The sequence below is a fragment of the Canis lupus genome, chromosome 14, assembly GCF_048164855.1.
Source record: "Canis lupus baileyi chromosome 14, mCanLup2.hap1, whole genome shotgun sequence".
Lineage (NCBI taxonomy): Eukaryota > Metazoa > Chordata > Mammalia > Carnivora > Canidae > Canis > Canis lupus.
This window is the reverse complement of record NC_132851.1, coordinates 56,602,428-56,740,112: the sequence shown is the minus strand read 5'-3', so window position 1 is coordinate 56,740,112 and position 137,685 is coordinate 56,602,428. Positions and strand designations below refer to the sequence as shown.

The 137,685-nt window shown below is 34.4% G+C and overlaps 1 long non-coding RNA gene and 1 pseudogene across 1 annotated transcript; one reads left to right on the top strand and one right to left on the bottom strand.

Annotated features, from left to right (window-relative positions):
* Positions 1-46,499: 46,499 nt before the first annotated feature.
* LOC140603500 (uncharacterized) lies at positions 46,500-120,837 on the bottom strand. The gene is made up of 3 exons (XR_012006489.1): positions 120,759-120,837; positions 103,780-103,905; positions 46,500-46,615 (listed from the first exon to the last, which is right to left on the bottom strand). It is a non-coding gene; the product is annotated as an uncharacterized lncRNA (long non-coding RNA).
* Positions 60,724-66,084, top strand: LOC140604332 (inositol polyphosphate 1-phosphatase-like; annotated as a pseudogene).
* Positions 120,838-137,685: the final 16,848 nt, after the last annotated feature.

Sequence of the window (137,685 nt, the reverse complement as noted above, 5' to 3'; positions counted from 1 at the left end):
CTTGAGTAGATGAAGGTATTAAAAGAGCATATATGTTTAAAAAAAAAGAGAAATCTATCAAAAGGTCTCCGCTACATAAAACATTTATAAAAGAACTTATAATAGCAAAGGAGAGTGAAAATGTGAAGTTTAAGCAACAGTAGGACAATTCATTTATATAGTGTAAGTAATAATCCAAAATGATTCCAATATGATTTGAAAATCATTAGAACCTAATGGTATTGGTGTCTATTACTCATAAACCTAAACATTAGATAAAATGGGTTGAATAACAAATTCATGTCACGTATTTTACAGTATTATTGATTTTTTGTTCTAATTAGCATAGAAAGCTATCACATAGAGGCAATTGTCCTACTTTAAATGCAAGAAATTTCTCTGAATAAAAGTACAAATGAGGTTGACAGTTTTAGCATTCAGGCCCCATTGCTATGTCTTGGAATAACAATTACTGGCATTCATATAGCAATTTTTTGTCTGAATATCATCTATCCATACCCAATCACATTCAGGTCTCACCCCTGAGAGGCAATTTTAGTGTAGTTTCATAGATGAGGCACTTGGGGTGACTGTGAAAATAACCGCCTCATGGGTTCCTTGGCAATTCAAAATGTGCTAGGCACTTTACATACATGATCTTATTTGATGCTTTCAATATTCATGCCATTAGGTTTTATAATGTACATTTTACAAATGAGAAAATGCAGTCTAGAAAACTTGCCAATTATTATTTATCTACACAATCACGGAGTTATTATGTAAACCCAGTTCTAATGACTTTGTTACTCCATATTTGTTTCTAGTCCCACTGAGGAAGTGAAGCAAGATAGAACTGCATTCACTCCAGGATTATGTATATGCAGTGGGTCAATGCTAATAAAATAATCCCTGGCCTAATATGTTCATACATTCTTACAAGTTTTAAGGCTGATGGAAGAATAGTAGGAGCATCTCATCGAAGTGATAGTCTAATCTAACACAGAGGAACTGAAAATCAGAACCTGGGAATCAGGTCTTTGTTCACTCAAGCTAGACAGCTCCTGACAAGATTGAGACCAGCATGACGCTGGTTGCTAGATGGAGGGATTGGCCGAAAACAAATCCCATTTACCTTATTACCATTCATTACACGTCAGATTTTAAATTCTTGTTTCCAAAATAATTACTTCATGCTAAATGTCTTCCATCTAGTGAACGAAGGGAAGGATGGATGAGTGAATGGATGAGTAATAAATAAGTGATGAAAATAAATAACTAGGATAGAATAGGAATCATGAAATGACCTTCTCTGTTATGTTTTAAAAAGTAGACCATTGTTGGGATCCCTGGGTGGCTCAGCAATTGAGTGTCTGCCTTTGGCTCACGGTGTGATCCTGGAGTCCTGGGATCGAATTCCACATTGGGCTCCCTGCATGGAGCCTGCTTTTCCCTCTGTCTGTGTCTCTGCCTCTCTCTCTCTCTGTATCTCTCATGAATAAATAAATAAAATCTTTTTAAAAAAGTATACCATTGTTTCACTCAATTTGAATCTGACCCTAATGAATTACGCATTTTAAAGAGAAATTATCTTTATAATTCTACTGTTTGTATACGATCATTTTAGTAAAAAAATAATATGTGGTAACACTTTAAAATATTACTGGATTAAGTTTTGTAAAAGTTCACAAAAGGAGCACTGGGTGACATGGAAATTATATCTGCTCAAGGACTTAGAGCTCAAAAGCAACTTGGCTAATGCTGAAAGGAATGATGCTCTGAGGGAACAAAAGAATTCTAATAAAAATGGAAATGATGACCTACTACATTCCTATGCTTCTTCAGGCTACCGATCATCCTGCCATTGTATGCATCATCACTTTGCCATTTATCATTGTAGGGTAGGCTGGAGAACATTTTCAAAAGACTAACAACTCCTGATACTGAGAAAGTTATAAGCCTTATTTGCAAAACTTCTCCTTCATCTGCAAAGCATACTGGCATTTTTCCATGAGGCAGGCATAGAAGCAACACTGTGTGCTATAGTTTTATTTCTCTGATAAAAATATGTGCCCCTTGCCCAATCTAAAACAGCATGTAAAATTTAACTTCTATAACTTTCTTTTTTAAATATTTTATTTATTCATTCATGGAGAGACACAGAGAGACAGAGAGAGAGAGAGAGAGAGAGAGAGAGAGGTAGAGACACAGACAAAGAGAGAAGCAGGCTCCATGCAGTGAGCCCAACGTGGGACTCCATCCCGGGACTCCAGGATCAGGCCCTGGGCTGAAGGCGGTGCTAAACTGCTGAGCCACCCAGGCTGCCAAATAACTTTTTTTTTTTTTAATAAAGAGAAAATTAATGTAATTAGAACATTGGTAGTTAATGATAATGGGTTTTGTTTATAATTCTGGAAAATTTCCATGAGCTATGAACTCTACCAATTATTTGCACACTAAAAGATTTTTAAGAAATTACGTCTTAACACGTCAGGGTGCCTGATTTTCAGAAATGAAATGTGAGATTTTAAATTCTGTTCCTTATTTTCTCAATGTGAGGAAATTATTGAGTACAAGTTAGTCAGGATTTCCATTTTGGAATGAATTTGTGTTAGTAAAAGTATCTTGGTCACTAGTTGTTTTGTGATTACCGTATAAGCCTTTAATTGATTAAGAGGGGTGTGATATAAGCACCACTTTTATGACAGGAATTATATTTTTAAAAATTGGTAGTTTTAAAGCCTCTAAATATTTTTCACAGCTTGGCCAGCCTCATGTCTAATTTTATATAAGCAGAGTTACTAGTGGCGAACACTGAGGGATTTAAAGGGCTCTATAGGGAGCTTCACTAATGCCTACATTCATATCATTCATAATGAATGTGGAATCTCAAAGAATATTCAACATGTCAAATTTGTTTTATTTTTAAAATGTTATTTATTTCTTCATTCATGAGAAACACACAGGGGTGGGGCAGAGACATGAAGCAGGCTCCATGCAGGGAGCCCCATGTGGGACTCGATCCTGGGTCTCCAGGATCACGCCCTGGGCTGAAGGTGGCGCTAAACTGCTGAGCCACCCAGGCTGCCCAACATGTCAAATTTGTAACAATTTTGTATGAATAATGGTATAAAACTATTAGCTCTATGTCTGAAGATGGCTGGGAGTTATACTGAAAGCTCCACCTAAAACAGTGGAGAGGTTACCAGGCAAGAAAAAGAGGAAAGGTTACCAGACAAGAAAAAGAGGAAGACAGGTTTGATGAGAAAAGTAACTGAAAAAGTGAAAGAGAAAACTCCATTAAAAAAAAAATATATATATATATATATATATATATATATATATATAATGTAAAAATAAAATATGAACACACATATACATGTATAGGATTTTAAAGTATTTAAAACAGTGGAGAGGTTACCAGACAAGAAAAAGAGGAAAGGTTACCAGACAAGAAAAAGAGGAAGACAGGTTTGATGAGAAAAGGAACTCTGAAAAAGTGAAAGAGAAAACTCCATTAAAAAAAAAAAATATATATATATATATATATATATAATGTAAAAATAAAATATGAACACACATATACATGTATAGGATTTTAAAGTATCATATATTTGGATTTCCTTATCATATTAATTAATTATTTTTTTATTTTTATTTTTTTTTAATTTTTATTTATTTATGATAGTCACACAGAGAGAGAGAGAGAGAGAGAGGCAGAGACACAGGCAGAGGGAGAAGCAGGCTCCATGCACCGGGAGCCCGACGTGGGACTCGATCCCGGGTCTCCAGGATCACGCCCCGGGCCAAAGGCAGGCGCCAAACCGCTGCGCCACCCAGGGATCCCCTAATTAATTAGATCTATTATTGAACAAGAGATAAGTAAGACCAGAAATTTTAATTTGAACTTCAGATTTTGTTGCTGAAAGTAAAATGGTTCCTTCCATTTTTATTATGAACATCAAGATTCTGTACTAAAATTTCCAGGCAGAAAATAAAAAAGGAAAACATAGGGGATCCCTGGGTGGCGCAGCGGTTTGGCGCCTGCCTTTGGCCCAGGGCGCGATCCTGGAGACCCGAGATCGAATCCCACGTCGGGCTCCCGGTGCATGGAGCCTGCTTCTCCCTCTGCCTGTGTCTTTGCCTCTCTCTCTCTCTCTCTGTGTGACTATCATTAAATAAATAAAAATTAAAAAAAAAAAAAAGGAAAACATAAATGACTGTAATTTCAGTTTATTAGACATTTACTGTAAGTGTTATGTGAAACGTTAGGGCCGTGTATGTTTGTGTTTAAATTCCAAATTTTTTTTGGTCTCTCATTATGTCCTCAACAATTTTATCTTGAAAGGAAAAAAAAAATTAAGTCTTAAAAACAGTCTTTCTTCCAGTTGATGATGTATGTGCCTTTTCATTCACTTAATAGTGCTTCATGAATACCAGAAGTCTTACTTTTGATGAAGTCCACTTTACCAGTTTGCATAAACTACAGATTTTAATATGTTATATGTTCAATTTAATTAAATTTAAAATTCTTTCTAATATCTCTTTAGTTTCCTTTTTGATTCATGGATGAAAGCGTGTTTATTTAGTTTGTTTAGAAATTTTTTTTCTGTTTCCCTATACTTGACAACTTTTCAGTGATATTTCTGTGATTTCTTTCTAATTTCTAACGTTATGTTTAATTTAATCACATTGTGACCAAGTGATTTGAATGATTTGAATCCTCTCGAATTAATCGAGGCTTATTTTATGTTTCAGAATATGGTAATCTTCCACATGCACTTGGAAATTTTTTTTTTTTTTTTTTTTTTTGCTTTTGTTTCTTGGTATCTCTTGCAATGTCAATTAGGCCAAGTTGTTTAAAAGTGTTACGTCTTCCATAAACTTATGGATTTTTTGCTTGTTTGTTCTATGTATTATTAAGAGAAAGTTATCAAAATTTCCAACTACAATTTTCGGTTTGCTGATTTTTCCTTGTAATTTTATCAGTGTTTTGAAGCTTTGTTGGTATGGACATAAATGTAAAATTACTATAACATTTTAATGAGTTGAGTACTTCATCATTATTCAATGAGCTTCTTTATCCCTGGTGATATTTTGTTTTCTCTCTGAAATCTACTGTATCTGATATTAATCTAGCCAGTTCAGCTTTGTTAGTTTTAGCATGGTAAATCTTTTACTTTAATCTATTTGTGTTTTTAGACTTAAGGTGTATTTTGGTAGGCATGTAAAGCTAGAATATTGCTTCTCAGCTAATCTGGCAATGTCTGATTTCTAAATGGGATGTTTTGATCATTTACATTTAATATGATTATTACTGTGGTTATGCTTAAATCTAATTTGTTTTTATCATGCCTTCTTTTATTTCATTTTTCATTTTTTTCTTCCTTTTCGGACAAGTTGAGTATTTTGTATTCTTTTTTTAACTCATTCACAGGCTTACTCATTATAATTCCTTGTTGTATTAGTTGTTGATTTACAGTTGGAAATATACATCTCTGGCTTTTCTTAGCCTACCAGTAAGTTATATTATACTATGTCACATATAGAAAAAAAACTTACAATAGTATGCTTTCATTCCTCCCCCACCTCACAACTTCTGTGTTATTATCATACATTTTACTCATACATATGCAAAGACTGTATAATTATTGATTTTGTTTAAGCAAGCAATTCTATTCTAAGAGCTTTAAATTATCAGAAGGGAAAATCATGATAGGCTCTGTATTTATTGTTTCCAGTGGGTTTTATGTCTTTATGAAGATACGTATTTCCATCTGTCACTATCTTTTACCTGAAGAATTTCCTTGAACATTTCTCGTAAAGTGGGTCTGATCCAGAAAAAGTACAAGTGGTTTTTACAGAAATAATTGGAAATGACTCCTAGAAGTTGAGTTGTTGATTTAAGTGATGTACATTATTTTAGTAAAATTTCACTGACATTCATAAAGGAAATGAAACATAAGTGCATGACTTCATAAATTTCCACAAAATAAACACTCCCAGGTAATCACATAGATCAAGAAAAATAACACTATAAGCAGCTCTAAGAACTCCTCGTGATTCTTCCAATCATTATATCCCACAAGGTTAACTAATTTCCTGACATCTAATATCATACTTCTTTTATAGATGTTTTACAAATATTATGTAAGTAAATGCATGTAGTAAATGTACATCATTGCCTGGTTATTATTTGTAATATTTGTGTTTGATTTTGGTTGGAGAGATTCACCCATGTTTCCTGTGTATCATGTCATGTTCATTTGTATTGTGCTCATTTCCATTAATGTATCTTATTCCAATATATCACTATGGCAAAACTGAGTTATCCATAAACCTTAGATGAACATTTGAGTGCTTTACAGTTTTGTTTTTTGTTATTTGTTTTTTTTGTTTTTTTTGTTTTTTTTTTTTTGCTATTTACAAGAGTGGTTTTTGTGAACATTCTTTTTCATATCCTTTGGTAAATATATAAACAAATTTTGATTTAGCATATGTCAAGAAGGGAAATTCCTTGGGCCATGTATGTTCACATAGTAGAACTTTGTAGATGTTGCCAAACAGTTATCCAAACTAATTGATAAAATTTACTCTCTCAAGGGACGCCTGGGTGGCTCAGCAGTTGAGCGCCTGCCTTCAGCCCAGGGCACATCCTGGAGTCTGCATGGAGCCTGTTTCTCTCTCTGCCTATGTCTGCCTCTCTCTGTGTGTCTCTCATGAATAAATAAATAAAATATTTTTAAAAATTTACTCTCTGAAAAGTGCTGTAAGAAATTTCCAATTCATGCACATCCTCAGTAATATTTACCATTGCCTGTTTTCCCTTTAGTCATTATGATAACTACATGGTAATATCTCTGTGGTTTCACTTTAATGGAATAAGTGACTGCATATCCTTTTTGAAGTGCGTGTTCAAGTATATTGTTCACTTATTGCTATTTTATTATAAATTTGTAGAAGCTGTTTAGTATTTGATTAATTTTTAATTCATATCATGTTTTTTAATAAGTAGAAGTTCTTAATACTAATTTTCTCTTAGTTATTATTTGTCTCTTAGTTTAGCATTTCTTGGACCCTTCTAAAGGAATATATAGATTCTCCACAATTATCGAAATTTTCTGTGTTTACATGTAGAAACTTAATTTGTATCACTTATACAAATTTAATTGAATATTTTGATATTCAATGAGAAATTGTTACTTATGCATCAAAAAACATGTTCATTGTTTGCATATGCATGTACAATTGAATATTGAAAATAAAATCCAACAAATAATTGAGCAATAATTGAAAAATAAGCAATACCTCTCTACATTGAGGTTTCACATTTGCCATAATCAGGGATTATTAGTGGATCAGGGATGGTTACTGGATGGATCGCTGTTGTAACTTATATCTTCCATTGGATAATTTCTCAACTCATTGGCAAATAGCACATTATAATAAATTTACAATATGATTTTATATATGTAGCTTAAATTTCGCATATACTTGAAGGTGGGATTACTGTCTTTCTGCTTGATATACGTACTGTTCTTCTAAGCATTGTGATATGACAGGAACTTACATAACATCTTTTCAATCTAGTCTAAGAGTGGTTGCCCTTCATTTGCTTTTCAATCCTTTTTATCATTTTTGCATGCCTAATCATTTTTGTTTGAATGAAAGATGTGCATATACATTTTGTAAAGACTCTAAGTGACATTCATTGAGAGAGGACTCACCATGTTATATGTTAAGTAAATATTACCTTAAATTAGTCAGAAATAGGGATCCCTGGGTGGCGCAGTGGTTTGGCGCCTGCCTTTGGCCCAGGGCGCAATCCTGGAGTCCCGGGGTTGAGTCCCACGTCGGGCTCCCGGTGCATAGAGCCTGCTTCTCTCTCTGCCTGTGTCTCTGCCTCTCTCTCTCTGTGTGTGACTATCATAAATAAATAAAAATTAAAAAAAATTAAAAAAAATTAGTCAGAAATAGAGCTGTGCCATTTGGATTATATAGTCCGAGTACTGTTCTCTTTAATTCTGGTTTGCATGCCATTATTTTGTGTCTAGGATTACACACTTCAACTGAGATCTGATTTTCTGTGGCCCTTTTTGCAATCAAGTTCCAACCTCTGTTTTCCGTTTTCTCACTCCCAAAAGCTGCTTGATAACATTTAGTCTGTTTTCAGAGGTGTTTACTTTAGCTGTTTGCTGCTAACCTTCCTATTTTCAGGATTTGGTAGATTTCTTTAGGGGAAATAGCTGTGGGTTTTGTACGTAAGCAGCCATTCAACTTCTTACTCTGACATCAAGAAACCACCAAAAGTCCTGTCAACTTTCTTGTCCTCCAGCAGCAGTCCTGTACCAAGCAAAGCACACATTTCTCAACCTCTTGCATTTTCCATATTTCACACATTTTTATGAAAGAAAGGGCTGCATGACTGTAACTCACTTTTCCTTGGTTCTTCACTATGCGTTTCAGGATCTTACTGCTTTCACACTTCTTGTATATCTTTAATAAGAGGATTTTAATATTTTATCTAACTTTTTTATTGTTTCCAGCAGTAGTATTGGAATGCCACAAGCTATTATTCCTATCATAACTTATATTGCTGACAGATGTACTGACAGATTGCATTTGGAGAATGGATGTACAATTCATATTTTCTCCAGCATTATTTAATAGTGTCCTTTTTTACTGCATCAAAATTAGCAGAAGTTTGTTTTGTTTTGTTTTTCTTTTCATTGTTCTCATGACATGATTGAAGATGGATTTCATATAGCTACAATTTATTTATATCATACTGGTCTCAATTGGTGCATAATTTTATGGTAACCACAGGTTCCTATTCAGTCAAGATTCATATCAGGGAATCCTGAAATACTTTTATAAGTATAATTTACATACATTAGTCATAAGAAAAATCTTGTTTAGTTTTAATAATATCACATTTTGGAGATTCATTAGGAGATAATGATAAGGTCAATGTTTTGACTAGAAAAGAGGTAAAAATAATAATTCAGAAAAACTTCAACCATTTAGAATCTTTGAGAAACTAGGTACAATTAAATTAATAAGAATCTGAATTCAGAATAGTTATAAGTCATATATTATTTCCACATACATTAGAGTAATAAAATGTAGCTGGCTTTTCAAAATTCCTTATTATCCTCACAACAAGTTTCCATAAAACATAGTGTAAAACATACGTAAGCAAGACTTTTCTATCTAAACGTTTATTTGTAGTTTCATTGGTAGTATAATAGAAATTTTTTTGGACTTAGAATGTAATCCAATGCATAGCATTGATGAATTATTGGAATAAGATTTTATTTGTTTGCACTGAGATATGCCTGAGAGCAATTACCCAACTCGTAGTTTATGGAGCCTTTCAGTTGACCAAAATAATAAGTGTTCTGAAAAATATAATATCCTCGACCCTTAATTTTTTTTTGCTTGTTTCTGAGTTTGAATACTATGTTATAGGCAAGTTTTTGATTAAATCTGCAGTCACTATGACCAAAGTTTCTGATCTTTCCTTGAGTTCTTTTTAAAACTGTTTTCTGCTCAATGCGACTTTACTTCAGGTTTAGAAGGGATTTTTCTGTGTCATACAGAGATTTTTACACTTTCTTTCTTATTAAGACTGACAAGTTACCAGGAAAGTTATGGCAACCAAACAAAAATATCACTCTGTTTACTTTAGAGAGTTATTTTTCTTTGATCTTTTTGGATGATGTACTTGAATTTACTTCTGTTCCACACCTGAGAATTTGCTCATCTGATATTATTTTTTGAGGGTTTTTTTTCTTCATCTGCTCATTTCATTGCTGTTACCACAAATATACCATGACTTTCAGAGTTTTCCCATTTACTTTACACTTTGCAAAGGGATTTTTGTCCTAAGAAAAAGCTTTGGGAAATGTTAAATATCAAGTTATGATGTATCAAATTTTAATACATTTAAGAAATCTGTTTTTTTTTTCATTTTTATACTTGATGTTACACAATTGGAAGTATATTGTTTACTGAATCATAATTTTACTGAGACTGAGTTATTTAAGTTAACTGTCATTCAAAATGTTATATAATACCCTACAGGTTACTCAGTAGACATTATAAATAATATAGTTAATTTTGTTAGTGATCTTTAAAAAACCTTGAAGTCTTATTTTATTGTGGCTTCAACTACAGCATGGTTCAGTCTTATAAATAGCAGTTTCTATTAAAGTAGTACATGTTTTCTTAAAATACTGATTTTTCAAATGTTATTGAACCATGAGTATTCTTTTATAGACAAACATGCCACTAATTCAAGATATAGATGTAGTTTGTCCAACAGTGTCCTCAATGAATAGACTTAGATGCTCTTTATTTTTCAATTATATATTCCAGAAACTTTTGATTTTTCCAAAAATGTACTTACTAGGAAATCAGATGATGCATAATAATGACATATTACTTGTATTATTATTAAAAATTCTGTATACAAGTGGGTTCATTTTGCAAACATTAATTGAACAATCATATATCTGGAGCTCTGCTACACACTCTCCATTAGAAGTTTGTTAACTACTAGTAGCCACTTTAACTAGTTAATACACTGGGTAAGGAGAAAATAAGCTAACCCATGAATATACGATACTCTCAACTGGATGAGAGAAATTTAGAAATGTGCACTGACACTACAGGGAGCAAAGAAGAACCAAAGAAAATAATAGTAATAACAACAGCAACTACATAACAACACAATGAGAACAACAGCAATAATTAAGGCTGGTTTTCCAAATCTTATAACTGTTTTTAAAAACTTCTGATTCTGTTAGGAACTGCATTTAATAATAGAGATGCTGGCCTATAATGTTTACAGTAAAAATTCAGATCTATAGGATGATATTTTGATAAAATAGATCTAACATAATTGCTAATTTTAAGTTTATGACTAACATACTTAATATTGACAAAATATGTTTTTCTGCCACTGGCATTTCTATACATTTAAATATACATTTGATATAGAAGATATTTTGCAATATTGCCTGTTATTTACTTAAATTTGGGAGACAAATTCACAAGTGGATATTCTCATTTTGCAAATAGCAAAATGCAATGGTAAAATTAATTTCCTAGGTACAATTGAAAGAAAAGCATAACCAAGATTTGCATCACTATGAAGTTCTCTGCTCTCTTGACAGTTCATCTTGCTGCTCTATCAAAAAATAAGATAAGGGATCCCTGGGTGGCACAGCAGTTTGGCGCCTGCCTTTGGCCCAGGGCGCGATCCTGGAAACCCGGGATCGAGTCCCACATCGGGCTCCCGGTACATGGAGCCTGCTTCTCCCTCTGCCTGTGTCTCTGCCTCTCTCTCTCTCTCTGTGACTATCATAAATAAAAAAAAAAAAAAGTCTTTAAAAAAAAAAAAAAAGAAAAAAATAAGATAAAATGGGCAGCCTGGGTGGTCCAGTGGTTTAGCGCTGCCTTTGGCCCAGGGCATGCTCCTGGAGACCTAGGACCGAGTCCCACCTCAGGCTCCCTTCATGGAGTCTGCTTCTCCCTCTGCCTGTGTCTCTGCCTCTCTCTCTATCTCTCTGTGTTTCTCATGAATAAATAAATAAAATCTTAAAAAAATAAGATAAACTGATTTATTACATGGTCAAAAGATGTGCTTACTTAATCGATGATAAAATTTAGTGACAGCCTTATACTTAGAGAAATTGGACATTGTAGGAACCCACAACTTCCAACTACTTAACTTCCACAGCAGGAAGTAACAATTAGCATTCACTCTATGACATTAGAAATTGAAATGCTCCTGGGATAGCTAATGCTATTTATTCTAAGGAGCATATGGTTCCTAGTGTTTGTAGTACTGTTGGATAAATCTGCTTTTTTTGGTCTGCTTTTTTACTGATACCCTATACAACACCTTTTGTGGCAATAGACAGATGGACTTATGCTGAAATTCTGGACACCTGTCACAGGCACAAATGTTAAATTGTCAAAAACTTAATGAACTTCAGGACTAGAGATTCTCTAGTCTAGTAACTCTTGTTGACTTCTCATTAAAATACCTTTGAAAACTTGCCAAAATGAAAACAAATATTTTTTTTTCCACAGCAGTAGAAATAAGGGTCCGACATGCTGCAATATGGGAATAATTGTCACATAATACAGTGTTACTGGAATAAGCAAAACAATAAATGAGATAAAGGCACATATTTTGCATTTAGTATCGGAAAGGAGAAAAACACATAATGAGAAAGTTAAGAAACAGACACTTCACATCCCTTTCCTATTGCCGTAGGTTTGGAAGTGCAAAACTTACATTTACTTGAATCCAGTTTACTTGTTTTAAAGAATAGATTTCTGACTCACCAGAATAATTTCTCATAGCCCAAACTCTTCTTCTTGAGTGTCTATTTAGAGAATACAAGTGCCAATCTCTACCATGTCAGCAACTAAAACAAAATCTATGATTATACATTATAGCAAGAATGGAGACTAAACGATTCCTGGAAGCTGTATACTTTTTTGGATAGTTGTTCTGCTGTCCTATATCTAAGCTATGAAGAATAATTGCAAGTGGTTCTCAAAATCTGGGAAACAAGTAATGCAACAAGATATGCTCCCATGACATCCAAGTTTAAAAGTGCAGTAAGTTAACTCTAGATAGCTGGTAAGGGTGGCACATAAGAATATTGGATCTGGTTTGAGATAAGAAGAATCCTCTTAGAGAAATGACATGATCAGAAGGGAATTAATTATTGTGCACGAAGTTGGAAAAATGTCTCTTATAATTAAGTAAGCATAGAGAGAAAAAAAAACAGAGGCCATGTTTTGCATCAATAAAACATTTAAAAATGGAAAGAGAACACAAATTTTAGGATTTTTAGAGAAGGTCTTTCTCTGAATACTATTATAATCAGAAACAAAATAAAGCAATGGAAAGTTTTCTGGTTTTTCCTCTTTGCCAAAATACTCCATGGTGTCCCTATAAATAAGAATTCATTATAATGTAGAACAGATTGAAAGGCAAAAGAAAATCCTGATAAAAAATGAGAACAAATAATAATAAGAAAAACCAGCAGAGTCTAAAATTTTAGTAGCATGACTGAATTCATTGTTACAAATCAACAGAAAGGAAACTTAAGTACAGGAAAAGTGTAATCTGTATTTCAAAGGTCAAATAAAAGATGTTCTGTAACACTTAATAGAAAATTAAAATGTGGTCAAAATTATGACTGATGATAATTGATATGTATATACAAAACAGAAATCTAATTTTCGAGTAAAAGGTATTAACATAATTATATTGAGCAAAAGACGGGGTAATAATAATTAGAATTTTTATTGGAGAAAAATAAAATAATGAGCTAAAAAGGCAAACAACAGGCAAAGGAAAATTAGTTGAAATGCAAATGACAACAAAATTGCCAGTATCCCTAATCTGTACCATTCTTATCTACATGTCTTAAACAGTCACTTAAATTTCCCCTGAAACAAAAATATCAAACCAAGAGTATAATTCAGAAAGTAAGATGATAGCATCAAGAAAGTAAAAAAAAAAAAAAAAAAAAAAAAAAAAAAATCTAGTAAAGTAAGTGCAGCCTAAAACAAAATTAAGATTGTGGAGGCCAAGAAAATTAAGGCCATTCTACTTTGAGTTCAGCGCTAGCACAAGTACAGCCATCCCAGGCCCCTGCGAAGAAGAGCTGAATTTTACCTTACTTCAGTTACAGGAAGAAAACAGCTTACAGCTTAACGTCCTAGAAAGCCCCATATTAGATAAAAACAGAGCCCAAGCCAAGGGCAGGAAGCCCCTATTAGAATGAGAACAGAGCCCAGGCCAGTGGCAGGAAGCTCCTATTAAAATAAGAACAGAGCTCAATGCCCTTGAAGGCCCCATATCAAAATGTAAACAGAACTTGAGGAATTGCTCCCCCCCTTCTGGAGGTCCCCGAGACCAGTCCTTAAAACTAAGCTGAAACCCACCTCGGGGTCCAGGTCCCTGCTCCACTGCGTCGGGTATACTTGGACCCAAGCTCGAGCTTGTAAATAAACCCTCGTGTGTTTGCATCGGTGTCGGCTCCTTGGTGGTTCCTCGGATTCGCGATCTTGGGCACAACAAAGATAGTATTTTTTATTAGTAACAGTGCAAATATTAAAATACAATGATAATATTCAATTAAAATCCTTAGGTTCCTACTAAGAATGAGAGCACACGGAATTTGATTGTTCTCAAAGATGCTTGCAAGATGAGGGGCATATTTAGGAGAAGTGCAGGAATGAGAGAAGAATCCTGGAGAAGAAAGCAGAAGGCCGTTACCACAGTTTTGAAGAGGTAATATAAAAAAATGAGAGAGAGATTATCTGGCTGTGTGTATATTAGAGTTTTTAAGGTGAAGTGGACCACCTGAAAGAAGCTTTGCCTTTTGACTGAAGTACACATGATTTAGCAAATAGGGGAAGCTTGCCTGAAGGAATGAGAGAGAAGAAATACTTAACCCACTCAATTCCCTATCCTAGGTTTTAACAGCAGCTTTTACTACTTTTCAGTCCATTTCTACAAGCCCATTTACAATGTAACCCATATGTTTATGTGTTTTGAGTTCAGCAGGAAAGAAAGCTTTGCAACAGATTCCGACGGTCTGGCAAAGTGTTGTGACACTGGGGCATGGGATATACCAGATGGTGGATGAAGTGCCTCTGACAAAGGAACGCCATAGGCAAATTATTATGCATACCCCAAGGATTTTGAAGCAAATATAGGCCATCTGATGCAGAAATTTGTGGGGTTTTTTTTGAAAAATAATTCTGCATTAATACTGTGCCTGGTAGAGACTGTTTTGGTACGGACCTCCGGAATACCAAGACCTGGATGTCTGAGCCATCAAGCTATAAATTGAAGTGCTTTAACAGCACTCTGTTGTCAAGTTAAAGTTGTGAATAAGAGGTTATAGAAGAGAGCAGATATTGGAGATATATAACTACATTGCATAAGGAAGTGCCTCATGGTCTCAAATGTTCATGGAACATCCTCTGTGATTGCTTAAGGAAGCAAATGAAATCAGATCTTGTTTACAGATAGTGCTAATAAGCATGCTGGTACCATGTGAAAGTGAGCAGCTGCAAGAAAATCCTCCAAATGAGGTAAACTTTATATGCTTGATTGCTGACTTATCTAGAGGGAGAGATGAGAAGTATAAGTCTATACCGACTCATGAAATGTGGCTAATAGTTTGATAGATGGTCAAGGACTTGGAAAGAACAAGATTGGAAATTTGATGACAAGGAAGTCCTGGGAAGAGCTATGTTCACCACCATCTGGCAACTTGAGGTTGTTTGTTTCCCCTCAAAAATGCACAACAAAGTAACTCATAGACAAAGGAGTTTCTCCAATATCAGATGATTAAGATAATCTATTCTGCGGGTGTCAGTTATCTTCCCCAGATACTCTTTTCTTTGCTAATAAAGTCATTACAGTATCTTGATGACAATAACGAGGAGATCCTGTGTGAATTCAATAGTTTCCATTCAACAAGGCTGCGCTGGTCATAGCTAACGGAAAACTCTCAATGAGTCCCTTATATGGCACAATTCCCCAGGGGAAACAGCAAGTCACAAGAAAGCAAGTTGATTAAATTGAACCATTTCCATCATGACATTTTTACTTTTATTAGAAGATGCTTATCTTTTACGTATGTATGTACTTATGTATTTTATTTAAATTCAATTTGCTAAAGTATAATATAAAACCTAGGAGATAGTTACCTTTTTAAATATTTTAGAATTAATAGTTAACATTTGCTTGGTTAACATTAGTCAACATTACATTAAATTGGACATGTACAATTTAATATTTTCAGTATATTCACATGGTTGTGCAGTCATAATCGAAATTTTAGAGCCCTTTACATTCCCTGCAGCAATGGTCAGTGGTTATAATTTTTGCATATCCTCATCAACAATTGTTATTTTCCATATTTTTATTATAGCCATCCAGTGAATGTGAAATGGAATCTCATTATGATTTTGATTTGCATTTCCCTGGTAATTAATAGTGAGCATCTTTTCATGTGCTTATTGGCCATTTGACAATTCTTTTTGGAAATATGTCTATTCCAATATTTTAACTATTTCTAAAATTGGATCAAAATTTCTCTTTATATTCTGAAAACAATTTATTCATTAGGTATGTAATTGGAAAATATTTCCTCCCATTCTGTGGTTTGTCTTTTACTTTCTTGCTATTTAAAAGTATTTTAAAAACTTAATAAAACCAAAATTAGATTTTTCCTTTGTTTGTTGTGTGATAGATGTCATACATAAGAAACCAGTGCCAAATCTCAAGTCATCTTTATTTGTCCCAGTTTATTTTAAGGGTTTCATATTTTTAGCTCTTATATTTAGGTCTTTGATATATTCTGATTCAATTTTGCATATGGTATGAGGTACAAATCCAACTTTATTTTTTTGCATGTGGCTAATCAGTTATATCAGTATCATTTATTGAAATGACTTCTTGTCCCTATTTAGTTGTCGGATCATTCTTGTCAAGAATCCATTGATCATAGATACATGTGTTTATTTCTAATGTGTTTATTTCTAATTTCTAGTCACTCATTTATATGTCTGTCCTTAAACTAGTATCACAAAGCTGGATTATTGTAGCTTGGTAATAAATTTTGAAATTAGAAAGTGTAAATCCTTTTTTTTTTTTTTCCTGTTCATGATTGTTTTGGCAATGCCGGATCTCTTGTACTTCTAGAAGAATTTTAGAATCAAGTTGTAAATTTATGAAGAAAAAAATCTTGGATTTTGATATAAGGATTGAATTTGTAGATCAATTTAAGGAATAGTGCAGTTTAAAAAATATATTAGTTTTCTGAGTCATTAACATGGTATGTTAAACCTCTACACATTTTAGATAATTTGTTTATTGAGTAACTTGCCTGAACTGATTCTGCAAAGGCTATTTCCCTTTACTGTATAGCCTTTTATGTCTCTGCTCAGATTTCTCCTCCTGTTTTATCTTTTCATGTGTCTATCTAGAATTTGTCCCACGTTGGTATAAGAAACTAATTAGTCAAATTTTGTGCTTAAGCCCTCTTAACTAGTTTGATTTTACTCTTCTTTTTAAAGACTTTATTTATTTATTCATGAGGGACACCAAGAGAGAGACTGAGACATAGGCAGTGGGAGAAGCAGGCTTCCTGTAGACACCCTGATATAGGACTTGATCTGATCCTGGGACTCTGGGATCAGGACCTGAGCCAAAGTCAGACAGATGTCCAACCCCTGAGCCACCCAGGTGCACTTATTTTACTCTTTATTATTGGATGTACAGGTTGGTTGGAGGATGCTGCCACTAAACAAGGTGTTTGTGAGTTTTCTTTATCCCTTAAGTTCCACCGTGGATCTCTAACTTGGAAGTTTCCTCTTTTCATCCCTTAGGTGATACATGAGTATGCACACAATCTTTCAGACATCCAAGGAGAATTATTATTTTATTTTTAAGCCTGCATTCTTAGGAGTCACTCTCTGATCAAAATAGCTTATTGTTTAATGTTAGATCAGTCTGTTTCTGCCCCTTTGGCCAGTTGGTCAGCCCCACCTTAATTGATTTCATGTGTCTTGAAGAATGCTCTCAAGTTGGCCTCACATATGCCTTGGTTGCTCCTGAGTAGGTGCAGGCTAACATATATACACAGCTTTTCTGAAACCTAGAGTTGACTATGATCCCAGGAAGGAAGGCTTTTTTTGTTGTTGTTTGTGTCTTCCATGGTTCAATGGTTCTTTCTACCAAATTTCTGATAGTTCCATGACACAAGCAATGTAGCCAAGCAAACAGATCCTCTGAATTGCTCTTCATCGAGCCCCTCATAGTTTTTAACAACATCCTTAAGCATGGCATTTTCCATTCTCTGATCCAAATAAAACCAATCTTCTCAAGCAAAGCTCTGGAACTCCTCATCATTACGGCCTGCCATTCTATCATGCAGAATCACTACACCACTAGAGGTAAAAGCAAGAACCTGCTTTTTTCTAAGATGATACTCTTGCTCTTTGAATGGACACTTGAATTTAGGGAATAGCAAAACTTGGCCTTAAAAACCTCTGTCTAATGGGGAAGTAAGCTGAGAAAGGGAGGTATGGAATCCCAATATTCTTTATCTGCTGTGATGAGTAGGGCTCAGTCCTATAAATATGCACTTGACTTGGGGAAAGGATATCTGCTCCTTTTAGCCATGCATGCTGGAAATGGAACCTCATGGAGGGCAAGAAACAATAGCTTGAACCTTTGAGGTGAAACTATAGACCCAGACAAGAGGCTTGGAGGATAGGAGAGCCTTGTATTAACAGTGACATATACCCAGGATAGAGTTTCCATAACATGGAAATGACAGAGGAGGGATGTGAGGTAAGACAGCAGACTATACTTCAAATGCTACAAACTTTTATTACTCTCATCAAGATGTAGTAGATTTTTATATCTGAACATTTTTCCCATTTATTATATGCCCCCCAGACAATTTTCAGAGACTTTTAGAGATAATGTTTTTATATTATTGAATGATTTTGCTATGCTGAGAAAAATATCTTGTTGTTATCCTTACTCTACTATTCCAGAAATCACATATTAAAATATCTTAATTTGAGGATATCTAGGGAATTTAATCAGTTAAGCAATAGGCTCATGGTTTCAGCTAAGGTCATGATCTCAGCGTCATGGGATAGAGACCCACAACAGTCTGACTGCTCAACATTGAGTCTACTTGAGGTTCTCTCCCCCTGTCCTTTCTCTCTCTCCCTTTCTCTCTCTTTTTCTCTCCCACTGTCTAAAATAAATAAAATTAAAAAAAAATACTTTGATTTTTCTCCCCTTCCCATGGTGTTTCTGCTATAATCCTAATTTATATATTTATAGAATGCTATTTGCTGTCTTTGTATTCCATACATCATTGCTTCTAAAATGAAGGTGTTCCTGAAATAACTCATTATGATTCAAGGCAATAGTATCTGGGCCACAGACTTTACTAGTCTAACTATGAGCCGAACAGAGTAGATGGTCTGAAAGGACAGTGAGATGACCATTTTGAATGCTTAGTTTAGTCCTAAATGTAATGTATCTGAACCAGTAACAAATAGATGGAACTGTTTATCCTGCAGTCAAATATGTGGGCCAGAAAACCAAATGGTAGATATAAGTATGTCTCATTTTACTCCAAATTATCCACTAAAAAATTGCTACACAAACATGTTCTTCTCTTTATGTGTAACATACATGTCTGCATGTATGTGGGTATGTGTTAAATATAAAATAAATTACCATTTTCTTTCATATTATTTTATTTTCTTATTATTTCATAAATGTGCGTATAGTACATGACCAAATATTTCACTAATTACATATTTAATAAACAGAATAGCTCACTGACATTTTGAAAGAGCTAGAAGAGGAATAAATATAAAAAAATATAAAGTGAGGGCAGCCCGGTGGCTCAGCCGTTTAGCACTGCCTTCAGCCCAGGGTGTGATCCTGGAGACCTGTGATCGAGTCCCACCTCGGGCTCCCTGCATGGAGTCTGCTTCTCCCTCTGCCTGTGTCTCTGCCTCTCTCTCTCTCTGTGTCTCTCATGAATAAATAAATAAACTATTAAAAAACATATAGAAAGTGGCACATAAGTTTGTGTCTGACTTTATGACAGGGGAAAGCATGGCTTTGGTGATATGAGACTTATATCATGTTAGGTGGTGATATGCTGTTGTTACTGTTTAAATTAAGAGATCAGATTATATATATATATATAAAACAACATAATTACACATATATAACATATATAGTATATATTTGCATATATATTCGTCTTCTAAAATATGTATAAGGAGATATTTGTATCTCTTGAGTTTATGAAGCATTGCACGACCCTTTATCTGGTTAACTCATTATCATCTCAGCTTACTTCTATCCAATGCAGAGAGCTCTGGTATAGATTTCTGAGAATCTCTTTAACCTGTGTATTTTGGGTTAAAATTTGCCAATAAGAGGAGCTCACAAGATATTTGAAAGGTGGATGGGAAAGGGACAGGGAAACTTATTTTTGAAGATAGTTGTGGTCAGACAAGATGGCCCTGTAGACTTTTCCATGACTTCCTGATGCTCTATCATGATAACTAGAGGTGTCAGATTTTGCAGTTCTCTATTATGAGCTTGTGTTTTGTTATTTTAAATATATTGGTGGTTTCACAGACCTCTCCACTTGTTCCTGTTTCATAACCATAGAGGTGCTATGCTCCTCAGAACTGGTACTAATGCCACTTTCTCATATCCTCTGGCTATAGTCTTTCAGATCTTCATACCCTAAGCTCCATCCACGTATGTATAAGCCCTTATTCTTACATTTATCCCCTTTATTCCTCTAACACATGTAGTGGTTAGTTTTTCTGATGAAGCTGAGATTAACATAACCACATATGTCCCCTGTAGTAGAAGCGTGGTCAGTTAATAAAATTCTCATATACATTTGCAACAATATGGATGGAACCAGAGAGTATTAGGCTAAGTGAAATATATCAGCTGAAGAAAGACAAACACCATATGATTTCACTCATGTATATTTAAGAAACAAAACAAATGAATAAAGGAAAAAAGAGAGAGACAAATCAAGAAACAGACTCTGAACTATAGAGAACAAATTGATGGCTATGAGAGGGGAAATGGGTGGTGGAATGGGTGAAATAGTGTGTAATTATCCAGATGAGTACTGAGTAATGTATAGAGTTGTTGAAATATGATATTATACACCCAAAACTAATATAACACTGTATGCTCACTATACTGGAATTAAAATAAAAAACAATAAAATTTTTAAAAATTCTCATGAATAGCTAAATTTATTATTATTAAATGTTTGTATAACACATTGATAAATTAGAAAATCAGTTCATGTAAGTTACATATATTTTTTAACAGAATATAATGTAAGTTGCCATTTAATTTAATGAAAAATATTTGCCAAACTAATCATATTAGGCTCCTTTCACAACTGTTTGGGCACTCTTGAATTCCACATGTGTGCTTTCTCCTATAGCCCTCTCCAGTGAAAAGGAGTGAGGAGGTGGGAATGATTGAATTCACGGAAGTTGTATTAATTATACATATTATAATAGCATTTAATAATTAAACTTGTTCTTTTGTATTAAGGCTCAGACTTGTGGATTTACATAGGGAGATATGTAAAGCTTTAAGTTTTGACAATTTTTCCCCTGGAATTCTCATGTCAGATAATGGTCCATTTAAGGAGATTCTGACCCTTTAGAATGGAGGCAAAGCAGTGGAAACAATGCCAATTCACATTGCTGAGGAACTGCTACAAAATGGGATCAAGAGGACTTGTAAAACCTCACGTGGCCAGAAGTGTGGCAAATGGATCTTAACCAGTAGCTTGGCGAGGCCCTTATTATTAGCATGTCAGTAACATGATTCTCCCCACATTTGGACCCCTTAGTTCTTTCATATTTGCCACAACATCATCGATACAAATTAATAAACTTTAACTTAATAATTTATTATTAGCAATAATTAATATCTTATTATTAACAAATTAATAAACCACATTTATTTGAGGCATATTATTTTGGGTTTTTTTTTCAAATAATCCAGTGTAAATCCTTTGCCAGACATCATGAGAAAAAGCAGGAGTGTAAATTCTTGCACATTCCAGTGGACATCCTTTTAGTTGTCAGACACCTAAGTTTGCTTATAAAGTCTGAGAGTAAATCAGTGATAATCAAGGAGCCTGGGAGACTAGACTAATCTAGCCAGGATGATTTCTAAGCATACTAAATATATAAACTGCCTTTCAGGTCTGTATTCTTGGATTTTACAGGGTGTACTTTGAGATCAATTGTTTTTAAAAGGGCAATAGTAAATCTGTTTATATACAAGTCTCAGCTGACTGTACCCAATTTATTACCAGGCCAACATAAGTCACTTACTCGAGTGTGCCAGTTGTATAAAAATATAGTAAAGTGAAAACTTATGGGGATTACAGATGACTGAAGAAATTCTCAGACATGGTGTATTGTTTGGTGTTGTCGATGGGTGAACACACTACAAAATGTGACTTTTATCCAGGATAATCATCAGTCAAGAGCAGTTATATTCCATTCTACAAGAGTAGAACTGTTTGAAGCATTTCCACTCTCACAATCTGATATTTATTTTCAGGCAACCCTCTTAAAAAATTCACTAGAGAATTGAAACAACTAAAACATTCCTCCTTAGGCAAACTCAGTAACCTGGAAGCTTTATACCTTCTAGCACAATTCTGAGCAAACTTCAAAATTATCATCGGTGTGCTGGTGAAACATTGTTGGGAGTACTAAACAGGACTATGAATAATATAAGTAAGTAACAGTTGGGCTTGGTGTTTTTGAGTTACTATTTGTTTCCTGAAGACTTTAGAAAAATTTCTCAACTCAAAGTCTTCAGCTCAGACTAATTTATTTATTGGTTATTTTTACAGATCAGAACAGTGACCGATATGTTTTTTCCTCTTGCACTTAATTTGGAACATAGATAATGTGTTTGTTGTGTATGATATTTATGTTGCTAACAAGCATTTTCTTATTTCCAATTTCATTAGCCTGGAATGCTCCCTTCCACTTTGTTTTTAACAAAGTGTGATTAATGCGGTTAAATAAAATGTGAGTGTGATTATCTCAGATTTAAAAGGTTTCCCATCTAACTGAGATCATTATTTGGATGTCAATAAGCATCTGAAACTTAACCATGTTCAAAATTAAAGTCTTTTCATCCACCTCCTCCTATTCATGTGATATATCTTACTTTCACAGTTTTAGCTATTGTTATTATTAGAAATTAAAATGTAACAATAGTTCAAAACCTTGGTGTACTTTTTACTTTTTCTTTCTTACACATTTATAATTCAATTTGTCAGCAAATCTGGTGGGCTGTAGATTCAAAATAATTGGCCATGATCACTGGCACTGTATAGATCTGGTCCAAGTCACCATCATCTCTCACCTGCATTGTTAACGGTCTCCTCACTGGTCTTCTTACACCGGCATTACCCACCTTCATTCTAGCCTCAATACAACTTCAGTGATCCTGTCAAAGTGTTTGGCACTCTTTTGTACTAAAGCCAGCAAAGCTTCACATTTCCCATAGAGAAAAGTCAGATTTCATATAAGTTCCAGTGCAATCTCCAGTGCCTATCCTTTCCCGCCATCTTCTTTCCTATTTGACCTCATTCCTTGTTGCTTGATTACAACCACCACTCTTCTTGTGCCATCTTGGCTTCATTGCTGTTTCCTTACATATACCAGATATTCTATTACCCTAGTGCTTTTGCCCTTTGAATACAATATCTAAAAATTTGCTCCCTCATCTCCATCTAGATTTTAGTCCAAATTTACATTTTTGTAATGAAATCTTTTCTCTCCTCCATATTTAATATTAAATAATTCCCACACCCAATATCTCTTCTGAAGTGTTTTAAACTTTCCATATCTGCTTTTTACAGAACACTTATCACTACCTAACATCATTTATATCTTACATTTTTTTTGTATTATCTTTCCCACTAGTATATAAGCTCCATAAGAAGTTGTTATCTGTTTCTTTTGTTCAACAGTATATCCCTAAGGATTGGAAGACTGGCTGGCACAAAATAATGGTAAATTAATATCTATCAATGAATAATTTAATGAAATATATTTTTTAATAATCATGGACCCAATGCAATTAAAATGTATTTCCTATTCGATAATGGTATGCAATATTAAGAGCTATTAAAAAGGATACCAAAAGTATACAGTTGGGCAATGTATTGCTACCTACAAAACATTTCGAAGCACACACCATCTGAAACACTAGAGACTCCAGTGTAGTTTGCAGATTTCTTCACTCCAAATTATCTCCCAGTGTTTGAGGTTTTAAAATTATTATCATTATTTTTAAAGATTTTATTTATTTATTCATGAAAGATACAGAGAGAGAGAGAGAGAGAGAGAGAGAGAGAGGCAGAGACGCAGGCAGAAGGAGAAGCAGGCTCCATGCAGGAAGCCTGATGTAGGACTTGATCCTGGGACTCCAGGATCACGCCCTGGGCAGAAGGCAGCTGCTAAACTGCTGAGCCACTAAGGGATCCCTATTATCATTATTTTTAAAGATTTTATTTATTTATTCATGAGAGACACACACAGAGAGGCACAGACATAGGCAGAAGAGAGGCAGGCTCCCTGCAGGGAGCCTGTTGTTGGACTTGATTCTAGGACCCTAGGATCAAGATCTGACCCAAAGGCAGACACTCAAGCACTAAGTCACCCAGGTCCCCCAAGGTTTTAAAATGGTCTTAAAAAATATTCTTGCTTTTCTTTTGGCAAAACTATAGCAGCTAATTTATTTTTATCTATAAAATTAACAGTAAATTTATAATTCTAGTTAGTCATTATTTTCATAAAAGAGGCTTTCTTATGAATACCATGACAAACCTTTGAAGTGTTGATATTTAGTGTGGTCCTTCATCACTAGGTAGAGTAAAAGGCAACTCATTATAAGGGCACACAATTTAAGATACAAAATTATGCTACACTTAACCACAAAATTGGGTATTTTCTAAGTTTTATGGGAAGATAGAATACTTACACCTTGTATGCAACAGAAAAATCTTTCAGTAGAGCAAAAATACAAGTAGCAGCCTTTGGAGATTATTATAATAGTTTTATTATTTAAAAGCAAGAATAAGAGGCACTGGGTGGCTCAGCGGCTGAGCATCTCCCTTTAGCTCAGGTCATGATACCATGGTCCCGGGATCGAGTCCCTTGCAGGGAGCCTGCTTCTCTCTCTGCCTATGTCTCTGCCTCTCTCTCTCTCTTTCTCTCTCTCTCTCTCTCTCTCTGTGTCTCTCATGAATAAATGAATAAAACCTTAAAAAAAAAAAGGAAAAGCAAGAATAGGAGTTTGATGTATCCTAATACAAATGGTTCTAAATTACTTAAAGCTCTTATCTTAGAGAGCTACTTAAGCAAAGTAACACTGGCTATAAGAAGACAGTTTAAAATAAAAAAGGAAGATAATCCATTTGGTTGGATTCATTGATTGTTTTTACTTTGAAAATTATGTGCTGAAGCAGGCATCAGGCTACTCAAATGTTGCTTCTGACACACAGCTACTATACACTGCTGTTGAAAAATGTGAAAAATGCCTTCATCAGCTTTGTAGAGTTTGTGTTCTCTTTCTTGAACCAGAGCAAATCATGCCTTCTTACTGCTTTCCATGTTTCTGTCTTCCATCTTATAATAAGAGAAATCAATAGATTTGAACTTGATACCAAAGAAAATTACATTCAAACCTTGATTTTTCTCTATAATTTTATATAATTTGCATTAAAATAAATATAATTAATGGTGTACTGTAAAGCGCAACATTGTATACTTTTTGATACAATAAAATAAAACTTTAAAGAATATTTAAGGATCTCATTTTTAATGTCAATTATCAAGAACAATCAGGACGTTTTTTTGAGACCGCAAAACAAATTCTAATAGAAAATATTTTCCCCGCTGCCAAAAACTAGCAGTGCTGGATTACTCTCAAGATATGTCACTTTTTCTGGCCTGTTTAAAATGTTTATTCTTGGCCTCTAAAGCCCTTTTTTTAATATAAAACTATATAGTTAGTAAGTTCCTTTCCACAGGGAGAGTCATTTTTCATTACTAATTATAATGCAGAATTTCTGTAAAGTTTCAATAAAAATATCTAGGAATGTAGCAGGAGGTTTTGCTTGTTTGTTTGGTGTAATTTATAGCAATTCAGAGATGTCTCGGTAGCTCAGTGGTTGAGTGTCTGTCTTCAGCTCAGGGCATGATCCCGGAGTCTGAGATTGAGTCCCTGCATTGGGATCCCTGCAAGGAGCAGGCTTCTCCCTCTGCCTGTGTCTCTGCCTCTCTCTCTTTCATTCATGAATAAAAAAATAACATATTTAAAAAAAATAAAAATACAGAAATAAAGCAATTCACATAACATAATTTAACTTCACACAAAATATTCTTTTATGACATTGAAATTTAATGTTTATCAACCTAGGTATTATAGTCAGATTTAAATTATCACTTAAAAATACTTTTAGTAGTGAAATAGCATATACATTTGAAAGAAAACATTATTTAAATTATTTTTGTGTCTCTCTTCTTTTACAAAAAAGTAAGCCTTTTTTAGGTTATGCATGGTGGTTCTTATAAACTAAGAGCCAAAGATTAGCTGAATCTTAGATGGAACAAGGACCTAGAAAACTATCATAGTGAGAAAATACAGATGCATTGTCTCTTGTCCTCTCCTTTCTGTGAAAATAGGCCTCATTCTTCTTAAATATTGCAAATTGGTGTGTTTTTTTTTTTGCTTTTTTATTCATATGATAGGATATGATTGCTCCACTCTTCCTAAATTTATGTAATATAATGCTAGTCATATCAAAAGTGAGTGAAAAGTGTCGATCAAAATTCTGAGTTTCAGAGAAAGAGAATATGATTGCTTCACTTGAATAATGTTTCCAGGGATGGCCAAATTGGCTTGAGGCAGAGAAGTAAAGTTTATAAAATTTACACATGCCTGTCAAGGGTTTATCTCCACAGATCTAAAGGTATCAAATTTGATAAATGAGATCTGAGTGTCATATAGCTATTATTAAATTACAAACCAATTTTAATCTTTTGAGATTAAAATCCTGTAGTTCAAAAAGGATACTTTAGGGAAAAAAAGATGGAATTGACATGTTAAATTTCATATGTTCTGTATGTGGCAGGAAGACTTAAAGAATTTTTTGTGTTTCTAGGCCCATGAATCACAGAATTTTGAAATAACAACAATACTTACAACTTCAACAGAAAAACACCCATTCAAAAATGCAAACAATGAGGATTATGCACTCTGGTGGAACCCGGGCTCCAATTTTACTAGTTGTATTCTTATGGACATGTTACAAAACTTTGGTTTTTTTTCCCTAGATATTTTATCCTAAAAGCCAGTTTCTTAAGTCCATAGGCTTTTTGGGAAAATTAACTCATGAAATCAGCACCTTGATGGGTTTCTGTAAAGTAGTTTACATGCAAATGGTAAATAAGCAATGATGTTGCTATAGCAAGGAATTTATCCATACTACATTTTCCCTAACATTTTAAAATATATTTTTTGTTCCTCTGGATAAAAGCATCCACACTCAAAGTGAAATACAAACTAGAAATGTCAAAAATGTAACACAGTGAATACTTTACATGATATCCAATCATCTCATGCTCTTTTTGTTCCTCAGTTTGGCACCAGATTCTCTTCTGGATCTGCTTATTTCATAGTTCCAGCAGATTTGTACACTTTCCTCATGTCTCCATAACTAAGCAACCACAGTAATTCCTTGCACCTTCTGTATCAAGTCTCTCCCCCATTTTATTGATTTTAATGTAAAGTATATTATCTACTGTGGTATTTGTAACTTATTAGGAATGTAGCCTGTTTTGTATATAACCTAGTATAATTATTAGAGTTATCGTAATTGTCGGTTCTCCAATTACAAAAATGTATATGATTTAAGTTTTCTGTTCTTCACCTTATATTTAATGCATATTGTGCAGAATCTGAGGTTTCGCTAGAACTCATTTATCACATGACAGCAGAAATAATACATCGAATAATGCTTAGAATATAGAGAACACTCAAGAAATATTACTTATTGTTACCATTGTGCTCTTTCTTTCAAAAGCTAGTACTAAATCAAAAGGAGAAGCAAACAAAATACTAATCTAGTCAACAAAGATTAACTGATTGCTTTTTAAAGTAAAGGCATTTTGCACGTGCTGTGAGTGCAAAGATGAATAGGACATTATCTCTGCCTGGAGGAAGCTCACAAATATATCAGATATCATAACATTAAATGTCATTATTAAAGCATGAATAAACTTCTATGGGCAAAACAACGTAGATTCATACTTTCTAGTCAAGTGGAAAATCCATGTGACACTTTATTGTGGAGCAGGCAATATGTGACAGACTAGCAGAGGGTCTAGATTTGTTCTTATCTTTTTTTTTTTTGTATATTTTTTTATTTGAGTTCGATTTGCCAACGTATTGTATAATACCCAGTGCTCATCCCGTCAAGTGCCCCCCTCAGTGCCCATCATCCCATCATTCCATCCTCCCACCCACCACCCCTTCCACTATCCCTTGTTCGTTTCCCAGAGTTAGGAGTCTCTCATGTTTTGTCACCCTCACTGATATTTCCCACTCAGTTCCCCTCCTTTCCCCTATAATCCCTTTCACTATTTTTTATATTCCCCGTAGGAGTGAAACCATATAATGATTGTCCTTCTCTGATTGACTTATGTCACTCAGCATAGTACCCTCTAGTTCCATCCACATCGAAGCAAATGGTGCATATTTGTTGTTTCTAATGGCTGAGGAATATTGTAAACATAGACCACATATGCTTTATCCATTCATCTTTCGATGGACACCGAGGCTCCTTCCACAGTTTGGCTATTGTGGACATTGCTGCTAGAAACATCGGGGTGCAGGTGTCTTGGCTTTTCACCGCCTCTGTATCTTTGGGGTAAATCCCCAGCAGCGCAATTTCTGGGTCGTAGGGCAGGTTTATTTTTAACTCTTTGAGGAACCTCCACACAGTTTCCAGAGTGGCTGCACCAGTGCACATTCCCACCAACAGTGCAAGAGGGTTCCCTTTTCTCCACATCCTCTCCAACATTTGTGGTTTCCTGCCTTGTTAGTTTTCCCCATTCTCACTGGCGTGAGGTGGTATCTCATTGTGGTTTTGATTTGTATTTCCCTGATGGCAAGTGATGCAGAGCATTTTCTCATGTGCGTGTTGGCCATGTCTATGTCTTCCTCTGTGAGATTTCTGTTCATGTGTTTTGCCCATTTCATGATTGGATTGTTTGTTTCTTTGGTGTTGAGTTTAATAAGTTCTTTGTAGATCTTGGAAACTAGCCCTTTATCTGATATGTCATTTGCAAATATCTTCTCCCATTCTGTAGGTTGTCTTTGAGTTTTGTTGACTGTATCCTTTGCTGTGCAAAAGCTTCTTATCTTGATGAAGTCCCAATAGTTAATTTTTGCTTTTGTTTCTTTTGCCTTCGTGGATGTATCTTGCAAGAAGTTACTGTGGCCGAGTTCAAAAAGGGTGTTGCCTGTGTTCTTCTCTAGGATTTTGATGGATTCTTGTCTCACATTAAGATATTTCATCCAAAAAAAAAAAAAAGATATTTCATCCATTTTGAGTTTATCTTTGTGTCTGGTGTAAGAGAATGGTCTAGTTTCATTCTTCTGCATGTGGCTGTCCAATTTTCCCAGCACTATTTATTGAAGAGACTGTCCTTTTCCCAGTGGATAGTCTTTCCTGCTTTGTCGAATATTAGTTGACCATAGAGTTGAGGGCCCGTTTCTGGGTTCTCTATTATGTTCCACTGATCTATGTGTCTGTTTTTGTGCCAGGACCACACTGTCTTGATGACCACAGCTTTGTAGTACAACCAACTACAAATTTGGCATTGTGATGCCCCCGGCTCTGGTTTCTTTTTCAATATTCCCTGGCTATTCAGGATCTTTTCTGATTCCACACAAATCTCAAAATTATTTGTTCCAACTCTCTGAAGAAAGTCCATGATATTAAAAATAAAAAAAGTCCATGACATTTTGATAGGGATTGCATTGGACATGTAAATTGCCCTGAGTAGCATAGACATTTTCACAATATTAATTCTTCCAATACATGAGCATGGAATATTTTTCCAACTCTTTTTGTCTTCCTCAGTTTCTTTCAGAGGTGTTCTGTAGTTTTTAGGGCACAGATCCTTTACCTCTTTGGTTAGGTTTATTCCTAGGTATCTAAAGCTTTTGGGTCAATTGTAAATGGGATTGACTCCTTAATTGCTCTTTCTTCAGTCTCATTGTTAGTGTATAGAAATGCCCTTGATTTCTGGGCATTGATTTTGTATCCTGCCACGCTGCCAAATTGCTGTATGAGTTCTAGCAATCTTGGGGTGGGGTCTTTTGGGTTTTCTATGTACCATATCATGTCATCTGCGAAGAGGGAGAGTTTGACTTCTTCTTTGTCATTTTGAATGCCTTTTATGTCTTTTTGTTGTCTGATTGCTGAGGCTAGGACTTCTAGTACTATGTTGAATAGCAGTGGTGAGAGTGGACATCCCTGTAGTGTTCCTGATCTTAGGGAAAAGGCTCTCAGTTTTCCCCCATTGAGAATGATATTTGTTATGGGCTTTTCATAGATGGCTTTTAAGATTCTGAAGAATGTTCCCTCTATCCCTGTACTCTGAAGAGTTGTGATCAGGAATGGATGCTGTATTTTGTCAAATGCTTTCTCTGCATCTATTGAGAGTATCATATGGTTCTTGTTTTTTCTCTTGTTGATATGATCTATCACATTGATTGCTTTAAAATTCTTTTTTTTTTTTTAAACACATCATTCCGGTTTCTTTTTTTTTAAGATTTTATTTATTTATTTATGATAGTCACACACAGAGAGAGAGAGAGAGAGGCAGAGACAGGCAGAGGGAGAAGCAGGCTCCGTGCACCGGGAGCCCGACGTGGGATTCGATCCCGGGTCTCCAGGATCGCGCCCTGGGCCAAAGGCAGGCGCCAAACCGCTGCGCCACCCAGGGATCCCGATTGCTTTAAAATTCTTAAACCAGCTTTGCATCCCGGGGATAAATCCCACTTGGTCATGGTGAATAATCTTAATATACTGTTGGATCCTATTGGCTAGTTTCTTGTTGAGAATTTTTGCATCTGTGTTAATAGGGGATATTGGTCTGTATTCTCCTTTTTGGTGAAGTTTTTATCTGGTATTGAGGGTTTAGATTTGAAAGCTAAAGTCGGACTCTCAGTAAAATTTGAACTTCTGGTAAATAATAAATACATTTTTAGTATAAACGTCATAAGCAATATTTGGGGCATATTTATGCTAAAACATATCTGCTGTTTATTACAAATTCAAAATGGCCTAGAGTCCTGGATTTTTGTTTGCTAAATATGGCATCCTTAGATGACACTCAGAAAGAGGAAATATGTTTGCAGAGGCAGTTGGTATTGAAATAAAATAGATGGCTTAGAAGATCTGAAGTGTGATTTGAGGGAGAAATATTTTATATGCAGTGATTAAATAACTTATGAAATTTGGGTTTGGATTTGTCAGCACTAGTCTAACAGAGATTCAGGGCATGAAGGTGGACTCAATGTATTCTAAAGCTTTCCCTCCACAAAACACACAGATATTGGATAAAGAGTATAACATTGTTATACTCCAACAACAGCAAGGGAGTGGACCATGGTCCTGCTCATCACTGTTCCCCACAAAAAATCAATAAAGTGACACTAACAAGTTCACAAGGATTGAGATGCAAATACTATAAACCTAGAAATTTAGAGATTAATATCCACAGGAGAGAAACAAATTAGAACCAGACATTGCCTTGTACAAAGCTGGATCATTAACCTTGAGAACCACATAAAGAGGAGACTATTCCTCCTCCTACTACTCCATATGATTACAATTTTCTTTCCTTTTTTTTTTTTTTTTTCGATTACAATTTTCAACCCATAACCACACTCATTTTCTTTTTACTTGTTTACATTTCTGGACCAAAAGCAAACTTACCTGAGTAACTGAAATATTTGTTTTGTGTGATTTATTCTTTGCTTCTCAATTCTAGGGTTCATTATCATATGGCAATATTAGCAGAGAATACTCTGAGAATTAAAATGGAATTCAATAAAAGGATCTGGCAAAACACAACATTTCTAAGGAAAACTAGATTAATGCTATGAACCGTAAGTTTATTTGAAACCGGCATCCCCATACAAGCAACTATTATGCACACATATGCATCTCCTTGGAGATGAAAGAATGCTATGTAAGATTAATGTCAACATGAAAACTGCCTCATATATTATGGACTTTGCCCATTTCATTATTGTGCAAATTGAGAAAAGCCAGGAAATTATTTTCAACATACTTTCAATGCATTCAGAAAATGTTGATAGCAAATTCCACTTGAAAACAGTAAAGTTATGAAGTTTTCAGGGTTATTTTCTGTGCTCTTACAGTGATTTATATAATCTCCAGAGGAGCCTCGAAGCCTGAAGGCTAAAGAATATACCACAGTGAGTGTCATGCAATTCATCCACAGATTGTTTTCACTTGCCCTGTATAAGTTGATTTATGTGTCAACTTACCTAAGCTCTTGTGCCCAGTTCTTTGCTCAAACCCTGGCCCAAATGTTGCCGTGAAGGTATTTTGTAGATGTGACTAACATTTAAAATTTATCGATTTTGTTTATTTATTTATTTTTTAATTTATCGATTTTAAACAAAGAAGATTATCCTCCAGAATGTGGGTGAAACTCTCTAGACAAAGGAGTTAAGAAGAAAAACAGATTTCCCAAAGTAGAAGGAATTTCGCCTCAGTTTCCAAGCAGCTAGCCCGCCTTATATTTCAGAGTCAAGATTCAGTATAAACTGATGTTTTATGTTAAATTAAAGCATAGAAAGTGCAGTTATTATAAAACCAAGAATTAAATGGGATTAGTTGGAAATCTGAAATCTTACACGTTTTATACATTGATGAGGCACTCAGTTCTCTGGGGCTGGAAAGCACACAGGTATTCTATTCTTAATTATTTGCTCAGGCAATGTGTTTATGTTTAATTATATTTAAATACTCAGATTCTTTTTAAAAAATAGTCCAAAATATTCATTTCCAAATGTAATGCTTGTTATTATATAATGTGTTGGTTTATCTGTGTGTTCTCTTGTGCAGTCTAACATATGCATGACATCCTGTGCTAAACACTTTCAATTACTTAAACTAATGTCAATCAAGTACAATATGTAAATATATTTTCATTTTTTCCCTTTTTTCTAAATTTTGGAAACTTTTAATTATATTAAAAGATTAATAATATTTTTAAAGAAAAAATAATAGACAAATATATTTCCTTTGACTCTTAGTTTTGAATTTTCTTCTTAGCTAATATGGAAAGAAAATCCTGGAATTCCTTCTGTTGATGGAGCTTGCCAATTGCATGGTTAATTGATTGTTCAGTATGGGTAGTGTTATTATCAATATTGTTATTGTTTTTACTAGCTTTGGTCTTTCAAAAGCTATATCCTCACTTACCAAGGGAGTAATTCTTTATTTAAATTACAAATTAATTTATTTGTATATATACAGAAATATTGCAGGTTTGGTTCCTGATCACTATAATAAAGCAAATATCACAAAAAAGTGAGCCAAATGAATTTTTATTCCATATCTTATATAAAAGTTGTAGTATATGGTAGTCCATTAAGTGTGCAATAAAATTATGTGTAAAAAATATACATATCTTAATTAAAAGATACTTTATTGCTAAAAGACATTAGCCATCATCTGAGCTTTCAGCAAGTTGTAATTACTGATCACAGATCACTATAACAAATATGGTAATAATGAAAAAGTGTGAAATATGAATTACCAAAATGTGACACAGAGACACAAAATGGTGCTGATAGATTTGCTCAATGCAGGGTTGTCACAAACTTTCAATTTGTAAAAAAATAGAAAAACACAATATCTGCAAAGAATGATAAAGCAACGAACAACAAAATGAGTTATGTCTGTATAGAGGTATATTCAGAATGGATGCTTAGGAAATTAATGGTTCATAAATGAAAAATTACTTTATAAATTATAGATGCAGTAATTTATCAAATAAACCAAATAGATTGAATAATTTATTAAAATTACATATCAGTAGGTGAATTTTGCTCTTCTTAAAATCTTAATGGAGAAAACTAAATATCTAGGATATAATCTATTGATGAATTATAATCTTAGATGAAATAATACATATTTAGAAACTATGTATTAGGTATAAAATAGGTCAATCTGAGATTTAATCCACAAAAGGAGCAGCATTTAAAAAATGCAAGGATAATTCTCTTCTCATTACCAGAAAGTGTGAGAAAAACAGTTAAATAAATCACAAGATATAAAATAGACACTTATGTTGTTTATGTTTCTGAGTTTAATGTGTATTTGAGGTAATTACATAGCATGTGGCTTCCTTAACATATTTCCAAACTATTTGAAATTAAAGATACAGCAAATATAAATATACACATACATTTTTGTACACATATATGCACGTTGTAGAACATATATTATTGTACATCATAATGAAGAAAATAAAAATTCACTTTTTCTAATACATGAAATTTGTCACTTAATCTTTCTAAGACAATTTATATTTACTGGGAAATTTAGATGAACTGGGCTCTGTACTTGAATGAGGACATCAGAGATACTACAGATAAGCTCTCTGATTTGGAATCATTAATAATTACCAAAAGAAATATAACATAATGAAGTTTTCAATAAATATTTCACAGAGGTGGATTTTTTCTTTTTTATATTCAGCTGAGAGAATAAATAAGTTTCCAGAGAATGGAAAGGTAAGTAAAGACATTTTTGCATTTGATTTAAGAAAAAATAATCTATATTCTAGAATATCTGAAAAATATGCATCTATGTATTTTTGTGCATATGTGTTTATATTTGAAATATGGCTGTTTATATGTGATAATACACAAAGCATTATTTTTACTTACAAGTGCGCTTAATACCTAATGAAAATGAAATGCAATATTGTAACTGATAACAATATTATATTTGTAATTTTGATGATACCATTAAAACATATTGATTTTATAGGAACTTATTTACCAAAGACGGTGCAAAGGATCCTATAAATTCCAGTTAATTTAATTAAAATAAAGCAATATAAACATATTACAGCAACATGGAAAATGGTGATAATTATTCTAGTCTGCAGGAAGTGGGACTACTACACAAGTAGATAAAATCTAAAACTAAGTGGAAGGTTCTACTCAATTGGAGCAAATCATTCCATGCAGTGAATATTCTGAGCAATGCGGGATATTTGAAAATGAATGGTGAATTACAAAAACTTGGTCAACAAAGATATGACTGGAGCCAGGAGTATAATGTTCTATAGATGGGTAATAGGAGAGGATATGGTAATAATAGTGATGATAATAATTTTTGAAGCTCAGATAAGTTCAAATTATAAAGACTATCATTTGGCTATTAATTTACTGTGAAAAATAGGAAAAACATAAAACTTTAGTTCAAAGATGCATGAAATTTTGTGTTATAAATTGCTACCTAATACACAGTCTTTAAAGGAAATTTTTTTGAAAAGTATATCAAAATATCTATAGAGGTACATAAATGGTGATTTGTTGGGGAGCTTGAATGGCTCAGTCAAACATTTGCTTTCAGCTCAGGTCTTGATCCCAGAGTCCTGGGATCCAGCCCATGTAAGGATTCCTGCTCAGCGGGGAATCTGTTTCCCTCTCTCCCTCTTCTCCTCCTCCCACTTGCATGCACTCTCTCTCTCAAATAAATAAAAAAAAATCTCATAAAAAATATATACATACATACATACATAATGTTGATGTTATTGTTAAGATAGTGCTAACATTTTATTTTCATGAAATTATTTATTATGAAAATATATATTTAGAGACATGGGTGTTATATCTATATAGAAGGAAATAAAGATGCAAAAATATATAAATAGGGAAGACAGGATAAAAAGGAGAGGTGAAAGAAATGAAAAGAGAAAAGAAGGAAGAAGCAGTCAAAGGAACAAACCAAAATGACTAATAGGGGGAAATGTTTGAGTATGCTCCAATATAAATGCATATTTATTAAATTAAAATGCAATCTATTAAATTTTTAAAATTGTTTTTATATTACCATGTAATTCACATTTTATAAAAAAAATCATTAGAGTAGAAATTGAAATTTCTCCTTATATAATTGAAACACACTCTTATACTACATCCCAGGGCCAACCACAGTATTTAGATATATCCTTTCAGATATTTAAATACATTTGTTATATGCATACAGAAATATATGTTGTATATATGCTATATATTAAAGGGGATCATATTAGTGATACTAGTATTTAGCTCTCCAAGAAGACTTTTTAAAATTTTATAGAAAACTAAACCTAAATATATATCTCCATGAATTTTCACAAACTGAACAGCTATGAAACCAGGAACAAGATTAAGAAAGAGTTTTGCCCATACTCAAGTAGCCTTTTCCTATCCTTCAGGTTACTACCACCACTTTCTCCTAGACAAGCAATATTTCAGTTTCTTACAGAATATGTTTAATTGTTTTATACTTTATATAAATTAACTCATGTAAAGTAGAGGCTTTTTTATCTGGCTGCTTTAACTCACCTTTATGCTTGTGAGATACATACACATTGTTGCACATAGTTGTGGATCATTCGTTCTCATTTACTAGATATGCCAGCGAGTGATTATACTGCAATTTATGTACCCTTATTTGTCATCCTGCTGTGCTGATATGAACACTCAGATGCCCGTCATTAGAGAATCGATATACCTGTTCTGTAGGCTCTATACTTAGAAATGGAAATTCTGATTCACAGGGTTTACATACGTCCAGCTTTAATAGATCTTACCAAACATTCTCCCAAAATGGTTTTACCAATTTACTCTCTTCATTTATATATGAGAATTCTGGTAGCAATACATCTTTGTTTTGTATGCATTTGTCTTTTAAAAATTTTGGCTTTTCTGATAGGCTATTGTGGTGTCTAATGTTACATCATTATTTGCAAAGTCTAATATATATTGGACATTATTTTTTAGAGCAGCTTTATGTTCACAGCAAATTTTGGAGACATGTATAGATATTATCCAAATATCCCCCTTCACACATGGATAGTGGTATATTTATTATGATTGATGAACCAATATTGATAAATCATTACTGCCCAGAGTTAATAGATCACACTGTGATACCTTCTTCATGTACATTCTGAGTTTGGACAAATGTATAATGACATGTCTCTACCACTTCAGTATCATATAGGAAAGCATCACTACCCTAAAATCCTTTGTGCTTGGCCTATTCATCCCTTCTTCTCTCCTAAACCCTGGACACCTCTGATCTTTTTAATGACTTCATAGTCTTTTTCTTCTACACAATGTCCTATAGTTGGAATCATACAGTAGGTAATTTTTCAGATTGGCTTGATGCGCCATAGTTTATTTATCAACTTAAAAACATTTTGGTTGCTTCAAAGTTTTGGCAGTTATGACTATAAGCTGTTATAAATATCCATGTGCAGGTTTTTGTGTATATATAATTTTTCACCTCACTTAGATAAATACCAAGGAGCATGATTGCTGATTGTATGGTAAGAGTGTGTTTAGTTTGTGAAAAACCACCAAATTGTTTTCCAAGATAGTTGTGCCATTTTGCATTCTCACAAGGTATGTGTGGGAGTCCTCTTTGCTCCATATCTTTGCATTTGGTGGTGTCAGAGTTCTGGATTTTGGCCATTGTGAGAGGTGTGTAATAATTTCTCACTGTTTCTTTTTTTTTAAAAAAAATATTTATTTATTCATGAGAGACACAGAGAGAGGCAGAGACACAGACAGAGGGAGAAGCAGACACCCTGTGAGGATCCTGATGCAGGACACCATCCCAGGACCATGGGATCATGCCCTGAGCCAAAGGTAGATGCTCAACCACTGAACCACCCAGGTGCCCCAACTTCTCATTTTTTTAATTTGCATTTCCCTGATGACATATGATATGGAACATTTTTTATATGCTTATCTGTCATCCGTATATCTTCTTTGATAAGGGGTCTGTTGATGTCTTTGCCTATATTTTAATTGTGTTGTATGTGTTCTTATTTTTGAGTTTTAAGTTCTAATAAGTTAGAGCTAAGACCAAAGGAGAGGCTCCAACAATTAAATAAAGTAAGTTTAACACTAGCTTGCACAAGACTTAAAAAGAGAACTAAGCAGGAGTTATACCACTAATGACATAGTGAGTCATTGATATTTTTTATATGAAAAGAAATGGAAAAACATTGAATGGTTTTAAGTTAAGAGTAACATAATAACACTTGAATTTTTGGAAAAATTACTTTGAAGCAAGACTGAATTAAAGTGGTTTTACAATTAGAGCAATTAGAGTCAAGGAAAACCATTATAAGGTTTTATCATAATTTAGCTGAGAGAGCACACTTTTACCTTCAAATTATTTTCACTCAGAATATTGAAACTATGGTTTATTGTTTTTTAGCATACAACCAGAAAGAGAAATATCCAATGACACTTTGAGTCCTGTTCCTTTTCTTGGTTACTGATTTTCATCACCTTCGACTATGAATATAGTTCTTCTGGTTTCTCTCTCTCCCTCCTTTTCTGTATTTGATAATCTTCTCCTTTCAGTTATTTCACGAACTGAATTTGATAATAAGTACAGAAACAAAAATTAGGGCATTTAAGATTCTACTTACTAATAATCTCATCATGGAAAATTTATGACAAGAAAATATCTCTGAATTAAAACAACAAAGACATGCACATTTTTAAAAGCAACTGTTCTACCCCTTTTGAATAAATTGTAGAAATATTAATCATAGAGGTAAAACAAAAATAAGAAATCATCTTCTATAATTACTTATAGAAAATTAGGGCCCATAAATTTATAATGATCATTTATTTCATACCTGACTTTTAGTATTATGGATCTGCTTTTATCATTACCCTATGGATATTTGTCCAAGAATGAATACACATCTATCCTTTAACAAAGATGCTGATCTTATTTAGTGTAATTTTTTTCTCCAGTAAAATAGAACTTTTTCCCCCCTTTATTGATATCTCTAACATAGTAGGGATAACAGAAATCATGAAATTTGTCTTTAAATTTTGAACATGTTTCAATAATCTGCGAGCTCTAAGACTATTCATTTAACTCAATTTTGCAGAAAATTCTGAAGGTCTATTCCATCGCTGACTCCCAAAGGTTAGACCAAGTTTGAACTTTAAGCAATGAACCTTTAGAGTGAGGGCATATTGAATTATAATTTGTCATTTTTCAGGAAAAAAAGTACCTGTTGCAAGAAATAAATAGGAACTTAATTGTCTCACCTCACTTGTGCTTGAGAGGACAGCTTGTCATTCTATACAGGAATCCGGAATTTATTATCACTGGGTTAGATAAAGTAAGAAATCATCAAATATTCTCATCAGAAAATATTCAACATATGTATATTCCAAGGTTTTTGTTTATTTTAAATAGAACAATTCAAGTATTAAGGCAGCTAATCTGGTAAGAGTTACATACAACAGTGTTTTATTTTTAATGTTTTTTAAGGATTTTATTTATTTATTCATGAGAGACACAGAGAGAGGCAGAGACATAGGCAGAAGGAGAAGCAGGCTCCCCATGGGGAACCTGATGCGGGACTCGATCCCAGGACCCCAGGATCAGGATCTGAGCCAAACACATGCTCAACCACTGAGTCACCCAGGTGCCCCCTGATAAGAGTTATATAAAGTAAAACCTGTTTACTGAGTTAAGCTAAATACTGACCCACACATTTTATCTGATGTACATTGGTGACTTGACTGTACTGCTTTATTTTATATGGATTTCAAAAATAATATTTCATAGAAGCAGTAAAGCTTTGTGTGTGTATGATCATTTGAATTGACAATGCATTCTGACACTCATTTTATTCTTCACAGAAACCTTGGCATTTATCTTCTCAAGCACATTAATGTCCCTATCTTAACTGGCATAAACAGAAAGTGCATTTATAATTAGAGGAACTCTGCTTCTAATGAGTGATCTGTTAGTTTTGGATACAAAATTCAATTCTTCTGACAGTTCATACATTTTTCTCAAAATGAACAAAAATTTATTAGATAAATGAGCACCTGCTAACAAGTTAATGAAATAATAACATAAGATTCACATGAACACAACACTCAAATTGGCATAAAATAAGAATGGTGTCTGCAGGTGTGAATGAAGGAATTGTTATGTAGGCTCTGACCATTCAAAAGAGAATGATTAAAAATGGTGAAGTGATTTTGGTGGAGCACTAGATTATTACTTCTCAGAGTGGAGACTAAATTGAATTGATCAAAATTCTTACAGGCAGTTGCTGTGCGAATTCTATGCACGAGAATAGAAAAATGCAATGATTGGTTATATAAAGTAAAATTATGGAAAAATATAAAAATTTGAACTAACTTATAGATTATGAAAAATTAATCTGCATTGGAATTATTTACACTTTTATCACTTCTTTAACAACTATTTCAACTCTATTTTAGAAGTGAATAAGCTATAGGATAAATTTAGAAAAAATGAGTTCTCTCATCTTTGATTTTATGGTGAGCCTACAACTATTCATCTTCTTCATTATGTTTCTTTTACAATTTCATAGATACATTCTAGGAAATGTTACATTAGGAAAAAAAATTACCTAAATTTTATTCTTGAATGGTACTTTACTTACTTTTAAGTGTGTTGGATTTAAATACATATAATAATATTAATGACATTATTAAACTATATTATTAAAAATCCATTATATTATTAAACTAAGTTCAAAATTGGTCACATTCCAGGGAGATTATTTCATCTCCAACTCTAAGTTTATCATTCCTCTCCAATTTATATCAATCTATTTATCCCTTTAGTGTTTGTGTGTTTTAAAAAGTTTGTACTTGATGTTAGACATGTTATTTTTAGAGGTGGGGAATTTATTGGTATTTTATTTTATGACTCCCTTGTTCTAAAACAAAACATGAAATAAATATTATATGCCAGTGCCTCATTGGAACTTTGTAATTAGGGTGCAAAAAGAGAAGGGGAAAAACAAAAAAAAGAGAGGTAGTGGTGTATTACTAAGCCAGACAAAGCATTGCAAAACACAGCACGTGCTTACATACATGTACCTTCTTCAGAGAGGGTATGAGGAATCATTGTAATGTAGAAGGATCTATTATCAAAGGAAGGGAAAGAAAGCTATATTTGTAGACCATTCTTTCTCAAGTTCTTTTTTTCTGATCTCAGTTTTTCCCCCATAGGACATTAACTGCATTGCTCTACCTAGCTTTAGTACTCAGCCTGTTTGGTGAGACTGAGGAATTTTGTCGTATCAAGATCATGTTACTCGTCCATTTATTTCCTTTGAACAAGATCTTGAATCTCATGGCTCTTTAGGAAGGAACAAATCTAGGAAGGTAAATACAGAGTTCTCTAATCTTTCCTAGTTTTGAATATTATATTTAAGCAATACATACTAGGCAATATGTCTGTCCAGTACAATATGGATTCTCCTGATTGAAGTATATTTGGTAGTCAAATGTCAACATCTCTGTGAAGGATACACTTAGGAGCAAAAAGTTGAGCCATGGGGTCTATTATATTCAGAATAACAGGATATGAGAATTCTCCTTCCTCACATCTTCCCAAAACCTGATATTGCCACATTGTTGTTTGTGTTATTAAGTATTTTTCTAGGCTTCTCTTACAACTTTAGTATTTCAATGTAGTTTTAGTTTGCATTTTCTTGATGACAAATGATTTTGAGAACATTGTTTAGAGACTTTTTACCATTAGTGTGCCTTCTCTTCATGAAGTATGATTTCAAGGTTTTTACCTACCTGGAACATTGAGGGAATGTCTGGTTTGAGTTATGTAATTATATCACTTATATACTTCAACTCTGAATCTATTGCTAAATAAATATGTTGAAACTAAATATCTCAGAACATAACCTGCATTTATTCTCTCTTAATAGATTTTTTTGATATACAAAAGTTGTCAAATTTAATATAATCCAATTCATCAACCTCTACCTTTACAGTGATGTTCTGTTTAAGAAAATGTTACTGCAACAAGGCTATGAAAACATTCTTCCTTATTTCTGGAAATGTCATTGTTTTGATCTATAATCTCTCTGGAATTGACACCTGTGTTTATTATAATTTCTAGATCTGAATTATTTTGACTATGAATAGCCAATTAATATAAATACACCATGCTAACTAGCAATAAAGGGAGATATCCTCAACTTGATAAAGAGCTTCATACTTAATGGTGACATTATACTTAATGGTGAGAAATTAATGCTTTCCTGCTAAGATCAGGAATAAAGTAATAATGTTCCCTTCTCACCAGTCTTATTCAACATCATGCTAGAAGTTCATCCTAATGAAATAAAACAAGAAAAGTATACAAGTTCAGAAGGAGAAAATAAAAATGTCTTATTTATTTATTTATTTATTTATTTATTTATTTATTTATTTACTTATGTATTTTACAAAAGTCATGATTGTCTATGTAGAAAATTACAAAGAATCCACAAAAAACTTTCTGAAGTTAATATAGAGTTGTATTAACTATATTTTTTATTCATTCGCCTATGTTTTCAGTTATTATTCTTTTTTTTTTTTTCTTTTTTTTTTCTTTTTTCTTTCTTTTTTTTTTTTTTCTTTTTTTTTTCTTTTTTCTTTTTTTTTTTTTTTTTTTTTTTTACTTTCATTTTTTTTTATTGGTGTTCAATTTACTAACATACAGAATAACACCCAGTGCCCGTCACCCATTCACTCCCACCCCCCGCCCTCCTCCCCTTCTACCGCCCCTAGTTCGTTTCCCAGAGTTAGCAGTCTTTACGTTCTGTCTCCCTTTCTGATATTTCCCACACATTTCTTCTTCTTGATGTTTTGGAGCCTTGCTGACAGGTGAGATGCTTTCCTCGGAGCTGGTCAATTCTTAGACATAGGAAATGGATGGTACTTTTCATGTGGAAATTAAACAATCCAGAATTCACACTTCCAATGATCTCTATATAGCTTCTTCACTACCAGAGGCAATATTCCTATCTGCCCTAATCATCCTAGTGCCTCCTACCAGACAACTAGAAGCAACAAATACCCTAGAGCCCATTGGAATTCAAATTAGCCAGTCCATTAGAAAGGACTAATACCCACCATTTGCTTCTTCGAAGTGGTTGGAACTGGAGGGTATTATGCTGAGTGAAGTAAGTCAATTGGAGAAGGACAATCATTATATGGTTTCACTTATACAAAGAATAAAAGAAATAGTGAAAGGGATTATAGGGTGAAGGAGGGAAAATGAGTGGGAAAAATTAGAGAGAGTGACAAAATATGAGAGTCTCCTAACTCTGTGAAGTGAACAAGGGGTAGTGGAAGGGGAGGCAGGCAGGGGGTTGGGGTGACTGGGTGATGGGCACTGAGGAGGGCACTTGACGGGATGAGCACTGAGTGTCATACTATATGTTGGCAAATCGAACTTCAATTAAAAAAAAAAAAATTAGCCAGTCCTAAATTGTTCTACCCTGCTTTCTCTTGTATTTCCCCTGGAAACCACAGTAAAATCTTCTGTCCATGCTTTTCGGACACTTTCTGCTTCTTGGCAGAACATAATGCTTCTTCATGTGAACTCATGTTGTGTGGGATGCCTCTTATTCTTGGGTACAGTGAGTTACAAATTATTTGTTGAATGGCAGTCATTCCTGATCTACTGGTCTTAAAATACACTGTCTAAAATACATAATAAAACCTGCTTTTTAAAACTGTAATCATAGCAAAATTATAAGATAAAATGTTAATAGGCAAAAGTCAATGGCTTTCTTATATTCCAGCAGTGAACAATGAAAATTGAAAATTAAACACATATCATTTATATAAGCACCCCAAATAAGAAATTTTTAGATATAAATAAAATATGTGTAGGATCTGTACAAGGAAAAATACAAAACTTTCATAATAAAACTTAGGAAAGATCTAAATATTTCGAGAGATATTCCATCTACATGGATAAAAAGACTTGATATTATCACAATGTAAGTTCTTCCCAATTTAATCAAGACCCAGAATAGTGAACACAATATTGGAGAAGTAGAAAAAGGTGGAGGACAATACTTGACTTTAAGACTTACTATGAAACTACAGTAATCAGTATTCTATAGTATTGGTGAAAATATATACTAAAAGATTAATGAAACAGAATTGAGACCTTAGAATAGATCCACACAAATAGTTAACAGATCTTTGACAAAGCAGTAAAAGTAATATAATTAAGAAAGGATGCACTTTTCAACAATGGTGCTGAAAAAACCGCACTTCCACATGCAAGGAAAAAATGAATCTGGACACAAATTTTATAGTCTTCATAAAAATTAACTCAAAATGGATTATAGACCTCAATATAAAATGGAAAATTGTAAACTCCTAAAAGACAACGTAGAAGGAAATCTAGATGTCCTTAGATTCAGTGATGAGGTCATGGGTACATAACAAAAGCATGGTACAGGAAATAAAAATTGCTAATTTGGACTTTGTTGAAACTAAAAACTTCTGCTTTGGTAAACATACTGTGAAAATAATAATAAAGAAAAAATATAAACAAGCCACAAACCTGCAGAAAATATTTTCAACAGATACCTGAGAAAAGACTATTACCAAATATGTAAAGAACTATTAAACTCAATAATATGAAAACAAAAAACCCAATTTGAAAATGAGCAAAGTATTTCAACAGACATCTTGCCAAAAAAAGATATAAAGATGACAAATAAACAAATCAGAAGATACTCTACATCATATGTTATCAGGGAAATGCAAATCAAAACAATAAGAAACTACTATACACATATTAAAATAATTAAAATCCCAAATACTGACCATACCAAATACTGACAAAGACACAGAACAACAGGAACTCTCATTCATTGCTAGGAGGAATGAAAAATGATCTTGTATGTTCTACTCAATTTTTCTATAAACCCAACACTTCTCAAAAAAAAAAAAAAAGTCTCTTAAACAACAACAACAACAACAACAAATGTAGCTTTTCCTACTGCATGACTATAGTGTCTTCATCTTATGTGAAATGACCTTAAGTGCTCTGGTCTGTTTTTCTCACTCCCCACCCCATTCCATTATATTAAGTATTCATATAACCTCGTGCCAATACCATACTGCTGAAATTACTGTATTTTAAGTGTGTTTTGCTATCCACTAGGTTAAGCTTGTCAATTTTCAACTTTTAAGAATCTTTTGTTGGTCTCATCCATTTATATTTTCATATAAATTATATCAGCAGCACATCATTTCCCCCAATATACTTTGTTCTAAGCTGGCTGTGTGTGCTATCCAGTTATTTACTCTTGTTTGCAAAACACTCTAAATATCACCCCTTACCAAATCTTTACCATAGGCTACAAGGCTATCCATGATCTGTCACCATAGTTCTACCATTTATTCACTCTGCCTGCCTCTCTTTTCTTCAAACCCGTGAAGCACAGTACATTTTATGGTGTTTGCTTTTGCTGGACACTCTGCTTGTTCTACTACTTTACCAGATTTGCACTCCCCTAACCTTCTGTTATTTGTAAACTATTAGTTATTATAACAACAGAATTTTAAATTTAGTGATGCAGAAAGATATCCAAAGTATATTGTTAATTCAGTAATCCATGTATCAAAGCATATATATTTATAAACATGATTTTCTAAAAGCAAAGGAATGAATGCATATATACTGGAATATAATGTAAAATAAACTTAATAGATTATCATCTAGAAAGCTGGTCCCTTAAAAGAAGATTTTTAGTTGCAGTTTTCATATCTTTAATTAGGTTGTTTTTTTTTTGTTTTGTTTTGTTTTTTTTTTTTGCTAAGGACAGAAAATAATTTTACAACACTATAAACTATTTTTAAAAATAAGCAGTTAAAACATTTCTCATCACTTGGTTTATTGTGAGGGGAGAAATTTTGGTATTGCAGGGTTTTTTGAGCTCCATGTCCAAAAGATAGCTTCCCCATTACCACAATTTCACCACCAGGAAAGAAAGATATTAAGCTGTTGTCATTTAATATAAGATAGTACCTCATCACTCAAGCAATGTATTGTCCTCCATTCTAAAGGAATTTTTATTCCATAATAGTTTATAAAAATGGAATAATTTTTAGGATAAAAAGGTGTCTAACCTGGCAAAATATGTGAAATTACAAATGCTAAAGCTTCAGTATGTTATCCAGAAATTGAAATTATAAACACAACACTATTCATTGAACTCTCCCAAAGAACAAGATTAATTTCAATAATCCTTCTGCTTTAAACATCATCAGCATGTGTAAGATTAATCATGTTTCAGTGAGATGTATTGTTGGAATGTTTGATGCATATTAATGTCCTCACAGTTGTGGTTATTTATCTTCATATTCAAAAGTTCTTGCAATCTTAGCATTAATAATGTGCAAAGTCATTGCTCTACAAAATCTCCAATTATGCAGAACGGAACCACTTTTTAATACGGGACATACATCTTAAAAGTATTTACTCTTATGTAACATCTTCAAAAGCATTCCAAAAAATAAACTAACTTTGTATCTTTCATAATATGACCATCTCAAGAAAAACAGGCACTAATGAAACTTCAAATGTCACTTTTCATTTTGTTAATGAAGATGTTAATACAGTAGCTTCTCCTTATCCACGGCTTCTCTTTCCATAGTTTCCGATACTCACGGTCAACTGCTCTCCAGAAGCAGATGATCTTTCTTCTGACATATTGTCAGAAGGTAGGTAACAGTCTAAGGTGGCATGTCATTCTCCTCACTTCATCCCATCAATTGGCAGTTAATCTTCTCACATCATCACAAGAAAAAAGGTAGGTGCAATACAATAAGATATTTTAGGAGAAAGAGACCACATTCACATCACTTTTATTACAGTACAATGTTATAATCACTCTAATTTATTATTAGTTATGGTTGTTAATCTCTCACTGTGTCTGATCTATAAATTAAACTTTATCATTGCTATGTGTGTATAGGAAAAAAAAAAAACATAGGCTATATAAGGTTCACTACTATCTGTGATTTCAGGCATCCCCTGGTGATTTTGGAATGTATCCACTGCAGATAAGGGGAATTACTATATATTGAATTTATCAATATCTGAAGTTACCTTTAAATATTAAAATATGAAATTTTTAGGTTGTCTAATCACCAAAGCATAACAGTAAAATTTTATGCAAATTCCTCCACTTTTTGATTTCTTCAATTACCATCTAATACTGAAATCTTCATATATGTTTATTGCCAAAGAGACCACACTTTTGAACTTCAAATCTATATAATTACTGCATAACTAATTCTCCAATTGAATGTCTTACAAATACCTTATAAAAATGTGTCCCCAAAGAGTGCTTCTGTTGCCATTGTTCTTTTTTTTAAGTTTTTATTTATTTATTGAGAGACACACACAGAGAGAGAGAGAGACAGAGACAGAGACAGAGACAGAGACACAGGCAAAGGGAGAAGCAGGCTCCATGCAGTGAGCCCAATGTGAGACCCGATCCCGGGACTCCGGGATCACACCCTGAGCTGAAGACAGATGCTCAACAGCTGAGCCACCCAGGCATCCCTGCCACCATTGCTCTCATAATATTTTCAGTGAAAACCAATGTTCATAACAGTACAATATTTTTGCTCAGACTTAAAAGCAAAAGATTCTTTATATGATTTCTTTTATATAAACTCTACATACAATTCACATTTAGACTTCTTAAATTTCTCTTGAATCAACCACATTTTTTTTCCTTGTTAACTGCTAACAATGTATCAAGATTGCATCTTTCATTGCCTATGCCAAATAAATATTGTCCTACCAGTCTACACATATCAATTCTCACTTAATGGGATCCCTGGGTGGCACAGCGGTTTGGCGCCTGCCTTTGGCCCGGGGCGCGATCCTGGAGACCCGGGATCGAATCCCACGTCGGGCTCCCTGCATGGAGCCTGCTTCTCCCTCTGCCTGTGTCTCTGCCTCTCTGTCTCTCTCTGTGTAACTATCATGAATAAATAAATAAAATCTTTAAAAAAAAATTCTCACTTATTGTACTGGGAGTAATTCTCAAAAAATATATAAAACTATAAAACATGTCTTTTAACTTCTTTCTTAAAATACCCCAGAGAGTCCTGTAGTTGCTCTTAGAAGATATTCTAAAATGCTTAAACTACCCTACAGGATTTTAAATGGTTAGCTCTTTGCTCACTTTTACAGCCATACCTACCATTCTTCCATTTTATTATATTTTGGCACCCTTATTTCCCTTCTCTCGGTTCATAATCTTGACATGAAATCAATTTTTTAATCACCTCTTACAAAACTTTTCCTTTAATTATGTCCTAAATTAATGTAAACCTAACACTCTATTTCATATCATTCCAAAGTGCTTCCCTCTAATCTTTTCTATTTATGTCTATGTTTCAAATATTTCTCACATCACTGAAGCCATTTATTTTTTTGGTCTCATGCTTCTATTTTAACATTAATATCATCAGTGACCATATTTTTCTTTTGGTTTAATCATCTTACCTCAAAACATTAATAATGTCTTTCAACTCATTTTCATTTTCAATGCTACAACTGTCATCCGGTTCCCATCATTTTGCTCTTTTAGTCTAATAGCCATGTTCCTATCCTTCTGTCAATCTCTGAACCTCATTGATGTGAGACTTGTTCCCAGATGCTAGAAATAAGATAGTGAACAATACTGGTATGTGTCTCATGACCTTTATATCCAAATGGAGGAGATGAACAAGTGGATTAACAGATAAACAATAATTAATGAACTATTGCATGCCATTGATCAGACTAAACATCATATAATGCAATACATAGAAACCTTATAACATTTCTTATTTTTACAATATGCAAATAGTTTTAGATTACCTTATTGGATCCTTCCCTGGAACATTCTTTAATTTCATTATTACTTTAATTTTGTTTAAGACACAAACAAGAGTCAAAGAGATTACTGATTTTCAAATGTCCTATAGCAGGTGACGTGTTGATGGCAATTATGGATATGGATCTATATTATTTCCCTGGCCTGGAGAAGCATGCTTCCCCACTCCTGGTTAATCACAGTGCCCCTCTGCATCCCTTCTATATAACCTTGAGTCCAGGTAACTCTAAAAATATGGAGCATTTAAGTTGCACTTGATTTATATTCTTAAATATGGTTCACTATTGTTGTGGTGGTTGTTTGTTTGTTTTGATTTTTTGGTGAGTATGCAGGGAGTTCATTTACTGGACTTTCTTTGTATTAGTTATTACCAAGATGAAAGTGATATTTTTTAAATAAATAAAAACATTCCAGTAAAAATATGGTTAAATTTACAGGGAAAATATGATACTACCAAATCAGTAACAAAATGAATGAGATGGTAAAATCATAAGACATTCAATATGATATTTTTGTCCCCTTCAATCTACACTTATGGAGAAACTCTTAGATTCTGGCTAAGTTGCATTACTTATGGAGACAGAATGGTGGGGCAGTTAGGTTAAGCATGGGGTAGGAGACATTGAGCATGTTATTTCTTATAATTGACATTGTATTAGGTTGGATTTCTTCTCACATTTCTGAAATAACTATTCAAAATAATATTCATGCTGTAAAAGGTGCCCTCTATAAACTGGTAAAGACACTATATCTGCATAAAAATCCCTTCTGAAAAAGTTTGTTTTGGTTCACGTATCAAAAGTTAGACCATGGAAGATCAAGAAGATTTGATTTAAGAGTACAAATACAAAGAAAAACATAACATTGTCATATATCTATCTATGATTTGCATGAACTTTCTCAGATATCACCAACTCAGTTAAAACTATCATTTAGAAGAAAGAATATAAAAAATAATCTGGGCTTTTTAAAACCTGTGTATTTATCTTTGAGATAGATAATAATAGGTAAGGTTTAATAATGAACATAACTTCATTTTGAAATTAGATTTAATTCTTGCCAAATCATTAGACTAATACAAACTTTTATTGTAAAAGTATTCTCTTTAGAATAATCTAAGTTTAAGTGCATTTCTGGTAATCATTCTTAATAATGGTTATAAATCATTTTTTGAATGCTGTTTCTCTGCCAACCACCAAGCTATTTCTCAACAAATTCACCTAGTATCCATATTATTTGGAATTTATTATTATTATTATTATTTCCTTTTTTAAGTTAAAGAACATGAAGCTCAAGAAATGAAATTACCACCCTTAAATTGAATAGCACACAATTTACAAGAAGGCACTTGAAACCAAGACTTTCTATTCTAAAATCTATGTCAAAAGGAATAAGTATTTAATATATTATAAAATCCCACGATATAAATTGTCATTGGTTTTCAGATACTATTTTAAGAAGCATTAAAATTAAAATTAAATTATGAATGATTATGGGATAGATAGGCAAATAAAAAGGGTATTAAGGATTAAACAATAATAATTATTTGAAATGTAAGCATTTCCTTCTAAAGTCACTACACATTTTAATTTATTTGTGTATGTTTAAAGATTTTGACACAAGGGCATTTGAGTGGGTCAGTGGTTGAGCCTTTGGCTAAGGTCATGATCCCAGGGTCCTGGGATCAAGTCACGCACCAGACTCCTTGAGGGGAGACTGCTTCTCCCTCTGCATGTGTCTCTGCCTCTCTCTCTGTTTCTCTCATTAATGAATAAATAAAATCTTATAAAAGAAGATTTTGACACAGATTTTAAAATATGGTATATTATTTTTCTAGAATGCTTTTTTTTAATTAGATATGACAAAAATTCAATCCATGTATTATCATTATGCGTATAATTCTTTAGGCTAAAATTAATTCTTGGAGAGCCTTATCCTTAGCACCATGATTTTATGACATTGTATAATCCAGATTTTATATTAATGTTATCAGGATGACTTCTTAAATGTGTAAACCCATTCCCAACTAAAAGAGGGAGAAATTGAGGAACCTCCATACAGTTTTCCAGAGTGGCTGCACCAGTTCACATTCCCACCAACAGTGTAAGAGGGGTCCCTTTTCTCCGCATCCTCCAACATTTGTGGTTTCCTGCCTTGTTAATTTTCCCCATTCTCACTGGGGTGAGGTGGTATCTCATTGTGGTTTTGATTTGTATTTCCCTGATGGCAAGTGATGTGGAGCATTTTCTCATGTGCATGTTGGCCAATGTCTATGTCTTCCTCTGTGAGATTTCTCTTCATGTCTTTTGCCCATTTCATGATTGGATTGTTTGTTTCTTTGGTGTTGAGTTTAAGAAGTTCTTTATAGATCTTGGAAACTAGCCCTTTATCTGATAGGTCATTTGCAAATATCTTCTCCCATTCTGTAGGTTGTCTTTTAGTTTTGTTGACTGTATCCTTTGCTGTGCAAAAGCTTCTTATCTTGATGAAGTCCCAATAGTCCATTTGCTTCAACGTGGATGGAACTGGAGGGTTCCAACTGAGTGAAGTAAGTAAGTCAATCGGAGAAGGACAAACATTATATGTTCTCATTCATTTGGGGAATATAAATAATAGTGAAAGGGAATATAAGGGAAGGGAGAAGAAGTGTGTGGGAAAATCAGAAAGGGAGACAGAACATAAAGACTCCTAACTCTGGGAAATGAACTAGGGGTGGTGGAAGGGGAGGAGGGCGGGGGGTGGGGGTGAATGCATGACAGGCACTGAGGGGGCACTTGACGGGATGAGCACTGGGTGTTATTCTGTAAGTTGGCAAATTGAACACCAATAAAAAATAAATTTATTATAAAAAATAAAATAAAAGAGGGAGAAATTGGTTGGATATTTAAAGAGGTGTTATAATTAGAGGACATACTATTACCTGGAATTCTTAAGTCTGTGTTATTATAATTCAAAATATTCTGCATAAATCATCTTGCTTAGAAATGTTGATGAATGAGAAGTCAGAGTAATTTAAATGCCTGTACAAAGTACATACTTAGTGCTTCTTCACTAAGCATACTTTTATCATTCAATCCTAAGGATTAAATGGAAGCAAAAATGAGTTTAAGACAATTATTTGTAACTACTCCAGTCATATTTTAACTGCAGATTTTAAAGTAATTGCTTCGTATAAGAACGGAAAATCCTGAAAACATATATGTGTAAGAATTATGTTGTTTTCCATGGCAGAACATTCATGTTTAGGTTTTCAAGCAAAAAACATAGTGTGTGAATTTTAATGCAACATGTATTCTGCAAAACATCCTGATAATACTTTCAACATTGACTTTGTCATTAGATTTATCTCAATTTATTGATCATCCTATTTTTCTTGTTTATATTCCTTTTAACAGAACCTCAAATATACAAAACGAGTAGAAATTTAGAACAGTAAAAACATTTATGCACACATACTATTTACATGTGTGGTACAATGTTGCAAATACATACACATTTTCTATGTATTTATTTACATTCATATTAGTGCATATGCCTATGTATATATCTATATATAAATATGCATATATTTGCAACTGATTCTTGTAAGTAGGTGTGTTTTATTTGTATTCTTTTTTTTAAGATTTTATTTATTTATTCATGAGAGACACACAGAAAGAGAGAGAGAAGCAGACACACAGAGGGAGAAGCAGGCTCCTTGCAGGGAGCCTAATGTGGGACTCTATCCTGGACCCCGGGATTGCATCCTGAGCCAAAGACAGATGCTCAACCGCTAAACCACCCAGGCATCCCTGGCATCAGAATCTAGGAACCACTGAAGATTGAGGGTATGTGCTGGCAAATGACCTTGTTTGGTTTGGGACCTTGTAGAGTTGTACTCCAAGAGTAAGGGTTAAATGAAAATAGACTATACTTAGTAGGGACTTCAGTATAGCTTTGAATCAAGTTAGTACCACAAAAAAGGATTAATGTGATTTCAGACATCACATTTCCCAAACTTGACGAAGGAAGATAGCATCTTCCAAAGCCTCCAGATAGTTTTACAAACAGAAAATATTTTATGTATGAAAAAATAGGTAGATTAGGATATGAGACATATGAAAATAACCAACAGCAAAAAAAAAAACAATAGACCAGCAAGACATATAATTATGTTAATATGACATATTAACAAAAATATAATTTATAATCCAGTATGTTTAAGAATATTAAATACATGTTAATAACAGTATCAGGACTCTATAAAATATTTATGTCAATTACAAAGTGAATGTAAAAATGAAAAATGCAAAACTTGATTAACATTAATAATTCAGTATATAGATTAGACATTGGTGAAAAGTGAATTCATGAACTAGAAAATAGCCCAGAAGAAATTATATGTATTAAACCATGAAAAGTATGAAGATAGAAATATTGAAGAGAAAGAAGATCTAACATCTGAAATTGGAGTTCCAGAAAGAGTAAAAAGAATGAGGAAGAACCAACATTTGAAAAAATAATGGCTTAAATTTTCCAAAAAGAGGAATGCCTGGGTGATTCAGTGGTTTAGCATCTGCCTTTGGCTCAGGGCCTGATCCTGGGGTTCCGGGATCAAGTCCCACATTGGCCTCCCTGCATGGAGCCTGCTTCTCCCTCTCCCTGTGTCTCTGCCTCTCTTTCTCTGTGTCTCTCATGGATAAATAAATAAAATCTTTTGAAAAACTTTCCAAAAAGAAATAAACACGTCATGCAAAAATTATGAATATGAACAAATAAAACCCAGGATAAAATATTTAACAAAATAAAAGTATCATGTAGGCATATCATAGGAAAAGAAGTAAAAGCAAAATATAGAAACAGATTATCCTCTGAGGAGTCTTAACTGAAGGAATGAAAAGGAAAAAAAAATAAATACAGTGTAATAATGTTTTCTGGTATTGAACAGAGATGAATAGATGTTGGGTGGAAAGATGAATACAGGAATAGACCATAGATTATAGAAGATGATGAATGGATAGACAAATGCAGATAAATAGAATAAAATAAGTGTCAATAATATCTCACAGGTGATTGTCAGAGACTGGAGGGATGGGGAGTAGGGAGTTAGTTACTTTTTATAGTTACAGAGTCTCATTTTGGGAAATGAAAAGTCTTGGAGATTAGTGGTAGTGATTGTTACATAACTAAGTGAATATACTTAATTCCACAGAACCAAATACTTTAAATACCTAAAAATAGTCATGTTATTTTTTTATTGTGGTAAAACATACATATTATAAAATTTACCATTTTTACTATTTTAAGTTTATTAAAATAGTTTTAAGATACTTAAAAATAATTTTTAGTTATTGGAAGTGACCATTCCAATTTTTGTCTCTATAAATTTCACTATTTCAGAAACCTCATATAAATGGTATCATACAATATTTGTTCTTTTGTGAAGTATAGTGTGTCAGAAAGTAGCATTTTGTCTTCCAAACTAATCCATGCTGTAGTAAGCCTCAAAATGTCCTTCCCTTTTGTAACTGAACAATATCCCATTGTGTATATATTCCACATTTTTTGTTCATTCATTCATTCACTCATTCATTCATCATTGGGCACTTAGATTGCACCTTTTAGCTATTATGAATAATGCTGCTGAACACATAAAAAATATGTGAGTTCCTGCTTTCACTTCTTAAAATGGTAGTTTATGCTATGTTACTTTACCACAATAAAAAAAAATCTAATGAGCATATTATTTAATAGATTCGACATAATAAATGCATTAACTAATAAAGAATAAAAAATAGCATTAATATTAGCTCTCCAAAGATTACCTATGTATTAAATAATAGATAACTCAGTGTCATTAACTTTTATATTAACTCTATAAAATAATTTTCATATTTCCTTGAAATAATTTCTCATCAGTCCTTTATGAACACTGTTTGTTAACAAAGTCATCTCTATTTCTTAATATAATATTTAGCTAATAAATATATAATCTAAAAAAATGTTCCTGATGGCTCTCACATGTTAAATTTCCCAGATTTAAGATATTAGTTCAATGTAATATCACATCCAATAACATCTATAATGAGTGCTTCAGAGGCAAAATAAATCTCTAGTTTAGGATTCAGATTGAGATATTTTGCACTCTACATTGGTTCAAATGATAGATAAATAAAAAATAATTTCTTATCCAGATTCATATGTTGTCACAATTCTGTTTGTCATTTCTGAAGAGATTCTAGTGGTCTCTAGAAAAATCTTGCTATCATTAAAATAATAATATAAAGAAAATACACTGTTTTACACACAAACTATAACATAAGAACAGTTTTGTAGTTCCTGTTGTGTGGCTGTTCAATTCTACCATCAAGCACTAGCAAAACAAGATAAATGGATTTCTGGCTAGATCCATTTTTATCACTTTTCCCAATTTAATAAGTGTACATTAAGTTATTTAATTTCCCAATCTCTATGTATTTCATATTTTATGAGCTTGTTTATAGATCCTTTATAAGGAAATGCATAAATCACAAGAGCCCAAATTGATTGCATGTATCTGTACAACCAGCACCCAAACCAAGAATAAGAGTATCATACCAAAAGTACTCTGAATATCCATCCCAGTCACCACTTACTCCAAAAGGGTACCCACTCCACTGACTTAACACAAAACTTTATTTTACTTGTCTTTTGAACTTTACCACAAAAAAAGCATGTGGCAGGAAGCCTGGGTGGCTCAGGTTGAACATCTGCCTTTGGCTGAGGGTGTGATTCCGGGGTCCTGGGATGGAGTCCCACATCAGGCTCCCCATGAGGAGTCTGCTTCTCCTTCTGCCTGTGTCTCTGTCTCTTTCTATGTCTCTCATGAATAAATAAGTAAAACCTTCAGGGAAAAAAAAAGCATATGGCTTTTACTTAATGTATCTAATTCTCTTTTTTTTTCAGAGTATATGTTGGGTTTCATCCATGTTGTTACATGTGTATGTAGTTTGTTCATTCTTGTTGTCATGTTAGGAGTTATTAAGAATATATTACTTATATTTAACTTAGTTAAATATAAAAATTAAAATATTAAAATTAATTATAAAAATAGAAGCTACCAAGAAGTTTTTTTAAAATAATTATAAAAATTACACTTTCACCAAAGGTGCATGACCATTCCTTTTTTCCACATTCTAACCAATATTCGAATGTTTTTGTCTTTTTAAAAAATTTTAGTCATTCTCACAGTGCTGCATTTTGATTATGACTTGCATTTTCCTGATGAGTAATCATATTGAGTACTGTTTCATATGTTTATTGGATAATTGAATAAATTTTTGTGAAGTGACTATTTTTTTTTCCTATTGAGTTGTCTCTTTTGCTTTTTGTATTCTAGATATGAATTTTTGTTGGATGCACATTTGAGTTGAGTCTTTCATTCTCTTAATGTCTTTTGATAAAGACATTTCTTAATTTTAGTATAGGCACATTTATTATTCTCTACCTCCGTCCTTCTTAAGAAATCTTTGTCTAGGGCAGCCTGGGTGCCTCAGTGGTTTAGTGCTGCCTTCAGCCCAGGGTGTGATTCTGGAGACACAGGATTGAGTCCCACGTCAGGCTCCTTTCAGGGAGCCTGCTTCTCCCTCTGCCTGTCTCTCTCTCTCTGTCTGTGTGTGTGTGTGTGTGTGTCTTCCATGGATAAATAAATAAGATCTTTAAAAAACTCTTTGTTGGGGATCCCTGGGTGGCTCAGCGGTTTCGCACCTGCCTTTGGCCCAGGGCGCGATCCTGGAGACCCGGGATTGAATCCCACGTCGAGCTCCCGGTGCATGGAGCCTGCTTCTCCCTCTGCCTGTGTCTCTGCCTCTCTCTCTCTCTCTCTCTGACTATCATAAATAAATAAAAATAAAAAAATAATAATAATCTCATATTTCTCCTATGATTTTTATTGATTTGCCTTTCATACTTAGATATACAGAATATCTGAAAGTGATTTTGCTATCCTACCATTTATTTTTTTTTCATTTTTTTTAAAAGAATTTATTTATTTATTCATGAGAGACAAAGAGAGAGAGGCAAAGACACAGGCAGAGGGAGAAGCAGGCTCCATGCAGGGACCCTGATGTAGGACTGAATCCCAGGATCATGACTGAGCTGAAGGCAGACGCTCAACTGCTGAGCCATCCAGGCATCCCTCATTTTTTTCTCTTTTTTTATGGACATTCCATTATTCATAATAATTTTTCAGAGAGAACATCCTTTTTCATTTTCAAGATTTATATCACTTTTATCACAAGTCAGATGACCATACATATGTGGATATCTCTCTGGACACCGAATACTATTCTTTTAGTTGATCTATTTACCTTCAGACAAAATTTGAGTGTTAATTGCTTAAACTTTATAACATGTATTGATATCTGGTACTGCAAGCTTCCAGTGTTGCCTTTCTTTTCAAACAAAATTTAGAATTGGATTACGAATTTATAGACACACACTAATACACATGGGATCTTGATCAAGATTGCACTGAGTCTATAAATCAATGCAAGATAATTGAAATCTTTACAACAGTAGTTTTCCATTGGAGGTATTTGGTCCCCAAAGGATCTTTGTCAATAACTAGAGATCTCTTTGATGGTCAGAACTGGGGTGCACCTAGTGAGATTGAAACCAAGAATACTGCTTAATATCCTGCAGTGAACAATGTGGCACCTCCCAACAAAATAAAATATTCAAACCAAAATATCAATGGTGCCATGGTTCAGAAACCCTTCTTTATAAGACTGTGTTCCAATCTATGAAAATCACATATTTATATTTGTTTAAAACAATTTTCATTTTCCTAAGCAATGTTGTGTGCTTTTTGTTATTAAAGTTTTGCACATCTTTTGCTATATGAATATATATATATTTTTTCGCTAGGAATTAGATGTGTTTTTTAAAGTTCCCCTAAAGTATATTTTATTTCATTTTTTAAAAATTTTTCATTGCCAATATATAGGAAATAAATAGATGGATCTGTATTGATTTGACATCTGTGATCTTGCTAGATTCACTTATTGACTTACTGTTTATTCTAGATAATTTTATACTTCTTCTATTCACAATCATTTTATCAATAACCAGTAATTAATTTATTTCTTGCCTATGAATACTAATGCCTGCTATTCATTATAATTTTCTTACTTTATTTTTTTATTGTCACCAATACACTGCCGGGCATAAGTGGGCTATAATGGCCTTCCTTATCTTGTTCTGATTTTAAGTGGAAATATGTCAATGATTCATTATGAGTAGGATATCTGATCTAGGGTATTTGTTAATATTCTAAGCTCATTAATAAAAGTTTCTTGGGAAAAAAAAAAAAAGAAAAGAAAAGTTTCTTGAAGGCGGCCTGGGTAGTTCAGTGGTTTAGCTCCACCTGCAGCCCAGGGCGTGATCCTGGAGACCCGGGATCAAGTCCTGTGTTGGGCTCCCTGCATGGAGCCTGCTTCTCCTTCTGCCTGTGTCTCTCATGAATAAATAGATAAAATCTTTACAAAATAATTTTGTGTATACATTTTCTTTGTGTTTACTATAACCAGATATGTGTGTGTGTGTGTGTGTATCCAAAATCAACTTCTCCTAGAAGTAAATCATTATTATAAGTTGTAGCTTCCATTGACATGATTACATTTAGTTTTCTTAGTGGATTGAATTGAGAGAGATGACAAATTCTATTTCATCAATATCCTGACTGTCACAACATAGAAAATATATTTCATCTATAATTATTCTCAGATTATCAAAATAGTTTTATTAAGAAAAATGTTTCTATCCTATAGGGTAAGAATAAAATTAGATTACTGTTTCTCATAATTCCTTTTGGGTTTTACATTTACATTTTTTCTAGATCCTTATATATTTATTCTTGTGCCATGAGGAGTTAAAGTATATAACGGGGGACCAGTTTGCCTTGTAAGGCATCTCTTCATTGTTATACTTATTTAAAGATGAAGGTAAAATTTCATGTAACTTCCAGCTTTCGACTTTTCTTGCAGGATTTCAGGGTTCTTGTCTCATAGAGATGAAGAATGAATTTCACAGACACAAAGGAGTGAAGGTAAGTGAAAGTTTATTAAGTGTAAGTGAGAGCAGAAAGGAAAGAAAAAAGGCTTCCTAGAATGAGAGGAGTCTGGAATGGGTTGCCACTGCAGGCTTTTCCTGGCAGTCTTTCGCTGAGAACTGACCCAGAAGCTTGTGGCCTTGAGATTCTTGTGCTGGCTTGGTTTGAGCAAGGACTACTACTATTCATAACATCTTTAATGGCTTACTTCTTTGAAGTTTGGTCATTTTCTGTGATTGCAAAGTAGCTGCCCAAAAAATACACTCCCTAACATCTAGGGCCAAGTGGTCTGCTTTGTTCCCTTATATCTGGTTTTGTCAGCCTCAACATCTCCTCACCTGGGATTTCTGTGAGCCTGATCACAGAGCCCCCTGCCTGAACCTAGAGCCTCCTCAGAGGAGTCAGGGCCTCCTCTCTCTCTCCCTGCCTAGACTTCAAACCTTTCCTTATTCACTTTGAAAATATCCATCCAAAGAGACAAAGGAAATAGTCGGTGTCAGGAGGGACCGTTAACAACATATTTTGTGAATATATTTTTGTCCCAAATTATATAAAAATGTGCAGTATCTTACTCCTCACACAAATGGACCATCTTCTCACATAGAGTGATACCACAGTATTGATTTATTGTTTGTGTTTATAGCAATTTACCTTGATTACTACATGTCTTTCAATGTAGCATGACTTACCTTTCCTGATTTGAAGCGTAAGTTGTAACATTTTTATTGGAGTGGGTATGTCTCATTAAAAAAGAGTGTAGTTTTCGTTTTTGGCATGACCTTGTCATCTGAGAAAGCATTACATTTTAACGACATATAATTTAAAATGCCTTTAGGAGTGAGTTGAATTTACTGAGATATTTTTAAGAGTAATTACTTACTAGAGGTTGTCAGAGCACTTGTAGAGTATCAACCTTCTTCAGGGCAGATATTTGAGACTACTCAAAATGAATTAACGCTTCTACTATTAATGTTTGATAGGAGACCACAGTGAAAAAGATGGATGCTTATATAATTGACATCCTTAACATTTAGAGCTGAATACTTAAATGCCAGAAACATAATTCTGAATAAAATGTCAGGACCTAACTCAATAATATTTAATGATGTAGTAGGGAAGGAATGAAGAGAAGTCATCTTATATTATTAATGAAATTATTTAAAATAGGCTTAATTGTCCCCACATATTGTTAAGAAGCTTTTATTCATATTATTGTTTTTAAGAATAATTTGTTTCAAATATTCAACCATATGAGTCTGGAGATGTCAAATATCTTTCTGATTCACATGATTGAAAAATACTTTTATCAAAATGTAAACAGCAATTGCACTTGGTCAGCTAAATATTTTAACTTATTACAATTGGTACAGTATGAAATCCTACTTCATTCTTGAGTTTTTAGTCTTGGTTAATGGATTGATCTTTTGCTAGTTAAATGATATGGTTAATAAAACTAATTTATACTAGTAGGACCTAGTAGGCATATGCAATAAAAATAAAAACAAATAATGCTGAGATAAAATACATTCAAAATTTATTAAGAAAACTAATAATTAATTAGCATAGTTGAAAAATAACTAAATGAATGATAGAAAACTATATTATATACCAATATGGCCCATAATTTTTATGAATAATTCTGTAAAAATTAGGGTCAAGAGTTTTAAGAGTTATTTATTTCATTTTTAATTAATAAATTAAGTGGTGCTGTGGGGGTTTTAATGCAAAATTGCTTTTTGGAGAGTATATATTAAAGAATGCTTTTTGCAAAATCTTTACTTACTATATACTGAGAGCTGTAAGAAATTTAGGGCAGATTTATAGTTCAGCTAGTCATTTTGCTAAGCCTCAAATCCTGTCATTATAATCTTAATTACCTCTATAAGTAGAAAATAGGCTATAGTGTGGTGATCAAATTATATTTAACCATGTCCATCAATGCAGGGAAGGTTCCTGAAGAGGATTCCTGGATAAGGTAATGAATAATGCTCTTGCTTCAGACAGTAAAAGAAATACTTGTCAATATTAAGCATGGAATTCTGGAATTATAATGACAAGTAGTAAGAGATAGTCAAAGAAATCAACTGGTATTGACTAGTTCTAAATATAGTCATCTTTTCTGGATCTATCAAGGCTACAAAACAGTTAACCAATCTTCCTGAAGTCAATGTTCCCTTTCATAGTGTTATTATAAGATATTATATATTAATGACTCTCAAATTGAACTCCAGAGAAACTTTCAGGGGCTTCAGAGGTCAAAAGTAGTGTTATGATAATTCTTTTTTCACTCACATTTTCTCTTATGGGAACTGTGGATTTCTTAAAAAGCTAAAAGATGAGTGTAATAGGCACAGAGCCAAGGCAAGACATAGGAATTCAGCTGCTTTCTTTAAGTCAGCTGGAAATTTAGGAAATTTTATTTAAGTAATTTGCTGAAATGTAAAACAATGTCACTCTTTTCATTTTTTTTTTTTGCTTTGGAAAGTATAATTATTTCAATAAACTGCTATTTATGCAATGAGTTCATTAGTATTTTAAGGGGAATAATAATTTTTCAGTTAACTCCTAATACAAACTTTAACAGATCTAACATATGAATAAAAATTATTTGGACTATTAGAGTGCCTGGGTGTCTCAGTCGGTTCAGTGTCCAGCTCTTGGTTTTGGCTCAGGTTGTGATCTCAGAGGTTGTGAGATGGAGCCCTGCATTGGACTCTGGGCTTGGCAAGGAATCTGCTTAAGTTTCTCTCCCTCTGCTCTGCCCCCACACCAGCACATGAGTTTTCTCTCTCTCTCAAATACATAATCTTTTTTTTAAAATAATTCTTTGGACCCTCAATATCTTCTAAGATTGTAAGGAGTTCCCAAGATCAAATAGTTTGGAAAAAAAAAAAAAGGATCAAATAGTTTGGGAATGACCTTTGTATAGAATCTTTAATGATTGAGTTATTATTATTATTATTAGTTGTTATTATTTGAAGTATCTTCTCACTCTTGCACCACTAGAGAGCCAGCGTTTTATTAATTAATTAATTAATTAATTAATTAATGTTAATTATTTTAGGATGTACAAATGCTTCTCTATTATAGGATAACTAGACTTTCCAAGTCATTTACATTTCTAGGAAAAGACTATACTGCAAATGGCCACTCTGGTTCCTGGGAAATTCTGTATTTTTAGCCCTATTAGTTATCATTATTTAATTACACAAGAAAGCTATTCAAGTATAATACTTATAGATAGCTATTCCATTAAAACATTTCCCAATGTTTACACAATATCAATCAGGATATTATATTTATTTTCTTCTATGTGAGCAAATCTGGAAGAAGGGGAATGCTGTTTCCTCATTGTATCTCCAATGCATAGTACATTTTCTGAAGTAAAGTAGATGTAGAGGCTGCGTTTAGGCAAACAGATTTGAGCAATGGAATGTGGAAAGGGCTCACAGAGCCCAGCTGACTGAATACAACAGACAGGTCCATCAGGGGACCCACCTCAAAATGTCCCTAGCAGTAACTGTCCAAAGGGCTATTTAGAATTAGGCACAGTTGCCAAAAAAAGGGAGATTCAACACATTATCATACCTCTTCAACTTCCCCCTTAAAAGCAGCCCCCGCCCACTGCCTTATTGCAGATAGCCTCTCCTTCGCTGTCATGCTCACAGCTCCCTTGCTGTATATTTAATAAACTTTTCTCTCCTTTGTCCTTCAAGTGAATTCTTTCACCTCCTACGCTACAGGCTTCCAGCTGATCAGTCACCACATATTTGGGGTCCCCCTATCTGATCAAGAGATACACCATTTGGACACCACAGTAGATCCTCAAGTATTGGATAAATTAATGACACCTGTGGCAGAAATGCATGCATTATTTACTATTAATCTTTAATCATCTTGAATTTGTTAACCTGATTTACCAGATTTACACTACTGCCCTCTTCTTTTAGAAAACATACCTGTCCATTTCCCTTATTGTTTCAATGTATGAACCACACATATGCAGAAATTATCTTTCAAGGTTTTAAAGGAGTTTTTCAAATCACTTTTGAAATGAGTCTTTGCTTCCTTACTGCCAACAAAGGCGTGATATTCAAAGCCTTTTATTATCCAATGAAATTTAACTCTCAGAAATATAATTTTCCAGTGTCCTTTGAGTCATATCATGTTCCTTTGCACTAGGAAGATTAATATTCTCCCAAACATATCAATAACTCTGACAATTCATATTTTTCACACAAAATAGTAATAAAATAGAGTTACTATTCCAAACATTTTAGTTGTATCTAATTTGCTCAAGTTAAATTTCTTAATATACAGTTTGTTTTATGATCCTTTTTATTACAGTAACACTATTTCCCAGTATCACTTAATAGCTATTAAGAGATAGCACTTAATTTAAACTGACTTTACCTTTTCTGTTGGATCTAAATGAATATGCATTCATGAATTTTATGATAATATGGCTTAATGAAATGTTATTATATAATTCTTTGCATAATGTCCTTTTATCTCCTCTCCTCTGAGCTGTGTATTTTAACTGTTCTTTGAATTTATAATAAAACAGATCAAGAATGACAAAGTAATGTGTTAATCTCATTTATTTAAAGGATAAATAATTTAATGATCCATATCCGCTCATCAAATGTCTAGTGATCATATGACTTCCAAACTTTCCAAAATATTAAAAGCTGGTACAGTCCATATATATTTTTTTCATTAAGATACCTATCTGAAGAGAAAATGAAGTTCATTACAGTTGCACTAACTTCATTGAATGGCAATTTAAACAACTGAAATTTTGCTATACAATGTCAAAGGGATATTATGCACTTTGAAACTTCAACTTAAATTCCATCAAGTCAAATTTGTTGTAGTTTAATTGACATATTGAATTGGCCTTTATTTCCTTATCTACTATCTGTAGTTAGGAATATTCAGAATATTGACATCAAGATCCTGCTGATGTATTGGTATATGAAGTTATGAAACGGAATATAGAGAAGTTTCTAAGCTTGGAAAAAAAATGGAGAAAAATCCAACGATTTTACTAATGATTTAGGAAGAAAGTTTATCTTGAGACTCTGTCCAACAGAGAAAGAAATAGCAGAGCTTCTTAGCAACATCCTTAGTGGTAACAATTTGGCACTTGAAGCATTAGCTAAGGTTGTTCATCAGGGTGTCGCCCTTACTGACCCAAATCTGGATTCCGTAGAGTTCAACACTCTATAGGACATTTTAGAAATTTGGGTATAAAAGTTCCTGCTGACATTAAATCCATTCAAAGAATCTTCCCCTGTGGACATCAGTGTGTCACCATTTTAACTGGTATCTATGACATTCAGATAGCAGTGCCCCTGATAGAAGTTATCAACTAACCTTTTGCACACAAGACTTAAACACTCTCAGTTGGAGAGGACAGTGCTACTGGGACTCTTCTTACATGGGGACCAATATCCATTCATTTCAGCCCCTATCTCTAAAAGGAAAAGCAATGCAACACAGAACCAACTGATTGAAAACACCAGTTCTGAGGTGGAATTCCTCTACTGGTTTTCCATTTGTACTTGTAACAAAATAGTACAAGTGAAAAGAAAACCTATCAAAGTCAAATCTTCAGAGATATGTGGATATAATATATTCTAAGTTGTCCAGTCTGCTTGCAAGAATCTTTGTGTTATCCAAGGACTTCTGGACATATCTATCTTTCCAGAAGATACCGCATTCCAGTGGGACTCTTGCACTGCTCATGCTACACTCAGGGCCATGGGTAGGACAATGAGAGATTTAAAAGAATGCTTGCAAAAATATCCAGAAATGAGCTTGACTTGCCACAGTTGGTGCACCACAGGTAAAGCAAAGGCACTGCTGAAGTTAATTGGTGTGCCAACAAGGAAGGATTAATTGCATACAGATTAAGGAAATGGGTGGAGTCGTTTCTGAACCTCCCCATCAAAAAATCCAGCATGAGCAGATCCATACACACAGATAAACCATGTTTTCATGTACTTAGAAACCAAAGCATGAAACTATTTCCTACATTTCTATGTTTTAAAGATAGCCCTGTCTTGGGGAAACCTAGAGAGGTCAGAGGAACCTGGGGTTTGGGAGGGTGGGGCAGGACCAAACTGTTGCAACCACAGCTGGTGGAGCAAAGCCAGGAGGTGCTAACAAACTTGGCATGTCCTCCAAATGGGAGAGGTGAGGGCTATCAGTAATTAGAAGCTCCTCAGAGCAACTTAAATTCTAGTGTCCCAGGGAAGCTGCAGCTAAGAGGAGCACAGTGAGCATGCTGCAGCCCTGGGGCGAGCATGGCCACGAGGAACAGGGGGATCAATGCATTTGGGCCCATAAGGTTTTTTCTCGGTCAATTTTCCCCTTTTTCATTCCTGCTGAGCCTCCAACCCCCAGGTCTGATTGAATTCCTAGAAAGGCCTACTGCCTGCTGCCTACGGGAAGCCTACCGACCCTCCTGGAGTTGGGGCATTGGTGAATGGGAAAAACAACATTCCAGGAGGCAAGCTGGACAGGGGTCAGCTTGCTTCAAATTATCATTCTCATTATTTTCTGACCTAGGTCCTTTGATCTGTAAGAGGCCTGATTACCTTTCTTTGAGATTTGCAGACCACTGGCCTTGAGGAGTGAAGGACCAGAACTTTTTCAGGCCACATAAAACAGCAAGCCTGAGGCCACCTTTGCCCTCTGATTAGCCTAGCAATTTTTAGCAAAATGCTTTTCTTCCTTTCTTTTTTTTTCTAGGTCACGCAAATGACTCTATTGATCCCCCATTGTGTATCTGTAGAACTTGCCCACCCTTGCAGAAAGAACAGAGAACCCCTGCACATAATGAAACACACCAGATGCCCTGGCACAAGCCCTTAGCACTGAGATAATGTTTATGGCTTGCACCATCGAGTCTGCATATGATCAAGAAATTGTGGGATCCCTGGGTGGTGCAGCGGTTTGGCGCCTGCCTTTGGCCCAGGGAGCAGTCCTGGATATCCGGGATCGAATCCCACGTCGGGCTCCCGGTGCATGGAGCCTGCTTCTCCCTCTGCCTGTGTCTCTGCCTCTCTCTCTCTCACTGTGTGCTTATCATAAATTAAAAAAAAAAAAATGTGCAGGCCACTGCACTCCCTTTGCTGATTTACTACTCTAATCCCCTTTAAAAACCCCTGCACCATTCAGAAATCTCAGAGTTGGCTTTTGGACAGAGTCCACCTTCTCCTCAGGTTGCCAGCCTCCTGAACAAAGCTCAAATTCCTTCTGATCAAAAACCCATTTCTTGAGTAATGGTCTTTCACACGAAGGGCAGCCTGTATCAGTAACATTGCCACCCGATTTCCCTCTCTTTCTTCCCAGGCACAGGAGACAGACACCAGGTAGAGAAACCCCATTCTCAGAGCATGGGACACATCTAGAGCAGATAGAGGTTCTAATAGTTAAAAGAAGCCTGTAGGATTGGATGATCCTCCCCAAATTTGAGACTTCCCACCAGTGACTTAGGTGGTCCAATGTCCAGGAGGTCTGTGTGCTACAGAATGCTCTTAGCCAGCCCTGGATGATATGCTCTAAGGAACTGTCATCTAAGATCATGAAAAGGAGCAGATCCTGCTGGTGCTGGAGCTGGAGCCCTCCTACCTGAGGAAGTCAAAACCAGGCTGCCAGAACAATGTCTATAGATCAGAGCAGAAGCTATAGATGTCCTGAGGACATTGTAAACAATCTGATAAGACAAGGGCAATGGATGAAAAGAAAATTAAGTTTTGGGGGGCACCTGGGTAGCTCAGTGGTTGAGCATCTGCCTTTGGTTTGGGTCGTGATTCTGAGGTCTGGAGACCAAGTCCCACATCAGGCTCCCTGCAAGGAACCTGCTTCTCCTTCTGCCTATGTCTCTGCCTCTTTCTTGGTGTCTCTCATGAATAATAAATAAAATCTTAAAAAAAGAAGAAAATTAAGTTTTTTAAGTGGGAGTGGCTAAGATTCAGAAGTGTGGATACATTGCCTTTGATACCCAACTTGAAGGACCATTTTGCTGTCCCAAGGAACTCCACTGAGGTTTACGCTTGCCAGTTTCAGAGAATTATCTATTTCCCTCTAATGGGTTTTTGATCCTGTGTTTCTGAGATACTTGGTTTTTCATTCTTCCTACTTTATTCATTTTCTAATGAATGTAATTTTTTAAATTCTTGTGTTTGACTCTCAAATACCACCTTTCTCATAATATACTCAGTAAATAGTTACTGAATGTCAGATTAAATGACTTGGACAAGGGGGTTCCTGTGATCTCTGCTTTAAGATTATAAAAAAAATCCTACAGAATAACTATTTTTTAGATGTTTAAATTATACAACTAATGCATACATTTTCTTTTCAAATTAGAATGCTAATTTGAGAATGAATTTGAGTCTGTGTGTGGACCAACTAGGAAAAAGAGTTTTTATCACTTACTGATGTTTGCCATGAGTGTTTTTGGTGTGAGTGTGAATGTGTCTTTATGTTTGCCTATGTATTGATTGGCAGACATACAGTTTTATGTTTCCTTAAGGGACTTATGTCTTCTAGACTGCCTTTTCCCTGAGATGAACTTATTTCCTTACTGAAAATGTTGAGGCTAAGTCACAATTTTATTCATATGGAATTTCAAGGAGCCCCAAATAGTCAAACAATCTTGAAAAAGAAGACTCACACTTCCCAATTATAAGCTACATTCCTCAAAACATGTGATACTGATATAAGGATTAACACATAGATCAGTGGAATAGAACTGAGAGTCCAGAATAATGCCAGACCAACTAGCAACTAATTTTCAACAAGGATATCAGAACCATTAAAGGGAAGGGAGGGAGGAATGGACTTTTCAACCAAAGGTGTTGGGACAACTGGATATCCACATGCAACATCATGAAGTTGGACCTTTATATCCTATACATACAAAAATTAACTCAAAATCAATCAAATATCTAAATGTAAAGCTAAAACTATAAAACTCTTAGAAGAAAACCCAGGTATAAATCCTCACAGCCAAAGATTATGCAATGGTTTCCTAATATAATATCAAAATCATAAGCAACAGAAGAAAAAAATGATAAATTGAATCTCATCAAAATAGAAAATGTATATCAAAGGATGCTATCATCCTTTGATAAAGTGAAAGCCCACTGAATGGAAGAAAATATTTGGAAATTATATATCATTTAAGAATCTAGTATCCAGAATATATAAAGAACTCAATAATAAGCTATAAACAGTCCAATTAAAAATGAGCAAAGAAAACGGATAAAGGATTTCAATCATAAACATTTCTCCAAAGAAGATATGCAAGTAACCAAAAAGCACATGAAAATATAATCAAAATCTTTAGTTATTAGGGAAATGGAAATCAAAACCACAATAGATACCATTTTACTCCACTCGTATGGCTAAAATTAAAAAATAAAATCTAACAAACAAACAAAAAACAGAAAACACCAAGTATTAACAAGGATGTGAGTAAATTGGAACCCATTTATATATTGCTTCTGGGAATATACAATAGTACAGCCACTATGGGAAACAGTTTGGCAATTCCTTAAGAAGTCAACTAAAGAGTTACCATATACCCTAGCAATTCAACTCCTAAGTATTACTCAAGAGAATTAAAGACATACATTCACACAAAAACTAACACAGAAATATTCATAGCACCATTACTCATAATAGCCAACAAACAGAAACAATCTAAATGCCTTTCAACTGAAAAATGAATAAACAAAATGTGATAAGCCATACAAATGAAATAATATTAAAGCATAAAAAGGAATGAAGTACTGGTACATGGTGCAACAGGAATAAACTTCAAGAACATCATGCTGAATGGAATAAGTCACTCCAAAGACCATTTATAGGAAAAGTCCAGACTAGGAAAATCTACAGAGACAGAACATACATTAGTGGTTGCTTATGTTTTGGTGACATGAGATTGGGGGGGGGGGGGGAAACTAAGTGTTTTAGAGTTTCTTTTCAAGTTGACAAAAAAATATCCTAATATTGTTTGTGTCAAATGATGCACAACTCTGTGACTATGTAAAAGCCATTGAACTGCTTTCTTTAAATAGGTAATTTATATGGAATGTGAAAGATATTTCAAAAAGCTGTTTAAAAAAAGACACTATCAAGGAGTAATTCTGAATGATGACATTTGGTTTTTTTCCATCCTTGGTCACTTGGCTGAGCTCTGGTAATAGTAGATAAGGGATTCTTTATGAGACACTTATCTAGTAGAAAAAAAAATATTAATCTCCTAGTTGTTGCCAAGTGTTTCCTGGGGAACCACATAGCCTCTTTAGGCATGAGGCTCCCTAATTTACACCAAGATAATTTGGGGTTTGGGAGGAGAAAACAAAACTAGGTAACTAACCTTTGTTGAGTATTTGAGGGCAAAGAAAAACTCAGTAGAGAGAGGTTTCTGCAGAAGAGTAGGATGCTAGAACAATCTTGAGTAGAAATGATGGACAAAGTTGATAGAAGTCTGATATTTAGCTTCCAGTTATCTGCTAAATCACACTGTGATGTAAACCTCTTACCCCTGACTCAGCAGTAACACTCTACTGTCTTTTCTGTTTGATATTGAGAGGTATGAGTTTAAAAATTAGGGACTTAAAATAAATAAATAAATAAATAAATAAATAAATAAATAAATAAATAAATAAAGTAGGGACTTGCCCCACATATGAGTTGCTATTGTGTTGGAGACAATGGGGCAGTGGCTGTGCATCAAATGGAGAATGAGAATTGAACAGAAATCAGAGCTACCAATAGCCCAGGAGACATAAGACTGATTCACAATCATCTTCTTAAAGGGCGTTTCTAGGTGTTTGAATAAATTGAATCTGTATATTAAAGAATATTGTGTTATATATGCAATGGAAAGCCAGTCTAAGTATGAAATATGCTGCAGGGATGGGGCATCTGTTGATTATAAGACCTCAAAGTTGGGGACAGGAGAAAACGTGGAACAGAAGAGACAATCACTATGATTGGAAGGAGGATTGCATTCAACAATAAGAATGCCAACAGCAGTAGTATTGTATAGGACAAGGGAGAGACACAATATTATGGAGGCTTCTGCTGGCTGAGCTTGGAACCAAGCCTGTGAAAATCATGACATCATGTTATGTCACATCATGACATCATCACTGACATCAAAGGATTCTGGTGAGACAGCACAAGCAGGAGTTCTCCAAGCAAATGCTTTAGATAGCATGGCCCTCCATGGTCCTTAGAGATGCTTCAGTAGCCTCTAATTTATCAGAGAAGAAAAATCCCCAGTAACTAGATGATTGCAAGAAGATCCGATCATAGAGTTTCCTTCAGAGGCGAGACAGGTGTCTTCCTAACTCGCAAAGTAGAGAATTAAGCAGAAGTTGAGACTTGATCTAAATGAGGAGAGACCAAAATGAAAGAGTAGGAGATACAACTGACTGAGCATTCTGGTTCTAGTTCATTGGAAGGAGTCATCAAACTCATGAGGATGGGAGCTGGGAGAGGAGTTGAGAACAGTGCTCAGGGCATGTCTTGTCCAGAATCTTGTTTCTTATTTTGTATCATGTGAGAATTGTAGAAGGACCTGCTATCAGGTCCCTGGGGGTCGTCAGGACAGGGACATCAGGAGCAGGAAGAGAGACATCAGTGTCCTTCTCACCTGCTTCTCAGAAGTGCTCTTTTGTTTCCACCACTGGGAAGTTAATGGTCAATCCCTTGTGTCTTTTCTGAAGTTGGGGAGTAATTAGAAAGAAAGATTCATGTTTCCAGAACCTCCACCATCTCCCCAGGCCCAAGAGCACAAGTTCCAAAAGAGTAAACAAGAGACAAAGCCCTACTGACCCTAATATGATCTTTAGGAAGATGATAAGAAAGAAAAAAATATAGTTTCATCATATTGATAATCAAAATTAACCTTCCTCTATTAAGGAGCATTTTTTCATTACATGTTCATAATAATGTTAATGTCAATGATTGAATGACATGCAGCAATTAAATAGATGTGTGGAATTCTCTTTTATTGATATATAATTGACACATAACATTATTTTTTACATACTGTGTATTTGTATATATTGAATAATCACCAAAATAAGTCTAGTTAACATCTGTCACCATACATAGTTACAAATTCTTTTTTCTTGTGATGAGAACTTTAAGATCTACTTTCTTAGCAACTTTCAAATAGATAATACAGTGTTATTAACTATAGTCACCAGGCTTTACATTAAATCTCCAGAACTTAGTTATTTTATAATTATAGTTTTGCATCTCTTGACTTCCTTTGGCCATTTGTGAAGGTTCAGCCTTGTGTAAAAGTCTTTGGGGAAAAAAAGGCTTTCTTTCCCTCCAAATCAAGTCCTTTTTATTTGAAATTTTTCACATGCCACAAGTTTATATGAAAATAACTGTTTAGGGCAGCCCGAGTGGCTCAGCGGTTTAGCGCCACCTTCGGCCCAGGGCCTGATCCTGGAGACCCGGGATGGAGTCCCACGTCAGGCTCCCTGCATGGAGCCTGCTTCTCCCTCTGCCTGTGTCTCTGCCTCTCTCTCTCTTTCTCTCTCTCTCTCTGTGCCTCTTGTGAATAAATAAATAAAATCTTTAAAAAAAATAGCTGTTTAAACTGGAATTTAAACATGGAATTTAGGAGTGGGCATCATAGTAAAATGCCAGACACCAGCAGTTCAACCAGACAGATGAGGCGATCTGTAGTGGAAAGTCAGGTGATGCATATTTGGTCATTTAGCACTTGGTCACAACACACTGTGGTCTGCTGGCCTCCTCCATCCCTACCATCTCCCCTCTCCTCTTAAAAATATGCTGAACTCAATTGTTTCCCGATAAAGTTGCATTAGGAATGGCAATGGTAGGAGGAACAGGAATGTTGGGACTGGAAACACTGCAGGGTGTCATGTGCCCCACCCATACCCACGCATGCACAAACAGATGCCCACACATGTGTGCTTACCCGTGATCAACTCTTATAGACACTCCTGCACATGTGCCCCCCACCCCCACAGTGAGAACAGCAATGCAGGCCTCTAGCTGCCACCCTATTAGGGTTTGTTGGAAAGATATTCCCTGGCAGGTTTATTCCAGCAGCAGCTTCTGCTTCAGACTTGGAGTTCTGGGCTGGGGGCCTCAGTTCCAAGACTTGGAGTTCTGGGCTGGGGGCCTCAGTTCCAAGACTTTACAATGTGGTCAAGCAGCCCTGGGTCATCCTTCAATCCTCAGGTATGGCTGACCCTAGAGTGATGCAGCCAATACCCTGGTCCTATGTGAATACAAAACCCCACACTTAGTGTTTTTGGAAGAGCTTTAGAAGGTAATTTAGATGACATTTAGACAACTTTGGCCTTTTCCTTTTGTTTTAGTTTTAATTTATGTTGGTATTTGTTCACCACATCAAGCAGATCTATATGTACTAAGCTAGGGCTGGCATTTTATAGATACTGAGGTTGATATATTATTTGAAGTATAATTTTAAATTCTGGAGATAAATGAAATCATATTTTCAATTCCCCAAAATGGTGATATGGACCATGGAAAGAAGGGATTTCAGGTTAAAGTACCATGGGAAAACACTGAAGGTACATTTATTTCCCCTTGGAAACTCACAGTGAGACTAGCATTTAAAGACTATCAGAAAGCCTATGACCAAAAACCTTGCTACATGGCATAGCTAAATATTGCTTATATTATTTTACCCAGGGAATACTTTCTCTGGAAAATGCTGAAAAGTATCCTACGAAAATATCTAATGAGACACTTAGTTTTTTTCAGAAACAGAAAATAGCTTTTTTAATTTAATCCTTGAAGTTGGATTTCTTAGCCAAGATGAGCTAAATGAATGGAAAATAAAATATATTTTTAATAAGCTAAGATCTTACAAGAATTCTCTAATATTTTATAAATATTACAAATATACAATAAAGATCTAAAAATATATTTCTTCATTTCTCTCCTTGAATGACTGACTCAGACCGACTCATTACATTTCTTGTAGTATTGCAAAATAATTGCATAATTTTACATAAAATATTTCATCATCAATATTTTGTCATGTGAATATAAGCCATTTCAAAATAAAGAAAATGCTGGTCATTCATTTATTCCATTATTCATGAATTATTTTATAGTGCCTGCTCTCTGCCAGAAACTCTTAGAGTTACCGTGATTATAGGAGGGACAGCGGATTAATTTTTACTGAAAGGAGATATAATTTACAGAAGACAAAAGTCTTTCTAATAACAATTGAAAGCTATTAGGAAAACTATACTGAGTGATACATGAGCAGAACATGTATTTTGATAACCCCTGCTTTAGAGAATGACAGGCATCAACAAGGATGATGCTAGGGGGTGGGAAGGAATAGCTTCCAGTAACTGTGATAACAATAACAATTATAAAAATCCTGCCCTCTGTTGTTACTGGGTTTCTCATGTTTATCCTTGCAGAAAGTCATTCCGTCAAGCTAATAGTCACCACCCATTCACAGCAATTGGTCCTTTTTCCTTTGTAGCTCTGAAAGGACCATACCCACTGGTGGGTGGTCAGTGAGTTCAACTCTAAGGAGATAATTTTTTTCTTCAACTTCCAGGACTTAGAGCTGTACCAAATTCCACTCCACTTTTGGTACAACTATTAATCTGGGCCTACTGTAAAGTGAGATTTTTAGAAATACCAAATTTCAGACAACCCAGGAAAGTCTTTTGAAAATTATGCCACAGAAAACTCAAACATTCACTCCTTGTTATTTCCCTTGGCTAGCTGTCCTCCTACAGTGAACAAGTCTATTGAAAACTGCAGAGAAGCTATCTGTTTGTCTAGTATTTGTTTTGCAATTAAGCTCAAAGAATGAAGAAATACCAGGTACTACAACTGAAGGGATTCAACATTTACTTTACCGTGAAAGTCCAGCAAATAAAACGACATACAAGATCCATGCAAGAAATTCCTTGCATACCAGATATTTACACCTGGCTAAAACAAGAAAAAAAAATTACCTTCTGCATTGAAGTAAAGATAAATGACTCAAAGGCAAGAACATGTTTGGCGGGCAAGAGGAACGGAAAGATCAATGTGGCTGGATGTTAATGAACAAAGATGTTCATGGTCTGACATGCAGCACAGGGATGGTGAAGGGCCATGGTTTCTGGCTCTGGCAAGAGGCTTGGAATTTATTTAAAGAAAATATTAAAGCCATTAGCTTATAAAAACAAGAATGTAATGGATTACAGAGAGGCACAACTGGAAGTAATAAAACCACTTAGGAGATTATTGCACTGCAATAATGCAAAGATGAAGTGAAAGATAATAGGCTGTAGCACAGTACATGTGGAAAGAAACAGAAATACATAGACTGTGAGGATTTATCTGGGATATGCTTTAGGTGGAGGTGGTAGGGCTAGGTAACGTTTTGCATATGAAATGTGTAGGAAAGGGAAGAATTAATAATGACATACGTTTTGGGCTTCAATAATTGCATGGATGGTATACCTATTTACTAAAATGAGGGAAATCCACATTGTCATTGGGCAGAGACTAAGAAGTCAAAAGTTATCTTTTATCCACATTAAGTTTGATATATTTGTAAGAAATCAGGTTGAGATTTTCAGTAGCTTGTTGGTTATATCAAAATGAAGTTCAGTTTACAAACCAGGGCAGAAATATAAACTTAGAAATCTTTGGTAAACATGTGTATCTTAAAGCAATACATCCAGATTAAATCTCTTGGGAGTGAAAATAGAAGAAAGAAAAGTAGAAGATTGGGACACTTGGGTGGCTCAGCGGTTGAGTGCCAGCCTTCAGCTCAGGGCATGATCCTGGGGTCCCAGGATTGAGTCCCACATCGGGCTCCCTGCATGGAGCCTCCTTCTCCCCCTGCCTGTCTCTACCCCTCTCTCTCTCTGTATGTCTCATGAATAAATAAATTAAATGTTAAAAAAAAGAAAGAAAGAAAAGTAAAAGATTTAGGACTGAGCCCTGAGGTTTTCCAAAATTAAGAAATTGCCTAGAGAAGGAGCCAGCAAACATATTTTTAAACTCACAATTTTTGAAGTGGAAGGATACCTGGACAAATAAAGAATGGATGTAACGTTACCTTAAAATTTAAGGGAGATTAATTTGGGGGCATGGGCAGACAGAGGGAGAAAGAGAATCTTAAGCAAGCTCCATGCCCAGTGTAGAGCCTGACATGGGGCTCGATCTCATGTGTCTGAGATCATGACCAGAGCTAAAACCAAAGTTGGATGCTTAACCAATGAGCTACCACAGCACCCTTAAGGTAGACTAATTTTTAATAAATATTAAATAATTGTAATGGAACAAACTTTAATCACATTTTAGGGAACATAAGGACTGCTAAAGCTGTTTCTTTTATCCTCATAGACTTCTCTTTTTTTCTTTTTTTTTAGGTTTTTATTTTTTTTAATTTACTTTTTATTGGTGTTCAATTTACCAACATACAGAATAACCCCCAGTGCCCTCACCCATTCACTCCCACCCCCCGCCCTCCTCCCCTTCTACCACCCCTAGTTCGTTTCCCAGAGTTAGCAGTCTTTACGTTCTGTCTCCCTTTCTGATATTTCCCACACATTTCTTCTCCCTTCCCTTATATTCCCCTTCACTATTATTTATATTCCCCAAATGAATGAGAACATATAATGTTTGTCCTTCTCCGATTGACTTACTTCACTCAGCATAATACCCTCCAGTTCCATCCACGTTGAAGCAAATGGTGGGTATTTGTCATTTCTAATAGCTGAGTAATATTCCATTGTATACATAAACCACATCTTCTGTATCCATTCATCTTTCGTTGGACACCGAGGCTCCTTCCACAGTTTGGCTATCGTGGCCATTGCTGCTATAAACATCGGGGTGCAGGTGTCCCGGCGTTTCACTGCATCTGTATCTTTGGGGTAAATCCCCAACAGTGCAATTGCTGGGTTGTAGGGCAGGTCTATTTTTAACTCTTTGAGGAACCTCCACACAGTTTTCCAGAGTGGCTGCACCAGGTCACATTCCCACCAACAGTGTAAGAGGGTTCCCCTTTCTCCACATCCTCTCCAACATTTGTGGTTTCCTGCCTTGTTAATTTTCCCCATTCTCACTGGTGTGAGGTGGGATCTCATTGTGGTTTTGATTTGTATTTCCCTGATGGCAAGTGATGCAGAGCATTTTCTCATGTGCGTGTTGGCCATGTCTATGTCTTCCTCTGTGAGATTTCTCTTCATGTCTTTTGCCCATTTCATGATTAGATTGTTTGTTTCTTTGGTGTTGAGTTTAATAAGTTCTTTATAGGTCTTGGAAACTAGCCCTTAATCTGATATGTCATTTGCAAATATCTTCTCCCATTCTGTAGGTTGTCTTTTAGTTTTGTTGATTGTATCCTTTGCTGTGCAAAAGCTTCTTATCCTGATGAAGTCCCAATAGTTCATGTTTGCTTTTGTTTCTTTTGCCTTCGTGGATGTATCTTGCAAGAAGTTACTGTGGCCGAGTTCAAAAAGGGTGTTGCCTGTGCTCTTCTCTAGGATTTTGATGGAATCTTGTCTCACATTTAGATCTTTCATCCATTTTGAGTTTATCTTTGTGTATGGTGAGAGAGAGTGGTCTAGTTTCATTCTTCTGCATGTGGATGTCCAATTTTCCCAGCACCATTTATTGAAGGGACTGTCTTTCTTCCAATGGATAGTCTTTCCTCCTTTATCGAATATTAGTTACCATAAAATTCAGGGTCCACTTCTGGATTCTCTACTCTGTTCCACTGATCTATGTGTCTGTTTTTGTGCCAGTACCACACTGTCTTGATGACCACAGCTTTGTAGTACAACCTGAAATCTGGCATTGTGATGCCCCCAGATATGGTTTTCTTTTTTAAAATTCCCCTGGCTATTCGGGGTCTTTTCTGATTCCACACAAATCTTAAAATAATTTGTTCTAACTCTCTGAAGAAAGTCCATGGTATTTTGATAGGGATTGCATTAAACGTGTATATTGCCCTGGGTAACATTGACATTTTCACAATATTAATTCTGCCAATCCATGAGCATGGAATATTTTTCCATCTCTTTGTGTCTTCCTCAATTTCTTTCAGAAGCGTTCTATAGTTTTGAGGGTATAGATCTTTTACCTCTTTGGTTAGGTTTATTCCTAGGTATCTTATGCTTTTGGGTGCAATTGTAAATGGGATTGGCTCCTTAATTTCTCTTTCTTCAGTCTCATTGTTAGTGTATAGAAATGCCACTGATTTCTGGGCATTGATTTTGTATCCTGCCATGCTACCGAATTGCTGTATGAGTTCTAGCAATCTTGGGGTGGAGACTTTTTGGTTTTCTATGTAGAGTATCATGTCATCGGCGAAGAGGGAGAGTTTGACTTCTTCTTTGCCAATTTGAATGCCTTTAATGTCTTTTTGTTGTCTGATTGCTGAGGCTAGGACTTCCAGTACTATGTTGAATAGCAGTGGTGAGAGTGGTCTGAACCGATACCAAAAGATTGGAATCGTCCCCTGCATATTCTCAGACCATAATGCCTTGAAATTAGAACTAAATCACCAGAAGAAGTTTGGAAGGACCTCAAACACGTGGAGGTTAAGGACCATCCTGCTAAAAGATGAAAGGGTTAACCAGGAAATTAAGGAAGAATTAAAAAGATTCATGGAAACTAATGAGAATGAAGATACAACCGTTCAAAATCTTTGGGATGCAGCAAAAGCAGTCCTAAGGGAGAAATACATCGCAATACAAGCATCCATTCAAAAACTGGAAAGAACTCAAATACAAAAGCTAACCTTACACAAAAAGGAGCTAGAGAAAAAACAGCAAATAGATCCTACACCCAGGAGAAGAAGAGAGTTAATAAAGATTCGAGCAGAACTCAACGAAATTGAGACCAGAAGAACTGTGGAACAGATCAACAGAACCAGGAGTTGGTTCTTTGAAAGAATTAATGAGATAGATAAACCATTAGCCAGCCTTATTTTTTTTTAATTTTTATTTATTTATGATAGTCACAGAGAGAGAGAGAGAGAGAGAGAGAGAGAGAGGCAGAGACACAGGCAGAGGGAGAAGCAGGCTCCATGCACCGGGAGCCCGATGTGGGATTCGATCCTGGGTCTCCAGGATCGCGCCCTGGGCCAAAGGCAGGCGCTAAACCGCTGCGCCACCCAGGGATCCCATTAGCCAGCCTTATTAAAAAGAAGAGAGAGAAGACTCAAATTAATAAAATCATGAATGAGAAAGGAGAGATCATTACCAACACCAAGGAAATACAAACGATTTTAAAAACATATTATGAACAGCTATACGTCAATAAATTAGGCAATCTAGAAGAAATGGACGCATTCCTGGAAAGCCACAAACTACCAAAACTGGAACAGGAAGAAATAGAAAATCTTAACAGGCCAATAACCAGGGAGGAAATTGAAGCAGTCATCAAAAAACCTCCCAAGACACAAGAGTCCAGGGCCAGATGGCTTCCCAGGAGAATTTTATCAAACGTTTAAAGAAGAAACCAGGGGATCCCTGGGTGGCGCAGCGGTTTGGCACCTGCCTTTGGCCCAGGGTGTAATCCTGGAGACCCGAGATCGAATCCCATGTCTGGCTCCCGGTGCATGGAGCCTGCTTCTCCCTCTGCCTATGTCTCTGCCTCTCTCTCTCTCTCTCTCTCTGTGACTATTATAAATAAAAAAAAAAAAAAAAAGAAACCATACCTATTCTCCTAAAGCTGTTTGGAAAGATAGAAAGAGAGGGAGTACTTCCAAATTCGTTCTATGAGGCCAGCATCACCTTAATTCCAAAACCAGACAAAGACCCCACCAAAAAGGAGAATTACAGACCAATATCCCTGAGGAACATGGATGCAAAAATTCTCAACAAGATACTGGCCAATAGGATCCAACAGTACATTAAGAAAATTATTCACCGGGATTTATCCCTGGGACACAAGGCTGGTTCAACACCCGTAAAACAATCAATGTGATTCATCATATCAGCAAGAGAAAAACCAAGAACCATATGATCCTCTCATTAGATGCAGAGAAAGCATTTGACAAAACAGAGCAACCATTTCTGATCAAAACTCTTCAGAGTGTAGGGATAGAGGGAACATTCCTCAACATCTTAAAAGCCATCTACGAAAAGCCCACAGCAAATATCATTCTCAATGGGGAAGCACTGGGAGCCTTTCCCCTAAGATCAGGAACACGACAGGGATGTCCACTCTCACCACTGCTATTCACCATAGTACTGGAAGTCCTAGCCTCAGCAGTCAGACAACAAAAAGACATTAAAGGCATTCAAATTGGCATAGAGTTTTCATTTCAACCTTTTGTCTTTCATAGAGGAATTTGGTCTTAGAAATTTAAAATACTAAAGGATATGAGGAAGATGTAGTAAGAAGACGGTTATTTTCTGCTTTCTAAAAGTTACAGTGCTACAGTTGCCTAAGGTATCTGCTTCTTAAACAAGTAGGCTTTGTTAAAAAAACAAAATGGGGAAGAATGTAATAAATGTCCAGTGTCTTTTACTTCTTTGATACGTGAAAGTAATAAGAAGAAAAGTATTTCCTGAAAAGAAAATACTAGAGGAAAGAGAAATTGGGAAAAAGAAATATTATCATTGTGGAGTGTCCAAAAAGTCACCATTGAGTTTAGAAATTGAAGGAACTATTTATAGAATTGCATCTTAACATCCTAGACTCGCTTTACCTGGAAAACCACAGAATATCCATATTTGGACAGAATAAGTATCGCCATCCAGGCAACACGGTATGAGTTATTTGGTAGGAGAGATACTAGAGTCAGACTAGAAAATGTTGGTTATATTAGATGGTCAATAGGAGAATACTTGATTTTTTTTTCTTTTTTGAGAATTAGCTAGTTCATATAGAATGACTTAAGCCATTCCTAATTCTATGTGCTATGTGATTCATTTGTGCCAACCAAGGCAAATATCCATGTTTTGATCACTTTATAACTTTTTTTTTCTTTTTTACTTTATAACTTTTATAACAGAGTTTAAACATGCTTAATTAAGGCTGAACCTAATGATCCCTTATCCTCAACCACTGCTCTTTACTCTGTCTTGGATTTTTGTTTGTTTGTTGTTTTTGTTTTGTTTTGTTGCTATTTCCTGACATAGATAGCCAAGTGTGCCTGGAAATTCTTTCACCTTATTAAAAGAATTGTATTCCTAAACACCCCTCCACGTAGCATGAAACATCATCCCTTTGCTTGTTTCTTTCCTTTCTGACTCCCCATCTCTGAATGCTATTTATGTTGAAAGCCTTGTAAGGAATGGAATGATAGTGTTATTAATTTTTGCTTTTCCCTTTTAAACTCCTTATATATAAATGTTCCTTATGGGGAAAAAAAAACCCTGAAAATGTCATTAAAAACCATGTTAAATACAAATTTTATTTTCTATAACATCTATCCCATTCTTTTAACCAATACCTACTGCACACTTATTGTGTACCTGGCACTATTCTAACTCAGCTCTGTTAACGTTGGGTATTGATTGCTTAAATGTAAATTCCCCTAGGAACTTTACAGAATCAAAGCTTTTAGGGAATGATATTTTTAAAAGTCAATTATGATTATGTACTTGAAAATTATTAAAAATATTTAAGACTTTTTATAGTTTCAATAAGATGTTACTTTCTTTGATTTGCTTCTCTTTTTTGTGTGTCTTCTATTTCCCATTGACATGTGTCTTAATTTGGCTATATCATATTCAGGATTTCTCCCCCTTCTCCTTAACAAAAATTAAAGCTATAATACTGGAAATACTTTAGGAAAGTCAAACAAATGTAAGAGACTCAGAGGAAGATAAAAATGAAATAAATTGAGATCAGCAAAATATGCCTTACAAAAATTCTTTTCCTTTCCAGCCTTTGTGAATCATGTTAACGAATTTCACTGTGTTTTCTATTGGCAGGAATTAAATTTACTTCTAAGATGATTTGAGTGAATTTGACAGAAGCTTAAATGAAAATATTATTTTATCTGTGACAGAACAGTAACTACAATGACTAATTTTATAGTAAGCTCAGTTTTAAAATAAAAACGATGTTTTCAATAAATTTATGAATTTTACAAGATGAACTCATTTCATATTTCAGTAAATTAATTCCCCAGAAGTCATATGGAAAAAGCCCATGGATATTAATAATATTCTGGCATAAATAACACATTTAAATTTTCAATCTTATCCTACTGCAATAGTTATCTCAGGAAGAAAATAAGAAATATTACATATTTAGAGGGCAAAAGCTTTTTTATTTAGATTTTCTTGCTTTCCAAAATACTCATGGCAATTCATAGGTAATCAGTAAAGCATAAGAAAAATAGCACAGCATATGGGATAATAAGAGAAATAAATAAATCTCCAGGCAAAAATAATAACTAATAATATTCCTTACAGTTACTATCATTTTGTATCATATTTTTATCTTTATTTAAGGGGGGTATAATGAGATACAAAATTCATTCTGTCTGTTATGTCTTTGTTAAATTAACTTAAGTAGAGTACAGAGTGCTAGATGGTGACTCATAAATGGTTCAACAGTAGACCACAAGAAAAATTGCAATGGAGTTTATTACTCACAGGTCCTGGAGAAGGTATATGGTACTCTTTGAGAGTCACACAGGGAAGTCAAGGTACAATGCAGGAGAGGGAAGCAGAACATGGGACACATTCCTTTTTTTAGGAGTCATGGGTGGAGTGCTTTACAGTTCCCAGGCTAAGGCTGGATTGGTCAATTCAAACCAAGAATGGTGCTTTGGTAAGCTCCATGGGATTCTTAAGAAAGGAGTGCCAAGGGGAATGCCTTGGGAGGTGAAGGAGAAACTACTGGCCATAAGAGCTGTTGGGAAAGTCATATCAGGGACTTATGCTTGCTTGTTACTCTGTAGACTGCTGGTCATGAGCTTACATGAGGATGCTAGTGTCAGTTCAAGAACCCTACAGACCACTAAGCCAAACAAAATGGATATGGAAACAACCATACCATGGAGTAGCTTAGCTAAATTCTTGACACTATAAAATATAAATCTAGAATTTGCTACAAAGATTTATATATTTTCCTGATTTAATCACATGTATGCATACATGCAAATACACTGTGATAGTATGATTTGCAAAAATACATACATTCGATCATTCAGATGACTAAAATATATTTCTTATATACATTTAGTCTTCATTCAACCAGTTCCTAGATCCCAATTCCTAAATCTCTTAGAATGTTCTGAGTGATAAGAATAATAGGAACACCTTTTGTTGTAACATTTGGTCTCCTGTCCTCATTACCTGAAAATGCTTCAGAGCATCAGTAGATATGAGAACTCTCTGTAGAAAACTCCAAATGAAGCCAGCTAGATATGGGTGAGAGATGAACAGTGTATATAACAATACACCATTTATAGTATCAAGATCTACTTGTGCCCCAAATTAAATCCCTTCTGAACTCTCACTAATTCTTAAATTTGGTAGTTGGTTACAATTCTTATAAGAGAAAACTTTTAAAAAAGGAAAGACTAGGGATCCCTGGGTGGGGCAGCAGTTTAGCTGTGGCGCGATCCTGGAGACCTGGGATCAAATCCCATGTCGGGGATTTTTTTTTGTCGCGCGCAGCAGTTTAGCTGGGCGCGATCCTGGAGACCTGGGATCAAATCCCATGTCGGGCTCCCAATGCATGGAGCCTGCTTCTCCCTCTGCCTATGTCTCTGCCTCTCTCTCTCTCTCTCTCTGTAACTATCATAAATTTAAAAAAAAATAAAAAAAGGAAAGACTAACTGAAAGTTGGTAGCACAAAATATAATCCTTGTTGTTGTTGGCTTTGAGGTCATAATTAAAATTCACTGCCCTCATATCTACTACTCTTTCTAAATTTGCCATACTCTTAGTTATTAATTCTGTTACTCTGTGGTTTGCTTAGTGAGGTGACCCAGAACATTATTACTGAATTATCAATAGCTCTGATTCATTTTCACCACATCAAAGTGCAACGATCTCCTGTATTTGTCCATTTATTGTTACTAAACAGTTTTGGAAGCACAAAATGTTATCTAATAGATACAAAAAAAATCAACCATAATCTATCCAGCACCTATGAGTATCAAATATTCTGGACTTTTACTTGAACAATGCAGGGAGGGGTTAGGGGCACCAAATTGCAGCACATAGAAAAATCCATTTTTAACTTTTGACTCCCCCAAAGCTTTACTACTAATATCCTACCAATGAACAAAGTCTTCTAGATAATATAAACTATCGACTAACACATATTTTGTATATTGTATTTATTATATGTTGTATTCTTATAATAAAATAAGCTAGAGTGGAAAAGTCAATAGAAGGCAAACATTATATGGTCTCATTCACTTGGGGAATATAAAAAATAGTGAAAGGGAATAAAGGGGAAGGAGAGAAAATGAGTGAAAATATCAGTGAGGATGACAGAACATGAGAGACTCCTAACTCTGGGAAATGAACAAGGGGTAGTGGAAAGGGAAGTGGGCAGGGGTTTGGGGTGACTGGGTGACAGGCACTGAGGGGGGCATTTGACAGGATGAGCACTGAGTGATATGCTACATGTTGGCAAATTGAACTCCAATTAAAAAATAATAAAGAAAAATAAGCTAGAGAAAAGAAAATGTTATTAAGAAATTCGTAAGGAAAATACATTTATAGTACAGCAGTGTATTTATCAAAAACAATCAACATATAAGTTCAAACCTGTGTTGCTCAAGGGTTACCAGTAATCACATCTGATGATTATACCCAGTATAGCAATCCCCTTATTTGACAAATAACCCATAAGGATTTTTTTACTATGGACCTGCTGACTAGAACACTGAATCATGCAGAGACTAAAATTGCTGGGATGCGAAGCCCCCACATCACCAGGTATGTTACCAAGAGCAATGATGAGAAACCCCACCCCTTGAATCTTCGAATTATGAATCCTAGCTCTTGGAAGCAGAGCACCACACAATGACAGTTTCATGTGCATAATGTATCTTGAAGAATCGTATCTTACTATTACTTACTTAATCGTATCTTACTATTATTATTATTCCAATCTGGGACCAATGTTTCAATTTTCTATCAGTTAAAAAGGTTCTATGTTGTGCTATTCATGAAAGAATCAGTCAGTTCCTTGAACATGTGCTCATTTTTGCATCTTCCCTGCCAAAAATCTCAATCTCTTAATCTTAAATGGTGTCGTCTGAAGTCCCATGTTGTCAGATAGTTGTAAATCTCTGGGTGGAGGTATTGTCAAAAGCAGTGTTGGCAGGGAAGGTGAGCCTTTACCCATAAGTGCATCCATTTGGTTAAGGAAAAATTACTGCCCCTTTATACAGTAAGAGGTTTGATATGAATAGATTGCTTCTAAGAGATTGGTTGTTCTCCTGAGAGATGCTACCCTAATAAGGGTTCAATATATATATATATATATATATATATATATATATAATATAAATAAATATATAAATATTTATATATATATATGTTTTACCTTTTCTGGTAGAACAAACATTAAGCATTGTTATTGACTAGATTAACCTTAGAGAAGGGGAGTTAATGTTACTGGGACCTTGCATAGCCTCTATCTCTGCCTCCATGGTTTCCTGGTTCATGGAATCATGTAATAAGGCTGGGGATAAAGGCTGGGAAATCATGACTGAATGACCCATCCTATCAACTGGTTGGTTTGAGTCTCTTCATTAGGAATTGATATGAGATTCAAAAATCTTCAAACTCTATGCTCATCCCCTATATACCCTGCCCTAACTTCTCCCTTCAACCTCTTGTGTCTGGTCTTGAAATATTGTTCCTTTTCTCCCAGTCTCCTGACAATGCAGCCAAATCATGTGCTCAGATCTCTCCCTACTAGAAGGATGTGTCCTCACTACAGTCTTCCAAGTAATTTTTAATTTTGTGTCAAAAGAAAAAAGGCAGCTTAACTTGTTGATTGCTGTTTTAAAATAGTTCAATATTATTGAAATTATTTATAGAAATCAGTATTGACTTTATCTTCCACAGGACTCTCTATTGAAAGCATTTTACAAATTAAAGAAATTATTAATAGAATACATAATTGTTTTAAAAGGCCGTGATTCAAAATTTTCTTAATTACTGGTGAGCTGTAAAATTTTGACAAATTGCTGATCTGCTTTTGCAGTAAAAGTATACTAATAATGCCTACCTGTCTATCTCACCAATTAAGAAGGACAAGACAGTACCTATCTTATATAAGTATTCAAGAGATAATATATGTAATGAACTCAGTAATCAACACATACCAAGGGGTCATTAAGGAATAATCTTAATTTTAAACTAATGGTTGTTGAGAGGATCAAGTTTAATGTAACAATACACTACAAACTGCTTTAAATGATTTTTAGTTCAATGAAAATGGAAGTCGCTAATACTATTTCCAATTTTATTATGTAGTATTAGAATTATTTCTGGATGTTTCCTACAAAGTTGACATTTTCTCCCTTTTCTTGAAAATCTTCAGCAATCATAAAAGCATTCAAAATGTTTACCTAATTGGCCCTTGAAACTTCTTAGTTCAGCACATATAGCTTTAAATTTTTCAGTAACAATCAATATACAGATCTCTGCATCCCAAATATACAATTTAATTGACTGGAACCTTCACTGGCATTTGAAACAAATATAATCACATAGGTCAAAGTATTTCACAGAAGACGTGGTTATATATCACACAAGATTAAAATTAAATGTCAGGACACAGATTATTTTCCTACTAGCAAAGCAAGATGCTAGACATTTTCCTTTTCTTTTGTCCCTTTAGTGTGAACAATAAAACTGATTTGTAAATTTAAATGAATTAGGACTTTTATCACAGCCTGTATGACATTAAATGCAGCAACTGTATCATGAAAATAAATAAGAATTATCAAGTCTCACCAGACTCTGATGTAACATGTTTATATGAACAGATATATCTGCAAAGATATTTAGAGTTCACACCACTACTATAAACATTTTCATCTGCACTATTATAGGCACCATTATCAAATGCATATATGATCCTAATTACTGAAGACACTGAACTTCTAAGGCATATGAAGGCAAGATATACGTGGCTCAGTGACATAACGGATAGAAAATGATTTCTTCTGAGTTTAAACTTTAGCCCAGGCTGGAGTGGTGAAAGGGATTGAGTTCACAGAGGAGTCAAAGATAGATGGACATTGAATATTAGCTAAAGAAGAAAATAATATTCCGAGAAGATTACCTTATAAGAATAAAAGCAAATAGATAAATAATATGCATCATATGAGGGATAATAGCAGGACATTTAATAAATGTACAAGATTTATGTAGAATAGTATTTGATGAACATAGAATGGAAATATATACAATGACTTAAATCTACACTAATTATTCTGGTCTTTTAAATATAATCATTCATAAAGAAGTAAATTCATAGATAGATGATAGATAGATGATAGATAGATTAGATAGATAGATAGATAGATGATAGATTTTTTTGCAGTCCATAATAAGTTTATTACTTCTTCAAGTCTTCCAGACAGAATAGATAGATAGATAGATAGATAGATAGATAGATAGATAGATCCACTTGTGGATTATATGACTATAGTTGTGCACAAATCATAGTGTTTTATAAGATTTATTAGATGTAATTGGTGAGATAAATTGAAATTATACCAGTAGTACATGCTTGAGAGTGAAGGAAAAATCTTTATTAGAAAAATAGGACAACGTGCAAGATCAGATAGCTAACTTCAGCAGGGATACAGAAACAATGAAAAAGAATCAAGTGGAAATTCTAGAAATCCTGGAAATTCATATATGAATAATGTATTTAATGGGCTAATGAATAGTTGACACAACTGAAGACATAACGCACGAACTTAAATATAGATCAACAGAAATTACTAAAATGAAAACACAAAGAGGAAAATGACAGAAAAAAATACGGAAACAAAAAGGGCATCTAAGATATGAGAAACACTATCACATGATCTCATTAAATCAAATCACGGAATCAAAGAGGAAAAGAGAGATAAAATTAGGCAAAAGAAATAGTTGAAGAAATAATTTTGAGCAGTTTTCACAATAATAGATACCAATTCACAGAGCCAAGAAACTCATACAAGAAGCAGGATAAATACCAAACCAAAGTAGTAACAACAAAAAAGGAACTTGACATATAATGTTGCAGCTTCTGAAAACAAAGACAAAAATCTTGAATGTGGCCACTTTAAATACATTGAGAAACCATGCAAGCCAAAGAAAGACAGTGGAGTGGGATGTACAAGGAATATTACAAAACTGAAGGGGAAATAAAGAGTTTTTCAAAAAAAAAAAAAAAAAAAACAACAACAACTGAAAGAAATTATTTCTATTTTCTAAGAAATATTACAGAAAGTTTTCAACTAGAGAAGTATCATACTAGTTAGAAACTTGGATTTTTAAAGAGAGAAGAGTGTTGGGAAGTGAAACATTAAACTATTTTTCTTATGTTTAATCACTCTGGTAACTCCCTATTTAAGGTAAAAAATAGTAGCAATGTATTATGTGCATAAGACAGATATAAAACTACTCTTATTAACAAAATTTAAAAAGATAGGAAAGGGGAAATGAAAATAAACTATTTAAAGTCTACACTATACATGAAATGGCGAAATGTTATCTGAGATAAACTTATTTTTAATTAAGATTTATATGTAAGCCATAGAGCAACCATTAAAAATTTAAATAATAGTCCCAGAGTGGAAATAAAATGTAAAAAAAATAAAAATTCAATTAACCAGGTGAAAAAGGGCAGCCTCTTGGCTCAGTGGTTTAGCACCGCCTTTGGCCCAGGGCCTGATCCTGGAGACTTGGGATTGAGTCCCACATCAGGCTCCCTGAATGGAGCCTGTTTCTGCCTGTGTCTGTCTGTCTGTCTGTCTGTCTCTCTCTCACTCTCATGAATAAATGAATAAAATATTAAAAAAAAGAGAGAGAGAGACAGATGCCCTCTCTAATACCATACTGGTGTGTAAAAATTGCTTGTTGGTGTAGGAAAATATAAAAATAATGCTAGAATATAATAAGAACTTCAGGAGACAGATTATTTCTAGGGAGAGTTATAAAGAGAAGATCCAAAGTGTGGATACCTATCAGTAAGTGTGGAACAGATAGTAAGAGAAAAAACTGTAACAAACAATTCCACCCCATAAATAAAATGAATTTTGAAGGATTTGAGATTTCAGGTGCATGGAGGCCAACCAACCATACCAAACACAGATTCCAAACTCAGACCAATCCCTTACCAGGCTAGCAAACCCAACTGAACCAAAGGTTACTTATTTCTAACCACAAAAAATATTTGACTCAGTATGTACTGTGCTATACAACTTGTAACAGCAATAACAAAAACAAATTGAAAAGAATTCAAAAAGAAAAAAAAAATCAGAAGAAATAAAGCAATCATCAGAATTAGACTAAGATGTAACATACATTGGAACAATCAGAATTAAAAATAACCAGGTCAGTACACCTGAGTGGCTCAGTTGGCTAAGCATCTACCTTTGACTCAGGCCATGATCCCAAGATCCTGGGATAGAGGCCCATTCAGGCTCTCTGCCCAGTGGGGAGTCTACTTCTCCCTCTGTCCTTCCATCCACTTCTGCTCTCTCATGCTCTCAAATAAATAAATAAAATATTAAAAAAATAATAAATATAAATAAAAATAACCACGATCAATATTTGTTCTAATAGAAAGATATTTTACATGCAAGATCACATGTAAAATTCAGTAGAGAGATGGAAACCATAAGAAATTAATCTAATGGATGTGTTTGAGATAAAAAGATGACAAATGCTTTCAACAGATTCATCAACTGTCTTGGCACAGCTTGAGAAATCAGTGCTGTGAAGAGAAGCCAACGGAAATTATTCAAATTGAAATACAAAAGGAAAAAGATAATTAAACAAATAGATAAATCATCCAAAAGATGTGAAACAATACCAAGAAATTTAGTATATTCATAATCCGAATCTCAGAAAAAGAAGAGAATGCAGCAGAAGAAATTTTGAAGAAATTTAGTGACAAACATGAACACAGATCCAAAGCAAATAAGGATAAGCATTGCAGCAGACTTCTTATCAGAATTCATGCTAACAAGAAGACAGTGCAGTGACATCTTTAAAGTACTGAAAAAAAAAAAAAGGAACATCAATTCCATACCCAGTGAAAATAGATCTGAAAGGAAAAATAGATAAATCTGTAATTGTGTACTTTTTATATTTCAATACTCCTCACCCAATAACTGAAAAAAAAAATGACCTATAGGCATATACTCAGTCAGAAAACAGGCAACCTTAATAACACTAATATTTATTTACAGAACACTTAACAACAGTAGAATATATATTCTTCTCAAGTATACATAGAATGTTCAATAAGAGAGGACATTTTTGATCCATAAAACAAAACCTAATTGTCATAAAATATATATTCTTTTAACATAACAGAATTAAATGAGATATTGATACCTAGAATATCCCTAAATATTTGCAAATTAATACAAATCTAAATAACAATTGGGCCAAAAAGAAATCTCAAGGTTCTGTTTTAAGTCAGAACATTAGAAAATTTGATGTTTACTTGAGGGTTTTTTTTAAAAAATCCATTACTGACAAAAACATCCCACAAATAATATATACTAAACTAACTTACAGGAAATCTACAGAAACAAAAAGTAGATTAATGTTTCCCCGGGGATGAGTGTAAGGAAATAGATCAATTGTAAAGGAGCAAGAGGTCTTTTTGCAATGATAGAACTGTTTCTACAATTGAGTTGTGGTGATGGTTGCACAAATTTATAAATTTATCAAAAATCATTAAATTGTAATCTTAAAATAGGTGAATACCATACATATAATTTATAACACAGTAAAATGGTTTTAAAAAAACAAATTTTATAGCTAGAGTATCCCTCTAACAGTATTTGCCTAAATTCAACAAGCAAGAAGCAATTTCATTTTTGGAAGTTAAAAAAAAATTAAATATTGATATATTTGTTTTTTGTTCAAATGGTGTGTGCAGATATTTATTGTGGCATAGTGTGTTGTACTTGATAAATTTATTTAGTTACAATCATGGAACAACGTTCAGGAAACTATTAATAATTCTCTTTGTTAATTTTCAATATACATTCAAGAATATGTAAAATTTTAAATAGGTTGCTGCTATTATCAATGCATATTTTTGACATATAATTTTATGATATATATATATAGATAAATAATGAAAATGTTTTTCACCTTATACAAATTTATTTTTATTTCATTTTCTAGTAATTTGTAGATTATACCAATGTTGGTTTAGAAGAAAAATAAATAAATTTCCTAATTCTTGATCACAGACAGTTTGAAAACTGATTCAAAATTCTTTTTTTAAATTAAATATTCTATTTATTTATTAATGAGACACAGAGAGAGACAGAGACATAGGCAGAGGAAGAACAGGCTCCTCGCAGCGAGTCTGATGCAGGACTCGATCCCAGGACCCCAGGATCACACCCTGAGCCAAAGACAAGCACTCAACCACTGAGTCATCCAAGTGTCCCTCAAAATTGTTTTTCCCATAGATTTACTTTTGGAAAGTTATTTTGTTCATTCATTTGATTTACTAAAATTAAAATTATGCATATTAGAAATGAGAAGTTTGAATTTCAATATATTTTTATCCTTGAAACTATTACATTTTCTAGTGATCAATTTTTTACCTATCATTTTAAGCAACATAGTTGTAACATTTGTAAAATATTTAGGGGACTATCACTCAGTTTAATGGTAAGAGTAGGAAAATATAAACATTTATTTCATTATAATTAGACCTATAGGTATATGACCATCTAATATCACAGAAACATTTGAGGTGGGGGGAATACAATAAAATTAATAATAATAGTAATAATAAGAAGAAGAATGTAAGGTCAAGGATAATGGAGTTAATTTAATTTTATAATACTGAATGTGGAAAATTATAAGGACCATAACACTAAATAACATTGATTAAGAAATAGCACATCATATCCTAAATAGTTTTTAATAAATGGTAAATAAGTATCCAAATAATTTTTCACTTTTTCCACTTTACATTTATTATATCAGGAACTGAATCAACCTATGTTTAGGATTAGCCTCTAAATGTATTTTTTTTTATGTTTTATCAATACATCACAAAGTTATCAGTTTTAATAAAAGTATCACAAGTCAATATCTAAATATTAAGATCCTTTTGTTCTCTCTTGCACCATTTATAAAGAAAGAGTTAAAATGTGAAAATCATTATGAAACAATAACATATGTACCTAATCCTTAATAAAGAAAAAAATGGACATGACCATGAAGGGACAAGTCTCCTTTGACTAGAAGTAACAGAAAAGGTCACAGGAAAGAAATGATAATTGATCTTTATGTTGAATGATTATTAGAAATTTGACAGACCAAGTTGATAAGGAAATGAATGCCAAGAATAAGAGACAATATGTGCAAAAACCTTGATCGTCTGAAGAACTGCAAATAACATCATTTATTTAGGGAAACTGAATTAAACTGTGTATAAACCAGGTGCACATATATTTGAGAGAGAAAGAGAGAGAGAATATATCTAATAGCATTTTGCTTTACTGCAAAATATGACCTTGGACAAATTCTTCTCTGAAACTCATTTTTCATATTGATTAAATCATGATGCATCTTGCTTGTTTAGAAACTCCTGATGAATTCAAGCAAGGGTAAATGTTATTTATAAATTTGTTACTATTTTTCTAAGTATTGCAATCGATTATACTATTACAGAGTAATAGCAAATTGCTGTCTGCACATGATCTAATTAGGATTCTTATATAAGGGTATTTAATGAAAGCTACTTTACCTGAAAAAAAAACAGAAATTTCAAGGTTCCTGCAGACTGAACACTTGTTAGTCACTTCACCTTCTGTAGTTTAGTCTGCCATTGTTAGCACATGGCTTCAAGGTTATCCTAGTAGCATCTGTATGAAAGAAGAGGGTAAGCAGGGAGGATTGCATGGAGATTTTAGGGTATAGAATTGGTATATAGGGATCCCTGGGTGGTGCAGCGGTTTGCGCCTGCCTTTGGCCCAGGGCGTGATCCTGAAGACCCGGGATCGAGTCCCACGTCGGGCTCCCGGTGCATGGAGCCTGCTTCTCCCTCTGCCTGTGTCTCTGCCTCTCTCTTTCTCTCTGTGTGTGACTATCATAAATAAATAAAAATTAAAAAAAGAATTGGTATATATAATTCATATCCACATTCCAATGTCCAGAATTTCATTGCATGGCCCCGTCTGACAGTTCTGAAGGGTAGACAATGAAGTTTTTCTGTATGGCCAGGGAAGAAAGAAAATGGCTTGGTGAATGCACAGTATTTTCTCTGTCAGATTGAGCATCCAAGTAAGATTAGCATTTGAGAAAAGTTTTGAACATCAATATAGAATATAATCTCATGGGATAAAACACTAGATTTAGATACAATAAGTTATTTTAAAGTTAGGTGTGTCAGAAGAGCAAAGGACACTGACATCATTTTTCTCCCACAGATAAAATTCTATTCCATACATTACACTTTATTAACATTCTTCCTTCCTATTGTGGTGTTGAAGTACAGGAATAGTTCCGATTTTTAAAATCCTGGGCAAAGAACTCTCGATTATAATTAATATCTTCAAAAGACAAACACAGTTTAATGTTAATTTGAAACTAATTAATATACCATAAATTATTTTGCTCAATAAGGCTTTGTAATTTTAATTTAATTTATTTCTGAAAAGATTCCAGATTGACATAGTAGCAGGAATGAAATATCACCTCTCAATCAAGAATTCAAACATTGATGAAAATGAGGAGTAGAATTGTAAGCTAATGAATCTTGGTCAGTCAACTTAAAGAAGCAGGCCTACAATAATGTGAGATTCTGAAGATGATTATGAAATTGTATACTTTAATGACTTCATTGGCTTCTCAGGAATCATCTTTGAAATAAAATTAACATTTTATATGGTCTATGTAAATGCTAATTTCATTAGGATACTCACACCAATTAAAATATTTACATATTAGGGTATGTTTTTCATTTCCTCCCAGGAATGCCATGTGTTCACAGACCTTTTCTCTCTTGTTTTCTGGCTCATTCTCCTGCTCTTGTTCTTTCTCTGTGTTTCTCTCCCTTTCAGAGAAAGTAGCAGGTCTTTCTCCCTATAAGACTTCCCTCCTTTCACTCTAAGAGTTACTGATCAACACATTTAATGATGCATTTGACTTTATTTTCACAGCACAGTGATTATGTGATGACTGTGGGTAGTGTTGACAACAGTGTAAGTAGTTAAAAAAACTGAAAATAAATTATTTTTTTCTGCTAATTATTTAGAATGCTTGACAGCTCTGATTAAATACCCTATGTCAGCCTTTTTGAAGATGAAGAGCTTAGCAGGATTTCTTTATCAAAAGTATTTCAGGGACATCCACTAGAACAAAATTATGAGATATTTGATGAAAGACTCTCAGAACCTTTAATAATCCCCGATGCATTTTGAATCTATAAAGGGTGCATAGATTGTTTCCACAGAAAAAATGCTTTATTCAGATATCTTACACATTCTGGAAACTATTCAAGTACAGATATTTCAAGACTAATATAAATAGGAATGCATATATTTTAATTATATAAAACTGGATTAAAATTCATTTACCTAGGAATTAATCCATACCTATACTCATTTAGATTTTTAAAAAGAGCATTTGGGAATAAAAGGGCATTTGGTGGGATCCCTGGGTGGCACAGCGGTTTGGCGCCTGCCTTTGGCCCAGGGGGCGATCCTGGAGACCCGGGATTGAATCCCACGTTGGGCTCCCAGTGCATGGAGCCTGCCTTTCCCTCTGCCTGTGTCTCTGCCTCTCTCTGTGTGTGTGACTATCATAAATAAATAAAATTAAAAAAAAAAAAAAGGGCACTTGGTAAAGGAGAGATAGACATAAAGAAAATTGTACTGATTAGATAGATGATAGAGATATAGAATGACAACATGTTGAATGGTTCATTTGAGTTTATTTTTTAATTTATTTTTTGTATTGTTTTATTTTGTGTAAATTGTGTGCTTCCCTAAAGCCTTTCAGGGGGTCCCGAAAAATAATAATGGGAAATATCACTGAGATCATCATAATTGGTAAATGCTATCATTTTCTGAGGTATGTTGTTTCTATGTTTGATCAGGCAAGGTTCTATCAGAAAAAAAATGCAAATTTTCAGTTTTTCCAGTGATAAGGGGTTTAATACTGGGCATCAAAGGCTTTTGCAATGATTTGTATTTTTAAGAGTAAAGATCCTAAAATACCACTAGCTTAGGAAATCTGGAAGTGCAAATTCCTTCCAGACTGTAACACAGAACTGATCTGGGGATGTTCGCCCGGAAGCCACTGCAAACAGTATGTACCCTGCCAAGTTCGAAAGCAATTGTCTTTAGCTCTAAGAATACTTTCAACTTCTATTCTGTCTTCCAAATCAGCAAATATCTCTTATTGAATGAATCACAATTTTAATTCTGTTCATAAAATATCTTACAGCCTGTGATTTTCAGGTTTCTCTCTTGCTCTACAGGAGAGAGTACAAAAAGACTTAAACCTTTGAAAAATCATAATACTACACGTCATATGCTTTTATTGGTCCTTATAAATTCTTTCTACCTCTATCAAACTTTTACAACAATGAAGGAAGACACGTGCATAACAAGTTTTAACTAATTTTTGAGTGCAAATGAACAGGATTGCCCATTCTCCAACAACAGATTCAAAGCTCCAGTGATTACTTTATATATCTATAAATTACATTGATCACTTCTGTAGAACAGTAGCAACTGTGCTACTGTTCTAAAAACTACTTTAGTAGTTTTTAATAGTAGTGTGTAATGGAGGTCATGCAATCGTTTTCCCGTTCTAGGTCCCAAATGGCTATGCAACTGCAGTCTGTCTCTCTGGATTACTTGTCCTGTAGCTCTGAATTTTCATATAACAGTTGAACTGCTCTGTAAGCACCACAAATGGAACATAGAAAATCATTAGAACTACAAGAAGAGTTAGAGACAACCAACCAGGGCCAGCCCCCATCTACTTTAGGCACCTGTTATTCAGCATCTGCTTGAGGTAGAATGTCTAAACTAAATACATTTGTAATTCCTGAACCATGGAAATCATGAAAGAGAACAAAAATAAAATGATTTATATTTAGAGAAATTGAAAATTGAGGAAGAAAATTCCTTCCCTTCTCTATTACTCATGGCTCTCTGGAGAAACATAACAAATTCAACAAGGTGAATACAGAAAAATCTTAAATATCAAATGCTTTTCTGTATTTATATGAAAAATTACCGAGGAAAGCAAAATATTCCATTTAAATTTTCAGTAAAGTTGTAAAATATGTATAATAATCTTTATTAAATTATTGCATGACATATATTTAAAAATATAAAGTCTTTGAAGGATGTAAAATTAGATATTCTTGGATGAGAAAACTTAACACAAAAATTCTAATATTCCCAAGTTAATGTAATTAATACTATTCATCCAGAAGTCCAAGAAGTTTTTGTTTTTGCTCTTGTAATTTTCACGGCAAATGATCTGAAATTGTATATCTAATAAAAAATGTCCAAGAGTAGCTGTGATTCCCAGAAAATAATTATTCAGTTTGGATTGCCTTTATGTGTCTCTCATCTCTTCCATTCCAACAGGTCACTCAGTGGATGTTCTTCTCTTAGAAATGGCAGAAGGGAAAGCAACCCTAAGCATGCATTGAGATTTATAGGTGTTTTCTAATGGCATCAGTACCTCCTTCCATTGGGATGGGGAATGAGAAAAGGTATAAAAGCTTGCTGAGTATCTAACCCACCATAGTGGAATACTGTGGCATTCTCAGACATCAACTTCAACTTGGAAAAATTGTATTTTACATAGACTTAAACTTAGACCCCTTTTAGAAAATTAAATGCCCCTATTTTGTTCCTTGTTATTACCACTAAGTTTCTGCACCTCTGAAATAACCCCTTATCCATTTTTACTCAATTCCAATCCTACCTTCCCTGAATCTTATCCTCCACCATCCACATCCTTTGAGTGGAGTTTCTCAAACTTCAGAACTATACAAAAATCACTTAGATCTTCCTAAAATATGGATTCCAATTCAGTAATTCTGCTTAGGCATGATATTTTCCATTCTGTCAAACTCCCCAGAAGATGTTCATGTTGTTGGTATGAAGCCCAATCTTTAATTATCAAGACTATTCCATTCTCAGAATTCTCTCTCTCTCTCTCTCTCACACACACACACACAGACACACGCACATGCACACACACAAAGAGAAATGAACTCAAGTCTCTGTTTTAATTTTTTGTGTGTTTCTATTAATTACCAGATAAAAATCAACTGCATATGTTTTCTTTCCTCCCTTTTTAATAAGCTTCTGACAATGCCAGTTTTATACGCTTTCCTACATCATCCATTTTTAAGTAACATATGCTGATTCACTGTTCTGGAGGAAGCTCATATGACATTAAATGCCATAGTGTCACCAGGAAGACTAGCCTCAATTGTTCATTCTTTTTTTTAAAATATTTTATTTATTTATTCATGAGATACACAGAAGGGGGGGGAAGAGAGAGACAGAGAGAGAGACAGAGAGAGAGAGAGGCACAAACATAGGCAGAGGGAGAAGCAGGCTCTATGCAGGGAGCTTGACGTGAGACTCGATCCTGGGTCTCCAGGATCAGCCCCTGGCCTGAAGGCGGTGCTAAACTGCTGAGCCATCCGGGCTGCCCAATTTTTCACTCTTTATAAAACAACTGTACCCCCCATTGGTTTGATTATATCAGATTATAAGTTTTAGCAGAAGAGCAATTCTATTTACCTGTCCCTTCAATAACCACTCAGAAATATTTCTATCTTCCAGGCTATGCTATATTTTTATGTTTAGATTATTATTATTATTATTATTATTACTATAATTGTTATTATTTCACTTGTAAGTGCTTACTAAGTGACAGACACAAAGGAGATCACTAGGGATGCAGTGATAACCAAAAACCAATTTCTCCGGAAAATTTACAGTCCAGTGGGAGAAATATCATAAACAATCACACTAATAATTATATCATTACAGAATCTGGAAAGTACTATGCATGAAAGAAAACACAATGTAATATTGCTAACTGATTTAGTGGGAAACAAATAAGAACTTGTTTAGTGGGGAAGCAACAGGTTAGCCTTCTCTGAAGAAGTACTATGGAATCCCAAAGAATGAGTAGGAGTTAGTGAAGAGAAAAATAGCAAGAGACTGAAGAAGTGGGAAAACAGGAGAAGTCAAGACTGGCAGTTAAAAAAGCACTTACCAGATCTCATGAACAAGAAGCAGTGATGTGCCTGGAGCATACAAAGGAGGGCTAGTAGTATAATGAGGGAAGCTAAAATGGTTGGTGATGGCAGAGAGCCAAACTGTACAAGCTTCTTCCTTCCATCTAAGGAGTCTGGATTTCACTTATCTTTTGGAGTAGGAAGCAAACGAAGAGTTTATGCAGGTCATTGACATAAGGTGTGTACTTTTAAAAAAGATTGTTCTGCCAGTAATATGGGTTATAACATGGCTGGAAGCTTACAGTATATATTTATTAGAATATCTATTAAGTTTTGTTTATTGTTTCGTATGCAGTTCACACAATATTTGCCAGTTGGAGGCACTGTTCTTTAACTTCAGTGCAGTAAATGCAGGGCAAATGAATGCTGCTTGGAGAGTAGTTAAAATTATCAGTATCCTAGAGGTAAGAGATTGTTATTTTACCTGTCCCAGAGAAGTGTGTGTGTGTGTGTGTGTGTGTGAGAGAGAGAGAGAGAGAGAGAGAGAGAGAAAGAGAAAGAGAAAGAGAGAGAAAGAGAAAGAGAAGAAAGAGAAAGAGAAAGGAAGAAAGAAAAATGAGAGTTTTATTTACAACACATTACACTAATTCCAGGAAAATAGAGCTGAAGCTAACATGTCTACAAATTATACTGTATGATACACAGTTTATTTTTGTTTAAGATTTTATTTGTGTATTCATGAGAGACAAAGAGAGAGGCAGAGGGAGAAGCAGGCTCCACGCAGGGAGCCCGACGTGGGACTCGATCCCAGGTCTCCAGGGTCACACCCCAGCTGAAGGTGGCGCTAAACCTCTGAGCCACCCAGGGATCCCCAATACACCCTTTAACTAAACCTCTTTAATTAATACCATCATTTGGTAGCATATCATTTTTAAACATTTATGATATGCATTCTTAATACATTGACTGTTTAAAACTTTGTGTATTTTATTAAATGCTTTTAAACATGTGTTCAGGGATCCCTGGGTGACTCAGCGGTTTAGCGCCTGCCTTAGGTCCAGGGCTTGATTCTGGAGTCTCCGGATCGAGTCCCACATCAGGCTCCCTGCATGGAGCCTACTTCTCTCTCTCTCTCTTATGAATAAATAAATAAAATCATTTAAAAAATAAAATAAACATGTGTTCAGTCCATAAAGGGTACATTTTACATGGTAATTTCCAACATTTAAATTCTATGTACTTGTGAGCTCTTTTTAAATTCAAGCTGAGAGAATTCCAAAACCTTTAAAAATCACTATAATTTAATTTACCGTACAATATGTTGTACAGTTTACAAATACTTTTACCTCTATTATTATTCTATCTTCCTATTGTCTCCTGACTATACAAACTTTCAATAAAAATCAAACCTTTTGATTTAAGTTCAGTATTTTACAATCACTATTATCTCCTCTCGATATTGTATGACTGTCATATATATATATATATATATATATATTCAATGAAAAAGTTAACAATTCACCACCAGAATATACTCTACTTAGAGGGGAAAAAAGTGTTTAAGAGAATAGGGAATGTGTTACTTCAGTCATTTTTTTAAAATATATTTTTTATAGATTTTGCATGACCAATCAGTGACCCAAAGACAAAGCAATTTTATTTATTTTGTGGTATTTGGTATCAGAATAGGGCAATTATAGTAAGCCAATATAAAATTAAAAACAGAATATCACAGTAACTAATGAGTAAAAGGTTTTTGACAAACCTCACCTGTAATCTTATATATTAGTTTATCCTCAGGAAAATGTAAAATGAAATATTTCCCACAGGATTAGTTTTAGGAGTTCATTTTAGTAAATACTGTGATTTTAAATCAGTTTGAATTCAAAATCCAAATGTATATAGTTGGTGGTAATGGGATATTCAAAAATAATGAATATAAATAATCATAAATGTATTTTTAAGATATTGAAATAAATAACTTTTTTGCTTGAGTATAGTGCAGTCAGGAAGGTTTTATATACTTAAAAATAAATTATGTGAATGTTATATGGCAGTAAAACATCCAGTTTGAATATGTCAGTCTGTTCAACTTATGTCTGAATTATAGCATTTTTTCCCTAAGCAGTGACATATCAGTGAATGCCTTGGAGCCCTTTACAATAAAGGGGGAGGGTGGGGAATAAAAACTCTCTTCTCCATTACAAATGAGAAGTCTATTGCAGAAGCTTAGTTCCAGCAAATATCAATCTGTCAGAATTTCACCTAATGAGGACCTCACATTGTTATTCCATTGGACAACTAAGTACTTCAAGAAATGTTGACTGCTAAAGTCTTCATTCTTTATTCTCTCATAACTTTTGCACCAACATAGAAAGGCTAACATTTACTATGTTTTATTATTCTATGTAGTGGTAAAAGTTTCTACATGTTGGGCTTTGTATGTACATGTACATATGTGTGTGCGTGTTTAATTTGGGCTAGTGGGTGCTAGTAACATACACTGACTTCTCATTAACATAGAAAATTAACACATGCTTCTATCTCTTTCCCCTGAATTTCACTTTATAGGACAGAGAGAATGAAAGAGACAGTAGATGATGGGAAATACCAACAGTTTTTGAAGGAAGAACCAATAACTCTCCAGAAGAGTAGGACAAGTTGGACCCTAAATGCTGGCCATGTGAGATATCTTATGAATCAAAGCAATTCAATCTGAAGAAGCCCAGACAGAACCACAAATTAGAAAGTTTAGGTAAATCCAGAGGCAGTGTGAGCTATGGAATTGACATAGGTAAATCCACACAAGAATAAATTAAAAATGAATTTTTACTTAATGAAGCTGTAGCTTGCACAACCTGGTGACCACAGCAACTCAGGAAACGTGTATGCCTCTGGATATGGGGACACTGAACAGAAGGAAAACACTTAAGAAGAAGCACAGCTTCACAAGAGGGTAGTAGGTACAAATCTTGTTTAATTTTTACAATATATCCATGGTATAGTGAGAGATGTCTCTCATTTTATATTTAAAACACTTTCGTTTGTAGAAATTTGGCTTGCTCAAGATTACCCCAAAACTGAGTTACATTAATAACCACTTGTTTTACCCAACATGGTATATATTTTTTCTCTCCAGATTGTTTTCTAAAATGGCTTTAAAAATAATATGTTAAGACAGCAAAACTTCCAGAGCAACAAAGTCTGTTCTGCTTAAAAGAAGTGCATCTTTCTGTGGAATAACAGATCATACGTACTTACATCCAGAACAACATAAGTCAAAGCCTTGACTCACCAAGTCCCTATTTTTATTGGTCCTTCAGCAGATGTTACCAATAGCCATTAAGGTAGACATACAACACAACTGACAAAAAAAATAATATTGATCTTATTTGAATCACAAATACATACACACAAGCACAAGTATATTTCACTTTCATTTTAGTTTGAGGTGACAAGAGATTCTTGGGGAAAAAAAATCTGTGGTTTCATTTTCACATGCAAATATTCAGGAAGCAACATGGATAATTCTTTCTTCACTTGTGTTTTCACAGGGCATTTTTTCCCTCTTCTCTACTGAAATTCTTAATTTTAACTTTATATTTCTATAGACAGATATATTATCACAGTTTTGGGATAAAAACTTTATATTATAAAATAAGTGCTTAGGTGATAGTCATGATCTTGCCATACTAATAGGCTGAGCCATTGAGAAATCTTTGTTGTAGAATACATTTGTTTTAGTTAGAACATTTGACATTAAAGAACATTTTTTTAAAAAGTAAATAAAAAAGAAAATATATCAGTAAAGCACACTATAAATGGATATAATAATTATATGAAAGAATTCATCATTCTACTCATTAAGAAAACCAACATATATATGGGTAAACAAATATATATGTACAAATGATATTATATCTAATGAAACAGACAGAGACTTACATGTAGATGGCTAGTTTCAAATCAGAAGTATTTGCACAGGACACAGTTTAAAGTTTTTTTTTCATAGTAATGTTTTCTTTTTTCTAGCTTACTATAAGCATACATTATATAGTACATGCAACATACAAAATGCATGTTAATCAACTGTTTATGCTATTGTAAAGCTTCCAGTCAACAGTAGGCTATTACGTTTGCAGGAGTCAAAAGATGCCATGGATTTTCACCTGAACAGGGACTAATTGCCCCCTAACCCTACATTGTTCGAGGGCCAACTATATTTTGAATAATCATGGGTACAGCATACTCAACAACTGCAGATATATAATTTGGTCACAAATACCAATCATTATAATTACAATTGTCCTATTAAGACAATTTGTGCAAGGGTCAACTGTGATATTCTTTTAAATGTCCCTATATAAATCCTGAGAGCTTGAACCAGGGTGTCTCTTGGCTCTTCATTGTTTTCCTGTCTTCTTTTCTTTTGGCTTTAGAACAAGCCTTAGGTGACGATGGTCTTTAAAATTTGTAAGATCTTTTAAAGATCCGAATTTATGGAACCTTTGCAGTTCGCAGTGAGAATGGGATATTTGAAACCATCTCTGACAATGCAACCTAAATAATAATGGCTAAGACATGGTTTGGGAGAAATAAAGCTGAAAGAAAGGAATCATTGTTAACAGATTGACTTCCTTGCCATGCTGGGGTTTGGGTTTAACAAGCACTACACCCACTGACAGGAGAAAAATTACAAATGAGACTGAAGCTCATGGATCCAGGGCTAGGTGGATATTAAAATGCATTACAAAATAACTTATATAAAAGCTCAATCAGTCAACAATGTGGTGTCTTTCTTTTTTTAAAATATGTCCTAGTAAATTCTAAGGTAAGAGAGAAGCAGCTAGAGGCTGCTAGAGCTGCAAAATCATGACCTGTATTTCCTGTATGAAATTAGGATTTTAAAAAATTTAAAGAAAAAAAGACATTAAGATTTCCACTACCTCTATACTATTATTACCAAGTGATGTTGTACAAAAGGAATTCTAATGGTTTGGACCCTGTATGTGATTTTATTGTTGAAGAGAAAAGTTGTGGTGTGCAAAACTGTTTCAGATTTTAAGCCCCCAAATAGAGCTAACTAATGGGGAAATTTTCAGGATTATGCAAAAGATAGAGCAATAAGAAAAAAAAAAGTATAAGAAAACCTCAAGATAATTAAACTATGTGGAATTCTTCAGAGGCTCAATTAAAGATGACATGAAAAAGGAAGAAATAGATGGAGTAGCTACTAAAATTTTAATGAATCACTATAAGAGATTAGGTCATCCAGCCCTACCAACTACTCAGGTTGTGAAAGAACTGAGACAAATTTACTTACTTTATCTTGGCTATGATAAATTTTAAAAAGTCTGATGATGATAGGAAATTAGAGTCTATAATCTTTTCAGAGCCCATGCCCATTAAAACAGGGTAGGATAAGAATTCTGAGTGACTAGCCATTAGAAACAACAAATACCCACCATTTGCTTCAATGTGGATGGAACTGGAGGGTATTATGCTGAGTGAAATAAGTCTATCAGAGAAAGACAAACATTATATGGTCTCATTCATTTGGGGAATATAAAAACTAGTGAAAGGAATTATAGGGGAAAGGAGAGAAAATGAGTGGGAAATATCAGTGAGGGAGACAGAACATGAGAGACTCCTAACTCTGGGAAATGAACAAGGGGTAGTGGAAGGGGAGGTGGGCGGGGGGATGGGGTGACTGGGTGATGGGCACTGTGGGGGGCACTTGACAGGATGAGCACTGGGTGTTATGCTATATGTTGGCAAATTGAACTCCAATAAAAAAATATACAAAAAAAAAAAGAAGAATTCTGAGTGATAAGAGGACCAGGGTATATTGACATAATCATCAGTAGGGGACCCAAGGTCATTTGCATTGGAGCCAGGTAAAATAGCCTATGGCTGGTGAAGAAAATTCACTAGGATTACTGAACACTGGTGTTCAGTGTATTGTTTTGCATAAACCTGCTAATGAAAAATGAGAAGGTAATAAAAATTAGCAGAGTATGATGATGCAAAACAGGTTTTCAGATAAAACTATGGCTTAAAGTAGGAATTTATGAACAAATTGTAGGTATATATGGGTGTTGGCCTCACTATTGCCAGAATATATTATTGGAATATATGTTACATCTAAATAGGAGAGTTCTCTCTTATTCAAAATATAGGAAAAGGAAATGTGATCCAACTCTGCTCTTCAGGCTGTTTTAATTGGGAAGTCTACATGAGAACATTATAGAATACTCTAAATATACTCAAGTTCTTAATTGAAAACAATACAGGATACTTGAGGGTTATAAATATTTTGGTTTCATAAAGGAGCTATTAGATGTAAGTATATTAATATCCCAGAACTCCTTGTTTAATAGTCCATCAGGGCCTCTAAAATTCATGAATTTTTAAGTTGACTGTAGATTATAGAGGATAGGATAAAGTGGAGACTCCAAAACTATCAGCTGTACCCAAAATGATATCAATAATTCAAGATATACCACAAACGAAGGGACATAGTTTGGTTTGGTTCTTACCTTCTTTTCCATTTCTGTTTAGAAGAAATTTGAATGAAGCTGATTTGCATTTCTCTGGGATGGGCTCCAACATACATTTACTGTGTAACCACAGGAATATTTAATTTCTCTGCTGATTGCTATGACCTGGTAAAAAGAGATACAGATTGGAATTTAGTTGGAAAGTACTATTATTATTCATTATATTAATCATAGAATGTTGGTATCTCAATCAGAAGAATTAGCCAAGCCAGAAGTAAAAATACTTATTAATCATATGACAACCAGAGTATGATAATTAACCCAAATAAAGTACAAGGCTCAAAACAGATGATACAATTCCTTGACACCATTTGAACAGAAGAAATAGAAACATTGCCCCCAGACAACCAAAAATAAGTTATTGTCTCTACCAGCTCCAAATCAATCAAGGGACATATAGATTTATTAGGCTGTTTGGTTTTTAAAGATATCTCATGTCGCTTTTGAGGATATTATTAGCACATATTCACAAACTTACCAGGAAAATAGTTAAATTCAATTTTTCTCACAAGAGTAAGCTTTCTTGGAGCTGTAAGAGTCACATGATATTATTCAACACGTGCAGACCCCAACCTTCAAAGACTTTGGAAATGTATGAAATTTAAGGCCATAATGATTGGACAATCAAGTAAAAGCCTGTGACTGCCACCCAGCAGAGAGACCACTGGGATTTTGGACAAACTTACTGTTGCAATTTTTTTTTTTTTTTAAGATTTTATTTATTTATTCATGGCAGACATGAATGAGTAGAGAGAGAGAGAGAGAGGCAGAGACACAGGCAGAGGGAGAAGCAGGCTCCATGCGGGGAGCCCAATGTGGGACTCGATCCCGGGTCTCCAGGATCACACCCCAGGCTGAAGACGGCGCTAAACCACTGGGCCACTGGGGCTGCCCTACTGTTGCAATTTCAATGTGTACACTATTTAAAAGGAAATTCCTAGATCGTTATCAAGGTTTTTGTTGCAATTGTTTCTATTATGGAGAGATGCAAAATTATCTTGACTCAAGATACCCATTGTGTCAAAACACCTGCTCCATTCCTGATTTAACAGATATTAACCACATACATAGCAGAGGTTTGTTTGTTGGCTTGTTTGTTTGTTTTTGAGGGTGGAGGGTGAATTACTAAGGTAGAGAATATTTGGAAAGCAAAAACCAGTATTAGTTTAGGGGTAACTTGGTGACACATATTCTTGCTTCTGATACTGACAGTGTCTGTCAAGGACACTTTTGAGAAGAACTTTGGCATATTCAAACTATAGTGGAGTTTGAATGACTACAAATCATACCATATTGTCCTGGGGAATTCAACATTTTTAAGTCCAAACTCAGTTTGTAATTATGAAACAAGCATTCTAAGACAATAAAATGTTTGGTAGATAAACTGACATTGACCAAAATGTCCTACCTGAAAGAGCTCTAGGGGAAAACTGTCACAAGTCTAGAAATCCTTGGGCGAGCTAAACTTGTATTTCTAAAAATAGACAGGAAATGAGGAAAATGTCTTGTTGACCTTTTTATTGCCCACTTAAAAAATAATTTATTTCAGGAGGAAGGAAAAGGTGCAAGGAGCTGGACAGATTATACTATTTTAAAAATAGACAAAATAACCTCAAAGAATAGTTAAGAATAAAGATGGGAAAAAACATGAACACTTAACCAAGAGGTGCTGCTAAGTATGTTCATTGAGATGAAAACAGAGGTAGCTCAAGGATAAAGGCCTGGATCTTGGCAAAAGTAGTAAAAACAATGAATTTATGGAAGATTTGCCATCACACTCCCCACCCCCCACCCCCCACCAAGGTCTATGGGAATTTGTAAATGGAGAACGTAACTGTATAGGTGATCCTAGCTGCCAAGGCCCCACGTATAAACAACTAACAGATGTGCCTGATAGAATAGTTGGAATTGGAAGCCTATTCAACTTAATCAAGAATATACTTGCATGTATATGTGCATTTGTATGGGGGGGTTGGGGATATTACGTAAATATGAAGCTTTTCATGAGATCTGGGTAATACAATCTTATAGTATGGTATAGGTCATATAGTTGTGCACCACAAGATAACTGAAAGTACAGAATTACAATATTTGGCTCTAGATTTACACCACAATCCATGACAGCATTTATCATACAGACAGGGACTGCTTTGGTTAGAAAGCCCTAAAAACTACTGTTGAAATTCCAAATGACTGATTTTGTAATAAAGTTAGTTTAATAACTGGCATTTAGTATAACACTGATGTAATTGATAAGAGTAATTTGATTCACCTACATCTCATCTGATGATGCAAAAATAATTAGTATTTGACAGTTGTCCTTTTGCTTTTTTGTTTTATAAATATTCCAAAAGATACATGGAAAATTGATTATAGCAATTCATAACTTAGAAGATTTGTTCAAGAGTCAGGTGATTGACTTGGTAAGATATAATTAATTTACAGCTAAACTGGTAAACTCTACCTTTATCTTTGGGAATACCAGGATGTATGGTTTTGATTCTTGGCCAAGATAAGGACAGTGGAATTTATGACATGCTATTTAAAGTGCAAAATTTACTTGGTAACCTTTAGGGTCAATCTGATGGTTTTCCAAAGGTTTAAAATATTAGACAGCTTAACTAGACTACATAACCAAAAAATCTGGCTGGGAATGTCTTCTTTGAGCTCTCCCAAAGTTCAGGTTCATCACACAAGTAGAGATTTACATTGGAGACAAAATATATCCATGTTCACATAATGACTGTGGAGAGCTTTACTCCTGGAACTCTCTCAGACCCGAGTATTGCCTGTACTGTCTATCTTTGCCTACACTATATGTTTGCCTCTAAATACAAACTTCATAGGAATGTGCTCTGTGGGTTTTTGTGAGTCCTTTCACCATCTAAACTTGTCAAATATTTTTAGTTAAATCTTATTCAAAATAGTAGCTTCATCTTTTTCATTAGCAAGAGATATTGTGTGGCTAATAAAATTATTAAAGAGTCTTTTCTGGAAGTATGCAATTGCAATGAACAGCATTCTTCCAAAGCTTCTCCTGGCCACCCCTCCCCCACCTCTGCCCATAGAGCAATTTTGGCGAGGCCATAGTCACATCCATCAAGAACAAGATTTTTAGAAAGGCACTGGTCCACAATCTAAAATGGGACCACATTAGAAAGTCTCTTCCTAACAGCTTCACAAGCAGAATAACTAAACAAATAAAAAAATTGTTTTAACTAATAAGAGAGACTATAGACACAGGAAGTGGCTCAGCTAAGTCCAATTCTGAAAGTTGTTTGAGATTCCTATCCCTGAAAGTTCTTTGTTAATCTGAGAAAAGAATGGGAAAAAAAGAGAGGGCTTAGTGTAGACACTATTGTCAACACAATCCAAAAATGATTTTAATAATTACATTCCTCTTGTGTTAAGGTAAATTGTGGTTAGACATGAGTGGCTACTTGCTGGGATGATTAATTTGGAATAATTTGCTGTGGAATTTTTCATTTCCTGATTTAAATTGTCTTTTAAGAGCTCAGCAAACTCTTGTAATTCAGCAAACTCTTGTAATTCACAGGAGGAGACAGCGGGCCATCTTATTTTCTATTTTTAACAAAAAGTTTAAGATGATTAACAAGAGAGTAAATACAGTGTTTGTGAAACCACCACCTCTATCTTGAGCAATGTGTTCCCAAAAGTAGTATTTAAATGGATTCTGAAATGGATGTTTCTCTCCATTTACCAGACTGAATTTTTGATCAATCAGATTTGAAAAAAAGACCTCACGTATAACTCCTAAAATCATTTGTCCTAGTCTTGTCCTCATTTTATGCCCATCCATGGTTACATTTTTATATCAATCCTTCCTGCTTTCCTAATCATGTCCAGGATCCACAGAGATAAACTAATTGATAGAGATCAAAATATCTTGGACTAAAAGTTCATAGAGTAATCTTAAATTCTTCAGTGGACTTTTGTCTTTTCTATACCTCAACAAGATTATGATCTAATATGGTCTCAAGAGAGTTTTCCAATGAGAGACCAAAGTGGGTCATTATTTCCAAATACAGTGTGAGATATTATGATAATGTTCAATGGAAGGAGTATGTTTAGAAGAGGCCAGTGCATGAGATAAGGGTCTGGTGAAAGTGAAAGAGACAGAGAAAAAGCAAAGAAAAAGGGAGGCGGTTGAAGTATGGGAAAGAGGATGGTAAGAGCTTGGTAAGGAGTGTTTACATTTGGATGTTAGATATTCCACATTTCCATTGGTTTTTACGACTCTCAAAGAGAAATAATTTTAGAAATCCCGTGTCCTTTTTTTTTTTTAGATTCCCTGTCCTTCAGTGATCTTTTCATGCCTACCTAAAAATATTGACCATTGAATATTTGAAATCTTTAAAATGTAAATTTTCCTTGGTAGAATCTTATCAAAACGTTGAATACTTAAGGCTATTAGCACCATAACCTGACATTTATTGAAAGTCTATGAATTGCCAATATTTAAATGAAGAGAATAAACATGACAAAACTAATCCAGAACTGAGGTACTTAGCCTTATCCCACCTTATCTATAAGATCTTGGAGCAATACAAAGCAAATCAAAAAGCCAGTATTAAGGGATCCCCCCCCCAAAAAAAAAGGAAAGAAAGAAAGAAAGAAAAGAAAAGCTTAAGGCACTTCAGAGTATAAGAAGTAGCACCTGTCAGAAGCAGGACTTAGTTGTACAGTCCCTGGAACTCTGAGGACAGATGTCAAAAGATTTCTGGTATGTCCTACCCTCATAGAAGTGGTCTCACACTGATCAGGAGAGGAACTGTTCTGATCCAAGTTACATAATTAAAAACTGTGGCAACTTTTATCAAAAAAAAAAAAAAAAAAAAAAAAAAAAAAAAACGCCAAACATGAGAAGGCTCTGAAGAAGCTTTTCTAATTTGAGAGAGATTGAAAGTGACTTTTTAAAGTTTAAGTAAAAGGTCTGTTTCAGTTGGTTTCAGGAAGTTTGTCAAGAGCACCTGGGTGGCTCAGTTGGTTAAGCCTGACCTTTAGCTCAGGTCATGATCCTAGACTCCTAGGATCTAGCCCCACATTGGGCTCGCTGCTCAGTGGGGACAGAGGTTCTCCTTCTCCCTCTGCCTCTCTGCTTATGCTCTCTCTCTTGTACTCTCTCTTTCTCTCTCAAATAAATAAATAAAATGTTTTAAAAAAATGAAATAGTTGTTTAATAGTGTTTCTTAGGAAGGAGAAGAATTTTGCATAGAGTAGGAAGTTGTGATTGGTCAAGATGGATTTATCAAGAGGGGTTAGAGAGGGACAGTTAAAGGTTAGGTCATTAGCAGGAAGAGGTAAGAAGCAACAGTTGCAGAGGCCAAGTGGAAAATCTCAGTCCTTCTGTTCTCCTCCAGAAGTTGCTAACAAGGTTATGTTTGGTTTGGTTAGGTTTTAAAGATTTATTCATTTATTTTAGAGAGAGAGAGTTGGTGGGAGAGTATCAAGTGTATTCCTCTCTGAGCATGGAGCCTGATGCTGGGCTCAATCCCAGGACCCTGAGATCAGGACCTGAGCCAAAACCAAGAGTCAGACACTTAACTGTACCATCCAGATGCCCCTACTAAGGAGGTTTTAAGGAATCAGTGGTTTTCACTGATCACCTGGGAGTGATTTTTAATAGTCTACTAATTTGGTTAAATGAAGCCTATGTTTCATCACGTCTTATGGTACATAGGTTGAAATGCCTGAACTCTGCTAGTGTATAAAGAGATAAGAATTTTAAAAATGTGACTGTTAAAGTAGTTCTATTATGTGCAGCCTGCCCAACTATATCTTAACCATAATACTTATAAGGGTTGGAGGACATTTCCTCCAAGGCATTAACTGTCTTGATGAGGACACCTTGTACTTGAATAACTACAGGAGAGGTTGGGGGTGAGTGGATGAAATGAGATACTGACATGGTGCTGTTAAACTGCTCAAGAAAATGAGAATAAAATCACAACAATAAACTGCAGGAAGAGAATGCATGTAGAGGGGTATGAACTGATTTCAGGGTCCTAAGAATTAAATTAAAAAAAGACAAAATAGCTCATATATTGAAAATCTCTTTAACATATAAAAATAAAAAGTAAATCCTAATGGACAGAAACCTAACTTGAGTTACTGTCATGAGGATTCACAGACTCTCCCCCAGTTCTAAGAGAGGATTCTGAATGAGGCGGGAGCTGACTTTCTTTGAAGAACCCTTCAATGTAGCTTTAATGTATAAGGTCAATAATATCCTAAACCTTCTCCACAGTGACCCATGACCATTAAAGATAGTGAATGCATCCTGGGAAAAGAGAAATAGCCTGATTTTCTGTGTGTATTGTGCATACTGAATATGACTTTAACTGAAACTATTCCTTAAATATTCAAAACAGTCCTATGGTATGTTTTCCAGAATTAAACTAAGTTTCATACTTAGATATACTGAGGTATGCACTCCAAGTGATTAAATTTAAATAGTAATTTCTAATAAGACATTTATCTATGAGACATAACAAATATAGGAACCACTTTGGATATTTCTATACTTAAGAAAAATATGCCAAGAGAATAATAAAAACACTAATTAATAGATTTAAAAGATAAAGGGGCAGAGAGTTTATTATGATTTGTTTTCGTCCTTTTCAAGGTCCATAACAATGCAAGTGGCTCGAGAGACAAACACAATTTCAGATTTTGCAGAATTTAAGTTCAATAACTCATAAACATCCCCCCTTAAATAAAGATTTTGTAATCTTGGATAGATATTCAAAATATTATGATTCATCTCACTTCTATATTCATAAGTAATGTCTTCCCTAAAGCACCTAGCTTCTAATGCTACAAAGGGAATATAATAAGGGAATAGAATGCATTCGTTTAAAGAAATAAAGGGGTTACTGAGAAAATGCAAATATCACACTAACCCAAAGGCATATATCATAAAAGTAAAAATGAAAATTCATACTGTAATATTTATGCATTTTATTAAAACTAAGAAGTCTTATGAACTTGAACTCAAGCTTCAATAGTAACACCAGTTCTGGTTCTAGCAAGAGTCTAATAAATGCCTCCTAAATATTTTGCTTCTAAAAAATTTAAAGGGACACCTGGCTGGCTCAGTCAGTTATAACTAAACATCAATTTCTTCCTTCCAGCTTTAAATTAGAAAATCTTGTAATCACCCTCAACTCCTCTATTTCTTTCACCACCCACATGCTGTTCACCAGTAATTCCTGTTAAGTGTATATTTAAATTATGTATTGAAATTGATCACATCTCACTGTCTCCACCTGGTCTAGGTTCTCAAATTTGATCTCACCTGAATTACAAGGTGATTCTTCTCACTGATCTTCCAACTGCCCGCTTTATCCTCCACACCTCAGCTGTTACCCCAACAGAAGCTGGCCTTATCCATTTAAAATGTAAGTCACTCCCCATCATCACTCTCCAGTGTTTTCCCAGTCAGAACAAAATCCAAAATACTTTCCCTGCTCCTGTAGGAGTTATTACCTAACCTGTTACTGTGTCTCTGGTATTCTCTCCATCTACTCCGTTGTTCACTTACTCTTTTCTAGACAAATTGGTCACTTTGATATTCCTTGAATGCTCTGAACATTAACCTATCTCAAGATCTTGACATTTGCTCTTTTTTACCCTATAAATAGCCCCTCTCACCCAGATTCCTGCATCATTTGCTCTCATTTCTTCAAAGTGTCAAATCAAATTTCTCCTTATTAGACAATCATCCCTAACTTTAAAAATAAAACAAAACAAAAAGTAAACCTTTTTCCTTCTGGCATTTTCTGTATCCTTACCCTTTATATTCTCCACAGCATTCATTTCTGGTTGACATATGTGGTGGTAGGCTTACAACAATTATTTGATGAATGGATGACAATAGGAAGCAATTAACATCTGTCTTTGTGCTCATATATATTTAAGTTTTGTGCCTGTTTTCTATTAGTTGTAACAGCAGTGTAGGAGTCGTGTAACATGTGCAAAGCTCTTTGTTTTCAAATTCATTTTTTATGAGTGTCATTATAATCCTGGTAGGAGATATAATGAATATTGTAGTCATAGTGTAATATTAATTTGGGACAAATAAATCAAATAGTTTCTTTAATTTTCTTCAAATGGCCTGATATGTTCCCTCATTACACAGCACCTTTTTTTTTCTCTAAGAATCACAGTTAATCAATTTCTCTTTTGTCAAGCCAAAAATCAAATATTGAGTACCTTGTTTCCTAGCTGCCCCGTAATATTTAATAACTACCTATATTCCTGGGTCTGTCTTTCACTGTAACTCACAATGTATATCTCCAAGTCCTTGATTTTTAAAGCCCTATTTTTATTACAAAGTATGACTTAAAGTGTATATAGTTCAAGAACCTGAAAGATAAAATTTTGTTCATCATTTTACAAATTAATTCTAGTCAGTTGTAAAAAGAAACACATAAGTAAATCATTTTATAATTATGAGTAGCTTTCTGATGAGCACAGACTTTATTTTTCAGAAATTCATGCTAATTATGCTTAGAAAAATTATGTACCTATTATAAGGAATTTAAGCAATAGGTGATTCAAAAACAAGTGTAAAAAAATCCAAACCCTACTGTCTATGATGAAAAGTAAATTATTTTTTAACATTGTTTTTCCAGATATTTTTATCTGCATATTTTATAAATAAAGAGTAATAAGTTGATGCTTAAAAATACTTCTAGGGGCACCTGGGTAACTCAGTCAGTTAAGCATCCAATCTTTGATCTCAGCTCAGGTCTTGATCTCAGGGTTGTGAGTTCAATCTCCTGTTGGCTTCCACACTGGGCATGGGGCCTACTTAAAAACAAAACAACAAACTTTTATAAAAAAAATTGAGCAATCTTACACATGTTATCAAATAGAATATAAATTGAAATCAACAGAAAACAATAAAAGAATTGGCTGCCATACTTCAAAAAATGCTTCTTCATCAACACAAAAATAGTGAACTAAAACATCTTTGTTATTTAAATGAGAAGAATTTAGTTTGTGGTCATTGTAGTTTGTTTTTCAAAATAAGTTTCGGTTATATATAATACTAATTAACTTTTCTCTGTGAAAAATCTGTGTTAGCACTTTCATAACTTTCTTTGCAGTGTGTCCTTCTATCTGCTAATCTTTGTTAATAATTTTGTTTACATTATGCTGCTAATATTTGTACCATTTTTTTTGTACCATTTACTTTTTGTTTTATGATTCTCCACAATTATAACATTTTAATTATTTATTCCAGTGTATTCAATCCTCATCATCAGTCTTTTTATCATGATTTCTCTTTGTTACAGGAATATTTATACTGATTTTTCTTTTTTTAAGATTTTTAATATATTTATTCATGAGAGACACAGAGAGATGCAGAGACATAAGCAGAGGGAGAAGCAGGCTCCCTGTGAGGAGCCTAATGTGAGGACTCTGGGATCATCACCTGAGCCAAGGCAGATGCTCAACCATTGAGCCACCCCAGGTGCCCCCTGATTCTTCTCTTTATTGCTTGGGTATCATTATCAAGAATATTTTTGTTTTGTTCTTTTGTAACTCTTTTCCTTTAGGTCTTTCCTAATTTAAAAGGCTGCATTTTGCTCTTTCATATTAATCATCAAATACCAACTTGAGGTGATATTATATCCTTTGTTCAAATTTTATAGTTTGTAATGTTGTTTGCATTTTTTCAGTGACCTCTGACACTAAATTTACTCAGACACTCTCTTGTGGGCTTTCTTTCTTTCTTTCTTTCTTTCTTTCTTTCTTTCTTTCTTTCTTTCTTTCTTCTTTCTTTCTTTCTTTCTTTTCTTTCTTTCTTTCTTTCCTTCTTTCTTCTTTCTTTCTGTCTCTTTTTTTTCCTTCAAGTCCTCTGATCAGACTTTCTTGGATGAATATAGGATGATCTCTCAATCTGCAAAACTATTTATTCATGTTAAATATTTGTCCTCTATTAGAATATTGATTTTTTTCCATTTGTTTGATAGTTCTGTTCTATTAATTTTACCAAGATTTTGTTTTTCATTTTTCCATTACATGGGAAACTTAGGTTAGCTCTCCTATTGTATCAGAGAGAAAGGGTATCTTGACATGGTTTGTTTTCTGAACTATAGTCTGGGGCTTTGTATGAATCCTAATGGTATAATGAGGGGACATTCTCAATTACATTTATGTCGTTTCATTGTCAGAATTCCAGAGTGTCCTTTACTTCTAGTTACATGATAATGTTGATATCATACTTTACTCAACCTAGTTGGGGAATACATGTTATTTCCACAACGAATTCCCTGAAGGTTAACGTTGGTCCCAAACTTTTATGTGCCTTTCTTTTCCCTTTCACTTCTCACTAAATACAAATCACAGTCACTTCTAAAACTCTCCAGTTAAAATAGAGAAGGTTGAAACTGAAAAAAGATATCTGAGCCAAAACGGTAAAGTTTGCCTTCTAGAAAATCAGAGGATAATGACCAGGAATAACTTTGTAAAGATAATCAAAGTGGCAGATGGGAGATTTATAAAAGAAAGAGACTGGTTTGAGGAAGAAGGATGACAATGGTGATATTTATGACAATAAATAATAATAAAATAATAAGATTTAATAATCAATATAGGGCCTACTTTATGCTATGCACTATTTGTGTGTTATTTTGTTAAGTGATTTAATTTAATTCTTCCATCAATCATATAAATTAGGCATTAGTATTATCCTTATTTTGCAGATGAGAACAATGAGGCACATTGATATTTAATTTACTTTGCCATCCAACAGTAAGTGGTATGGTTTGGATTGGAACCTAGGGAAGAATCCTGAAGCAGTACTCTGCTTCAGAGTACAGAGTCACTCTTCCTTAAAATTAGTCAGAGGGGATAAGGAATATAGTAAGCTACTGAAAGCATGTGCTGAAGTGAACGATGGTAGACAGTTGGCAAAATAGTTACATATAAAGTACAAAGTTTGGGTTTTGAAAAGTGCAATGGGGAAAAATAATGAAAGGGAAATAGATTTAAAACATATTGTAGGGAAGATAATAAAATGTTTTTGTATTAAGCTGAACTAGAAAAAAGTAAAATTTGAGACTGCTTCCTGAATTATAAGGCCACTTAAAATTGGAAATTTCAGGAAACTTCTCTTATTCCCATGTTGTACAGTTAGTAGCATGCCACAGAGAAAGAAGAAAAGAGTAGTAGCTATATAGCGCTAATCACGCCCAACCATTCTGCAATAAGAGATTTTGTAATAAGCAAATAAGAAAAGTGCCTGCCATTATTTACATAGTCATAGAATTAAGTAAAATTTTGAATTATACTATATATGTATATTACACATATGATCATTAAATATGTGTTCTCATGAGAAAATAAAATGTTATAGTTAGGAAGATTTTTTAAATATGTCAGCAAATAGATCTCTGAATTCAATGTTATAAATTTATAGTACATTTTTTGTCATTTCAAAATCCAAGAATCCTTAAAATATAAGATTTTTCATAATTTATTTGGAAATGAATCTGGCCTAGTCTGACATGAAGCTATGCATTTCTTTATTCATTTAGTGTGAAAATTTTTATGTTTTCTTCTATAGAAACATTGTTTAATCATGAGATACTGCCCTAGACGATGATCAGTCTGTTGCCTAGTATCTCATATACATACATTTAAACTTTCTAAATATCTGAAAAAGTCTCAAATTTGCCTTGCCCAAGTGTTTTGGGATAGGGGAGTATGCACTTCTACTACATAGAGATGTGGTCAGCTGTGGACATGGCTCATTAACAAGATTGCCTGGGAATACATGTCAGCTAGCACTCCATTTGCACATCATTCGATACCCAACCACCACCAGTCTCACATTATATTTTGACAGAGAGGAAACTAAAATTTATTTAGTTTAATTGAGGCAAGAAAAAGTTCAGCATAATTTCTATCAATGCTTAACAAAGATATGGACTGTTACTCTGCTAGTTCTAGTGTCTGTCACCTAATGTGCTGATTTAATTAAAGGGTACTGTCCTCATTAAGAACTAATGGCATGTCAAAATGTTATTTGTTAAGCTCAATAAGGTAATAAATTGTGATTGTATAGGCTAACTATTGTGGTTATCAGGATGTAATTAAGAAATAATTATACCCCCCCAAAAAAGAAATAATTACACCCAAACACACATATAGTGGCTTTAAACTTGATTAGATTATTGAAAGTGTAACCAATAATATACCTTAGAATAGGTGTGGTTCTTCATGTTGTATATGTGGCTGTTACACTATACATACAAATATATTCAATTGATGCTGTGATTTTTTAAAATATTTGGCACTTTCATTTTAGAATTGTCTCCAGAGCAAGATGACAAAACATATAAGTGAAAAAATAAAATTATTTTTGTAATCATATTTTCGATGCCTAAGTTGAATGTGCAAGTTTGAACTTCCAAACTATTAAGCAGATGTGAGCCTTAATGACTTTTCATTTTTTTAGAACTCCAATACATTTCAAGGAATAAAGACTTGCAGTCTGCTGAAGTATTCTCAATAAATTTCCTCAGAAACCAAGAAAACTGCTAATAAAACATTCTCCAAAATAGCTTCATTCATGGAACACCCTATTAATAAAGGAGAACAGAAATATTAATCAATCACTTAAGCATGGTACTGTGCCAGGCACTGTATTATCAGTAAATATTGTAACTTTTTGATTCTCATAAAAATCGGGAATTTGAAGATTAAGAAGAAAGAAAAACCGAGTTTCTTTGTTGAGTTAATGAATGTCCAAGATTCAATCCACATCCAAAATCTGAACACCATAATTAAGTAGCAGATGGCATTATTAAGTATAAAAAGTCTTTGAAGCCTTTCAGATCTGGGTTCTGAAATCTGTTCTTATACTTGGTATTTCTATAATGTCACACATGTCAAATTGTCTAACTTTGTTCTCTCTCTTTTTTTTTTTTAACTTTGTTCTCTTATTTAAAAAAAAAGCAGTGACAATATTTATCACATAGATAAGCTGAGAGAATAAATAGAATATAAAATATAAAACACATAATGATATAATGATAAGACTGATATTTGTTGGAGCTTTTAAAAATACTACTTTTATTGTTTCCTGAAAAACTAAGTGTTAAGAAAACAAAATTCAACTGAATTCAACAGAGTAAATTTTAAAGATCTTATTGGCTTTATTTAACAATTCATAGATCAAGCAGCATCCAATATAGCAGAGAGAAAAGAGCTCCAAGGAGCTGTAGAAAATGAAAGACTTAGAGGCAGAAGGGAGAAGGAACAAGAAGTTCTACAAGGAAAAAAAAAAAAAAAGTGAATTAGTTATTTCAAGCTTCCTTTAGGGATGGCAGGAGTCTATCAGACAGTTTATTCCTGATTGACTATTTTAAGTTTCCATGTGGGAGAGCCAAAAGTATAAATAAGTCTTGGTTTGGTGACCTGAGGTTTAGCATAAGCGACTCCATTTCAAGCCTGTTGTCTTGTTTTTAATATAATTAATCTTATTTGTATGGCGTGGCATTGGGCCCATCTGTCTATTGCAGTTATCACAACTAAGACTCATTACAAGTAGAGAATCCTCTTCTTGCATAAAATCGGGATGGTTCAATGGGTATATCATTTTGCTGAGCAGCATGCTCTCACAGACCCCATGACCTCTTTCAATCCAGAGGAGATGCCCTTGGATGAGAATCTATAAAATTCTTCTTGAAGCCGACCACGCCACAATTTTAAGGCCGTGCTGGTACAATTCATATAACTATCAGAAACAGCACCATAGGCATTAAACTGCCTTGATGCTACAGCTAGCCATGAAAAAGAAAATTTTCCTAAAATCCAAATCTTGTTTCCTGGTAAAGGTAAATGAGCCCCCATTGCCCCATCAGCCAGAAATCCAAAAGAGGAGCTCCAGGGGATATTGAGGTTTCCAGACTCCCTCAAGGGATAGTGTCTCAACCCAGCTCCCTCCTTCATGAGAGGACCAACAGGCATCTCTCAATTGGCAGCTTTGGAGACCAGGGGTCCCTGATGACTTAATCTCTGGACAACCTGAACACAAGTTAGAAACCTTCGCTCGGGTGCTGTGATATCTTCCAAAGACTGCCAGCCCTGCCCTGAGAGTAGGTTCTGGCACCACCCAGAATGCCCCCACCTGGCAGCAGGATCTGGGATTCTATACTCTGACCTCCAAGAGTGGCAGCCTCTTAGGCCCCAACCCTAGGGACCTGGCAGTTCCCCATAGTTTGTCCCTCAGGAACAATCACCAGTATATTTCTCTAATTATCCACTGGGACACACCCAATAGACCTTTTACTGCTCTTATTGACACTGGCGCCCAAACTGCAGTACTTACCTGGAACCCCTCCAAACACAAGCTAGGGGCACTCTTTAAATTAAAAGATAGAGGGGCAGCCCAGGTGGCTCAGTGCTTTAGTGCCGCCTTCAGCCCAGGGCCTGATCCTGGAGACCCTGGGTCAAGTCACATGTCGGGCTCCCTGCATGGAGCCTGCTTCTCCCTCTGCCTGTGCCTCTGTCTGTCTGTCTGTCTCTCTCTCTCTGTGTCTCTCATGAATAAATAATAAAATAAAATCTTAAAAAAAAGAAGATAGATTAGTAAAAGACATTCAATCTCCATTGGATGTCAATATTGGAAAAATTTGTATTAAAATCTTTTAGTGGGGGTGTTCCCTTTGGCCCTCTTCTTTCCTATTATAGGTATGAATGCCTTGATGTGCCACCAAGCCATCTGGAATAAATCCAAACTCCCAGCCTTCTTGGTGGAAACTGCACACTGAGAGCCCATAAGACTGTCACTCCTGATTATGATGGTAAATACCCTCCAGTATAATCTATGGCAGGGGATTGAGCAACTGGAGCCCATAATTCAAGATCTATTAAAGAAAGGAGTCATTAAACACATCATTCTCCTTTAAGTTTCCCTATTTGGTGGGTATTGAAGGTCACCACTGATAGGGGAGCCTAACAGTCAACATCAAAATTTAAATGCTCAGGACCCCCCCTGTTAAGGCTTCCATTCCCAACAGTGTCCAGTTAATCAAGGAGATCCAAAGAGCTCTACTTTGCTGATTCATCTAATATGTTCTAGTATCTAGTGCTGAAAAAATCACAGCTGTAGTTTGTCATATCATAAGGCACTCAATGAACCTTTACCTGGTGGCCTGTGGGCTAATAACCCAGCTATTGCCCACAATCTTTGCCTGCAGGACCTGACTGCCCTTACAGTGTCCTCTTGCACCATACTGATGATTTTGTTATTAAATATGTGGATACATTTACTGGCCTGCCACTTGCTTCATCCACCAGGAACACCTCCGTGGAGACTTAATCTCTTTCTTTTCAAGTGTATCCTGCCCCCATTTGGCCCTCCTCACACTACTGACACAGATCAAGATCTCACTTCACTGCCCATTTAACACAGCATCAGGCTCTCCAATAGGACATCCATTGGAACTTCCATCTCCCACACCGGCCACAGGCCTCTGGCGTTATTGAATGCTACAGTGGTCTTTTAAAATCCTCGTTCTTTCAGTTATAGGGCAGTAAATGGACTCCTCAATGGACTTCCTTGCTGCCAGGGTCAATTACCACTTTAAACTCTAGGCCAGATGGCCACCACTCTCCTCACACTAACGGAGCTTGCCCAGCCATGCTGCCAATGATTGTTATCACAAGGGAATCTGACGTCTTCATCTTACAGCACAATATTATATACATTTTTCTCAACAATTCTGAGTCCCTTTACAGATTTATAATATCTTTTGCCTTCCATTATTGCTTAACGACCCAAGCAACTACACAGCACCCACTAATGCACCCCAGGATGGGGGGCTGGTTAAGTGTTGGAAATCAGCCCTATAAGGACACTTGAAACTTCTTTAGGTGCAGCTAGTAGTCAGGCAACTCAATCCTTAACTTAAATGGGACCAATGGCACAAATGCTTAAAGGCCACCAGCCCTGCTCAAACAATCATTCGTATCCTCACTTCTGAGCATTGGCCATTACATTACCCTAATTTCAACATGAATTGGCTGATAGCATAATAGAGTCCAGACCCATCTCTGGGGATATAGGGCCAAACATTAAATTGTGAAGAGCATGTAACTAAATTTTGTTTAAACCAAGGCTACACATATGTCTCTAATCTTTACTATCTATGGATGGAGACCTCCTACTCCTCAGAGGAAAACATCACCCAATTATTTGCATAATGTACCCCTGAGCACCACCAAATTTTACTGAGAATGTGTGTCCCTGAATGATTCTAGTGTATCAAGTTCAAAAACTATCCTTAGGCTCCAGAGACTTTCACAAAATGTTTGCAACTCTATAAATAACATTTATTAGGTACTAATTCTGTTTTAATCTTTGCTCTATTCAGTTTTCTGATCTTTATATTTGTCTGTACCCACTAAGCAATTTTTGAAATGGTAACTCTATCTATGCCTATTCCTCAAGTCAGTTCTGTTCTTTTTATTTTTTTTTTATTTTTAAGATTTTACTTATTTATTCATGAGGGACACAGAGATAGAGGCAGAGACACAGGCAGAGGGAGAAGCAAGCTTCCTGCAGGGAGCCTAATGCGGGATTGGATCCCAGGACCCTGAGATCACAATCTGAGCCGAAGGCAAATGCTCAACTGCTGAGCCACCCAGGTGTCCCACTTCTGTTCTTTTTAAAAATCATTTTGAGCAACATATATTATCTCTAATGTCCCACTGAAATAACTATAATCTGGAATGTAGATTTGGATGGGAAAAAAAGGAAAAGAAAGTTAACGACCAATGGCAAAAAGTTTAATAGAGTTGTTCCATGTAACACTTTTAGACTAAAAACCATATTAAAGGTATCCAAAAAATTTCAGATTAAGCAGTACCATTTTTTGAATAGTGGTTTAGAATTGAGAGACAGAGCCAGTACTCACCTATGTATCCATTATCTTCAAAAAGCATTAGTGCAGGTTCTCTCTGTAAATGCACAGTTTTAGGGGAGAAATTAGCCTGTGAGAGGAGACAAGTATTACCATTAAGACTAATGTGAGAAAAGTACCTATATTGAGTAATGCCTATTCCCTGCTAGTCTTGAATGAGATGTTCAAGTCTCAGCTTTCAATGTCATAAATTAAAATTCTGATAATTAAATTACATTTCCCTGTTTCTTAACCACCCATTTTCTCCTCAGCCAATTATAATCAGTAGTTCATCCCCACAGCTGCACTGAAATTATGTGGTTATTGTCATTAATAACCTGCTTATTACCTACTCAGTGGTCATTTCTCAGGCCTTACTTCATTTCACTATTTGGCAGTACTTCAAACATTACTTATCCCATCTTCAACCTTGAAAAAAAACCTTTTATTTTTCTCTTTTGTTACCGGCTACCTTTTTTTAAATTTCTTTTGTTTCTCTTTAATTTCTAAATGATAACATTCTCTAGGACTTTTTGCTGTCTATGAATCACTAGGGGATCATATGTAGTTTCACAGATTTTTTTTTAAAGATTTTATTTATTTATTCATGAGAGACACAGAGAGAGGCAGAGAGAGAGGCAGAGACAGGAGAAGCAGGCTCCATGCAAGGAGCCCGATGTGGGACTCAATCCTGGGACCCTGGGATCATGCCCTGAGCCAAAGGCAGATACTCAACCACTGAGCCTCCCAGGCATCCTTAGTTTCACAGATATTAATATCATCTATAATATGACTTTCCTCTGAACTGCTCAAATTTAACATGTTAAAAGAAAAAAATGTAATTTTCTTCGAAGCATGCTAATCTCTCAATATTCTTTATTTTGGTAAATGGCCATCCTTGAAGGCAATCTTTCCCTCACATGCCATGTTTAGTCAGTGAGTTATCTCTGTTGGATTGTCTGTGAATCTAGGCTCCTCACCAGTTTCTCCACAACCACTTAATATAAAGAATTTCACCTTTGGCACTGGTGAATTCAAAGAATAAAAATGGAATACATATATATAAAGCTAAGTACTTAAAAGTTATAAATACAGTTTTACTCGAAGACTGAGCTGCTTCCTTGTAATAGGACCCATCTGGCCCTTCCCTGGGGATTTTCTTCATGACAGGAAAACAAAGGAGCTACTTTTCTTCTTTTTCTGCCATGCCCACTGCCTTTGGGCTAGTGAGAGGTGGTTGCAAAGTTGACTTGGGACCCAGGGCTCCTGGGACAGGACTGGATCCCTATTCAAGACTTGGCAAGGTGGAATTTTCTAGAAACCAGGATAGGCTGGCATCTCTCCCCTCCCTTCCCTAGGATAACTGATTCAGCACTTCCCAAAACACCACTAGCCAACAGAGGGAATGAAAAAAGCACTATATATTTGGGGAACGGGGTGGTTTAGATACACTCTTTGGACGACTTCTGTTCTTTCTGCCCTTTCACCTGTTCAATGTTCTTAGTTCTACTGCCCCTTCTGGCCTGGCACACAAAGTTCTCCTCCAAGGGCCCACTGTAGCATATTTTATTAACCTGACAGAGATTCAACAAACTTTCTCAAGAGAAGGAAAAGAAAAATAACTAAATATATGTATTTATATTTTATAGATCCACATATATTTTATATATGTTATATATATTATATTTTTCATATTAATATGTATAAAACCATCCAAAGGGTATGGCTCAGGGTAGGATCGCTTTCCCTAGATCTAAGTGGTACGATCTTTGTCCCAGCTATCACCATGTGGCTCCTATGCTATCTCATTAGCTCTGACCATAACTATCACATGTGTGCTAATTACATTCCATTGAAGTCATAAGATGTATTTCAATCTACTAATACCCATTTTTTTAACAGAAATGAATATCTTTGAGAAAAAAGGTAAAAATAAGTAAATAAATAAAGTTATTATACTCAGGTAATACATACTCCTAAACTCCCACACTGTTTCCCAAAGATGGCAAGATAAAAGAGGTCTTACTAAACCTATATAAATTTACCAATTTGCTTTAAAATGCAATATGCCATTATTTGGGCATTTCCTTTTTCTATTTGGAAAGAGAAACTGTCTCAAAACATTCACAAATATAGGATCTATAACTAAGTATGGTCTATTTACCAAGTATTGATTTTTTAATTCTCAGTTTTCACTTTGATTTTTGAAAATGTTTAATGTTTCAACTAAAATACTGTGCTATATTAGACATATAAGGTTATATGTCACTCATGCTGCATTATGAAATCAGAAATCTCAATTGAAAAGCATTTCTTAAAACGGGACTTAAAAAACATGATCATTTTAGAACATGATCTACAACAATAACTTTGAAGAACTACTTTTTTTCTGATGTTTTTTTGTGACACATGAGACACTTTCACTCCTACCACTGTGGTCCTGTTTACAAAAGAGCCAAACATGATTTACAGTAAAGAAAAAAAAAAAAAAAGTTGTGTCAACAATTTGTTGTTATTGAAAATAAAATATTCAAATCTTTAACAACAATTTAAAGGACATTAAAAACAAAAAGAGATGAAAAGAGATTACATAATTATTTTTATTTTCTGACAGAAAAGTTTGGGTTTTTTGTCTCAAAACTACTGTGTCAATAAAATATGGTGGTATGTAAATGAAGCACTTGTCTTGAGAAATATAGTAAAACTTAAGGTATAAAACACTGAACTTACATATTCATGGGCTTATCCACAACTTGTGCGAAGCTGAGTAAAGCTGTCCCACTGAGTCTGTCATTTCTAACTTATAGTTGTATTATAACCATATTAGTTAAATAAGTTCCAATGCATAGATGCATTGATTTTATAGACTATCTAAAAGAATAAAATATAACTACACGTACCAATGCAGAAAGTTCCCAGGACACACTATTATGGGAAAAAGGAAGTGTTCAAACTAATTCCTTTTTGTAAATGCATATTAATAATAATATACTTCAAGCAAAAATGGAAAGAGTATATAATTATATTTTGCAGAGGTAGGGATTAAGTTTACTTAAAAGAAATGTTTAAATAATTACCTTTGCAATTCACAAAATGAAATATTGCCATATGGCACCTGTAATTTTTAGAATAATTCAAAATTGTATAATTATATACTCTTTTCCCCTTTTTATATCAAAGTGTTAAATTTGTGACCTTATGGAGACACACTCCATTTGCCAAGCAAATTTGGGAATTTTCTCAGAATTCTTGGCAATGAAACTAAAATGCATTACTCACCAGATTCACATTTCAGGCTACATTAACTAAAGATGAACTCAGGCTAAAATAATGATTATATAGGCAGATCTATTTGAAGGAAAACTCACTAATTCACACCTAATGAATAGCAAAGCAGGGTCAATTAGAACTATTGTTAAATCATTAGAAAAGGATTCGTCTTGCTGCTGTTGGAAGCCCTATATTCCAAAATCTGTCCCTTAATCCTATAGCAGTTATTTCCAAGAAGTCATTACATCTTCTTGTAATGAAGGTAAGTGAGTTTGTGCCTTGCTATATGTGCTAAGGGCCTTACATACAGTATTCCATTTACCTTAGGAGCTTAGATCTCTTATTCACAGTTTAGATGAGTACAATACTCATCTTAAGGCATAGAGAGGTCACTTGATCTGTGTAGTCATACATCCAGAAAAAAGTGAAGCAGGGGTCTAGCAGAGCTCCATCATTTTTAACCGCATTTAGACTTAACACCTCGACTTTTGCCTCTTTGTATGGTTTCCTACAGGAACCAACTGACACAGTGTCACTCAAGGGACCAAGTAAGATTTAAAATAATGATGACATATGAATATCTGAATAAATAAAATTGTGTCAACATGTTTAAATTTAAAAATGTAAATGTTGGGATGCCTGGGTAGCTCAGTGGTTGAGCATCTGCCTTTGGCCCAGGGCATGATCCTGGGGGCCCTGGTTTAGAGTCCCACATCGGGCTCCCTGCATGGAGCCTGCCTTTCCCTCTGCCTGTGTCTCTGCCTCTCTCTCTATGTCTCTCATGGATAAATAAATAAAATCTTTAAAAAAATACACAAAAAAATAAAAATGTGAATGTTGCTGCTTCTTTGATATATAAAAATTAAATCCATGTATTCTTATATTATAATTAGTATTAAATCCAATTGTTTCCCGACAGGTATTCCATCCACAGGCTATACTGAAGAAGCAGCTACAAGGTTCTATAATTAGGGTAGAATTTCAATCCAGATCACACACATTTTTAAGGATATATCTCAAAGCTTATCTTCAAAAATGAGAAACAGGACTTAACCAGAATTGTTGTGTTTACCAAATCTGTCCTTTTGGTGTTTCCACTTACATACACACAAAAAAGGCAACTACAAAAATGGTTTGCTCTGTTTGATATTTTCCATATTTACCAAATCACCTGTTTCATAAGAAAGCAACAAAAATTATATGAGATAATATATAAAGTATTTAGAACAATGCCTGGTGTATGTATTGTTCAATGCATGTAAACCTTATTATTATTATTGATGTTAATATTTCTGTCAGGTAATCTTAAGAGTTAAGAGTAAAGTAATAATGTTGTTCCTTTTTGTAAAGACTAAAGGAGAACCAAATTACTTTTTTTTTCTGAAATCATTACATTTTTATAAGTTTGTGAGAATTTGAAACATTTTAATTGCAACTGTTTTGGTTAAAACAGCTCATCAGTTTTAGGAGGAAATGTATTAAAACAAATATATGCTTATTGTTTTAAAATATAAGATAATTTTTAAAACAGATTTTGCATAAAGCCCCTAAGTCTGTTTGCAATTAATATTCATGAAACAGATGTGGCCTTCTTTCCATGTGTCAGAATTTTAAGTGTTTTCTAAACTAAATAGTAGAAATTCCAGGTGTTAATATTATTTTGGATATATATGAAATGTAATTACAAAATTAATTTGTGATTTTATAATACTTTTAGTTTGTTATGTATAATGGAGATGACAGGATTATCAGATTAGGTAACAATAGATCATTCCTTATTTGCCCACTATATGGAAAGGACTAGCTGAGATCACCTAATGAATTTGACTCTATATTATGCTTCCTTAGCATTTTAAAGTTATGTTCATTTTTCCATAATCTACATTATCCAAAATGGTACTACTGGTCACATATTGTTAAATATATGAAATCTGGCTAGTTCAAATTAAGATGTGCTTTAAATGTAAAGTATACACCATATTTTGATGACAGTACAGAATGTAAAATTCTCATTAATAATCTTTTTATTAATTATATATTGAAATAATATGTTTAATAGATTGATTTAAAATATTTAAATTTATTTTATCTATTTCTTTTTAAAAATATGGCTACTAAATACTTTAAATTACATATGTGACTCACATTTGTAGATCACATTTTGATGGGCCAGTATCAATCCACAGAATATATATGTGTGAACATTTGTGTTATTATACATATATTTGTGCATACACATAATGCATAATTGTTTCATTTTGTCTATTTACAGACTTTACAAATTAGTTCATTTTGCTATATTTGCTGAAAGACATGCAAACTCCATCTAAAGCTCAAGCGCCATGCTCTAAGAAAATGCTAATTTTCTTATATTTCCTATATTCACATCTATGCCAAATTGGCTTTCTGCATATTTTCTAAAAATATATCAATATAGACTTTTGGGAATATTTAGATTATATTTTTTATAAGTTTTAAAATCAGATTTTCTGTGCCAGGAATTCCTGGCACAGAACTCCTAAAACCCTTGTAATTGCCTAGGTGATAAAAGCACTAGGAGGATCTTTTGTTCTAATACCTGATCTTTCACCCCAGCTCTTGACACTGGGCTCTTGAAATCCTTGTAATTTCACTCTTGTCAGAGTGTCCTTAGTTCCAATGAGGTAACTCTGAGAAGGGTTTTGAAAGGGAGCTGATTACTGAAAAGACCCAGCCATGATTAGAAGCTGGAATTTTCACCCCATTCTCATTTTTCAGAGAGGGTAAAGGGACCAGAAATGGAGTTAGAAACTGATCGTGCCTAAATGAGAAACCCCCAGCGAAATCTCAATAGTAGGGGATTTGAGGAGCTTTTGGATTGGTGAACACATCCACATTTTGGGAGGGTGACACATCCTAACTCCACAGAGACAGGTCCTCCTAGACATCACCCTGTTTCTCTTCACCTAGCTATTCATCTATATCATTTATTGTATCCTTTACTACAGTGATAAACCTAAGTAAGTGTTTCACTGAGTTCTGTGAGCTGTTCTAGCAAATTAATCAAACCTCTAAAGTGGGTTTTGGGAATCTGATTTGGCCTACAAAAATTATGGGTAACTTGGGAACCTACTGTTTGCAATTGACATCTGAACTAGAGTAGAACAAGTCCTGTGAGCCTGAACCCTTAACCTATGGGGTCTGATAGGTATCTCCAGGTAGATAATGTTAGAATTGAGTTAAATTACAAGACAGCAAGCTGATGTCTGAAAGAATTGACTGGTGTGAAGAATATCCTCCAGACATTTGATAATCAGAAGTGTCAGAAGTGAAGTGTTCTGTGTGAATGGTAAAGAAGACACACAGATGGAAAATTAAGTTTTTCTAAGTTAGGCATAAAAAGCACCTGAAGCAGATTAGTATTTATTAAATGCTCGTGCTTTTCCAGTCATTCTGGTATGATGAGATTATCTTCTTCATGGGTGAGTGGTTGACATTAGAAATAAAGAACCCAGATTAAATGAAGTCCATTTAATCTCTCTGTCCTCTTGTTTTTTTTTTTTTTTCATCTTTTACGAGGACTAAATCCACTAATTCATAAGATGAGCTAGTATTGTCTGATATAGAAAAAGCATGCACTAAAGAGATATGATTGTTTTTAAATTATTTTAAAATATTTTATTTTATATTATGTACAATATTAATATATTTTAATTCTATATTGTTTAGTCAATTGGTATTAAATGGTATTATTGGTTGAATTGTGTCCTGAAAAAAAAAAAAAAATCATGTGCTGAAGTCCTAACTCCCAATACCTCAGAATGTGATCTAATCTGAAAATAGGGTCATTGTAAATGTACCTAAATTAAGATGAGGTCACCCTGAAGTAAAGTGGGTCCATAATCCAATATGACTGGTGTTCTAAAACAAAACAAAACAACAACAACAACAACAAAAACACAGTGTGAAGAGACATACATATGCTAGAGAGCACTATATGAAGATTGGAATTATGTTGCCAGTAACCAGGAGGAAGTCCTGGAACAGAACTTTCTCTAGTATCTTCAGAAGGAGTATGGTTCTGCTGACACCTTAATTTTGAACTTGTGGCCTTCAGAACTGTAAGGCAATAAGTTTCTGTTATTCAAAGTCAATGGTATTCTGTTAAGGCAGCTTTAACAAACTAATACAATCGTATTTACTATTTTGTGTCATACTTAGAAGACACAATGAGAGAGTTGGATGATCCCAAATTAACCAGTAAACAGCTAATACACTGCGGGTGGGTATGTATAATGGAGATGTTTGTCTTAGATGTGGTTCTTTTCTAAGTGCTTCATAAGCTAAAGATTCTGAATGTGATTTATTTAAAAAGAAGTCAAAGGAAGACCCAGAGAAGGTATGGAGGAGGCAGGACAGAAAAAAGGGAAGAACCTAAGCAAGGGTGGAATTTAGGTTAAAGTCCCAGACATAAACTAAACCTAGAAGGAGCTCTGAAGTATAAATTCAAAAGTTCATCCCAACTGGAGTCAAGAGCTGGCTAATGTACTCTCAAACCATAGACACTGGTCCCTCCAGTGTGTGAGAAAGATAAGAATAGAAGGACAAAGAGAGCTAAACTTTTGTAACCTTCTCTAGACAGGCACAGTGGATAATGGGCCTAAGGGCAATGTGACTGTCTGTTGCTGATGCTCCTCACTGGGTATGGGTATGGATGGCAGGAGTACATATATAGCTTATAGAGTGGGATTTAAATTTTTTTGGGCGGGGATTTAAATTTTAATACTCTATCTACACTGGACTTTATGGGAGATCTTATGAGAAGCACATTAATCTTGAGAGTTTAAAGAAAGCTTTTCTGGAGGGAGAGTCTTGTTTATTGAGTATTCAAGTATGTGTGTATGTGGACCAGTTGAAGGTCAGTACTCTTTTTCATTTGTCAATTTTTTGCTCTGCTTCTAGTCTACGTTCTATGTACTATTATGTTCCCTGAGCATTGAACTTGTGATTGATTTAATAATGTCCTTCACAGTGTCCAGTGGAGTGTTCTCAACTGTGTGTCACAAGAGTGAATGTTAAGTCTTTTATTTTTGTTAGCCTCATTTTCCTTTTTGTTGTCTACCAGCCACTGCTCTTCTATTGTTTTTTTTTTTTAAAGATTTTATTTATTTATTCATGAGAGACACACAGAGACAGAAAAGCAAAGACACAGGCAGAGGGATAAGCAGGCTCCATCCAGAGAGCCCAACCTGGGACTTGATCCACCGTCTCCAGAATCTCGCCCTGGGCTGAAGGTGGTTGCTAAACCTCTGAGCCACCGGGGCTGCCCAAGTCACTACTCTTCTAAAGCAAATTTTATTTTTAAACTCATTCCAAGATATTCAATGTACAGTAAGCTGTTTTTGACAATTCGCTTTTGTTACACTGTCACGTCAAAAAAATTCACAATTTTCTCAAAAGTATTTAAACATTAGTTTGAAGACATAATCTAGATGTAATGTCGCTGTAATTTATAATACATATTTGTTCATATATATACATAAAATATATTGTAGTCTTAAGTTTAAAATATATAGAGGCACCTAGGTGGCTCAGTGGTTGAGCTTTTGCCTTTGACTCAGGGCATGTTCCCAGGATTCTGGGATCAAATCTCACGTCAGGCTTCCCACAGAGAACCTGCTTCTCCCCCGCCTATGTCTCTGCCTCTCTCTGTGTCTCTCATGAATAAATAAAATCCTAAAAAAAAAAAAAAAAAAAAAAGACTTGTTGTGAAAAAAATATTTAAAAGATATATATAACAGACTAACTTGAGAAAAGAATTTTCATTTATATCTTAAAATTAATGTCAATAATATAAAATGCCAATCTCCAGGAACAAGAAAATATAATTTAATCCAAATGTCCTTTTTAATCTACTCAAATCATTTACAGGAATAAACATCAAAAGGAACTATTGGGAACTACAAAATATAACAGGTACAGATTGAATGTAAACTCTAAAAATGAAGTATTTATTAGCTTTTTAAAAATCCAATTTTTATTAATAGAACAATGTTTAATTAACTTTCTGGTTGCCTAAGAAATTTCCTATAAAATTTTAATAAAGGACAAATATTTAACACAAGAAAATCAGTCAATGGGAGAACAATTACACTGCACAAAACTGTTGTCTAATTAGTAGTGCATTTTCTAGGTAAAACTTCTGGTTATTCTTCTATTAATATTATCAACAGTTTTTGTAAGGTATATAATTACATGTAAATGAGTATGGATCAAATATAAAATCAAATCTTAGACAACAATACATCTAGTAAGAAATGAAAACAATTGCTAGGACAGGTGATAGCAAAAGTTGAAATTCCTCTTTTTTTTCCACTCTTAGTTTCTGTTCTCCTGGGAGGTTTTATCTATTTGAGGCAGGCATTAGGGAAGACAACATCTTTGGAAAAAAAGAAAATAGAATCAAAGCTTTTGTCACATGTCAAATACTAACTGACAAGTAATATAGAATCTATGTGTTGATTATTTCTACCTGAACGATTTGTCTTTTACCATAGTATCTGAGGCCAGATACTAGATAATTCCACTGCAGTGGTGGGAATAATTTGTTTGATACTGACATCACATTTTCCAGTACAGTTTGCGAGTTAATTTCACAAGAATAAAATAATTTAGATCACAAACACAACTGCAGGGATGCCAGTGGATATGGTGTAAAATTACAAACATATTGATTCGCCGATTTCTTAGGCCTAGGAAATAAATGAAAAAATAGAAATCTAAAATGTACTGCCTAAATATCAAAGGGAATTTATTCTTCTCTCCTTGCATGGATTATCTATGTTGAATTTGGATAAATAAAATAAAATAATGAGACTGAAATAATGAGACATCATTTTTCTGTGCGCATGTGGATTTTTTAAAGTTATTATTGAAGTGTAGTTAGCATTCAATGTTATATTAGTTTCAGGTGTACAGCATAGTGATTTGACAATTCTAAACAGTATTTGGTGCTCACTACAACAAATAGAGTCACCATCTGTCATCATACCACATTATTAGACTATTATTGACTCTATTCCTCATGCTATACTTTCATCTCTGTGACTTATTTATTTTATAACTGGAAGTTTGTACCTCATTCTCCTTCATCTATTTTGTCTATCTCTCCCATCCACCTTCCCTCTGGCAACCACCAGTTTATTCTCTGTATTTAGTCTATTTGCTTTGTTTACATATATTTTTGTTTCTATATATTATATATTTGCTCTGTTTATAAATATATGTATTTATATATACAAATACATATTACATATGTATGTGTATACACACATATATATTAAGTAAGCATATATTAAGTAAAAAATATATATTATAATATATAAAATATATTTTTAAAATACGTATAATAATAATTTAATTATATATAATATAGTGTGTGTGTGTGTGTATATATATATACATACACACACACACACACACACACACACCATGGGACTCAAACCCACAACCCTGAGATCAAGACTTTACCTGATATTTAGAGTCGGACTCTTAACTGACTGAGTCACTCAGGTGCCCCTGTTTGCGGGTCTCTTCCGCAAATCTCTGGCCTAGGGCAGCCACTGCCTGCCTGCGGTGCCCCTGGCGCAGCCCTGAGCTCGGGGCAAGAGCGAGGAGGGGCCTCGGTCCCTCCACGGCCCCTGCTCTGGCCACCCCCCCTAACCCCCAGTGCCACAGTCCCCAGCAGCACAGCCCAAGCAGCACCAGCAGGGAGACCCTGACCCATGCCCTCCAGGGTCTGGGCAGTTGGAGTCCCTCCAGGGTGAGCTTATGTGTGATGCCCCATCCAACCAGAGAGAAAGCAATGTGGTTGCTTTTAAAGAGATATTAAATGCTTTTATTTTCAATATTAAAAAAAAAATTAACTTCCACATATAAGTGAACCATATGGTATTTTTCTTTCTTCATCTAATTTATTTCACTTAGCATAAGACCCAGAGGGTCAATACATATTGTTGCAAATGGCAGGATTTCACCAAAATTTGTAAAGCAAATATTAATGACATAAAGAGAGAAACTGATGGTAACACAGTAAGAGAATACTTCAACACTCCATTTACATCAATGGCTAGATCATCCAGGTGGAAATCAATAAGGAAGCAATGTTGTTGAATGACATTGGATAAGATGGACGCAACAGACATACACAGAACATTCCATCCCCAGACAATAGAATACACATTCTTTTCAAGTGCATATAGAACATTCTCTAGAATAGGTCATATATTAGGACATAAAATAAGCCTCAATAAATTTAAGTTTGAAATCATACTTTGTATCTTTTCCCAATCACAACAGTGTAAAACTAGAAATAGGAGACAAGAAAAAACTGGAGAAAACAAACACATGGAAACTGAGCAACATAATAATAAACAACAATGAAGCACTCAAATATTTTAAAAATACATGAAGACAAATGCAAATGAAGTAAATATAAATATATATGCATATACATGCACATATGCATACACACAGACACACACACTTCACATCACATCTTCTTTACCCATTCATCTATTGGTGAATACCTGGGTTGCTTCCATATCTCAGCTATTGTAAATAATGCTGCAATAAACATAGAGGTGCATGTATCCTTTTGAATTAGTGTTTTCATTTTCTTTGAGTAAATACCTAGTAGTGGAATTACTGGATCATATGGAATTTCTATTTTTAATTTTTTGAAGTATCTCCACATTGTTTTTTCAGAGTGGCTGTACCAATTACATACTTGCCTTCAGGGCATAGAGGTTCCCTTTACTCCATATTCTTCCTCACCAACACTTGTTATTTCTTGTCTTTTTGATAATAGCCATTCTAACAAGTATTAGATGATATTTCATTGTGGTTTTGATTTGCATTTACCTGATGATTAGTAATGTTGAGTATCTTTTTATGTCTTTTGTTCACCTGTACATCTTCTTTGGAAAAACAACCAAGTCCTCTGCCCATTTTAATCAGATTATTTGTTTTTTTTGTTTTGTTTTTTTTGTTTTTTGGTATTGAGTTGGGTGAGTCGTTTATATATAAATTTTTGATATTAGCCATTACCATTTACCATTTCCCCATAGAATATTCTTGCCTCCTTTGTCATAGATCAAAGGACTGTTGACCACAGGGCTCTCTATTTTGTTCCATTGATCTATGTGATGAGACATATGATTTGTAAATTCCAGTAATGTAACTCTAAATTATAGTTAATTTGGTATCAATGTTTTATCCATAATTCACTTAACTGTGAATATTTTATAGAAATGTTTACCACATAATTACTTTGTTCTGGAAATTTTCCTAGGCTCTTAGGGTTACAATGTTAAAAAAGTATATTCTTACTCCCAGAAAGCATGGGGAAGGATATAATGGTTGCAGGTAAATGCAATATCAAATAATAAGTGTTGTGATGAATACATGCACAGAACATCTGGTAGCATAGTAATAAAACCATTTAGCCAGTCTTCCTGCTACCTAAATAGAAGTTCCATGTGAAGTGATTGCTAAGTAAAAGTAAGCAAGATCTAAGTAGGAAAACATACCCTTGTGTTTCAGGAGGAGGAAAGTGATGAAGGAAATCCTAGACAGAAAAGGACCCACATATTAAAAGGTGAAGGAGAACCCAGCTTGTTACAGAAAAAGAAAAAAATCTGGTATGTAGTACCTCAAGAAGCAATATGATTTATCAATTAAGATAATCAAGTGCTATATCATGAAGGATGGTCTTTTATGGCCAAAGGATTTGGATTTTATTGAAGCCTTTAGTGCTTGTTCTTTGGAAGCAGCAGTTTGATTATAAGCTCTTAACAGTGCTAAAGCTGATTTTCAATGGGAGTAAAAACAAGAGAAAAAAATCATATATATAATCATATATAATTATATATTTTATATAATTTTATATAATATATTTAATATTAATGTAGAAAATATATATTTAATATTAACATATAAAATGTTTATGTATGATATATAACTTTGTGTAATATATATAATATATATGAATATTTATATACAAATATAATTTATTTATATATATACTTTTTTCTTTTTTAAAATTTCTCTTTTTAAATAATGGTTTATATTTGGCCAAATATTCACATAATGATTTCCTTCCTTCCTTCCTTCCTTCCTTCCTTCCTTCCTTCCTTCCTTCCTTCCTTCTTTTGTTTTTTATTATATGGTAAGCTTCAGAGAGCTTATCAGGGTTTTTATTAGATTTCTAGCATCTTTCTTAGCTCCACACATACATATGTATATTATTAGTTCAATTTTTCAAATTCTTAATCATGAGGTCACTGACATAGGACAGTTTATTCAATTCAATGCTATGTCATTATACTGAATCTTAGTCATTCCTTTTATAAATTCATGATACTCATCCCAAGTCCCTACAAAAAAAAAATATATATATACGTGATTAACCTTCAAGAAAGGCCTTCAAGTCATGTACTTCTGACAAATATAAGTCATATTTCTTAATGTGAATCAGCACATTGGCTAACTGCTGTATGAGTCCTAAGAATAATAGAAATATTTTAATCCAATAGGCAGAGATAAGCAGAATTAAATGCCTGAACTGTTAACAAATGATAAGTTGAGTACATTAAACAGACTATATTTCCTCCCCATTCCAAACTGTAAATCATATGAAATCATTTTATGTAATACATATTCATATTTTTAAATGCTACAATAAGATTTTAACATAAAATGCAAATAAAATGCTCTCTTATATTAAAGAATTTAATTTTATATTCCAGTTACAAATACCTAAAATAAATTTTTTAGAGTGGCTTATGTAAGTGATAGCCTCCCTTAAGAGTCTTATCAAATAAGCTAAGTGTAGAAATGAAGTAGCTTTGTGATTCCAAAGTACTTTATTCTGAGCATAGAGTTTTATCTATGTCTTTTGTAATTTAATGAACAACTCTGACTTCCTACTGTGCCCTAAGAAATCTCTTGCTTACTCTACGAATCATATTTGCCACTAGATGACTTATTTTAAAAGTTTTGTGTTGGTAATGATTTTTTACTTTGTATGGAAAGGATGGTGGTTTCATAATCTATAAATTTTAAATGAATATTTTAACAAATAATGTAGATAATTTTTCCCTTGATTACCAGAAACTGCATCACAACTTGTTTGTGCAATCTACCTTAAATATGTGAAAGAAATCATCTGTCACTGTCTAGCGTAAGTATATGGGTATATGTCTCAATATATAAGATAGCAAAATCACTATATATGAAGTTAAAGTTATTTTATTTTTGCCCTCAAGGAATAACAATGTGAATAAATTAGATTATATTATAGATACTTGTGATATTGACACAGGGACCATGGGAACAAGTCCCAAGTGAAAAGCATGATGCACGTGGGGCACTTCAGTTGGCTGTTAGTTGCTAAACTACATCTCTTGCCAAGCAGAACCAAGATGTAGCTCAACATACAAGCCAAATTTAAAACAGCAGCCGCAGCCATACCATGTTGATGCAGTAGTGAACAGAGGTTCCACAAACATGAAAGACGTCGGCTCCAAAAGCATCAATGAGCTGCCTGCGCATATCAACCAATCAAGACAAGGCACTCTTGTATCCATTATTAGCATAAAAGACCTAAAAGTTCCCATGGGAACTTTATATAAGTAGGGCTTCCTTCCCCTTTCCTCTGGGAGGCCAGGCTATCTGCCCTCTGTTGGTGCTGTGTCCCCCGCCTTCAGATGGAGCTATAGCCCCAATAAAACCTTGCCCATAACAAACAAACAAACAAACAAAAAAACCTTGACTATGCCTTTGACTTTTAGGTCCAGCCTGATTTCCATTGCTGTTGCACAAGAACGTGACTCCAGTAACAATATGGTTCCTTCTATACTAGTTGCAAGAAAAAAATAATAATTTTCTGTATCTCTGGTAAAAATATTATTTGAGAATACTGAAATTCCTAAAATGCTGAAATTGAATTAGTAGAAAATATACAAAAATGAAATTTCTGTGAAAAACCATATGTTATAAATAAGAAAAGAATTTGCTTTCCCTCTATTTTGTGCAATTTCTTTCTTTTTTTTTTTTTTTTTTTTTTAGGTTTTACTTATTTATTTGAGAGAGAGAGCATGCACAAGTGGGGGATGAGGGGAGGGCCAGAAGGAGAGGGACAAGCAAACTCCTTACTGAGCTGGGAGCCTGAGGCAAGGCACCATCTCCAAACCCTGAGATCATGACCTGAGCCAAAGTCAGGCACTTAACCAACTGAGCCACCCAGGAGCCCCTGTGCAATTTCCTAGTTTTATTCCTGTAGCCCAAATTGTGGATTCAGTGTTCAGATTATGTAGTGGTATATTAGATATTATGACAAGTTGTATTATGAAAAATAATCTGAGAGCCGTACTTGGCATTTATGTATCAAGCACAACAACAAAAATAAATACAAGCACAACAACAAAAATAAATAATTATTGTTTTTATAATATATGCAGCCCAGCAATGATTATACTTTCAGGTGTATAAGCATTCTCAACTACATGTTGGCCCTATATGAACTATTACTACTTAAATGTATTAAATTTAAGGACATTTAATTATTCCCTCTTTATATTTTTATCATATTATATCCCTTCTTTATATCAATCTTCAACTTCCAAACAGTATATTGCTAAAGATTCAGCTCAAACTTGCTTTGTAAAAAATCAAGGCAAAAATTAGAAGCAGGGTGTCTATGTCCTTCTGATTTTTGTAATCAAGCTATCTTAACTGGCTATACAGTTGAAAACCATCAGCAAACATACTTATCTTGGGGTTTCCCAGTGGAATTTCAAACTTTATACATCACTTAGTGAATCTCAATGCCATAATTTTAAGTAAGAGTCAAAGTTGTGTCAAAACATTCCCAGTGTTAAGATTAGAGCATTTCAAGCATAAGCTATACTACATAGTGTTATTTTGCTTTCCAAAAGAGTGTCTTCAAATCAACTAATCCTTATCCAGTCTTAAATTCTAGTCTCCTTGGTTAAATACTGGGATCAGAACTAGGGTGAGGTTAATAAGATGCCTAAGGTGCAAAATGTAAGGAAGTACTTTGAGCATCTTTCAATATTAACCAGTCCTTTGCAAATACCAAGCAACTATTGTTTTGTGGATACACACACAAATACATATTTTATATTTATTTATTATTATATATTTATTCATAATAGCTCTGAAACACAAGCATATTATCATCTAAATTTTTCTGTTGTCACAAAAAGAGTAAATTATTTGCCCATCCCATGGCTAATATTGTACACAACTGAGAACCACTAAAGAAAAAAAATTATCCTGACACTGGCTAAATATGGTAAGGGTTGTATTTAAAAGAAACTACTACAATGGAGATTTGTAGTAGGGGAGAGAAATCAATCTCAACTCTAAATATAACAAGGAAAAGTAAGAATTTTTTTAAAGATTTTATTTAGTTATTTGAGAGACGGAGACAGAGAGAGTATAGACAGAGAGCATGAGTGGAGGGAGGCGCTGGGAGAGAAGCAGGCTTCCTGCTGATTAGAGAGCTCAATACAGGGCTGGATCCCAGGACCCTGAGACCATGACCTGAGCTAAAGTCAGATGTTCAGCTGACTGAGCCATCCAGATACCCCAGAAAGGTAAAACTTTA